General features: G+C 53.6%; 10 protein-coding genes across 22 annotated transcripts; 4 read left to right on the forward strand and 6 right to left on the reverse strand.

The window, feature by feature from the left end:
* Positions 1-6,468: 6,468 nt before the first annotated feature.
* On the forward strand, positions 6,469-33,985 carry PPL (periplakin). The gene is made up of 22 exons (XM_075105931.1): positions 6,469-6,609; positions 16,080-16,179; positions 16,758-16,912; positions 17,446-17,566; positions 18,483-18,608; positions 18,897-18,938; positions 19,066-19,227; positions 19,698-19,805; positions 20,329-20,424; positions 21,464-21,586; positions 22,479-22,625; positions 23,482-23,633; positions 24,147-24,244; positions 24,518-24,675; positions 25,581-25,759; positions 25,863-26,001; positions 26,817-27,010; positions 27,379-27,529; positions 27,829-27,912; positions 28,902-29,018; positions 29,709-29,801; positions 30,302-33,985. Exons 1-22 carry the CDS (start codon positions 6,548-6,550, stop codon positions 32,984-32,986), a joined length of 5,292 nt encoding a protein of 1,763 aa, XP_074962032.1. The 5' UTR covers positions 6,469-6,547; the 3' UTR covers positions 32,987-33,985.
* Positions 33,986-34,603: 618 nt separating this feature from the next.
* UBN1 (ubinuclein 1) lies at positions 34,604-59,735 on the reverse strand. 6 transcript variants are annotated; one of them, XM_075105932.1, is made up of 18 exons: positions 59,569-59,735; positions 58,599-59,024; positions 56,956-57,042; positions 55,886-55,981; positions 55,464-55,598; positions 55,086-55,189; positions 53,947-54,385; positions 50,515-50,585; positions 49,080-49,209; positions 48,735-48,853; positions 48,130-48,258; positions 47,073-47,216; positions 43,967-44,017; positions 42,745-42,787; positions 41,187-42,413; positions 39,976-40,228; positions 39,567-39,656; positions 34,604-36,970 (listed from the first exon to the last, which is right to left on the reverse strand). In XM_075105932.1, the coding sequence occupies exons 2-18, from the start codon at positions 58,836-58,838 to the stop codon at positions 36,918-36,920; spliced, it is 3,411 nt and encodes a 1,136-aa protein (XP_074962033.1). In that variant the 5' UTR covers positions 58,839-59,024; positions 59,569-59,735; the 3' UTR covers positions 34,604-36,917. The 6 variants fall into 6 exon arrangements, with proteins under 6 accessions (XP_074962033.1, XP_074962038.1, XP_074962035.1 ...); XM_075105937.1 differs by lacking the exon at positions 47,073-47,216; XM_075105934.1 differs by lacking the exon at positions 43,967-44,017.
* Positions 59,736-62,293: 2,558 nt separating this feature from the next.
* On the reverse strand, positions 62,294-67,977 carry NME3 (NME/NM23 nucleoside diphosphate kinase 3). The gene is made up of 5 exons (XM_075105998.1): positions 67,732-67,977; positions 67,475-67,605; positions 66,938-67,039; positions 66,498-66,610; positions 62,294-65,554 (listed from the first exon to the last, which is right to left on the reverse strand). The coding sequence occupies exons 1-5, from the start codon at positions 67,775-67,777 to the stop codon at positions 65,437-65,439; spliced, it is 510 nt and encodes a 169-aa protein (XP_074962099.1). The 5' UTR covers positions 67,778-67,977; the 3' UTR covers positions 62,294-65,436.
* On the forward strand, positions 67,850-76,403 carry EME2 (essential meiotic structure-specific endonuclease subunit 2; the record flags this gene model as incomplete). The annotated part of the gene is given in 10 exon segments (XM_075106207.1): positions 67,850-68,174; positions 68,177-68,242; positions 71,511-71,636; positions 72,578-72,681; positions 73,856-74,277; positions 74,730-74,789; positions 74,791-74,850; positions 74,852-74,915; positions 76,066-76,177; positions 76,180-76,403. Coding segments are annotated over 10 exon segments (1,443 nt in total), but the record flags the coding sequence as incomplete, so codon positions are not given.
* A 1,376-nt stretch (positions 76,404-77,779) lies between these two features.
* SPSB3 (splA/ryanodine receptor domain and SOCS box containing 3) lies at positions 77,780-87,712 on the reverse strand. Of its 6 annotated transcripts, none has more exons than XM_075105991.1 (8): positions 87,508-87,712; positions 85,615-85,763; positions 82,658-82,835; positions 81,685-81,872; positions 79,695-79,797; positions 79,093-79,218; positions 78,592-78,791; positions 77,780-78,512 (listed from the first exon to the last, which is right to left on the reverse strand). In XM_075105991.1, the coding sequence occupies exons 2-8, from the start codon at positions 85,741-85,743 to the stop codon at positions 78,417-78,419; spliced, it is 1,020 nt and encodes a 339-aa protein (XP_074962092.1). In that variant the 5' UTR covers positions 85,744-85,763; positions 87,508-87,712; the 3' UTR covers positions 77,780-78,416. The 6 variants fall into 6 exon arrangements, with proteins under 6 accessions (XP_074962092.1, XP_074962088.1, XP_074962093.1 ...); XM_075105987.1 differs by adding an exon at positions 85,102-85,155 and having other exon boundaries at positions 77,780-78,791; positions 87,508-87,700; XM_075105992.1 differs by having other exon boundaries at positions 87,466-87,512.
* A 162-nt stretch (positions 87,713-87,874) lies between these two features.
* Positions 87,875-93,974, forward strand: NUBP2 (NUBP iron-sulfur cluster assembly factor 2, cytosolic). Of its 2 annotated transcripts, none has more exons than XM_075105995.1 (7): positions 87,875-87,943; positions 89,133-89,251; positions 91,053-91,251; positions 91,567-91,721; positions 91,939-92,049; positions 92,380-92,449; positions 93,064-93,974. In XM_075105995.1, exons 1-7 carry the CDS (start codon positions 87,925-87,927, stop codon positions 93,207-93,209), a joined length of 819 nt encoding a protein of 272 aa, XP_074962096.1. In that variant the 5' UTR covers positions 87,875-87,924; the 3' UTR covers positions 93,210-93,974. The 2 variants fall into 2 exon arrangements, with proteins under 2 accessions (XP_074962096.1, XP_074962095.1); XM_075105994.1 differs by having other exon boundaries at positions 87,914-88,293.
* Positions 93,975-95,414: 1,440 nt separating this feature from the next.
* IGFALS (insulin like growth factor binding protein acid labile subunit) lies at positions 95,415-97,967 on the reverse strand. Its single transcript, XM_075106208.1, has 2 exons — positions 97,952-97,967; positions 95,415-97,348 (listed from the first exon to the last, which is right to left on the reverse strand). Exons 1-2 carry the CDS (start codon positions 97,965-97,967, stop codon positions 95,535-95,537), a joined length of 1,830 nt encoding a protein of 609 aa, XP_074962309.1. The 3' UTR covers positions 95,415-95,534.
* Positions 97,968-105,615: 7,648 nt separating this feature from the next.
* On the forward strand, positions 105,616-119,453 carry CCDC78 (coiled-coil domain containing 78). Its single transcript, XM_075105939.1, is given in 14 exon segments — positions 105,616-105,942; positions 106,153-106,239; positions 106,491-106,670; positions 109,769-109,942; positions 110,026-110,076; positions 110,617-110,705; positions 111,309-111,387; positions 111,877-112,002; positions 112,962-113,173; positions 113,807-113,978; positions 114,664-114,707; positions 116,361-116,427; positions 117,826-117,926; positions 118,661-119,453. Coding segments are annotated over 14 exon segments (1,836 nt in total). The 3' UTR covers positions 118,788-119,453.
* Positions 119,454-119,486: 33 nt separating this feature from the next.
* ANTKMT (adenine nucleotide translocase lysine methyltransferase) lies at positions 119,487-122,130 on the reverse strand. 2 transcript variants are annotated; one of them, XM_075105940.1, is made up of 5 exons: positions 121,938-122,130; positions 121,765-121,869; positions 121,205-121,345; positions 120,616-120,666; positions 119,487-119,985 (listed from the first exon to the last, which is right to left on the reverse strand). In XM_075105940.1, the coding sequence occupies exons 1-5, from the start codon at positions 122,109-122,111 to the stop codon at positions 119,764-119,766; spliced, it is 693 nt and encodes a 230-aa protein (XP_074962041.1). In that variant the 5' UTR covers positions 122,112-122,130; the 3' UTR covers positions 119,487-119,763. The 2 variants fall into 2 exon arrangements, with proteins under 2 accessions (XP_074962041.1, XP_074962042.1); XM_075105941.1 differs by lacking the exon at positions 121,765-121,869.
* Positions 122,131-127,737: 5,607 nt separating this feature from the next.
* Positions 127,738-131,257, reverse strand: METRN (meteorin, glial cell differentiation regulator). Its single transcript, XM_075105943.1, has 4 exons — positions 131,053-131,257; positions 129,608-130,029; positions 129,366-129,425; positions 127,738-129,078 (listed from the first exon to the last, which is right to left on the reverse strand). Exons 1-4 carry the CDS (start codon positions 131,136-131,138, stop codon positions 128,762-128,764), a joined length of 885 nt encoding a protein of 294 aa, XP_074962044.1. The 5' UTR covers positions 131,139-131,257; the 3' UTR covers positions 127,738-128,761.
* Positions 131,258-136,129: the final 4,872 nt, after the last annotated feature.

Genomic DNA, 136,129 nt, shown 5'->3' on the forward strand with positions numbered 1-136,129 from the left:
ACTGAGGAAAACACCAAATGGTAGGGATGGTGACGATCCGTCTGTCTGGCTGTTGCTGCCTGAGCGGAGGCATCCCGTGGGCACTGAGCATACGTAGGTCCCTGGGAACTCGGTGGCTGTGGCATCTCCAATCAGGGCATGAGTGCCATCAGGAGATTAGTCAGGAGACATCAGTCCTTGGGGTCAGTGTGGCCACCCCAGCCCATGCCATCCATGCTGTGATAAAGAGGAGGGAGGAGGCTGGTGGGTAGACCCAGGACAGGTGGGTGCAGGGCCCTGTGGCACCTGGCAGCCACCCAGGAGGATGTGCCCATGCCCAGGGTGACAGCCCACAGGCACTGCTCGTCAGGCATTAACAAAGCTACCTGGAAGAAAGGGGTGAATTAAGGCTGATCCCACTCAGCATCCTTTCTGAGGGACTGTGCAGGATGTGCTGATGCCAAAATCCTTTTCAACTGCTGCCTCCCAGCCCAGTGACAGGTTCCCTGAGGAGGCACAGTCCTCCACCCAGGACAACAGCCACTGCCAGGGCTTCATTGCTATGCACCTTTAGGGGTGTAGCTCTGCTTTACACCCTGCCCTGGGCCAGCCCTCTGCAGCGCATCCCTGGCCAGGACCCTTCTCCATAGGGATACCCCACAGTGCATTTGGGGCACATGACCTTCCCCCGCCCAGTGACCCCTCCTGCTGAGGTGTACCCCATGCCGGTGCGGGGAGAGCTGCCTGCTCCCAGCACTGTCGCAAGCTGGTGCTGGGCGGTGCCGAGCGTGAGCCCCAGGACTGGTTTCTGCTGCCGGGAGAGGATGGGCAGCAGGGTTTGCCGAAACTGCTGGGAGGGTGCAGGGCTGCTGGTGTGCTGCAGCCAGCTTGGGGTTGGGCCAGCCTCTCCCGGTCTCACCAGTCATGGTTGTCAAAGACAGTGTCACCGCGCTCTAGGGCAGGACAGTGCCCAGGGGCTGCAGGGATGGCAAGGCCACCCTGATCCTACCCTGGTGCCAGCAGCCCAGCTCCACCGACGCACCTCGTGCCCTGGATCATCATTTCCACCTCTCACCCTGCAGCTGCTGGGAGCCTGCAGGGACACCCCATGGATGCGTTCCCCTCTCTTGCCCACAGCCCTGGGGGGGTCACAGCATCCCCTGAGCTGGGCTTGTGGCGTGTATCACAGAGACATGCCGGGAGGGACAAGCTGCCTTGCCCTTTCCTCCTAGAGTTTCTGTGCTGGCGGAAACAGAGCATTATCTCCTTCACTCATCAGAGGCAGTTGCCCGTGGGTACACTCGATCTGCATATTTATACAGATGCAAACACTACACCCCGGAAATTCCAGCCTTTACATCATGGGCCAAAGCCTGCCATGAAGGCTTGGCCTTTTTCTTCTTCTTGATGGCTCCTGGGGAGCCTGCACCAGGGCAGACCCTACCTTAAGAAATCCCAGCCAGGATCTCAGCCACGGGTGATACTCCCCTACAGACAGCAGGAGCCTCTTTGGCATCAGGACCGTTGCAATGGTACGGGGTTGCAGGGGGCATGGCTTGCCTCCAAGCTCCCATGAGGCCAGGGCTCCTGTACAGGTGTCTGGGCCTGCAGCATCATGCCACACAGGAGGCAAAAGGGACACCTGGTGTACACCCCTGGGGATGTGGGACCCCCTCCCCTCTCCATCCCTTCATGAGACAGGAGAATAAGGATGAAAAGTGGCTGCCACCACCTTGGATGCAGTGAGCGTATCATGATCTTAAAGTCCTGATGCCACCAGTCCCGTTGTACAGTTCTCAGTGCCTTCCTGAACACTGTGGCTGGGGGACACAGGATACGGACCCACCAAGGAGGGGGTGTCCTTCTCCATCCATCCTCCCCACAGTTTGATTCAGATGCCCCCAATCCCTCCTTGATGCCCTCCATGTGTGCCACCACTTGCTGCCTCCAGCCTGGCACCGGTGGCACCAGCACCCCCAAAGCCGCCACACCAGCATGCCTTGTTGCACTGCCAGTGACAACACAGCTCCTCTGCTCCATACCACACCAGGAGGATGAGGAAGACCTGAAATTTAATTTATTCCATGCTGTATTTTCATGCCAAATGAGTCAGAGGACCATCCTCTTTCAGCGGCCTCTCTCAGCTTTTGTTTTGCTTGGCTGCTAGCACCAGCTTTTGCTTAGTGTTTATTCAATATTTAACCCCCTCGATGGCACTTGATGGCTCAAACCAGCAAGTACAGCAGAAAGAAGACACTTCACCGCTGGGACAGGAGCTTTCCCAGCCTTCACCTCCACTTGGGAGCAATGCACTTATTTACTTCTTGCAGCTTGATGAAGCCCTGAGCTTGGTCCTTCAAGTCACTGCACCCCGCAAGATCCATTTAAAGCTATTGGGGCTCACAAGGGCTGCAGGATAGGGCTGGAGCACCTGGAACAGCTTGGCTGGCTGCTGATTTTGGAGAAAACCAGCCTTAAATGGAGCTGGGGGATGTTTTACCCGGCACAGGACCAGTTAGGAACAAGTACGGCTGCATTCCTGTGCACGTGGGAGCTGGTGAGAAGGAAGCAGCAGCATGGAGGTGTTTCGGTGCCCTGCTTTCCTGCACCATGCCAGCCACAAGCGGGAACTCCCTTCCCACCCCGCCAGCGAGAAACCCCCCAGACACAGGAGTGAGTGGTTCAGCTGGCTCCAAGGAAGAGGGTTGTCAAAAAGTCCCACCCAGAAAAATAAATGAGGTTTTGGCCAATCCACTGTTGGTTTGTGTTCCACCAAGTGTCTCAGCTTTTGGAAGATACTTCCAAATTTTTTAAACCCCCATCCAAAGCTAAATCCTAAAGTTCTTCATTGGGAAACACTGCTGAAAAGCCCCCAGGGCTGAGCATCCCCATGGCCAGCTCCTCTGCTGTGATGGGTCCCCAAAACCCCTAGGCTTTGCAGGACGTGCTGGGGCTGCGGTGCCTTTCAGGGCATTCGAGAAGGGGGATGCCACTGCTATGGTGCTGGCTTGACCCACCAAGTCCCAAAGCCTTCCCAAATTAGGATGGGCTTGCGTGGGGTGGGATGGTGGGACATGGTGGGACCAAGCCCGTCACAAAGGTGTTTGCAGAGAGCAAGATGCCGACAGCTGATGCTGATCCTGCACCTTTCAGCAGTGGGGTCGGCCTCGGCCGGCAGTGATGAGGATGGTGCAGGGTGGAGCAGGGCGAGCTCAGCAGGCTGTGGGATCTGTGCCAGCAAAGGGTTTGCCAGGAAAATGCAATCTCATTGCATAATACGTGTTCCTCTCCTGTTCCCCTCCTGCCGCAGCAGCTCAAGAGCTTCTTACCTAGATTAAGTCAATATTGCCACATTGCTGCCTCTGTCGAGGTGCTCACCACCATGGAAGGAGCTTGATGGATGTTTTAAGGGCTGGAGAGGAGTCATGGGAGTGCAGCTGCGCAGGGAGTCCCAGTGGGCTCCAGCCCTGAGTGTGGCTTCTCAGGGTCCCCATGATCAGCACCCAGTGCACCACTGGGGCTCAGCATCCCCCTCACGAGATCCTACCTGCCCCTCAGAGGGGCCCAGCCCCACTCAGCAGCTCATCAGCCATTGCAGGGCCAAAGCACTCTCCCCAGCACAGGGACACCCCTACTTCTTGATGCTCAAGAAACTACAGAGGAGTTGGTGGCATCAGCTCTGGGTACCAGCACAGGGATGCACCAGGTCCAGCAGCAGCAGGAGTGGGGGGGGGCATAGAACACAGTGGGGACTGGCTGCATCAGTAAACCTCCTGAAAAGCTCATAGGCAAAATAAACACTGCAAAAAACCCCACACCTCCTGTCTCAGCTCTGAGCTGTGGCTCTGGCAGACCCCAGCTGAGGATGAAACCTCAGCACAGGGTGTGCAGTGCTTTGGGCAGGTACCAAGCTCATACGAGAGCTGCCTGCACCCCCAAACCACAGGCCCCCAGATCCACAAAAGTATGCTGTGTGATACAGCTTTGTACAGTGCCTCTGATCCCAAGCCAACATAAAGGAAAAATACCTGGGCAGTTTACATAAGACACAGTTTTCCACTACGACGGAGTTTCTCACCACCCGGCACTTCACCCAGCAGCTGCAATTTTGTGGCTCTCAAGGGCATTCGCACACAAAAATGAGCCACACCAGAGATGCGGAGAGATTAGGAGGATTAAGGCTGCAGAGCTGGCACAGGGGAAGATGTAATGCAAAAAACCTCCAGTAGGCAAAGGCATTTCATCCCTAAATCCAGCCTCTGCTCACCTTTGCAAAGAGTTTAAGAACGACATGGGCTCTGGGATGAGTATGGCTCATAGGTGGAAGCTGGAAGAGGAGGGACTGGTCCCCTGAGCATCTGGGAATTTGTTGCTGCTAGATATTGCGGGGGGATACAAAAGCACGAAAAACAGTGTTTCTAGAGCAAATAAAGACACAGAACTTCATGTGGTAAAACAAAAGTAGGTGGGTTGGGTTTCTCTCCTCGCCTCTCCTTGTTTCAGGATCAGAGCCAGCACACGCTGTCCAGGGCAGGGAGGATGGGGATGCAGGTGCTGCCTGGCTGGGCAGCACTGCCTCTGTGGCATAGGGATGCCTGCAGCCTCTGAATGAACTGCAGCACCGGGCAAATGCCCCCCACCCCACCCCCAAAAAAAAAAAAAAGTAGGGAAAGCCTGGTCTGCTTCCTGGCCCGGACAGGAGCCCAGCAGGGACATGTGGCTGTAGTGGGGAATGTGCCGGCCTCCTGGCACTGCCAGCCCAGCCAGCCCACAGGGATTAACTGGTACCAGGGGGATTGGATAAACAGTTCTTACCAAGGGGATTCTCACAAACCAAATCTATTTAGAAGCAAAATTTGAATCTGGGCACCCTGAAGACAAAGCTGTAACCTCAGTTATAGTTAAAAGAGCCATCGTGGCTGGTAACTGATAAAGCCCAGAAACTCAGCCCCAGCCAGTTCAGGCCAGTAGCCCCAGTTCAGGCTGTTTCAGGGCTGGCGTGGGAGGGTGGCTGCTGTCAGGCTGCTCCAGCCTTACCCCGCCAGCAGCAGATGGGGTACAAGTCTCATTGCATGGTTTGCAATATGGGAAGCCCAATCCTGGCAGGACCTGGCCACCCCTGCCAGGACATGGCACCACCAGGTTGTGCTACAGCACAGCCTTGGGCACCTGTGAGCATGTTAAATATGTCTTTGCTCACAAAAAGCTTGAGGATGCTTGGATGGATGAGGCCACAGAAACGCAAAACATTGCTGTTTTGCAGGGTGGTAGCCCAGCTCCGAGCTGGGCTAAGGCTCCACAGGGCTGCAGGTTTCAGCCTTGCAGCTGAGCTGGTTTCTTATGAGTAATTCACCACCAAGAAGTGGCTGGCAAAGCTAGGGATCATGGTTGTACCACCCCAGTGCCACAGAGCCTCCAGCAGCCTCCCTGCTGTGTGCCAATGTGCTCAGCCCCATGAGGAAAGTGCCTCTCACACCCCAGGAGCAGCCAAGAGGACAACCCACACCAAATCAGCGGGGAGGAAACCTTCCTACAAATACACAAACACACATGTACTTGCCTTGTGCTGTTGCCACTGGGACCTGCAGCCACCAGCACCCCGAGCAGGTGAAGCTGGACCCGCACAGGAGCGTATCACCAGCCAGAGGGCTCTGCACTCTCTAAGGGTGCCTGGGACAAGCCGCCCCAGAGTGGAGACAATCTGATGTACACAGGGGATTGAGATCAATAGGTCATAGCTTGCATTGACTTACCCCCAGAATGAAAATCAGCAGAGGATTTGGGGCTGGTGGGGAAGCTACAATCAGGCCTTTAATCCCACATGGGCACAAAATCCTGGGATAAAAAAGCCAGAGCTAGTCCTAATTGCTGACTGCTGTTTGCTTGTGGACGTATGAGCAAAGCCTCTTAGACTGCAGTGGGCCTGGGGGAGGCATCCTGTTGCCTTCTTGCTGCCCGTGTGTCCAAGCCCCCCGGGAGGAGGGGATCCCCCTTTGTTGGGGAGAACTGGCCCAGCACACACAAGGGCAGCGCTAGCACTGGCTTCCCGAGTGGGGTTGTGGGCCCAGGGAAGGATTCACCTCTGGAAGGAGCTGTGATGCTCGGGACACCGGTCCCCCCTAAAGACAGAGGAAAACCCGGGAGATGCTGGGTGGTGCAGGGAGGCTGGGGAGGGGCAGCCAGCCCCTTCGGCTGCGCCTCCGTGCCTCTGGCCATCATCCGCATCAGGCCTGGGGGAGCCCTGCTCCCGGCTCTCCCCGGCTGCGCTGCTCCCTACCCACCCCTGGACTCCAGGGGGGTGTCACGGTTGATCCTACACATTCGAGGGGGGTCCAGCCTCGCCGGAGCCCCTTTCAGGCAGCGCCGGGACGGGGAGTGGCGGGCTCTGCCAAACCCCTCCTGGAAGCCGGGGAGCGCCGGGGGCGGCCGGGCCGGGGCGGGGGCAGGCAGGAGGCGGTGCAGCCCCGCCCTCCTCCCGCCGCGGCCCGGCCCGGTGGCGGCGCAGAGGCTGCGGGCGGCGGCAGGGGAAGAGCAGGCGGAGCGCGGCGGGCGCCGTGCCGGGGACGCGATGCACTCGCTCTTTAGGAAACGCAACAAAGGAAAATACAGCCCCTCTGTGCAGAAGAAGAGGTGAGTGTCCCGGCCGCGGGTAGCCCCGGTCCCCCTCGGGCCAAGCAATGCCGCGTTGCTCCCATCCCGCAGCATCCCCTGCCGGCGCCGGGGCTCGGCGGAGCCTGGGCACCTCCCGGGGTGGGGGAACCCCCGAGGTGTCAGCTCCTCTCTGACCTGGGTCCGCGTCTCTGGTGCCCGGTGAGGGCACCGAGATGGTTCTTCCCCGGTGCCCCTCACATCGCAGTAGCGGCGGCTCCAGGAGCAGGTTCCTTCGGTTCCCAGTCATGTGCTCTTAGCTTTTCTTAGGGAAGAAAAGTCTTGTTCTCAGCCTTCATCCACTTGTTCCATCAGGACCAAGTGTTGAGTCAATCATCTTTTCGTCAGCTCTTTCTGGGAGGGTGGGGAGACGTTTCAGTCATGCTGGTCATAAAAAAATGTTGAATGCATGCCGTGAAGAGTCACTGTTAAAAGGGAAAAGATGTAAAAATCCACCCCCTCATCCCCGAGAAGGCTTGGCCCCTCTCTAGGCTGCATGATGCATTGCTGCAAGAGAGGGGCTGGAGAGTGGGCAGCCCCCAGCACCTGCCTGAATGGGGCAGGTGGCACAGAGGCCATTTTTCCAAAGAGGTGGATGTTTGGATTGTTTCAGAAGTGTCCTGTGTTTCCCAGAGGAGCTGGAGGGGCTCTGGAGCACACGGAGTGGGATGGCTGGTGCAGAGTCGAGCCCAGGGCTTGTTCATCCCCCTCCATCCCTCCCCAGAGGCACCTGCCCTGGCCAATGGGCTCAGAGCAGCCACCCTGCTTCCAAAAAATCCTGGTTTGGGCAGGAAACCGGGGAGCTGGTACAGGGGCTGACGTGCCTTCAGGGACCCGGAAAGGGACTGGGCAGCCCAGAAGGCACCAACATCTTCCAAGCTGGGGGAGCCCCTTGCTGCTCCCTGCCCATAGGTGCTGTGCTGTGGTGTGTAGGAGAGGCACTCCCCAAGAGGGGAGCATGCTGCCCTGGCACAGTGGGTGCTCAGGCTTTAGTATTTGCTGAGCTCCCTCCATTCAGGCTGAGGTTCCAGCTTCAGCCCTGGGGACAGGCTCTCCCGGCAGCCCGGCTGGCTCAGCAGGGCCACCCAGGCTACTGCTTCCAAAGCCCAGGGCATGCTCTGCAGCCAGCTCCTGCCCTGGGGAGGGCTGGCTGGAGATGGTGGTCCGGAGCCTTCTGAGGGTCAGCATGTGCCTCCCTGATAGCCCCAGCACCAGCATTCCCATGGTTGAAGGATGATGTAAATACCCAGTTGCATTTCTAGTCTTCAGGGGTGTTAGTGGAAGGCTTGAAAATGAGAAACACCACACCTGGGTTGACATCTTGGGACTCTGAGCAGCATCAGGGTGTTGAAAGGCAGAAGACAGACCTCCTCTGCACTGGGTACCCACCCTGTGATCCCCACCCTGGGGCTGCAGCTGCGCTCCAAGCCCTGCCAGCACTGGGTACTCCACGCTCACATCATCCCACAGCAGATGGGGCTCAGGAAGACAGTCTTCCCTTTGCCACCCTGCCCGCAAGCCCAGCCGGCTCTGGGCAGGCACCAAAGCACCTCTGACGGCTGCAGGCCAGGCTGAAATCTTTATTTTTCTGGCTGGCTGGTGGCAGCTGAGGAAGCAGCACAGGGCTGTGGCCTCAGGTCACCCTCCCTCCCTGTGCCCCAGCTGTCCTGTCCGTGTACACCTTGGGGAGGGCTGTGCTTGTTAGCCCCGATTTGTTAATTCCTGTGTTGGAGTTTACAAACCTCTGTGAATCCAGGGAATACTCCCACCGTGTGGAAACAGCCCCACCATCGAGATGGGGAAGCCAGTGCTGGACCGGTTAAACAACTTGCTGGAGAATGGTTGTGAAGAAGTGAGGAACTCCTGCCGCCCCGTCCCCTGCTCCAGGCACTGCCAGGCTCCCAGCCGGTTCCCGCCCAGTTTTGCTGCTAGAAAAACAGAGCAACACTGCTAACATCAACCAACCGCCCCCGCCGTAAACAGGGACAGAGATTTCAACACTCTGTACAGCCCAGCCTCGTCCTGCACTTCAGTGAGGCTCTGCAGCCAGGGCGCAGGGGCTGCACCTTAGATAAGGGCTTAGTGCCAAGGTGCCACTGGTGACCAAGCCTTCAAAGCATGGTGGTAACAGGGCAATAACTGAGTACCAGTTTGGCAAGTGTGCAAGTGTGCTGGAAAGTTTCCTGCAAGCAAGGAGGAGCCGGGGTTACGAGCTCAGCTGATTTAGGTAGGGGTTGCCTAGGAAACACCATCCTACAGCAGGTTGTAGCCTGACAAGAAGCCTCTGTGAGACTTGGTGGCTCCTTCAGCCTTGGGACAAGCCTGTGACAGGGGCATTTCGATGAGCAGCACTAGAGAGTCAAGATCTCCTTGAGCCTGTGCAGCTCAAGCTAGGTGCTGTAATCTGCCCATGAACAACACTTTGTCTCCCTGGATACAGCAGCCACCTTCCCCAACCCCAAATTGGCCCTTCAGCCTCCCATCCAAGGCACCTTGAAAGCAGCTTCAAGCTTCAAGCAGCACCCCTGCCTATTGCCGAGCTGCCCACAGTCTGCCTGGAATCTGGGGGTGAGAGGTTGGGATGGGCAGGGACAGGTTTCCCTGCTTCATCCCTGCTGCCATGCCAGGGATGCAGCTCCCCATGGGAGCCGAACCCCTCTCTGAACAAGGAAGGAGCCATTTGTGGCAACCATCTCCACCATTGGAGGCCAATTGGTCCCATGCTAACATTAGGAAGGAGGAAAGCCAGCCTGCTTTGGAGCTCTAATAGGGCAACAGCGAAGAAAAAACAGGAGAGGCATTAAATTCACGATGGTTTGAAGACAACTTGGTGCTGGTCCTCTGCCCTGCTGCAGCCCATCCATCCTCGGCAACTCCTGTTGAGTCTTGGAGCACATTGGTCATGCACTGTACCATAGCTTGGCTGGAAGAAAACCACATGTGCCGAGCACTCTGGACCACACGCCCATCCATCCACCTCCTAACGCCACTCACAGCACCAGCAGTTACTTTAACCCCAGTGTGCAGGTGATGCTCCTCAACAGGCATTCCCCCTGGTTTTGTTTTTCGGATGCACAAGTTAGCAGGACGAGGGTCCAGGTCTCTTCTTAAGAATATCTGCTGCAGTTCTGACCTGGCCCTGTGGTCTCCCGGCTCAGCAGCCAACCAACCCTGGGCACATCAGTAGGTGTGTGGGCATCTTCCTACCTTGCCTGAGGAATGTGAATGATATGATGATGGCACTTCTTTTGTTTCATGGACATTGCTGCTTCTTCTTGCACACCCCATCCCAGTAGCAAAAGGCTTTGGGATTCAGGTGAGACTGGCCATGACTTCTGTGTTAGCGAGTATTATATACATATATATATGTTCCCAAAAGGGAAGGCAGAAACCTTGACTAGGGACACAGTATGGGGGAAAGCCATCACCCTCCTTCCCTGTTATCTTCTCCAAATACTTGCCATGCTTAGAAAACAGGAAGTTGGTTTCTGTCTTAGAAAGTCCAGGCTTGAGAGGTAGGAAACACAGCTCAGCCTTAAGAAGTTGCTTCTGAAACTCACCATCCTGCCAGCAGGAAAGATGATCATCCTCAGGGTCCCCTGGTGAGAGCATCCATTCAGGAGGGATCCCAGCCCTGGAGACCCTCAGTGGTGTCAGGAGACTGAGTCCCCATCTAAGAGGGGGTGCAGGCATCTGGGACAGAAGCAGGGAGCGCTCTGCCTGCAGGGCAGGCACCCATTTCTAAAGGCTGTTTGGTAGGGCTGGAGTCAGCATGAAGGACCAGACAGCAGGTGAGTCAGGGGAGCTGCTCTGTATTTATGGTGGAGCAAGCCTCGCCATCACCTGGCCTATTTCTGCTTTAATTTCCATGCACATTACAATAATATATCACCATTACTAAGAGGGAAGATAAATATAATTGAAATGAGCTGGAGTAAGCACAGCAACGCTGCTGTCCAGCTACACCCTAACATAGGTAGCTTGACAGCACACTGTGCCAGAACTTTGAGCCAGATCTTAGTCTCTCCCAAACCTGAATTCCACTACCATAGCCGAGCCCTTTTGTCCTCTACTCTGTCAGTTTCACTCCAGTGTCATTATAAGAGGCACAAGGGAATATCATGCAGTGGTAGCTGCACCTCAGGAAGCTTTAAGGGCATTTATAGTTCTGTGCTGTGCCTTCTGGAGGGTTTAAACCCTTTAAGTCCCTCCTAAAGTCTGGTCTCCAGGAGCGGTGCTCACATGGGTATGGTTTTTTAATGAGATCTATAAAAATGGAAATTAAATGGAGATGGAATTGAGAGCAGCAGTAGGTGGTCGCTGCCGGATGCACTGTACATGCATCCCAGTAGTGGGATGTGATAAGCAGGACCAGGATCCATGCTCACACACAGTCCTCAACCGATTCCCTTGTCCCTGGCTGAGCAGTCCTACCTGTGGAGAAGCTCCTGGCATGGGGGGACGGAGCAGGACAGAGCCCTTCCCATTAACCCTCCCAGCAAGTATCTGATTCACAGGACAAGCTCCCAGCAGGAGCTTTCCCAGAGATCGTGTTCAGCTGGAGCAGTCAAAACTCCAGGAGTATCTATTTGAACATCCTCGCTTGTGGGGATTAGTGAAGTAGCCCCCTTGTTTGGGAAAAAAGGAGATGGAGAAATCAAAGGGATTTCCTACCACCTGCCAGCAAGTGCAAATAATAATCTCAGGTCCTTCGCACCAGCCAGGCAATGCTAACAGCTGCTCAAGGCAGCACTGAAAACAAATAACGCTTCTGCCGAGCACAGCTTTTCACAAGCGATATCATTTTTTTCTTTCCTGACCAGAAAATGTTAAAGTTCTCCAGAAATGGCAATGCCAGTTTTTCCAAGGTGTTTTTTTTTTCCCTCTTCATTTTTCAGACAAAGCCTTATCTATTTTAGCAGAAAAGCTCTGCATTTCCCTTCCCTCTGCCAGAGCCTCGCAAGGGCCATGCCCTGGGCACCTTTGCTCCTGCCTCCGCCCAGTCACACATGTGCTGCCTGTCCCAGCTGGGCTATGGCCAAATCTTGCCTTTCTCCCTCCCCAGCACTGCTCTATGCTCCGGCCATCCCCTTCTGCCTGATTTTTGGCCCCAGCAGCCCTTTGCCTTACCCTGCCAGCTGCTATCCTCCCAAGCCTGGATGTACACGCAGCTTTTCCTGGCAGCTTCCCAAAAAAGCCATCTCTTGCAAATCCCATCCACACAACTTTCCTGGGCCGGCCTAGGATTCCTTCGCCTGTCACCTTGTATTTCTCCTGCATCTTCCGCCTCTCAGCAGATGAAGGGCATAAGGAAGTGAACGGCCTCCATCCCCTGGCACAGAGATTTCAGCCAGGCTTCAGCTTTCCCAGCCAATCCCTCCAGTACCCTGCTTGACATCCAGATGGATGCAGGAATCAGTCTTGTCCTCATGTTTTATTAACACAGACCCAGCTATGGCAGGGAGGCAGGCAAGTTATTAACAGGGTTGATGATCTCGTATCATTAACATCCCAGTTAGTTGATTAGTGGCACAGAAGTGGTAAGTATGCAGAAATAAATACAGAAATGAGAGATCTTGTAAGAGAGAATAAGATCTCTTTTATTTCTCTATTTATTTCTGTACACTTATTAATTCTATATTTCCAGCAGCAGTGGGGGTGAGCTGGAACACACACCAACCTCCCCATTCATGGCCCTACACCATGTTCAGCACAGCATGGGGTGCGGGGGGCAGTGCCCCCAACACTGCGGCAGCTGTTTTGAGATCCATCTCCCATGGGAGGTCATTAGATTTCCCTGCACCAAAACCTGAGCTGGTGACAGTCACCTGCTCCGCCAGTGACGCTTGCATAAACCGCAGAGGTGGAGAGAGCAAATAGCTCTTTTTGCGTGCATCAGGAAGGCCAAGGCTGAGCAGCAGAGCCATGCCCACATTATAACTGAGCATGTCCTTGCTTGCTTCGAGTGAGCTCTGCATTTTCTTTTCCCTTGTCACCCAGATACTGCACATCAAAGCAGTAGTTTCTGGATTACTGGGCAAACCATCCTCTCCAACACAGGGAAACGCCTCCTCTGCTTTCCCTATTCCCCAGCCCCGACACCCGCTTCTGCTCCCTGCAGTGATGAAAAAGGGGCCATCGCCCCCACAGGTACCACCAGGGGTGGAGGGGGGCTCTGCCCCAGCCCTGGGTTCCCTGAGTCACAGGGAAGGTGATGGGTGTGTGGGGAGGGATAGCTGAGGGGCAGTGCTGCTACCTCAGAACTGGCTGGCAAGATGCAGGCAGCCCTGGCTTGGTAGTGGGGTGATTAGAGATGATGGCTCAGACCCAGGGAAAGAGTGGGGAGAAGGGGACAAGAGGCGCATCCTAGCCAGGACACGTCATCCTCATCCCAAACCAGCCTGGCTGTTTCAGCAGCAGCACTGTGGCCATGGAGCATGGCTCCTGGCAAAGCTGGTGCCTGAGTAAGAGGGTCAGGGCCTGGGTGTTGCACTCTCCAGTTCCTGGCACCCAAGATCAGTTTTCCTGATGCAAAGCGAGCACAAAAGCTGGGCAGAGGCTCCAGGCTCAGCTCTGCTAGACCAGATCAGCAGCAACAGGTCAGGAAGCCATGGCTGAAATGCAGCATTGCCACAGATCCCAAGCAATACCTGGCTTAATTTTATTACCCCTGTAAAATTTAGAAGCTTCAGTCAAAACCAGAACTAGAAAAGCCCCAAACTTCTGCTTTTTGGGATGGTTTTTCCATCCATACTAGAGATCCACTGAAACCCTGAGGATTCATCCCTGGGCTTGCTAGAAAACAGTGAGACCAAGGTGGAGAACACGGAGACAAAGCCAGCAAGCCCTGCCAGCTCTTCCCAAGCCCTGCTCAGTGCCGGTCCACCTCCTGGCTATCGCAGCAAAGCATCCCAAACTCCCACCTGGATAATCAGCCTCTCCTGCCCTCAAAGCTCAGGTGACCTCCAGTTGATCAGTGAGAGATGAGGAAAGCTCCTTGGTGGTTACAGGTTTTCTGAGGATGCAGGAGATGCCAGCTCTGGGTAACCATCATCTGAAGACACACAAACACATGCAATATGTTTTAGTTGCCCAGCTTCAAACCACCTTCTCTCCACTGATTTCATCTGGTGTTTTCCATGGTTTTGCTGGATGTGGATTAGAAGAAATCCCCAAGTGGATTTTGAAGAGCTGCTTCTACCATTGCAGCAGGATCCAGCCACCCACATTCATCTCCCAGTGCACCCCTGCACCCTCCAGCTGTGATTATTGAACAGAAAATGGGACTCATCCTTGCAATTACTGCAACCAGCTGCATGACTTGCAACAACCCCTTTGTTTGCTCCTCTGCTTGAAAATGCCTGCTCAGTTCATTTCTGCCAATGCAGGAGGGCCCATAATTACAGCAATCCTTCTGCTCATCAGGAGGTGCCAGGCAGGCCGCAGCAGCAGTGCCAGACACAAACCACCAGCCATGCCGAGTACCATCCTGATGATGCAGCTTCTATAATAAGAAAAAAATCAGTGTAAATCCTGCCCACACCAGAACTTCCCAGGGAAGAATGAACTTCTGTGAAGCTGTCAGATGCTATAAGGCTCCTGCAGCCCAGGCAGGGTTCAACGTAAGGAGGAACAAGCCCAGAGCTGGGTTTTGTTTTGTTCTGCTGGATTGAAAGTGATAGCACGTGTGGCAGGCAGGAACACATCCTGAAGCTCAGCATCAATGCCAGGAAGGAGGCTGGCCAGACCCAGGCTTGCCAAGCTTTTTCCCCCAGTGCCTACACTGGAGAAGCAGCAAGCTGAGACATCCCTGCTGGAGGTGGTGTGTGGTCCCCTGAGGTGCACAGGACTGATGAGGCCACATACTGCTCTTACCTGCAGGTAGTTGAGCACTAGCACATGTACAGGGAAGCTACTGTAAAGCCCTGGAAAAGGACTGCCTTTGTCGACAGGCCATTTCCACTCTCAGCTCTGGCCCACCTCACTGTGGAAGTCAGGAGGACTCGTGCTGTCCAGGAGAAGCTCATGTGGTCAAACCCTGCCCTGTGATGGACATAGGTGCTGCAGGACCCCTCAGAGCTGAGTGACAAAGCTGCTGGATGAGGCTGCCCACCTGGGGATGAGGAGCTGCCCAGGAGCCCTAAGCCCTCCACACCACGAGCAAGCATGGCTGGGCTGCTGGTGCTCCACCAGACAACTCTGCTCTCCCCCAGCCTGCCCGCTGCCCTTCAGCCTTTGCAGGAGACACACAACTCATCTACCAGCAGCTATAATGGCAATTAACACTTCCAAGCACCATGTAAAGATTAATTCTACCACCACATAATGAGGTTATTAAGGCTCATTATCTCTGCTCTATAGGTGGTTGGGATTGAAGTGAGCCAACCCTTGGCTTAAGCCCACATGGTAAAGCAGCACAGCTGGGTCATAAGCCCCAGCCTTGCCACCAGCCTTGGCTCTAGGAGCCCTCCAGCCACAGGGACCATTGGGGAGCACGTCCTGCTTTCTGCCTCTGGTCTGCAGAGCCACAGCAGGAGGCTGCGGGCATTGTCTGGCATGCAGCCTGGCACATGGTCATCAGGAGCCCGCCCTGGCACACTGCAACCTCTCCTTGCAGCCAAAGTGATAGCAAGAAGACAAAATGTTTAAAATAACCCCAGCAATGCAAAAGCTGTGTCATAGATTGTTCTGACTCTGCTCTAGCTCAGGTGTCCCTGCAGTGGGGCTGTGAATATTTGGGCTGGCCCTGCACCCTGCCAGCCCAGCTGCAAACGGAGAGCCTTGGACCAGCGTCACCCTGGGAGCAAAAAACAGTGTCCTAGCAAGAGACAAAGCACTGAAAGATAGATGCAATGTGCTGTCCCATCCCTTTATTTGGTTTAAATTGTGAGTAACTTCTTGCAGAGCAAGGAAGCCCTGACAATAGCGTGGAGGGGCACAGCTGGGGCTCCAAGGAAGGGCTGCACCCCAACTTGGGGTGCACACAGGGCAGCAGGCAGGGGCTGCCCAGGGCGTGGGCAACAGCCTGCAGGCAACAGCCTCAAACGGGCCATCTCACCTGCATGCATGGGGTCCAGGTCCTCTCTGCTGCTCAGGCTCCTCCATCCCCACACAGGACACCACCCCCATCCCTTGCAAACAACTCTTTTCTTTCTTGTTCCAAAGCCAAGGGAAGCTCAGCTCGCCTACAGCAATGCTCGCATTTCCATGGTGCGGGAGACACTACGTTCCCATCCGCCACCCCCCTCCTGGCAGAGCAGCCGAGTATTTTGGAAAGTGTTAGAAAGGCAGCAGTGAGTCACACACAGCTGCAGTGCCTGGCAGGCTTGGCTGGCCCCGGGCCACCCTCTGGGGTCACGGCACCCCAAGGGCAGCCCCTGGCAGCAGCTTAGGGCTGTGGCTGTGTTTGTGGGGTGATGAGTCCCCTTCTTTCTCTTCCTCTCTCTCCCCAGCATTTCCAGCAAAGAGCTGACTGAGCTTATAGAGCGCCTGCAGAAAAATGCCGACCAGGTGGAGAAAAATATTGTGGAGACCGACTCCCGAATGCAAAATGTAAGCAAGCCACAGCTCCACGCACATGGGCTCCTCTGAGCAGCCCTGTCCCCCCTGCTCCCTCCTGCCGCAGCCCTTCCCACTTTGCTGCGGTATCGTCTCCTCTCCTATGGTACATGTATGCAGCTGCCCTACCCTGCAGCTGGTACCCGGGCTGTGATGATTCATAACAGAGGGATGCACAGGTTCCCCCGGCTCATGGGAAGAAGGTGGGAAGGTGTAACGGGTGATGGGGCCCTAAAATTCTTCCCTGCCCAGGGTTGGGCAGCACTGTACAGAGTGGGGATGTGCATCCCTGGACATGCACCCCAGCAAACAGCTAGGATAGAGGAGAAGGGGCCTGAACAATCCTCCGCTTCCAAAAGGGTATGATGCATCCCGAGGCAATGCAGCCCCCAGCCATAGCCATTCCTCAGGGATAACACAGGCAAGGGGAAAGCAAAATAAATCCTTGAAGGACAGGAGATGGCAGAGCTCCTGCCTGTCTCTGGTGCCCAGGGACAGAGTGGCAGGACCATCTCTTGGATACCATTTGTTTTCCCCTCATGACCCTTCCTCCCTGCTCTCTGTCTGCCCAGGACTTGCACAAGATCAAGGCATGCCAGCTAGCGCAGTACAAGGACCTGACATCTCAGAAACTCACCGAGTCCGACAAGCTGCTCTACGTGCTGGATGGAGATGCAGCGATTGCCCGGCACATGAAGCACCCCCAGGGTGACATGATCACAGAAGAGTGAGTACTAGGGGGAGAAACCTGTCCCCACAGCCTTGCGGGAGGGGAAGATGCTTCTCCAGTGACTCTGCTCATCTCCTGCCTGCAGATGGGGGAGACACCACAGGCTCCTCTGCAGCCCAGCTTGCATTAAGGTGCATAACCCGCAGCCATTCATGGGCAGGCATAGAGTGAGACAGGCTGCATGCCTGCTGATGGCCATGTAAAAAGCTCTGTATGAAGCACAGTGGCGTCGTATCTGCCCAGCATATGGGCAGCCAGTGATCTCCCCCAGTATCAGCCTGCCCTGAGCTAGCAGATGAGCTGAGCAGCCCTTGGCAGGAGACAAGTGCACAGGAACCTTTGTCCTCTCCCTCCCCAAGCTGATTGCACAATGTGGCTGTTACCAGCCCATCCGGTAGTGTTGGGCTGTCCAAGGTCCCCTAAGGATAGGCACCCCCCTCAATGGTGGGGCTGGGAGAGAATCACCTACAGCTACCAATGCTAATGCTGGCCCACATCCTGCACCCACCCTCATCTTTCCCTTCCCGCAGCATCCGGCAGCTGAAGGAACGAGTGGCAAACTTGCGTGTGAAACATGAACAGATCTACAACTTCCCCCTGCAGCATATTGAGCCCCAGGTCAACTGGTCAACAGTAATTGAGGAGAAACAGGTACCAGGGGGACCATCAGTGCAACTGCCTGGCCAGCACCACCAGCTGGGGACAGGCAGGACCTCATGCATCTCCTCATGGGGAAACAGGCTGCTGGAAGCCTTCTTGGCTGCTTGATACTGGGAGCAGCAAACAGCATGGGAAGAAGGTGGGGTGCTGGGTATCCAGGGAGGATGCAGAGGTGATGGGACAAGGCGAGCTGCTGTGGCCCCAGGAGTTAGTGCTTGAAGCAGCACCGCTGGCAGCAGCTGGGCTACGTGAAGAAAAGCTCTGGAGGACTGGGGGGCCACAGGGGAGTACACCAGCCTGGCCATCAGGGGATGGGCTCCTAAGGCTCAGCCTGGTTGTTGACCTCTTGGGTGAGCTTGGGCAAACCTCTGCCCTTCTCCATCTGAGGACAGAGACCACAATCCCTCTCCAGGCAACATGCTCCAACACTCCACTGTCCTAAGAGTGGAAAAGCTTCTCCTTATACCCAGTCTGCACTTCCCCTGTTTCAGTTTATGCCTATCATCTCTCTTCTTCCTGCCACACATCACCCTGCAGAGCCTGGCTCCATTTATTCAACAACTTCCCTGTAGTTATGGGAAGCATGCTGTTAGGTACCCCCCCAAAGCCTTCTCCTGCCAAGGCTGAACCAGCCTCAGCCTCTCCTCTTGGGTCCTAGGCTTGGCATCCCCAGTCACCACCTGCTTTGGGCTCTACTCTGTCACCCTTCCTCTTAATTTTATCCCAACACTACACTCCTCCAGCCAGGAAAGGGTTAAAACCCCCAAACTGGCCTTCCCATCGCCATGCTGCTGACACTGGAGCCCATCCAAGCCTAGATCCATGACCACCTCCAAGAGGAGTTTCCCAGGTCTTAGCCACCGCATCCTGTTCCCCCATCACTAATCTCAACTCCTCTGTGCTGCAGGATGCATTAAGCTGCAAGGGCTTCGGGACTGACCTGCCACTGGTCAACAGCCAAGTAGAAGAGCACAACATCTTCCACAATGAGGTCATGGCCATTGGCCCACACATCGCCAAAGAAGGCAACAAGGTCAGTTCTCCTGCCCCTCTCCTTCCTGCTCTGCAGGGTCAGCCCCATCCTGAGCCACTGATGAAGGTGAGGGCATCCCACCATCCAAGCTCCTACAGCCTGGACCAGACTGGGTGGTTGCCCAGATCCATACCGAACCTCAGAGCTGAGCATCGTACACTGGCTCTAGCTTTACAATGAGGCCAATCCCATAAACCCCACATCCCCCTCCATCACCAAGCCCCCACCAGACCACTGCTCTCCAGAGACATGCTCCTAACTCCTGCCTTGCTTCTCCTCTGTTACCAGGAATACACAAGTGACTTCCAAGCCAAATACCAGAAGCTGCTGGTAAGAAACGTCCAAGATCTTGGGGGCAGAGCCTTCTTGCAGGGGTCCCTTGCCAGGGGAGCCAGGCACCCCCAGCAGACCTACGAAGAGCAGCTTTGGGCTGAGCCCTCCCTCTGACCCTTCCTAGGCCAGCTCCCAGCAGCGGCAGCAGGATCTGCATTCCCTGCAGGACTACATGCAGCGCTGCACCAACAAGCTCTACTGGCTAGATCAGCAGGCAAAGGACAGGACCCATTACGACTGGAGCGACCACAACCTGGACTACCCTAGCAGACGCCGCCAGTATGAGGTCTGTGCATGCTCTTGTGCTGCCTGGTCCCGCGCTGGCTGTGTGCTTTGCAGCAAGGCAGGTGGGCATGGAGCCAGGGGAGTAGGCTGAGGGTTGGATGGGGGCAGGAAGTGTCCCTTCCCCATGCCTCAGTTTCCCCCACTCCAGCATGAAGCACTTTGAGATGTACAGGTGATAGCATATGGATAGTAAGGTTAAGCCTTACCTCCTGCCAGAAATGAAGCAATGAGGAAACTCAAGAGCTTCTTCGTTCTCCTCTCCCTTATCTCAGCATTCACTTGGCAAGAGTCACATCTTTAGCAACATCTGCAAGGGAAGGAAAAGCAAGAGCTGCAGGAGGGGAACATGACACTTTCTGTTTTGTGGAGCTGTTCAGGGCTTTTCAGAGTAGCTCAGTCACAAGACACAGCCAGGGTCCCCTCTCTTTACACGGGGATCAGTATCTTGCCTGTCTTCTTGCCTCCATCTAGAACTTCATTCATCGGAAGCTGGAGGAGAAGGAGGAGGCCATCAACAAGCTGCATGTGGACGGAGATCAGCTTCTCGCCCAGAATCACCCTGGGAAGAATGCCATTGAGGTGAGGATCAGGGACGGGCTCCAGCTTCCCTGCTTGCCACAGAGCTTGGTGGACTTGCCCAGCCCTTCTCTAATGGTCCCAACAAGACTCTTGATTTTACTTCCTGGGATGCCAAGTAAGAAAAAGCCTCCTTCACCTGCAAGTGTGTAAACACCATTAGAGGAGCCGAGATAAACCTAAGTAGCTCTTCACATCTTCCTCATTCCTGTCGCAATTATCCTGTGCCTGCCTACAAAGAATAAATTATGATGGCAAGTTCCACCTCTGATGGGAAGATGGACATAAGGCCACAGGATTTGCTACCTCCTTCACCCATCCCCATGCTCCCATCAGAGCTTCCCAGCCTTGGACTAGCTCTCTGGTAATCCCATCCTAGCTTTGACCTGAGAGCATCTGGGTGGCTTCACAGCCAGCCAAGGAGTCGCTTGCTCAAGAGGGAAACAGGTACTTCCTGGTGGGTAGCCCAGGCTCACCCCAGCACAGGGTGTCCTGCTAACATCCACCTCCTGCCCCTGTGTTGCAGGCTCACATCGAGGCAGTGCATGCTGACTGGAAGGAGTACCTCAACCTGCTGATCTGCGAGGAGAGCCACCTGAAGTTCATGGAGGACTTCCACAAGGTACCAGATCCCCAGGGCAGCAAGGCACTGTTTGCTCTGCACAGCCCAGAGAGTAGGTGCTGGTTGCAGGAGACCCCGGAAAACATACAGGCTCATGCTGTGCTGGAAACAGGGTAGAAGAGATTTAGTTCTCTAGTCTGGGGCTTTTTAGGCTCAGGGGACCACTGTGAGCTGATAACACAAGTGATAATTGCTCAAGCACTGAATGCAGTAATTGATTGGCCAAAGCATAACTTGCAGAAAGCATCTGCTCCAATGCCAAGGTTCAAGAGCCACGGTCCAAAGTTGGCATCCTTGTCTGCAGGACAACACAGATATCTCACAGAGGTACCTCACCCCCAAAACAAGGCATGGGGAGACCTTGCATGCTCCTCTCAGCAGCAGAACAGGTCAGAGTGGGGAAATTACACCTGCAGAAAGCAGAGTTGGCCCCCCAGGGAGCCCTGCGCAAGGGCTCAGGGCTCCAGCTGAGCTTGGCAGACAGATGTCTGCTGGATAAATTGCATTTGACAGCCAGGGAGGCTCTGCAGGGGAGCAGGTCAGGCTGGATTCTTTTCCCACAGCATGGGCGTGTTGACAATGTGATGAGTCTGTTGCCAAAGCTGAACCCTGGTGCCCAGCCTAGGCAATGCCTTTTGTGGGTATCTGCCAAAATAACTACCCCGGGGAGTAGTCTGTGTGTGGAAGGGCTTGGCTCTACCTTCGCCTTGGCACTGGCAATGGAGACACCATGCACTATCGTGACACTGTCCAAGTGAAACAAAACTGAGGGCAGGGAAAGGTGGGATTTAACAACTCTGCAGGAGAAGACCATGGAATAAGCTGCCCCCGGTTGTCTTCCCCCTAGCTCTGTTGTCCCAAGCATGGGAGACAGCAATTCCTTACCTTTCTCCATGCACTTCTGAGTGCTCAGATGCCCATCATAGCCTCTGGTGGCTGCTGCCCCTGCTCCAGGCAGTGCAAAGACCAAGGTGCAAGGGTGGGTCTGCTTCATGTTTCAGCAGAACCCTCTCTCACAAGAGACTTTGCCTTTCTGCAGTTTCAGAAAGATGCTAAGGATGCCCAGGAACTCTTGAAGAAGGTGGATACAGACTTGGACCAAAAATTCAGCCCAGAGTTCAAAGACAGATACCAGCTTGAGTCTCTCCTCCGGGAGCTGGATGTGAGTATCAGTGCAGGCAGGACCAAAGGGGAGGCCACAGCAGGAGCCAGTGTCCCTGCAACACCAACAAAGAGACATCGCTGCTGGAGCCGGCATCTAGCCCAGCTTCCAGCAGGACCATGCTGCCGCCTCCCTTTGCCCAGCCTTCACCCGGCTCTTCCTTCCCCTCTAGCTAGAGATTGCCTCTCCCATAGCAACGTAATTGCTCACTGGGTTGGTTTTTATTTGTTCTCTCATTGAGTTAGTGCTCCTTAAGGGCGGGAGCATAATTAGACCTGCTGCCAGGGGAGGTTGTGGAACTTGCTGTGCTGCTGAGAGCTGGGATGAGAGATCACCCATTGGGAAGGGCTGTGCTGAGCCAAGCCACTAGCCCAGCCCAAGCCCAAGCATGCTGCAGCAGGCCCAGATGATGCACATGTCCTGGGACAGCTGATAGCTCCTCCTGCGAGCTGTCCCTCTCCTCCTGCGTGCTCCACCCCACTCAATATTGTGGGATATGCACCTGCACAGCTAGAAATAGAGCAACCACTGGAGAGTCTTTTCACAGGGCTCTAATTATAGCTGGGAATGGGGCTACCCATCATCATGCAGCTAGGCAAGTGTGGATCATACACCAGGGAATGCCCATTACTGGCTGATGGCTAGTGCCAAACCTTGGCAATTCACCGGCACAGTCCTAGCCCTCAGCCTGGCTGCAAAAGGTGGCAGGAGAGTAAAGGAGCACAACAGCTGTGGAGCAGGACACAGGAGCTGTTTTCACTAGCATAAAGCAAAAGAGAAGCCTCAGCCTGTGTCCCAGCAGCATTGGTACCAGCCCTTCCCCAGCTGGCAGAGTCCAGAGGCTTATCCTTCCTATACTTCCCTACTGATTTTTGTTGTTACCCTGTGCTAGGACCAGGAGAAGGCCTTGGACAAGTACGAGGTGGTGGTGAAGTCCCTTCAGGAGCGCAGCCAGCACATCCTGCCCCTGCGGTACCGCCGCGAGGTGCCACCCCAGCCCACCCCCGTGGAGGCCCTCTGCGAGTACGAAGGCGAACAGGTAACATCTCCTTCATCCCATGTGCAATGCAGAGGTGCCACTGGGGACCATCTCCTCAGGGGGCACTGGGGATGGGAGAGACACCTGGGGAAGAGGCAGTTTTTGGCAGTACCCCAAGCAGTGATGTTTCCTGCAGCAGAGAGAAGGCAGAGATCATGCTCTACCCAGTGGGAAAGCAGGTTTTGCAACTCAGGAGGAGCAGTGCAGGAGGGGGTCTGGGGGAAACACAGCCTCCATCCACCCTGCGGACAGCGTGCCTATCACACGCCCTTTGGGAGGTTACAACAGCCCAGCTCTGTCAGATTCCCACGCTCCCTGCGCTGGGGCAGTGATGACGTTTGGGATTGTTTCTGATCAAAGAAACTCACCCCAACATCACCAGCGCAGTCCCGGCAGGCACATCTGCATCCCCCCATCCCCATCATCACAGCATCAGTCTTTGCAGGACTGGTCAGCTACTCAAAGGGATGGGACAGCAAAGCTGGCAGACACCAGGTAGGGCCCTGGAGAGGAGCAAGCAGCTCAGGCTGACTCAGCTGCCTGCCTCTCCAAAAATGAAAGCCACAGCACAGCCTTGGAAACACCTTCTCATCTCTGCCCTAGTGGGAATTTGCTTGCTGTAGCTGTTGCAAGAGGAGGTATGGCTTCATACCTGGAGGCTCAGGGGAGGGTGGAGTATGCACAGGAAATTTCTGCAAGCAGCAGATACTTGGATAAGCAAGAGGGTGCAAAGAGAAGGACTTGGGGTTTATGCCAGTCCTGCTGCCCTGCAAGTGTGGCTCCCCAGGGCTGCCAGCTTAGAGCAGGGCAGGTGGTGTTTCCTGACCTGCTCCTGTGACCTGTTCCTATCCCCCAGGGCCAGATAAGCCGAGGAGCTCACTATACCCTGCAGAAGAACAGTGGAGACATTTGGGAAGTGGCAGACAGCTCAGGAGACAAGATCAGCGCTCCAGGGATCTGCTTCATGATCCCCCCACCTGATGCAGAAGCAATAGCGCTGGCAGACCAGTATGTGCCCCCCAGCCTGCCGTGCTGGACAATCCTGCTGCCCCGGCACTTTGCCCTTGCCTTCACCAGCCCCAGGCCATGCCACCAGCACTGCACCCCCTCATCTGGCAGCACTGACGAGGGGCTCATGTCCCAATTCCCACAGCAAAGCCATGTCTGCTTGAAGCCTCAGGCTTCTTCCAGGAGGGATTCCTGCACCCTCCTGCTTGCACAAGAGATCCCACCTGGCAAAGTGGGGCCAGCTCAGAGCCATCCATATACCCCTCTCCTCAGAGAGAGGTGCCCACCCCTCCCTCAGCAGGCAGGTACCTGCCTTTGCTGCTTCTCCGCAGCTCTTACCCCTCCAGTGAAGACATTGCTCTACCCCTTTGCCAACACAGGGTGACAGTGCCTGTCCCCAACTCACTTCATGGCTGCCTCGAGAGCCCAGGTCCCACAGACCCCTCCAGAGCTGCACCTCCCTCCTGGAGCAGCCTGACTCTGATGTCGTGCCCGCACTGCCCTGTTTTGCAGAATTACTGATCACTATGTGACTGTGAAGGAGAAGACGGCCAACTGCAAGAACATCCTCCAGCAGCGCTACGAGGGGCTGAAGGCAGACAGCATTGGAGGTGCGGCACTAGAAGGGCAGCTTGGGGCTTGCCCCTTCCCAGACACAAACAGGCTGCTCTTTGAACTTAGGTGGTGGTCCATCTTAGTGGGATGTCACCAAGAGCTTCCCACCTCCTACAGGTTCTGGGGACAACAGTGTTGGGGTGCATGCTGTGGTTGTAGCAGGCAGGGCTCAGGGAGTGGAGGGGGATGCGGGTTTTACATTCACCAGTGGGACTGAGCCTAGACCCAGCCTCCAACCAGCTTTAACCTGGTTCCGCCTCATTATTCAGATGCTGCATCAGTTCAAGGGCGCCAGCTTCTAGCAGGGCTGGAGAAAGTGAACAGTGACCTGGACAAGCAGGAGAAAGCAATAACGGCAAACCTCCGTCCGCCGCTGGAGCAGAGTCGGGCTGTACAGGACAGCACTGAGCGCTCCAAGGACCTGAAGGTACAGGGCTGTGGAAGCAGACAGACAGTGCCATACAAGGACTGTGCTCCCAGGGGGTCTTCCAGGGTGGTCCTCAGTATGCTGGGTACTGGGAGCGCTCCCTGAGCCCAGGAGCATGCAGGCATGGAGTGATGCTTACAGCTGGCTGCTTCTTCCCGTGGAGATGGGGAACAGCCCTTTGAGCAGCCTCAGAAGCCAAAAACCTTTGCCCTGCTCCTGGCTCAGCTCAGTTGCAGAAAGGTTGAATGGGAAAAAGGTGATGGCTGCAGAGTGGGGACTGTGAGGAAGAGAGGGGAGCCCTCAAGTTTTGTTCCTGCCCATATTCTAAGCACATCAGGGACCTTAACTTTGCCACCACCATCACCAGCTCAGAAAGGAGCAGGAAAACACTTACGGTCCAGGGCACTTTCTCTCCTTGTGGACCTGCTCCACTAGGCTCTGATGCTGGTAGCATCCTGCTCCTTTCCTCTCCTTCAGAACCCTAATTAAACCAGGCTCCACGCCACAAACCTCCCTTGTGTCAAAAATCCAGGTGCCACCACAACTGAAAGCAAATTGCTCCAACTGCCTGCAGCACTTTGATGTCCAGGCAAGAATTTATCCGTCAGGCTGCAGAGCCCAGTGGTCCAGATAAGTCCAGCACATTTCTGACAGAGTTGGAGCTGGTGGGAACCACTCTCCAGCCAGAGTTTCCTTGCTAAGGACTAGTTAGCCTGCCCCAGAAGAGATACAAGTCAACAGAAAATATCCTTTTGTCCCCTACAGGACTGAAAGGCACCTGCCATCAAACATAAGCCCTCAGCCCTGACCGCTCTTCTCACGCTGGACAACCAAGGGACAAGCTTCTCTGTCGTGTAGCCACAAGGTATTAGTTCAGTTGCTCAAAGACTTTGTTCTTACTGCAGAACATCACCAATGAGGTCCGTCGCATTGAACCTGAGAAAACAAGGAAGATCCAGGAGTGCGAGGTCTTCATTGAGTCTGTACCAAACACTGGCAGCGCCACCTTGGTAAAGAACAAGGTGGAGAATACCAACAAGAAGTATGACCGCGTGGTCCAGCTGCTCAGCGCTGCCCAAGAAAAGTAAGTCACAGCTTAAGTCATGGCTTGAGCTTGGCATGACATAGGATCCTGCAGGAGTCAGGTGCAGGCATGCTTAAATACCTTTCCTCTTGTGCCCATACAGAGTTGAGGTAGCCACACACCTCGAGAGGAGCCTCCAACAAGGCCGAGACCTGCTGTCTACCTATGAGAACAAACTGGTCGTAGATGACACGGTACCAGAGGATTTGCGGGTGGTAGACCGTAAGAAAGAAGAGCTGCTGGTGAGTGTTGTCTCGAGCCAGTTTTCTACCCTATTGACATACTCCACATACAAAACCACTTTGCAAAAGCTGAGGTCATTGCTGCTCATCTCACACGCTCGAATCAGTTGGTAAAGGGATGGCTTCCTCCAGCTGGAGATGAGACATGAGACCCCACAGTAACAGCAGGGATCCCCACATACTTTAAATACAAACTGTTCCCATCCCCAAACTAGAAAGCAAATGCCAGTTGAATACTTGTGATTTGACAAAAGGATTAATGGGGAAGTGAAGGATAAAATGGTCTGGGAAAAGCAATGCAGAGGTCTGAAACATGAAAGAGACAGACTTAGCAAGGCTTTGAGAACAGTTATCACTAGGAAAAGCTACTGACCAAAACTGGCAATCCTGCTAGAAAGGCCAAGAATTGCCTAGGCCAGTCCTTCTTCAGCTTTTCCATTAAGTCCCCAAGCTCAGACTAGCATGCAAAAGCTTTCACAGCCCCTTCTGCAGCTGTTGCACCAATAGGAGGAGGGTTTAAGGCTTGCATGAGGAGCACCAAATATTTTGCACATAATATGCTTGCTTTTAAAGATTAACAGACGGAGAAGGGAGCAAGAGCTAGCTTTTTTCTCCCCATCAGGTTTACCAGATAGCTTTGCTTACAATGCAAGCTTCTAACTTGCTTTTCTCCACAACCTGTATCACTGCTGCAGCTCAGCCATTCCTTAGCATTCTCTGCAGCTCCAGTGCAGTAGCTGCAGTTGATGGGGAACAGCAACAAAAGCCTGGCACATGTGCAAGCCCAGAGAATCCCTGTCCTGCTTTTTCCACAGGCCATGGGCACCGAGCTCCAATCCAAGAGGTTCCTGCTCAGTGAAGCAGAGCAGAACTTGCTAAGGACAAAGACATGCTCCAACACCCTGGCCAGCAAGTTTCAGGAGCACTGCCCTGACATTGAAAGGCAAGAAGCTGAGCTCTACAAACTCAACCAGCGCTTCAACAACCTCAGCAAGCAAATCGACCACAGGTAAGACAAAGAACAGTATCTAGCTAGGGCTGGACCTGCCTGGAGAACCAGGATATTTACAGTGGAGTTGGAACCACACTGAATCTGGAAGAGGCATAACACTATCATGGGAATGGGCAATTGCAGAAGAGCTTCCGGGGGGGCTGAGGAGGAAGAGAGAGAGGTTCCTGGCATGCACTGGCTGGGTAGATCTGGGCAGCCTTTAGGATTAGGTGTTCTTGCAACAGAGATGGGGACTTTGGCAAGAGAACAACTCTGGCTCAAATCTGTGTCTTTAGGGAGCAGGGGAAGCGTGGACAGGTTAAGAGGTGTTTGCAGAAGACACAAGAGATGTGATAGTACTCAAGCTCAGCTGATTTCCCCCACAGAACGCGGACCCTGCAGAAAGCGAAAAATGCCTATTCCAACTATCGCACCAACTATGACAAAGTCAATCAGTTCCTGTGCAACATACCTAACTATGAGCCACAGGAGACCGACAACATCCAGCAAGTGGAAATGAAGCTGAAGAACCAAGCGGTAATTCTTTCTGAGAGTGCCCTGGGCTCCACAGGGAAAGGAAAAGGAACAACACTAAAAGATAAGGAATAGAACTTAGATAGCTCCTGAACATAAAATAGAAAAATATAAATACTTATTAGCTTAATTTTTATCCTATAAGGTCCCACCGTCCTATCTGTGCCTTCTTTACACAAAGCAGAGCAACTTGAGAAGGTTGTAATTCTCGGTGCTGTAATTTCAATGGCAACCCTCAAAAAGTCTGAAGAATGTATTTGGATTTTTGTGTTCCCTTTAACGTGTATCTCTGTGCATGCCAGGTGCTCCTCAGTGACATTGTAAGCAAGGAACAGGAGGTGCAGAAGGTCTCTGCCACAGCTCAGCAATACCAGCAGGCAGTGAAGGTAAGGACTACAATTCTGCTGCTGGGAGAACTTTAACATAGAATCATCAAATGCTTTGCATTGGAAGGGACCTTTAAAGCTCATCTAGTCCAACCCCCCCCTGCAGTGAGCAGGGACACCTTCCATTAGACCTGGTTGCTCAGAGCCCCATCCGGCCTGACCTTGAACATTTCCAGGGATGGGGCATCTACCACCTCTCTGGGCAACCTGGGCCAGTGTTTCACCACCCTTGTAAAAATTTCTTCCTTATATCTAGTCTGACTCTATGCTCTTTTAGTTTAAAACCATCGCCCCTTGTCCTGTCACTACAGGCCCTGCTACAAAGTCTGTCCCCACCTTTCTTATAACCCCATTTTAATTACTGAAAGGCCACAATAAGGTCTCCCCGCAGCCTTCCCTTCTCCAGGCTGAACAGCCCCAACTCTCTCACCCTGCCCTCACAGCAGAGGTGTTCCACCCTCTGATCATTTTTGAGGCCTCCCCTGGACCTGCTCCAACAGGTCCATGTCTGTCCTGTGCTGAGGACCCCAGAGCTGGACACAGTGCTGCAGGAAGGGGGTCTCACCAGAGCAGAGTAGAAGGGCAGAATCACCTGCATCCTGGAGGGAGCCACCTAAGGAAAGCTTAGTGCCTTTGCTCAGTCAACTGATGAGCTACCTGCTCTGACCTTGCCATCATGCGGCCATTAGCATGGCAACCGGCTCAGATTTGTTGTCTGTGAAAGGAAGGTTTCCACTCCGAGCCCAGCATTGGTAAGACAATTGGAAGGTCAGCACATGCCCGCAGCTGTGCTGTTATGTTCAGAGGGCAGTACCTGACTCAGAACCTGCTGGGATGTCCTGCCAACAGCACTCCACATCCACTGTTCTCAGCAGGTCACCTAACACACAGGTCAAGGGAAGGATTCATTAAAGCCAGCGTTTAGGAGGGACCCCTGCATGAAGGGGACCCAATAACCTCACTTTCCTCTTGGGAACTTCTTCCCACAGGATTATGAGTTAGAAGCGGAGAAGCTACGGTCCATCCTCGACCTAGAGAGTGGCCGGAATGGGTACATGAGCAAGAAGCCCAGGCTGCAGTCTCCAGCTGCAAAAGTGAAAGAGGAGGTAAGTAAGGGGTGGCCTACAGAGAGCTAAAGCAGATGACAGCTTGTGGGACCAGTGTGGTTTTGCAAATGGTTATATTTACTGTCAGCAACTGTGGTCCCAGAGGGGACTGCAGGGGAGGGCAGAGAATCAGGGGAAGAATGGATTTTTCATCATACTTAACTCATCCATTTTTTTGGACTAGGCTAGCCAGAATGAGAAAGGGAAAGTACTGGATTTAGCATTTCCTTTCTGAAAGGGGAAAAGGAGGAGAACCATCCTGAAATTCTTCCTCTCCCGAGACTTTCAAAGTGAGATTTCACCACTGAAGACTATGTGCTAGATAGAAATACTTACATTGAGAGCTGGCCACAAGCTACTTATTATACAGGATCTGTTTGCTTCCTGCCTCAAACTCATCCTGTCTATCAAAGCAGGCAGAAGTGTCCACCCGGTTCTTCCCCATCTGCAACTCTTTTTGCGTATCTTGAGTAGGAAACATACAGTATGACCACGACAGTGTCTGTGCATGACAGCACATGTGCATGAGAATCACTCTTCCTCCCCCAAAGCCTGGCAGATCACCACTGTAGAAGGTTTTTAGATGAAGACACAGGGTTGCTTCTTTAGGGCCTGGCCATTGTTCCTCTTCAGCATGTCTTGACCAAGCAGCCCTGGTTCCACCACCTTTTCTCAATTTTTGTTCCGTAGGAAGCTGTTCTTGCAGCCAAGTTCACCGAAGTAAGTGCTGTGAATAAACAGAGGCTGCAGAACCTGGAGTTTGCTCAGAGTCTCCTGCGGCAGGTAAGCAATCACCAGGAGCAACATGCTACTGAAAGGACAGTTGTGTAAATAATACACATGTGTGCCTTTGCTATTACAAATTGAACTGGAAACAAATCTAGCTAGCATTTCATGCCTCCAAAATCATTAGCAGACACTTAAATCAGATAGACGTCCCCTCTGTGTTTCCCAGCCCCATCTCCCACTCACCATAGGAAGCTCCACGTTATTTGTAACACTTTTTTTTTTTTCCAAACCCATCCCAGAATTAGTGTCCCTCATGGCTTTGTTTTGACAACAAACAGGATCACAGAAAGCATTTCTCAGGCTGGGAATCCACAGAGCAGTTCAAGAGCAGCCTGCCTGCCAATAGCCCCTGTTCAGTGTTTGCAATAGGCAACTTCCATTAACCAAGCTCAACATCCTCCTGTCAGTTTGTCACAGGAGGCACTGAAAATAAGCACTAAGAGTATGATTATTTGGGGTTTTTTTTGACTACACGTTCTTTTTTTCAACAACAGCAACCAGAAGTTGAAGTGACACAAGACTTTGTCCAGACCAAAAAATCTGTAAGGCCCATGGAAGAAGTCTGGAAGTTGAAGAAAGAGCTTGAAGACGAGACTCAGCGTCGGCAACAGCTAGAAGCGGAGATCAAAGCCATTCAGAACAACATTGTCCACCTGCAAAACAAGAAGCCCCAAGAAACTGTTGTTAAAAAAGAACTGCTGAAGAAAGTGCCTGACCCTCAGCTGGAAGGGAGCTTCCACAAACTGCAGCAAAACTTAGCAGAAGAGCAGCGCAAGAATCAGGTGCTGCAGGATGAGCTGGAGGCTCTTAAAGTCAGGCTGCGTGTTTTGGAGCAGGAGAAGAGGGAAGGAGGGCAGGAGTATATAGTGAAAGAGGTACTGCGTATTGAACAAGATAAGACTCAAGCTGATGAAATCCTGAAGCTCAAAGAAGAATTGGAGGAGCTCAGGAGGCAGGAAGGAACCAGAGAGAATGAAGTCATCCTTTTACGCCAACAAATTGCTGTGCTGTCCAGTGAGAAGAACAAAGAGCAGGAGAAGGTAACAGAGAGGGAGGTGCTGAAGCTCCAGAATGATCCCCAGCTGGAGATGGAATTCCAGATGTTGCAAGAGAGCAAACAGAGGGAGACCGCCCTTCGGCAGAAGCACGAGGAAGAGCTCAGCTTCCTCCAGGACAAGCTCAAACGCCTTGAGAAGGAACGGGCCATCGCTGAGGGCAAAATTACCGTTAAGGAAGTGCTGAAGGTAGAGAAAGACTTAGCCATTGAGAGAGAGGTGAATGAGCTCCGGCGCCAGTATGAAGATGAGAAGTCCAAGGGTCGTTCCAACGAGCGGGAAAAGGCTGAGCTGCTCAGGAAGATCCAGCTGCTGGAAGAAGAGAACACCAAGGTGGTTGTCCAGGAGAAAGTGCGTGAGATTGTGCGCCCCGATCCCAAGGCTGAAAATGAAGTTGCCAACCTTCGTTTGGAGCTGGTAGAGCAGGAGAGGAAATACCGAGGTGGTAATGTACAGCTGAAGAGCTGCCAGAATGAGTTGACTGCTCTGAGGAACAGAGGGCCACTGGTAGAAGTCAAAGAAGTCATTAAGGAGGTCATTAAGTACAAGAATGATCCAGAAACTGAAAAGGAGCTACAGCGACTCCGCGAGGAAATCATAGAGAGAACAGGAGCAATTGAAAGAGCTGACCTTGAGATCTACCAGCTGAAACAAGAGATACAAGCTTTGAAAGATACCAAACCTCAAGTGCATACGAAGGAAGTTGTTCAAGAAATTCTACAGTTTCGGGAAGACCCCAAGACTAGAGAGGAGGTAGAGTCTCTGAGAGTACAGCTAGCAGATGAACAGATGAAACACATTGACCTGGAGAGGGAGCGACTACTCCAAGAAGAGAAAGTAAGACAGAAGGAGGAAGAACTTTCCCAGGTGAAGGAAAAAGTGGTCCAACAGGAAGTAGTGAAGTACGAGCAAGATCCTGCCTTGAAAGCTGAAGTCAACTCCTTCTCTCAGAGCATTGAGAGTGAGCTGAAGCAAATTGATTGCCTTCGTGAAGAACTCCGCAAGCTGCAGAGGCGGCGGTCTGAGTTAGAGCGTCAGCTAGAAGAACTTGAGAAAGAGAGACAGGCCCGCAGAGAGGCTGAACTGGAGGTACAGAGGCTGAAGATTAGGTTGAATGAGTTGGAAGAACAGGAGAGGGAGACAACAGAACGAGTGACTGTGAAACAGAAAGTGATCCTTCAGCAAGATCCCCAGCAAGAGAAGGAGCACTCCCTCCTCAAGTTGGAGCTAGAAGAAGAGAAGCACCGGAGGCAAGTCTTGCAAACTGAACTAGAAGCCCTAAGAAAGAAGCTCCTTTCTTTGGAGAAGATGGAGGTCAAAGAGAAAGTGGTCTTTTCAGAGAGTGTCCAAGTGGACAAAGGAGACACAGAGTATGAGATTCAAAAGCTGAAGAGCAATCTAGAGGAAGAAAGCAGACATAAGAGGGAGCTAGATGCAGACATCAACCGCCTCGAAACCAAGCTGTCAGAGGTGGAATTCAACAACTCCAAGTCATCCAAGGAGCTAGACTTATTAAGGGAAGAAAACCACAAACTGCACCTTGAGAAGCAGAACCTGCTGATGGAAACAAGAAGACTGCAGTCAGAGATTGAACTCACAGCAACAGAAGCTCGGGATTTGAGAAACATGACCCACACGGACAGTGGAATAAACCTGGACTCCAGATTTCAAGCTTTGGAAAGAGAGTTAGATGATCTGAAGCAGTTATCCAGAGAAAAAGATGCAGAGATCGAGCAACTGCAGAATCGCCTCAAGACGGTGGCTATCAAGAGGGAACAAAGAGAGAACCACCTGAGGCGCTCCATTGTGGTCATTGACCCCGATACAGGAAAAGAAATGTCTCCAGAGGAAGCTCATGTATTTGGCCTCATTGAATGGAGCCTGTTTGTGAAACTGAAGAGTCAGGAATGTGACTGGGAGGAGATCTCTATAAAGGGTCCCAATGGGGAATCGTCTGTGATCCTTGACAGAAAGTCTGGTAGAGAGTTCTCAATTGAGGATGCCTTGAAGAGTGGAAGGCTAACCATGGCTCAGTACAACAGTTACCTCAACAAGGAGATGTCAATCCAGGAGTTGGCAGTTTTAGTGTCCGGAAGTAATTACACAGCGCTCCCTCCACTTTAGAAACTTTCCTAAGAGCAGCTAGTCAGAGCTGCACCACTTGTTCTACTACCAGATCACTGCAAATCCTTGCCCTCCTTTGCATCTTCCAAAATGCTAGAGCCTCTGCCCCAGCTGTGCTGCAAAGCCACACTGCTTGCCGTCATACACTGCAGAAGAGCACCACCAGTAGTGGAAAACATATTTGTCAGGACTACAGCAAAGCCTTCTCCCCCTCTTCATCCCTACCTATTGACTCAACCTAACAAAAACCAAGATAAAAAGCCTTAAGACAGCAAAGTACCTGAAGCCCCAAGACTCAGTAGAACCTGCAGTTTCCTCAACATATACTCACGTAGTCACATAAAAAGCTGTATACAACAGTCACTAGAGAGACTGAAGGTCAAGATGACTCCAAGGTGACCAGCAGGAGCTGGTTACATCAGCTGCATGTTGGTAAGCCAGACAGTTTCATCGTGGACAACTGACTAAATGATGGGATCATCCTCTGAGAATACCAGCTCTGTAAAAATAAAAGGTGTGCTACACACCTCAATTCAGTATCACATTAATACCTAAACACCATCATTTTGTTCACCTACGTGCCTATGCTGCTGGGGAAAAGCGAAGCAGATGTAATTTGGTGGCATCAGCCATAGATCCAGGAGGAGCATTCATACACCACAGAGGTCACCAAGAAGTACGTGAAGAGACGGCAGTATTGCCAAAGACAAGAGGGGCGTGTAAAGCATGCAACTGTAAAACCGCAGAGTGCCTTCAAAACACAGTTAGCTTACCTCATGGTTAAAAGCCATTTGTGCTGATATTTTACTGAATGGAGTTACATGCAGCTACATGTTTCATTTACTTGTGTAAGGGAATGGGAAATAGAGGGGAATTCTATTTATAGTACAAAATAAAAATGCAGTGGTTCCAATCAGGAGTTGGGTTTTCTTTATTAACTATGGCAGTCTCTTCATCTCTGGCTTTACAGAAAGATGCCATCTCAGAGTCAAAGATAAATGAAGTGTCTTTTTTTTATAGCCGTTGACTCTTTTCCAAGAGGGAAATTGCTGGAGGAGCATTAAAACTAGGACTAATTAGCAGCATTAGATAGGAGTGCACTGCACTAAGGAACATGACTACAGCTAACTAACAGGGAATTACACTGGGATGGGACCAGGGGCTTCCCCATCTAGAGCGTGTTTGTTTCCTCCTTCCCAAATTTTAGCTAATACCCGAGCCCCAGTAAACTCTGCTGTCAACAAAAACAGCCACAAGCATTCACTGCATATATGTCCTGGCTTTGGGGATTAACACCATTATTTCACCTTTGTGAATGAAAGAATCATGCAGGATCACACCGTTGCTCCCGGGTCTGAACCCCACGTGTTCTTTCCAGCAGATCGCAACTTCAAGCATCAGCAGGAGGACGTTGAATGAGAATATGCAATTCTACCACCACAATGACTAGAAACAGAGCTGTGATTTACTTACCACGTAAAAGACTTTAGTTAAAAGCAGTAAATAATTCATTACTCACTCCAGAAACAAGATGATCAAGAGGTGATCATCTAAGCTGAAAGACAAATTCTTGAAAACAAAGTCATTAAACTAGAGGTAAGGAGATGGAAAAAAGCATTTTGGAAACTTTGAAACTATTTATTCAGTTGTTCTGTACAAGACTAACATTTTTCATACCACCCCCACTATCTCCAGCAAGACAGTCCCAACACACACACACACAAAAAAAAAAAAAATAGTAAACTGCAGCTCTTACACCGAGAGGAACTGCCATACTAAGTAAGTGCCATGGGAGCCTCGCCTCCCCACACCGTCACAAAAGCGTTGCAAGTTGCCTCATCAAGGCAGAGATGCCAGACTCCTGGCTCCCCATCAGCTGTCAGGTCTCTGCGTGGTTCTGCCTTGCTGCGACTGCTCCGTACCATTCACTCATTCATTATAACATGTAAAGAAAAAAATATCCCACAGAATTTCCACCAAATAAACATTTCCCTGAGGCAAGAGGCTTCGCTAAATTCCTAGGAGGGCATTCTGCTCTGGCCACACACGTGGGTGCTTCCCAGCGGAAGCATTCAAGTGAAAGCAAAGAGAGGGAGTAGAACCAGTACCTCAAGTCACTCGCTGAGAGTCCCTATCCTGCCAGGTGTCTGAACACTCTTTCAGCTACCATGGGAAGTTGAAGGTGCAAAGTACCTCTCAGGATTAGGCCTTCAACAGGAACCATGCGACATCCACTGCTCAGAGTCCATCCATAACTGCTGTGCTTAGTTTTAATAACACAAGTTCTGTCTTTGGCTCTTTTGCTACAACCTAGGTATTTTCTGTAAACAAATTTTAAATCTGAGCTGCATTTTTTTAAAATACAAACAATGAACTCATCTTGGGAAATTATGCATCAGCTCAAATTGAAAACAGTCCACCTTGGATCTTACAAAAGAAAAAATGGTGAAAAACTAAAGCAGATATTTGCTGGTATACTTAGTGTCAGCATCCTTCCCCAAAGCTCAAGAAGGAAGGTTTTTGCATGAAATACCAGTAAAGTCTATGCAGATCAGTGCTACTGCTGCATGATTCAGGTGTGGCTGGGGGGGCCTGAGAAAAGGCAGAAAAACAAAAACCACAAAGCTCAGTTGGAACCATAGCCTGACCCTAGCGATGCACAGCCTGAAAGGGGGTGCTCAGTAGTATTTAGGTCTAAGAATTAAAAAATTAGAAAGAAAAGACACACTGCAATTCTAGAGGTCCCCATTTCTGCAGCTGTGACAAGCACATGATCCTAGTGCAGAAATCATCGAGGAGAGCAATATTATTCTCTGGAATTCATTTGACTAGTAGCGACCTTGGTTAATCTGTATCATTCCCTCTGCCCAAAGAGATCATAACTGACGACCCTAAGAAAGAATGGCTTTAGGGGAGGGTCTGAAACCCGCCTGCACAAACTCAGATAAGAACTGGTGCTCTTGCTGGATTTGGTACTGTGTTCGCAGTCACCAAGACACCATTGAAGTCCAGACAGTGCAGCTTTTTTTTTTTTTTGATGTGCAACCATAAAAAGCTCTATTAAATAAAACAGAATACATTTTAAATACAGAATGATTAAAAAAGGGTTGAGGAGCACACAAAATAGGGCTGAAATGTGTCACTAGTCCATTCTTGCTCCACCATAAAAGGCACTGGAATTATGTCTTCCTATACACGTGACATGCTGAGAAGTGTCCCATTCAATCCAATGCATTCGATGGTACTGAGGATAAAACTGAGCAGGAGGGAAAAAAAATCCAAACCCCGAAAGAAGTACAATTCTCAAAGTCAATGACTGCATCTAAAAACATCTCTAAAGTCTTCCTTCTCCTCCAGAGGGGAACATCAGGTGGTTCATTAGATTCACCACACAGGAAATGTTAAGTCCTCCAATTAACTGTAGCACAGTTTTATAGTACAATTGAAGAGTTCGTCAAACGTCTTCAGAAAGCACTGGCAGTGCTAGAATTATCCAAGTAAATCCAAAGGAGAAGAAAGAAGCACCTTTCATACCCTCCACTGGGAGACCAAGGAGGTAACTTGCTTTGGAGGTACTTGGCAGATATAGACACAGGTGGGTGGGAATCCACTACAAGAAAGCCAAGCCACCAGAGTCTCCCTGCAAGTTCTAGCTCCTGTCAGTGCCAGGGAATGCGTGAAGGGCAGCAGCAATAAAACAGTGCTACAAAATGCTTCTCTCATTAGGGCATGGCTCAAGGTGGCCCATTGTGTGGGGCTTAGCTCTGAAAGCCTCTGAGCAAACGCACCAATGAGTTCCTCGTTAGAGTTCAGTCTCTCCAGTTGTCGTGAGGGGGGCGGGGGGGAAAGACACAGCCAGTATCCAAAATTCATGACCTGTTCCTCTTGGTTTTATCCTATGTGTGCTCTATAGCTCCCCTCCTTGCAGACGTCACAACTTGCGCTGCTGTGCATTGGACCCTTTGCCGTGAAGCTGAGAAGCATCTGAAAGAAAATAAAACCAAGTGGGAAGGGGGTTCAACATCAGCTCCATGGAGCTGCGTGCAGCTGGGGCAGCCAGATCTGTCCACACAGGAAAACCTACTTTTTCCCTTCCAGCACCAAGGAATCAGGGGGCAAGAGGATGTGCTTGGAGACATCTCACAACTGGGAGCAGCCCTGCCTCTGCACCTGAGTAAGGGACACGGGAAACACTGAGGGTCTTCTGTGGCGTCCCAGCAAAAGCACCACAGCAGATTCAGATTGCTGGTTGACTAGCTAGCCTATGCCCTTCTCTAAAAGCTATCCTACCATGCCTCCCCATCTAGGAAACTAGAAATACATGCTACTGGCTGCCTTGCATCTAAAGGTGGTTTGAAATAACACTGTTAGTACACCTTTGCCGTTCTAATGAAGGCTTTAGGTGCCCACTGATAGCAACAGGAATCATAGGAATCTAACCACCAAAGTAACAGAAAGGAACAGATGTGGAGGGAAAGAGAAAATGCTGAAAGAGAAACCAAAGACAGAAGAAGGAAGGAAGTTTAAAGAAGCAGAAATTTTCCAGGAGCAATCAGAACTACCAACAGACTATGACGAACAAATGGGTGTACTGAGATGTGCAGTTAAGCAGCAGCGGCACTGAGCAGTGTAGCAACAGCTTCTTCTCCAGGACAAGGACAACTCATTCCATGCACAAGCTCAGTCCCAGCACGTTGTACTTCTGAAGCGAGCAGTCAGAACCATTGCCACAGCACCAACACACAGGCACCTCCACCAGCAAATGCAGCAGTGACAACACATAAGCAAGCACTGGATGCTCCTTGTCCAAACACTTTTTGATGAATGCTGGTATAAGCACTTTCATTTAAGATCTCAACGTTTCCTTGCATTTGTAGCAACCTCCCAACACACCAGAGTCCTCGCAGCTTTCAGCCAAAGCAATGCAGCTGTGGCCATCTGCTTAAACAGCCAACCACAGTTTATGCCAAAAACAAATTAATTTTGTTTCAAGATTATGGTGGCCACTTAAATATCTATCATGTTCTTCTACAAAACACCACAGTTAGTGATGTTCCCAGAGATGATAGCAATAGGCTCAATCTCCAACCTTTATGTGAAAACAACAAGTGAGAAAGTGGGTCCCTGCTGAAGCTGCCTCAATGGTCAGTTTTTCTTCACTTATTCCTAGTCACCTTTTGTCTACTCACAGCTTCTAGCACTACATCCTGCTTAAGAGCAGCAGTCCATCAAAAACTTCTTTTGTTATAAACCCTGTAAGCAACAGCGAAGTAACCACACTAAATTCCCTCAAATAATGAGACAGAGAACTCCTCAGTGACACAGAATACATTTCACAACCCAGTTTCAAACTGAAGTAAGTCACCTCACTCTCCAGTAACTGTGGATTTACAAACAGGAAGGAAAGGCCTGTCACACCGGTGATTGCTGCTAGTACCTTCTTCTGCTCTACCACACCAGACTGGCATAACAACCCACCTCAGACAAACTTCAGCAAAAGAAACAAAGACAACAAATTCTTTGAATTTTCACCAGTGGACAGCACTCTCTTCTTTCTTCATCAAACAAGCACTGCACTCAGCACTCAAGGGCTTTCTACCCCATGACTGCTACAGGAGGCCACATCAACTCCAGCAGGTTGTCCACACATCTAATTGCCTCAGTGCCACAACACTAGGCTAGCAGATCCACTCCTTAATCAGACTTATATTGCCCAGTGAGACAATCACAACAGGAGCAGGTACTAAGACAGTGGCACTGACCTGCACTGAAGTGCTAAAGAACACCTGAACAAGAAAGCAGAAATAGCAATTGCCAACTGGATAAGCAACTCCCTGAAGCAGGTAGACCTGATCTGCTGGCCCTGCATTTCCATTTTCAGAATGCTGCATGGATCCCCCTTACTTCTCTCCTTCCTCCACAGTGCTACACGTTTACACATGCTCACTCCCACCAGGCAGGACTCCATTTGCAGGCAGAGATGGTGTTCTTTGGAAATCTCTTGGTTTGTGCATTGCTTCCGCAGGCATCAAACTGGGGCAGGAACAGGCTTAACTGCAAAATCATCACGTTGTCAACAGCAAGTAAAGCAGTCTCCATTTACACTACAAACTTGTCGCGAAAGAGATGCAGGCAATTAGCTCAGCGCACAGATGCAAGACATTCTGGTCTGACACATTTTATATAGGTCACCAGAAACAAAACTCCTCAGAGCCAGACTACTCATTCCTGGGGAGCCCTGGCAGGCTGTGCATAAACACGCACAGCTTTAATCCCAGCAGGATAATTTTTACCACGACACAAGCAGCAAAGCAGAGTACCTCCAGGAACCAACACTTCCTATAAGCACTGAGGGCTCACCGTTCCAAAAATGCACAAGTTTGCCCTGGCTAACTAAACAGTACAGGACACAGAACGCAATGCCTCGCTTTGTACCTCGGGGAGGCCGCAGGTTTTAGCGATGACCGCACTGGCCAGACAACATGGACAACCACTTTGCTTTCACCCCTAGAGGAAGGATCTGCTGTGATACAGGATGACTCACGACGCAGAAGACAAACACGACCATCTGTCAAGTTACCTGGCAAACTTTGCGGTAAATGAGTGGACAGGGCAGAATGTGAGAGTGGCGCTGCATGGTGGGGGCTGGAGTGCAAGCCAGCTAGAAGACCTAGAGAGAAAAACAAAGAAAGGAGAGGGGAAAAAAAAGAACAAATACACATCGAAGGCAGAAACAAGCAGAGGAGCTGCAGCAGTTAGCCTATAGCTCAGCTTCCAGCCATTGGGACTTCTGGACTACCTGCAGGGATGGGCCCAAGGTTCTCCAAATGCAACTGCTGGAGATACAAGTGCACAAACTACAGCATGAGGCAACAGCAAGAGAGATGGGTTGGTCTGCAATGGGTTAACACAGCAGAGCATCAGCGTTCTTGTTATTTGACAGCACAGGCACAAGTAACATGCACATGCATGACCAGGAGGATACTCACTGTGGCCAAGGCCATGGTGGAAGGTTCCTGGAGCAGGTCCTGTAACTATTGCATCCTTTGATACTCCTGCTTTTGGGGAGGAGTCTGAACTGAAGGAGATGACATGAAGAGGGAAGGAATGAATAGGAGAGATAATACCTAACGGGGTGGAGCTCAGGGCAGCTGGCAACTTTGGATTGCTGGACTTGTAGGATGGAGCCAGTACACTTAAGGAGGAAGAACTCGTTAGCAGCACAGCTCCACTAGTTCCTTTCTGAAAAGGAACAGAAAAGGTCAGTCAGGAGTAAGAAAACCAAGGCATAACATCACTCATACTTAAAGAGCTGCAAAACATGGAGTGCTCAAGCATTCCTCCTTGCAAGAAGCGCCCCCCGAGCCGGGCCCAAGAGCTGCCAACTCCTGAGACCATCTGGAGGTGCCCAGGACACTGGCAATCCAGCTGCTGGATGCTATACTCTTCTAAATGGGACTGTACTGGATTTCACTCTGTTGTTCCCTTACTCTGGAACAATGCCTCCGTTAGGCAGAGGAAAGGCTCACACGCTGCCTGTGAGTTCCAGGAAGGATGCTTCCTACTTACCTGTAGCAGCATATCACTGCTGACAACTCGAGGCACCAAGGTTTGGTGTACCCCCGCACCCAAGAATGTTATCTGAGATCTCTCCCATAGAGAGAGATACCACTGAGGAATACTTTGCAGCTCTCTATCTCAGAAACAGACAAGGTACACAGGCTGAGCAGTACATGGTTTTCAAGCCCATTTAAATATACTCATTTAATTGCCCAGCTCTTTCCACATGCCACAAGAGGCAGGTATAAGCAGCCAACCACAAATTAATACAACAGCGTTAGGAACAATTACTTTTTTGCTATAGATGAAGACAAAAGTCCTTATACCATTAAATACAACAGCTGAATAATACAAGTCTGTATAGGTAACCCAGGTGTCCTTCATGAGACATTACTGAACTGTATTTTGCTTAGTTGTTACTTTAAGCTGAAAATGAGAGCTTGAGTTCTGGAGTGCAAGCCCATGGCAAAGGTCAGGACTTCCCAGCCTAAGCAACCAAGATCCAGACAGTCATTCAAGAATTTCAGGAAATTATTTTGAAGTCATCACTTTACTGCAGGTCTGAACAAGTTAGGAGATGGCCTGACACAGTGCCACGCACTCTCCTGGCTTTAGGCTAGGCCAGCACACCCCTGCTTACCGGCACAGAGGTAGAAGATGCGGTGCTGCTAACAACAGCTGGCTTTAGGGAGGAGGTCAGCAATTTGGCCACTCCTTGAGTGCCCCCGCTAGAATCTCCGTTTGAACCTCCAGGAGGTGCCACCAGAGTCAACTTCTGTGAAACAGGCGTCTTCTTCACTGAGGAGCTTGAGGACTGGCGGTTGGATGCCTGGCCCGAGGAAGGGGTCTGCACACTGGTCAGCAAACTCCCAGAGGAGCAGCCCTGGTTTGCAGAAGCTCCAGATGAGGAGCTGCTGGAAGAAGCCCCATGCTTGGAGAGGGAACTAGAAACAAAGGGCGATCTGTAAGATTGTCCTGAAGAGCTAGAGCCACTTGAGTGCTTTCCTGTGTAGCTGAGAGATGATGAGGATGAGCCTGGGCTCTTGTGGGAGCTGCCAGAGTTTTGGGTGCTGCCGGGTGATGCAGAGGAGTGGAAGCTCTGAGCTTTGGTTGATGACTTGACCTGCTGGAGGAGGGAACGTTGGGGCAGTGGGGAGGACGACTTGGGATTCTGCAGTTTGACAAATGGAGCTGGGGAGGTGAAAGTTTTCTGTAGCTGGCTGCCTGAGTGAAAGACCTTCACCTGAGAACCCGGCACTGGGGTGGAGGTCTGAGGCCCATGGCTTGGCCGGACCAGGCTGTGGTGTTTCTGTTTAGCCTGGTGTGTGTCAGGAAGGATTTTGCTGGGGGAGGCTTGGCAGGAGAGCTCTTTGTAATTAGAGTTCTCTGTCTTTTTGTCTTGAGAAGACTGGCCCAATGCCAGTGCCTGCTCAGCCAGGAAGTTTAGAGGAGACTGAAGGGAACTAGAAGATGATGTAGGGGAATGGTTGGACTTTGGAAATGTCCTCTTCTCCTCTGAGGATGCAAGAATTGGGATCTTCTCTGGTGGAGCTTTTGGAGCTCCAGGAAGAGTAAAGTCAGGGCTCCCTCCCACTCTGCTGTTCAGCACAGCCAGTTCCTTAGAGACTGCTTCAAGGGAGGAAGTGGGATTATGAATTAAGTCCTCATCCAAGGAGTCATCCATGAAGGTAGCAGAAGTGCCAGTGCTGCTGGCTGCCTGGGCTGTCCCATGGGACAAGAGTTCTCTGGTTTGGGCACTGATGCCCAGAGCTCCTCCCTGGGGCTCTGAAGACAGAGCTAAGGTGCTGCTTGAGTGCACTGAAGGAACAGAAACCGACACCTTTTTATCTGGCTTGCAGGAAGATTCCTGGAATAAAATCACAAGAGAAGGCAGAGTCAGAACAGAAGCAGGGTTTACTGCTGAAACGGGAGGGGAAGGTTCCCAATCTGGGGACAAAAGGCAAAATAGGCACGTTCTGTGCCTGCTGGCCCCCCACCTCTGCCCCAACTGCTGCTGCCATCAATTTTAGCTGCTGTTCTAGTTGTTTTTTCAAGCCCAGTACTGACTAGAACTATTTCACAGTACAACTTCCTTGTACCTAGTGTATAGATACAAGGCTCAAATATGGGATTTAAGATGGCAGACACTTGACTCTTGGTGTATGTTAGCTGTGAGAAACAGAAAACAATGAACTCACCTTTGCTTTCACCTTAGTAGGAGCTATAACTTTTTTCTTCGCCCTGTTTTGAGGGAGACAAAAGAAACATGGCTCACTGAATGCCCGCAGGGAAGCATCCAATTAGGGAGCACACTTGGGCCCTGTTAATGATGATCCACTGGGTCTTTTGCAAAGAGCCAAGGGAACAGAGGCAGCATCTCAGGTTGCTAGGATTCAAAACCATATGACATTTGGTTGCTGCTCTAGGAAGCCTCAACTCCCACACAGGGGAATGAATTAGGGACTGGAGCAGAGTCTTGAAATGGTAGCAGAGCAGTGAAAGCACTCAACAGACACATCCTGCACTGGCTGCCAGGCTAGGAGCTACTACAGGAACCCACTGCTGACCTAACTACAGCAGTACCCAGAGAGAAACTGATACAGAGATTGTTTTGAAGAAAAGTTACACATTTTTCTTAGGTTCCCAGAAGAAGTCAAGGATGCAAAAGCATCTGCCAAATTCACAGAAAATAGATCATTTGGTCTGGTCAGATGCAATCTCTCATACAAGACATCCCTGAACTGCTAGAATGGTATGGCTGAGGGAAGGATGACTCTACACTCTATTTCATACTCTTTCTCACACTTCCCCTCGCTCATCCAGTGCTAAGAACAGGACCATCTGTCAAACAGACATCAGCCTAAGTCGGTATCATCATCTATTATAGACTGCCAGCAAGATCCATGAGGCCCTTCGGCATTAAAGCACCTGCCCAGCTGGATTCCGATGGCTCTCTCGGTTTGCCACCCACAAGAATGTTGCACCCACCTTCACTAGCTTGAGCTCATTGGACCCCTCCTTTAACCAGGCAACAAGAAACAGGGAATCCAGAATCCAGTAAGGACCAACTGAACAGGCAGCGATAATCACAGTGCTGGCATCACACTCCATTTTACCTTGATCTGCCTCCCAGGGACCAGCACAGAGGCCTGACTCCAGTCTGTTGAACAAGGCCAGGGGGCAACCTGGCTTCAAAGCTCTTGTCTTTGAGCTTACTGTAAAGCTAGAGCACCTCAGAAAGGCTGTCGGTGAGAGATATCACACACAAACAACTACTCTCCCTAGACCTCCCCAAATGAAGCAGCGCCAAACTATCTGATGGGAGCCAAGCAAGCTCAGGTACTCCTGCGTGTTCCACCCAGGCCCCAGGGAACGGAGTTCACCAGTTATCACTCCAAAGGAACGCTGCACGATACTCACAGGACTGATGTGAGGTGTCCGTGTACACGCCTGCTCTCCTTAAACAGTGTCCTAAGAAGGGAAGAGAGCAATGAGAAGTGATATCCAGCAAGACCCAGTAGAGCAGCTGGGATCACTGGAGACAGAGCTGCACAGTACAGCAGGGGACTTAGTGAAATTAAAACCACAGAGAGAAAACAAATATTCATCCCTTTTCCAGGAAAATCCTCCTGAACTCCCACACACAGTTCCCTCTCTGGGGATCTATACTTGTAGGCGCTGGAAAGGCCATTAAGGCAGTTGTTGGACAATAACTAAGGAAAAAGCTCTGCCAGCTTAAAAAGCTGACAGCCAACTGGAGAGGCAGTACAATCATTCAAGCTGGACATTGCTGCTGCCAGAGATCATCCAAGAGTTGGCAGATCATCCAAGAGCTCTTCAACTTCAAGGAAGAAAGGTTACCTTCCCCTGACTTAATACAGCAATATGCATTAGAAGCTTCCGCGCATTGCACATCTCTGTTGCTTTTACATCCCCAGCAAGCAGCTGAGGTGATCTCTTAAATCAGCACAACCATTTCTGTAACAATTGACTAACGACAACCAATAAAGAGAGCTTCATCCAAAACCCTTTACTACTGAGGCTAAGTAAATCAGAATCTCACACAAACACTATTTCACCTAAAACAGCTGCCACTCAGCTGCCACCTGAGATGTCAGGGTGAGAAGCTTATAAATACACCTGCAGTAATGGCATACGGAATACACTTCCTGTCTCCTGTTAACTGCCTGACAAAGACTTTTGTCATCCTTTTTCTTTTAAAAAGTAAGCTTATTTTAACTTTATATTTTGTTAATCACCTTTTGCTGCTACCTGAGAAAACAGAATCATGGCAGGGTCTCTCTGAACTCATACACATAGGCACTACTTTGTCCATCTTCAAGTTCCTCTTAAAGATGAGCTTCCACGATCACGATGACAGTGAGTCAAGCTGACTTGACGATAAAACTGTTCACAATTCTCACAGTGTTGCCAATCCCTCCCCTCTCCTGTGTGGCTGTCAGTCTACCCTCTGTCTTTAAACCCCAAAGTCATAGAATGATAGAATATCTCAAAAGATGGAAGGGACCCATAAGGATCATCAAGTCCAACTCCATCAAGTCCCAGCAGGAGAAACCATTGTCCTTGAGCTATTGGAAAGCAACCAGGAAAACTGCTTTTGTTCAGTCATTCTGTAGTTAACTTCACTGGAAGGCCCTCCTACACCAAGTCTTAGGTGAAAATCTGTATACCTAAGAAGAGTTTCACCTACAAACTAAGGGGAAGATATTTCAATTCCCTTCTACTCCAAGAAAAGCCTTTTTAAAACTTGGCAAGCTATGACCCTCAAGCTGGTAATATCTTTAACAACTAAGTAGGAATTTGCACCCACCTCTTAATGCCACCATTCAGCTCCCGTACACTAAAACAAACACACTACAACGATGCACATTACTGTACTTCATGTGCACATGCAACTGCAATGGCCACGGACTTTTCCAACTGGATCTGTAATGTGCTACTCATACTGCTCTTAAGAACTGGTACCTACTTCTTCCTTTATCCCCCATGAAACCCAAAAAGCAAATTCACAGAGAGAAGACAGTGCTGCCCAGCTCTTTAAATGCAAAGTGATAGAGATTCCAGCAGTAAGACTGTACAGTTGCCCTTTTCTTTAAAACTATTGAGCAAAACAAAGCAGGCCAGAAGCTGATGACAGTCCCAGCAGAATGACTGCAATTTGTACGGCTCTCTGCAATTGCTAGCTCAATGGCATGGATGATGGAGGGCATGAAAGAGCCGGAAACAGCAGTGAAGACACCAGATAGGGTAGAGAAAACCACACCAAATTCCTACTTACTCTGCTTTCTGATTTGTATAGTGCAAGTCCAAAGTCCCTAAAACTTTCTGCTTTGCTTTCATTTGGGAATACTCTAGGATCTAGGGAAGACTTCTCAAAGTGTCTGAAAAATGCATCCTTCGTGAGACAGATTACAAAGTGATCCTTTGTAATACAGATTCAAGAAACCACAGGCCAGTCAGCCTCATCTCAGTCCTGGTTCCACCTTGTAACTTGTCACTGCCAGTGGCATCCATCTGAGGTCAATATGGGGGCCAAGACTACTCAGCATTGTCATTTACAACCTGGATAACAGCACGGACTGCACTCTTAATAAGTTTGAGGGTGATATAAAAACAGACGGAGCAGGTAGAAGGGTAGAATATGTCAGAGGGCAAGGCTGTCATTCCCAGGGATCCGGACAGGCTGGAGAAAGGAGCCAACACAAACCTTGTGAAGCTCAACAAAGACAAACAGAGAGTCCTGCAGTCAGGATGGAATAACCTCACACAGCAACACACGCTGTGGGCCAACTGGCTATGTAGGAGCCTTGCAGATAAGGACCTAGGGGTCCTGGTGGACAAGTTGAACATGAGCTGCTGCTGCTGCAAGGGTGTACTGCTGAGAGCTAACTGTATGCTGGCAGGTATTAGCAAGAGCAGAGCCAGCAGTTCAAGTACTTATTCCACTCTGTTTAGCACTTGTGAGGTCACATCTGGATACAGCATCCAGCTTCAGAGTCCCCACAATACAAGAGAGATGGTGACAATCTGGAGACAGTCTAGAGCCACTAAGATGGCTGAGGAACAGGGACATACAAGGAGAGGTGGAGGGAACTGGGTTTGCTTAGCCTAGAAAATCAGAAGACCAAGGAGGGTTCTAGCAGCAGTCTTCCACTATCTAAGGAGTGTGGGAGGGCAGGGAGCCACAAACAAGATGGAGCCAGACCTTTCTCAAAGGTGCACAGTAAAAAGCAAAAAGGAATATTAAGTTCAGTGCAGCAAGGGGAATTCTGATTGGAAGTAAGGAGAAAAGATTTCATGAAGAGTGATTAAGTACCAGAACAGGGGCCCAGAGATGCTGTGGTAATCTCCATGCCTGGAGATTTCCAAAACTCCATAGGACAAGGCCCTGAGCACTCTGATCTAACTTTGAAGCTAGCCATTCTTTGAGCTGGGGTAGGACTAACGACCTTCCAAGGTCCCTTATGACAAGGAATCCCTGCAGTACAACTGGATTCTTGCTCACCTGGCCTGCATCCAGCCTTTTGGCCAAAGGGGCTTCACCTCTCCATCTAGGAAGGTCTTCACATAATCCTCTAGAGACTGAGCCTTATTCTTGTCAAGGTCATAACCATCCAACTTAATCTTCACCAAGTGGCAAAGCAGCTCCCTGAAGAACAGGAAGATTTCAAATACAGTTACGCAGATTAACTTTCCCCAGTTGGCGGTCATTCTGGTTATCCAGGGCTGGATAAATACACCAATACACACCTGGCTCCTCATAACACCTTGCTAATAAAACCGACCCTGCACTGCCTCCACAAGAAAGAGGAAGGGAAAGGCACATTCCTCACTCTGTGTGTGCATGCACCTTGATGCACCAGGTGCGTGCCTTGTTACCCCTTCCCATTTTAATATCCTGAGACAGCAGAGGTAGTAAACCAGTGCCAGAATTACAGGCATCATTAACAACCGCAGAACTGAACCTCTCTGCTGACCTTTGTGCTGACAGGCAGTGAGAAGGCAGGAAGTGAAGCTTGATTTGTTCTAAATGAATCAGCCATCCTATGGAGCAGCACCCCAATTTGTCACAGAATAAGATGGAGAAGACAGCGTGACTGATTCTCATTTTATCCTTTGTCACTCTCTCCTTCACCCAGCGCTCTGTTCTGTGTCAGAACCCTGGGTGCCAGGGGCAGCAATCCCCATGAGTTTCAACTGCTTTCACGACCACAAATCTGCTCTTATTAAGAGTCTAGTCTGTAGGATTTCAGCAATTCAGTTCCTTCTTTCCGCAAAGATCTGTCCCTCTCTTTTGGCCTGCACAGAGGCTCCTTGGCACTTCTCTCAGAGTTAGCCTGCACAAAATCAGCTTAGCTTTGCCACGTATACAAGGGTGAGATTTATTAAATGCAATAGTGGCTTCCAGAAACAGCACAGTTCGCCACAAACCTCCAAGCTGACTGTTACTACAGATGATCAGCACTGCTCTGAAAACTAGATACAAATACTGAAATGCTTCACTTCCAACTGCACAGAATCAGTCAAGTCACAGGTTCACTTAACGTCTAAATTATGCAAACCTGATTTCAGCATTCCATTGAAATTTCTTTCGTGGTCCCATGACACGCTTCCCTCCCTTTTCTTCATCCTCATCATCATCAGAACAAAGTCGATCTCGCTGGTCTTTGTCCTTTTCCTCTTCCAGCATCCTAAAATGCACAGAGAGATAATGTGGAAGTCATGTCCAGAGATACTTAATCCTGTCCTTCAATCTCCTGGACAGTGTTGTTCAGAGGTCTCAACAGTCAATGATAACACAGGCATGGGAAAAGGATCTGAATCTCTTGCTTTGGATGCAAGCTGAGCTACTGCTCAAGGTTAAGACATCTCTCAATATTGTGTAACAGAGACCATGGGATTAATTCAGCTGTTCTGTGACTACCCTGTTCCTAAAGACGTGCCCACACAGATGTGAAACACTTCAGCCAAATTCTTGTCCCATCAATGCTGCTGTAGTTGGCATCACCATTGAGAGAACAAAGAATGCACACAGCTAATTAGGCCCATCAGCAATTTTTGACTGCAGAACAAAAATAGGTGGTAAATTTCATGAGAACAGCCTACAGGTCACAGGGAGCCTGCTGACAAGAGCTACAGATGCATAATGAGCGAACAAGGAGCTTACTTGGCAAACTTGGCCTGAGTGTGAGCTTGGCATTCCTCCTGGTACTTGGCCATCTGCTCTGGCATGGCCCTTCCAATGGCTTCCTTCAGCTTCTGCAGAGGCTCCTTCAATCGGCCACCCTAGAGCACAGCACAGGCCACACTGAAGTTCCATGTGGTGCGTTCCAGATGACACACCCAAATCTGGCAGGTCCAGACCTTGCCAATTCTGGACCCACACCACCAGATGTGGTGCCTGAACTGTGTTCAGCAGAGGATACCACCACCTTAGGTGGGCAACAGCTGTGCTCTGGAGATCAGGAGCAACATGCAAACGAGAGAGGGCTGCACTGCCAAATTCACTCACCTGCTCGTAGAGATAAAGCTTGCGGGCACGCTTGACCAGAGTGTCCTTACTGCATGGGAAGAAAGCAGCCAGGTGGGCGTACACCCCTGACCGGATCTGGCTGTTCAGCTCCCGCGTTTGCAGCTCTATGCTGAAGAACAAGACAAACACAGCACTGACCAGGGAGCTGGCAGGGGCTCTCTGAGCAACATAAATGCAACTCTGAGGCAACCTGGGGAGCTGGAGGCAGGCAGAGAGGGACAACGTACAAGCCAAACTACATGACAGTTCTTTAGATTTTAGAATCAGACTCAAGCCCTTTATCCCAAGCTAGGCCTTTTAATCTAGTTTCAGAGTAACTGGAAAAGGAACAAAAGGATGTCAGCAGCCTCATTTATTCTGCATTTCTTCCTGGCAGCTGAAGTGCAGCAGTGTCAGGCAATGAAATGGGATGTACATGCCGCTCATGTCAGATACTATAGTGGTCTAACACAGGATGATAAAGAATCAAACTTTATCCCTTGGGCTTGAACTTACTTCCCAGTGAGTAGATTCAAGAGGTCAGTGTGTGCCAAACCCACCTCTACAGTTACGTATAACTTCAGAGACTAGCTTTTTATGCCACCTGTCAATGTCAATAAGAAGTGTAAAAACCCCTAACTGATTCTACGGTAAAGTCATACAAATCATTTAAATCCCTTCTGAACGTGGTTACAGTTATCAGTTTGAAAACAGATTAGGACTGTTTCTGCAGTCAGCACCGGAATGCTAAAAGGTGGTAATCGCCACTTGAAATGAGAGGGAAACAGATTCCCAAACTTCCCTTCAGCAATTCCCTTCACGTGCCTTGATAAACCTTAATGAAATTAAAGCCTCTGTGTAAGTATTACACTGCGATGATCACAAAGCTGTGCGCATTCATCAGCCTTCTCCAGACACTTGAAGAACAAAGCCATTATCAACAGCTGCGTGAAGCAACACTGGCATTCTGTAATTGGGGGGCCTCAAAAACACAGAGCCGTAATGGAGTTCTCCAGTCTGCGAAGAAAACCAGTTGAACACAGCAGCCTTATCCCAGTTATAAAATATTCCATACAGCATATAACTTAAGTTGCAAAGAACACACTTGACATATCTGACAGGGAGAGATTTACTATCCTTGTATCAAGCTATGATCACACATCAAGTGACCAAATATAAGGACACAGGTATCGAGCATCACCTTGATAACAGGAGGCCTGGATACCTCCCTTCCAATCTTCTCCTACCTCACTTAGACATCATATTTCAACTGAAAGTCATTTCTAGGAGACTTTCACGTTACCCTAGGCATGTTCTGTGTGGAGGACCTGTATAAGGACAGCCCCACAACTCCTACTAAGCCTGCTCCTGAATTTACCAAAAAGGTTCTACCTAATATTCTCCTTTCCCACTCTTCTCTCCTGGCGGCACTTACTCTAGTATGATGTTGTTAATATCCTGAGTGAAGAATCGCTGTTTGCCTTCTCCCTCTGCAGCTCTGGCAGCCTGGAAATTAGCAAATAGCACAAGTCACCATCAGTTCACAGGTACAGACACAGGCACAAGCAATCAAGTGGTTTTTAAACCACTGAACATGAGCCAGCAGTGTGCCCAGGTGGCCAAGGAGGCCAACAGCATCCTGGCTTGTATCAGGAATAGTGTGGCCAGCAGGAGCAGGGCAGTCATCGTGCCCCTGTACTCGGCACTGGTGAGGCCGCACCTCGAATCCTGTGTTCAGTTTTGGGCCCCTCGGTACCAGAAGGTCATTGAGTTGCTGGAGCGTGTCCAGAGAAGGGCCTGAAGCTGGGGAAGGGTCTGGAGAACAAGTCTGATGAGGAGCAGCTGAGGGAGCTGGGGGTGTTTAGCCTGGAGAAGAGGAGGCTGAGGGGAGACCTTATTGCTCTCTACAGCTACCTGAAAGGAGGTTGTAGTGAGGTGGGGGTTGGTCCCTTATACCAAGTAACAAGTGTTAGGACGAGAGGAAATGGCCTCAAGCTGTGTCAGGGGACTTTTAGATGGGAGATTAGGAACAATGTCTTTCCTGAAAGAGTGGTCAGGCACTGGAACTGGCTGCCCAGAGAGGTGGTGGAGTCACCATCCCTGGAGGTGTTCAAAAAAACATGTAGATGTGGCACTTGATGACGTGGTTTAGGAGGCCTGTTGGTGTTGGGTTGATGGTTGGACTTGATGATCCTAGAGGTCTTTTCCAACCTTAATGATTCTATAAACCACTTCAGAAATACTGTAAAACAGGCACAGTTTTATTCCACCACATTCTGCACCAGCTACTTGCTGCAGATGGGCTAAAAGCTGGGGCAATCAACAGACAGAAGAGAGCTTGTGTCCCTTCCTCTTATACCTCCTCACTCAAGTCCAACCCCACCATCTGAACTGGTAAGACCATGTCCTGCCCACAGACCTTCCCATTCTGGATTCTCCTGTGCAGATACACAGGAGTCAAGTGCATTGGAGTGACAACCACTAGAGTGAAGATTCCTCCATTTAATGGTGCAAAGGAGATGGCCTAGTGGCCACTACCTTCGTTGGCATACTTCCCATGGGAAGAAGGGACAGTTCTGGGGCATGGTTTTAACCTTACACTAGAGCTGTTAGACAGAGTAATACAAGCATAGAGCTCATCCCTGGAACAGGGAAGATCATCCTAGTCACATTTAGTGACAGTCAGGGATACCTGTCATCAGGCTTTCTAGACCAATCTGGACACTAACCCAAGAAACCAACAGAAAGAGTAGAAGCCACAGGGGATATGTTGTTTCCAATCAACACTATAGAAGCTAAAAAACACAGTCCTGTTCAGGAAGCTTCCTAAGCTATGACTGCAGCACACACAGCACTGTCCAAAAATCACACCCATGAAAAATATGTCCAGAGGGAAAATAATTCCAAGAGATGAATGAGATAGTAGAAAATTGCCAAGAACTTTTAGTCCCTTCTGAGTGGGGATGTAAACAAAGCTGGGATTCACCACAAGGCACCACATAAAGTTAGTGACTCCTGTCATGGGAAAGGAGACCAGGAGAGAAGGGCATGATTTCAAAATCCCCTGATTTAACATTTCAAGGCCGAGGCTGGTAAGTGATTAATTTATGCCCAGAAGGTGTACTTTCCTCTCTGTCAGCAGCAGGTCATAGACAGCTGGTGGTATCAAAGGAGAAGGCTCAATGCTAAAGAGAATCCTCAACAGAAAAAATTCTTTTAGGAAGGAGAATTCAAGTCAAATCAGTTCAAGAAGAGGAAATGCCTGGAGGATCCACTTAACCCAGGAGATGCTCCCACCTGCTGGGATGGAAGAGACCTGGCTGTCAGACAGAGGTATGGCACCTCTTCATTTCCTCCTGCGCCAGAGTACATGTCCCAAAATCCTAACTGACCTGGTGGCTTCGATTTTTTAAATCTTGTATTTCTCTTCCTTGATTTCTTTTCTTTATGTACACAGTCCAGCAACAAGACAGACAGCAGCAGCAGGAAAATCTAACCAGGAAAATCTGTGGGTAGTCTGATATTACACTACCTTGCAGCAACATAACAATTAACTTGAAACCATGGGAGCCTCCGTAATAGTCTCCTTTAATTCAGATATAGTTCAGAAACAGCTGATTCAGTGTTAGCTATTCAGGCTGTTAACAGAAAATAGGAACATCCATGAAGAGCCCATTCTTTTTATCAGCTGTGGCAATACTACTTCAGTTCCTCCTCCTCTTCCATCGGCTCACCACCACTATACACACTTAAAATTTCTCAGCAGAACACAGTTATCTTTCACAGAAGCTTATCTTTAGTAACACGAGTTATTAAGTAAGAGATCCTTAAGTCACAGGTGCTCTAAATTGATGTGCCCCAGAAGGCAGAACACACACCACCGTAGAGGTCTAAGAACACTGTTTACGACTTAAAAATCAATGCTTAAAAACACCACCAGTAGCGGGAACAAAACATCTCAGCATTTGTTGACAGGCTGATGGTGACAGCCCTCACACCAGAGAAGGCCCGCAGCAAATCTGAAAGTGCACTTCTTCAACATGCCAGGAGAGGGATCCCCGACCAGCACCCAATGCTTCCCCGCTTCTCCAGAACAGCAGTTCCCAAAGTGGGACACAACATTTTGGAGAAGACAGGCAAGTCCCACAGAAGTCCAGCTACTGGTGAAAAGACATGGGATCACCCTTCTAACATATTCTGCTCCCTAAACAGTACCCCTACACTGAGATGTTAAAGATGGGGAAAGAACCCAGATTGCCAGTGATGTGGCTACAAGGTGGGAGATGCCAAATTGTACCCATGCTTCAGTGAAAGCATCTGCCTGTGTATGACACAGGAAACGGTTCTAACAAATCCTCAAGCTCCATCTACAGGGCTTCTCATGCCTTCTCACACTGTAGAACAGGTAATCCTTTCCAGCTGCACCCACGTATTTCACATGCAGAACACTGCATGCCATGTCACAGACCATCACAGCAAATTAAAGCTATTACGGGGGAATTTGTCCTTCAACCACATTAGTTCACATTTTAAGTTCATTCATGTTAAATTCACTTTAGAAATTACCTCTTGCATCAGATCCATACTTTACCAAGAGAGTTACAGAAGCCATACTGACAGGTGTGATACCAAGGGTTGCACTCCATACATAAGGCCAAGGACTTTGATGCGACCTGACATCTGGGCGTTCAAGAAAGTGACTTGGCCATAAGAGAAAACTGGGTGACACAAAGGTGTGACCTGATGCAGCACTGCTGAACTCCCCCACTGGAATGTGCTGTCTCTGGGAGAAGCTACACAAACCCAGCAGAGCTGTCCCCTCTCCAGCCATCACACAGTCCTACTGCCCAGCAACCAGCTGCCATACCTGAGCCAGTTCTTTGATGCGTTTCTCCAAAGGGGCTGGTAGGCCTTCTGGGAGGGATGGCGGTTGCTTGAAATCCTGCTCCGAGCCCATCCCAGGAGGATCACTCCCATCCTCCACATCAGGAAAGGGACTCCCTTCTGGGGATTCACTGAGGAGCCGCTCCAGGTCTAGGTCAGTTAACGAGTCCATAGCTGTCGCTGCCTGAAGCAGGTCGTTATCACTGGCATGGCCAAAGAGTGAGAGCAAAGGGTCAGGCGTCGCCTCTGCCTCCCTTGGGGCTGGAGGTTCTGCCGGTGAAGGAGTTGCCACTTTTGGCTCCTCATCTTTTTTCTTCTGAGCATCCTTCTCCTTCTGAAACTTCTTCAGCATCTCCTTGACACTAAGAGCGCCAGAGTATTTCTTCTTCTTCTTCTCCTTACTTGCATTTAATGCTGTAAAGCTGTAAACAAAGTACAGAAGATGAAAGGGAATGGAAATGAATACAAAACTAAAAGGGAAGAGAGGAGGATACTGTCATCCCAGTTCACTTCAGCCATACGCACTAATCCCCTGGAAAGTTGTAGCCACTTAACTAATTACACCAGGAAAAATATTCTATTGTTTCTTAAGGTTTTACGGTCCTGCTCCTTGTTCAGCCTAAGGAAGAGAAGGCTGTCCTTCCTCACTGCAGAGAGGTGATGGAGCTTAAACCATTTCCACTCAGTTCTGCTCTTATTTAGCTATGTGCATTATTCCAGCAAGGAAGATTTGGAAATGCACAAACAACTAGCACACAGAAATTGAAGCAAGCAGCAGCTTGAAGCTTTTTGCCTCTTAAAGCCAGTACGGCAAATTCCTTTTCCCTCTCTTCAGGCCCTCCACTTTCTGTTCCCATCAGTAGTTCCTAAACAGAGCTCCAGCAAACACCAACACTGCAGCTAGCTATGCCACTCTTTGCTTGGACACTCTTGCTGTGGAGCTCTGCTCCTTCCCTAATCCTCAGCTGCCTTTTTCCTCCCACTGTGGGGGCAAGGGGGGTTTACCTGCTGCTGCTTATGCAGCACGCACTCAAGACACCCACCACTGCAATAGGTACCACTGCAGCGTAGCAAATGCCTGAAGCAAGGTGTTGAGCAGCAAGCGTTCCCTCCCCTCCTTACCCAGCTTTGGGAAACTTGGACTTTTTGGATTTCTTCTCCTTGTCATAAGAGTCATCTTTCTTCTTCTTCTTCATTTTTTCACCTCCATCTTTCAACTTCCGCTTCTGCAGAGGGTTAAAACCAAGTCACAATCAAAGCATCTCCTGCTCATGGAATTGGACCTTTATCCCCATCTTCAATATTTCACAGCGCACCCAGCTCTTACACTAGAGACGATCCTACCAGTAAAGGGGAATGGATACCAAGCACTCCTGCTCTTTCCCCTTTTAGCCACCTTGCTTCAGCATTATGAAAACAGGGTTGTCTCCAGCAGACACTGCCGCCACAGAGGAGTGCACCTCTAACAAAGGAAATAATCGAGAAAGCTGGCTTGCTGACCTTGGGACACTTCTTCTTCTTCTCTTTAACATAATCATCTTCAGATTCAGACGCTTGCCGAAACTGCAGCGTTCCTGAGTTGATGTAAAACCCTCCATACTTCGTAGTAAGAGACGCTGGAACGAGCTCATCATACTGGAAATAACATAGAACAACCTATTGGCACTCTGAGCTTTGTTGCTCTATTCTGTCGCTGTGCTGCTTGGAGAACGGAGTGGGACCCGTGCCCCCCCAAGAACAGACGGTGCTGTGGACATGCCGGCCCACCCACATTCTCCTGCCACGTGGTTGCCCCAGGACCTCTCCTTCCCCAGCCTGACACACTCCTGGCTCGTGCCCCATTCAGGGTCTGCCCAGGAGCCAGCTCAGCCCTGCCCCCGGCAGCTGCCTTTAACCACCCTTGCTCCTGCCCCAGTACTCACTGCTTCAGAATTGTCGATGAAGGAGTCAGATTCGTCATATCCATACCCCATATCAATCAAGTCTTGTATACGGTCCTTTCTACGTCTCTTGCCACCCTAAACAATAAAAGATTGACAGTGGGTTCCTTTTCCAGCGATCACAGGGATGGCCCCAATACAGGACACCAACATTGGCACCAGCACAGAGAAGAGAGTGAGATCTGGTTTGCTCCTAGCAGCAGCAGCAGCACAAAACCAGCATTAATGCTGATCATATTGTCACCTCAGGATACAGGAAATCCAGTTTTAGGCCTTGTCACATAGAATCAAAAATGATGCAGTGAAATGAAAGGGAACCTGGACCTGCCAGACAGGCTGACTTTCTGCCAGCATGTCTTATGTTGAATTGGGCCTGCAACCCTTCAATGTTACTGCCAGCACAGAGATGGATTGTGCTTCCCTAACTGCTATACACTCAGCACAACTTGGTACTACACACATCAAACATACAGCCAGTGCATTAGGGTGCCCCATAGGTCAAATTCATATCACAAGACAATACAGCAACGCGCTATCCAAAAGTGCCTTGTACAACATAATGTAGTTTTATTGCGGTCCACAGAAGAAAAGCGAAAGGAAGAATAGAAAGGAAATGGGTAAGACAGATCAGCGCCTCTCACACTATCCCAGCGCATTTTATTGTCTTAAGGGCAACAAACTCACCAGAGCACCATACTTACAGACTTAACAGATTACATCATGCCACAGTTACAAGGTCTAGAAATTAATTTTTGCTTAAGATTAAATTTTATAAGTTACATTAAGACAATGACATTTTCCACTACAAGTGAGAACGTCATTCACTTTAATTAGATGGTCATCTGATTTAAGAATATATCCGAACTATTTTCGTGGACAACAGCCTTGAGACAGGAAAGGAGCATAGAAAACAGAAGCTTCCAGTCAAGATAAAGGACTGCAGGAGAACAGGAACATAAGAGCCAATGACCATTACTAAAACACTACTGGTTGAGAACTGAACAGCATTGCCTGTCCCGACGGATAACATAATAGAAAGAAGTAAAACATACATATTTTTCTTCAAACTTCCTAGCAAGAGCCTCCACTTTATGCCTTTCCTTTTCGTCATCATTAAAGGGATCAGCAGCGTCTTTCTTCTGTAGAAATAAAAAGAGACAAAAACATCAGAACCAATCCTGTCACACTGCCACCAAACCATGATGTATTAAACCCATCACAACTAGCACATCCAGGCAGAAGCTCCGACAAACTGACCTGTTTCAGTATTTAGTACAGCACTGCTTAATGTCTTCATCAGTGACACAGACAGTGGGATCGAGGGCACCTGCAGCATGTTTGCAGATGACACCAAGCTGAGCAGTGGGGCTGACACTCCCGAGGGACGGGATGCCACCCAAAGGGACATGGACAGGCTGGAGAGGGGGGGCCTGTGAGAACTTCATGAGGTTCAACAAGGCCAAGTGCAAGGTCCTGCACCTGGGTCGGGGCAGCCCCCCGCATCAATACAGGCTGGGGGATGAAGGCATTGAGAGCAGCCCTGCTGAGAAGGACTTGTGGGTACTGGGGGACAAGAATCTGGACGTGACCCAGCAGTGTGTGCTGACAGCCCAGAAAGCCAGCCATATCCTGGGCTGCATCACCAGCAGCGTAGCCAGCAGGGTGAGGGAGGGGATTCTGCCCCCTCTACTCTGCTCTGGTGAGACCCCCCTCTGCAGCACTGTGTCCAGCTCTGGGGTCCTCAGCACAGGACAGACATGGACCTGTTGGAGCAGGTCCAGGGGAGGCCTCAAAAATGATCGGAGGGTGGAACACCTCTGCTGTGAGGGCATGGTGAGAGGGTTGGGGTTGTTCAGCCTGGAGAAGAGAAGGCTCCAGGGAGACATTACTGCGGCCTTTCAGCACTTAAAGAAAGGCTTAAGAAAGATGGGGACAGACTTTGTAGCAGGGCCTGTAGGGATAGGACAAGGGGTGATGGTTTTAAAACAAAAGAGGGGAGATTTCAGCCTAGATTTAAGAGAGGTGGTAGATGCCCCATCCCTGGAAACATTCAGGGTCAGACTGGACAGGACTCTGAGCAACCTGATCGAGTTGCAGATGTCCCTGCTCACTGCAGGTGGGTCGGACTAGATAATGTTTAAAGATCCCTTCCAACACAAACCATTCTATGATTCTGAGAGTGTCTCTAGGTCTTGGGTGCTCTCTCAGCTAGTTCTGTACCTCTCTCTGCTTCTCCCAACTCTCATAACAAAACAAAAAGAATAAGCAGCATAAACCTCCAGATGACTGCTGAACTGTTCTGAAGAGCAACACCAAAAATGAGTAGAGTTCAATCAACTTTCTCTTCATTAAAAACACCCATAAGACAAAGTTCAGGTGCTACAGAAGTTTGTGTGCCATTGTGCCCTAATAAATGGCTTTCAGCAGGCAAACAGAACTGTCAGGCAACACCTGGAAGCACCACATCCACCACACAGGAACAAGATGCCAAACGCTAAGAGGGAAATAGTCACATGCAGTAGAGCAGGGTCCCCAAAAAGACACAGCCACATATTGTAGAAGCATCTCTCCTTTTCACAGGCTTTGGAAAAGAGCTGCTTATAGCTGCTAGCAAGCCACATACCAAAAATCACTTTAGATCAAGCAATTTCAAGCTGAACAAGGACTGTTCCACACAAGCCATGAGGAAACTTACCTTGTCTCCTGAAGAACCACCTTTTACTTTCCCTCGACAACTCTTCAGAAGATCTGGGTAGAAAAATTCTGGACAGCGTTTGTGATCCGGCTCAAAGAGAGTCAGTGTGATTCGAACAGCTGTTGCAGCGGGTTCAGAGTCCTGGGGCTGCTCTCCATCGTCTTTCCGAGACCTTTTCAAGAAGCTGCTGCTGAGCGGACCGTGGAGAGTGGTGAACGAAACCCTGTGGGGTTCTGTCATGGCTACAGCCAAGTCTTACCAGTCCTCATGGCACAGTTCCCATTGCATCAGAAGAGGCCTGCCCCGGCTGCACAGATACGGGCTTCACCAGCTGGTTAAGGATAACCAAGGACGTTGGCAGCGAACAAGTTGCTTGATTTTGAAGTTTTGTTGGGAAATGACAAGTGCCCGTGCTGCTGGCACTTGCTGCCGTCATTAAAGAGAAAGAATTCAGTCAAACCTTGAGTTGGAATTCCCTCCAGCGCTGGCAGCCCCCCACGTTGTAGCTTCTGCCTCCCCCGCCCCCATTTCTGAAGGCAACACAGCTGGCGAGGAAACCAAGCGACCTCACCACACTTGCCGGGCAGAAGGGACGGCCCGGGCCGCACCGCCCCAGGCCGGGGCTCCGCTCCACCTCCCTCCGGCCGGCAGCTCTCCCGCTGCACGGAGGCCCGGACATCCCCGCCCCGGGAGGGGTGACCTCCTCCCCGGCCCCGTCCGCGGCGCGGGGCTGAGGGGAGCCCGGGGGCTGACTGCGCCGCCGAAGGGAGCCCCGGCCGCGCCGAAGGGGAGCTCCCGGGGCTGGGGGGTAGCGGGCCGCGGGGTGGAGGGAACCGGGGCCCGAGGAGGGACGCGGAGCGCCGCTGCTGGGGCTGGAGCGGCGGGGCCGAGCAGGGCGGGAAAGGGGGGGAAAGGGGAGGGCAGAGGAGGGGAGGCAGGGCCCCCAAACGCTCTCACCGCCCGCACTCACCGCCGCGGGACACGGCCGCCGCCGCTGCCGACTGACTCCTGGGCCGCCTCCGAGCCCCTCTCCTGTGTCACGTGCGGGGGGGGGGGGGGGTGGGCGCTGCCTTCGCACTGAAGCCGCGCGCCCCGCGCCCAATCGACGTTGCCGCCGCAAGTCACGCCTCGAAGGAAAGGCGCTCCGACGGCCGGCCCGAGCCACGTGACGAGGGCGGACCTATCGGCGCTGCCGGTGCCGCCCCGTCCCGGCAGCACCCGCGCGGCGGCGGGAGGGAAGGACAAGATGGCGGAGGGGGTCTCTGGTGGCTCTAAGTGGGGGCTGGCACCGGGTGCCCGCCGCCACCGTCCATCGGGGCGCTAGGGGGAGGAGCCGGGAAAGGCGTGGGGGCAGCCGGCCGGCACCAGAGGTTGAGGGGCGGCGGCGGCGGCTCTTTCGGGGCTCTCGGAGCGGCTGCCCGCGTCCCGCCACTGACAGCAGCGCTCGGGGGAGCTCGGTGAAAATCAGCGGTGTGAACGCTCCTGCTGCGGGCAAGCTGCGTTCCTCCTGGCCTTTCTGGGCCTCGGAGGGTTTAAACCAGCTCAGAGTTATTTGGTAGAATTAACTGTAACTTAAGGAATTTATGTCACAGTAGATAAAGAGAAACAACATAGGGAAGTATTGGAAGTTGCAGATAAGGCTGTAAGCACCGGGACCCCCGGAGCCTGGCACTGGAAGACCATGATTGGTGGGGTGGTGAAACCACAGCCAGCCCCACTCAGAGTCTGGCTTCATGTATGGCTGTGGGGCCTAGGGGGTTCACCCTGGGGTACAGAAAGAGCTTGCCCAAGAGCGCCTGGGGCTGAATGAGCCAGCAGCGTGCCCAGGTGGCCAAGGAGGCCAACAGCATCCTGGCTTGTATCAGGAATAGTGTGGCCAGCAGGAGCAGGGCAGTGATTGCGCCCCTGTACTCGGCACTGGTGAGGCCGCACCTCGAATCCTGTGTTCAGTTTTGGGCCCCTCAGTACAAGAAGGACATTGAGTTGCTGGAGCGTGTCCAGAGAAGGGCAGCGAAGCTGGGGAAGGGTCTGGAGAACAAGTCTGATGAGGAACAGCTGAGGGAGCTGGGGGTGTTTAGTCTGGAGAAAGGGAGGCTGAGGGGAGACTTTATTGCTCTCTACAGCTACCTGAAAGGAGGTTGTAGTGAGGTGGGGGTCGGTCTCTTCTCCCAGGTCACTAGTGATAGGATGAGAGAAAATGGCCTCAAGTTGTGTCAGGGGACGTTTAGATGGGAGATTAGGGAAAAAATGTCTTTCCTGAAAGAGTGGTCAGGCACTGGAACTGGCTGCCCAGAGAGGTGGTGGATTCACCATCCCTGGAAGTGGTAAAAAAAAAAAAGTAGATGTGGCACTTGATGACATGGTTTAGGAGGCCTGTTGGTGTTGGGTTGATGGTTGGACTTGATGATCCTAGAGGTCTTTTCCAACCTTAATGATTCTACGATTCTGTGTCATCACAGGACCTCCCTCTGTTGTTTTGTAACAGTCTGGGGAGCCTGGAGAAGTCCCAGTCAACTGGAGGCTGACAAAGGTTGTCCCAGTTTCCAAGCAATGTAAGAAGGAAGACTGGTAATTACAGGCCTGTTGGTGTCACTTCAGTGCCCAGTAAAATTATGGAGGTTATCCTTGGAGTTACTGAAAAACACTCGAGAGACAATGTGGTCATTGGCCATAACCAGCTTGGGCTCATGAGGGGAAAGCCCTGTTTAACCGCTTTAATTCCCGTTTGTGACAAGGTCAGGCATCTAGTTGACCAAGGGAAGCTGGTAGATATGGTGGGTTTGGATTTTAGCAAAGTTTTTGATACTGTCTCTCCCAGTATCCTCCTAGACAAACTGCCCAGCACGCAGCTCGACAAGTCACAGACTGGGTGAGCCACTGGCTGGCGGATCAGGCTCAGAGTTACACATCAGGCTGGTGGCCAGTCACCAGTGGGGTTTCCCAGGGCTGTTGTAGGGCCAGTGCTCTTTAATGTTTTTATAAGTGATCTAGATGCAGGAATCAAATATACATTATGAGGGTTGGCCAAAGATTCTAAACTAGGAGGAGCTGTGGACTCCCTTGAGGGTAGAGAGGCCTTACAGAGAGATCTGGATAGACTAGAGAGCTGGGCAGTCACCAACCATATGAAAGTTACCAACAGCAAGTGCTGGATTCTCCACCAGGGACAGGGCAATCCTGGTTCTACATACAAGGTGGGGGATGAGAGGCTGGCGGGGAGTCCCACAGAAAGAGATCTGGGGGTTTGGGTCAATGGGAAGTTGAATATGAGTCAACAGTGTGCCCTGGCACCCAAAAGGGCCACCTGTGCCCTGGGGTGCATCCAGCACAGCACAGCCAGCTGGTCGAGGGACGTGATTGTCCCACTCTGCACTGGTGAGGCCCCACTCCAGTACTGGGTGCAGTTTTGGGCACCTCGGAACAAGGAGGACGTCGAACTATGAGGGTGTGTCCAGAGGAGGGTGACCAAGATGGTGAAAGGCCTCAGTGACAAGACTTGGGAGGAACCGCTGAAGTCATTTGGCTTGTGGACTCTATGATCCTTTTGAGTTCCAGCTTGAGATATTCTATGCTTATATTGTGTTGTGGTTTAGCTCCAGACAGCAGCTAAACACCACACAGCCACTTCCTCACTCCCGCCACCCCTGTGGGATAGGGGACAGAATCGGAAGAGCAAAAGCAAGAAAACTCATGGGTTAAGATAAGAACAGTTTAATAATGACAATAAAATAGTAATAGTAATAATGGTAATAATAATAATTATAATAATAATATAATAAAAAGGAAAATAATAAGACAGAGAAATGAAGCCCGGAAAAAAAAAAAAAAACCAAAACCCACAGGTGATGCAACCACTCACCACCCACTGATCGATGCTGCCGGTCCCTGAGCCACGATCGCTGCTTGCCCCGGCCAGCTCCCCCCAGTTAATATACTGGGCTTGACATCATATGATATAGAATATCCCTTTGGCCAGTTTGGACCAGCTCTGTTGGCTGTGCCCCCTCCCCTCCTACCTTCTTCTGCATCTGGCAGAACATGGGAAGCTGGAAAAGTCCTTGATTAGTGTAAGCACCAACTAGCAATAAAAAAAACATCAGTGTGTTATCAACATTATTTTCATACTGAGTCTAAAACACAGTACCATACCACCAGCTACAATGAAGAAAATTAACTCTATCCCAGCTAAAACCATGACATATTGTCACTTAAAGAGTCATGATGTGGGAAGGAAAGGCATGGGGTCATGGCACTCAGCAGGGAATAACTGCACATGGTGCAAAAAGCTTCACCAGAGCCTTTGCAGGTCTTTCTTAGGAGTAGGGAAAAAGGCAGCAGCTGGAGCTTTGCTCCCAGTGACCGTGCTGGGAGGAAACCCATGGAGAGGATGGGTAAAAACCATTTCCCATCCTATTTATTTCCACTTTCCAATAACCTTTGCACATGGTTGATGGCACCAGCTCAGACCCAAATCATCGGCAAATGTGCCACTCACCAGAGGAGAGGTCAAAGGCTGGGGAAAAACCCCACAAGCAGGAGCCACGGGCTGACCACAGGCCCCGCAGAGGGCAGTCAGGAAACCACAGGGACGGGAATGGCACCAGCATCCAGCCCTGCAGGGGTGGCAGACCCTGTGTGGTTCTGCTGCTGGGCTGCCATGAGCGCCCAGTGCTGCGGTGTCTGGCTGGCTCCGCTGAGCACCCATCCCAGCCAGCCTCGGGTTTCAGCGGGAAGCACAAGAACCCTCCACATGGCAGAGGCAAGGTCACCTCTGCTGCCTTTACCTCCTCTAGATCTGACAAACAAGCGTTGCATTTAAAACATCCCCTCCAGGCTGGCAGCTTTGCAAGAAGATGCTGCTGAGCGGACCGTGGAGAGTGGTGAACGAAACCCTACGGGGCTCTGTCATGGCTACGGCCAAGTCTTACCAGTCCTCGTGGCACAGTTCCCATTGCATCAGAAGAGGCCTGCCCCGGCTGCACAGCCCACAGGCAGGGGCTGAGGGGAGCTCGGGGGCTGGCTGCGCCGCCGGAGGGAGCCTCGGCCGCGGGGCTGATGGGGATACCCGGGCCCGGGGCTGAGGGGGAGCGGGAAGCGGAAGGGCCGCCCCTCCCTCACCGCCAGGGGACTGACTGCGTGGGGGGTTGCCCGGGCGCCCAAGCCGCGCCCCGCGACGCCACTCCGGCCCACGTGACGAGGGCTGACCTATCCCCGCCGCAGCCCTCGCGCGGCGGCGGGAGGGAAGGAGGCGACGGCGGCCGCGAGGCCGCGTCCCCCTCAGTGCACCGCCCCCCGTCCCTGGGGAAAAACCAGTGGGGGAGACGGTGGGACGCCGGAGTTTATTATAAAAAAAAGCAGATGGGTGAGTTACAGGAACAAACAGGATCTGTCATGTATTTAGAGCTGCGAACGGCCCTGAAGGCAGGGAGAGCTCTTTCTGTGGTAGCGGGGCAGCTAAGGAACGTCCTGGTCACTGGACAGAGACCCCCTGTGCCCTCGGTGCTCATTCCGAGACCCTCAGGGCCAGCCCGGACTGGGGGAGAGTTTATTCCTTGTCCCCAGAGAACTGCACTTGTTCCCCAGCAGCTACAAAGCTGGGGAGCTGGAAAGGGACAGGGAACGGGCAAAACACTTGAGCCTACATGGGGGAAAACCCTGTGGGACCTTGTTCCCTGGGTTTAACTGTGCCCCTGTTCCATGGCAGGGTGCAGTGTTGCTGTCCTTGCCCTTACGCTCTGGCAAGGCTGCACAGGGAGCTTGGGTACAAAAGCTCAGAGGAGTTTGATGTTCCAGGGAGAACTCACAGCAAGCTCAAGGTGTTGTCCAACTGTTCCAGAAACCCTCCCAGCAGGGAAGCTCCATCATCAGACAAGGAAGGTATCGGGGTCTCCCAGAGCTTGGGGCCAGGACTCCATAGCCTGCACTGTGCACAAGAGGACTAAATAGCCCTCCTAGTCCTTCCTGAGCCCCAAATCTACAAATCCTTCCCCACTTCACTCTCCCCTTCTATTCTTGTGGTTCGCACAGTGCTGTTGCTTCACTGGTGTGTCAATCACCATGGAGGTACAGCGTGAGGCCAACCGCACTGGGTCAGGCCAGGGGCCATGCAGTCCACAGTGGAGGCCTGCAGAGAACCCGAGCAGATCTAGATAAGCCGCTCCCCCACTCCCAGCACCCGCAGCCAGGAACCAGAGCCAGAGAAACTATGTTTAACAGCATCTGGTGAATTGTCCTCCTATGGAGTCACTAATCACATCTGAAGGTGGGTGAACTTGTGCCCTGGCACAGAGCTCCAACCAAGGGAGAGAGCACAGTTTGTCCTGTCCCTCATTCCTTGTCTTGGAACAAGCTCTCACCCCAGGGTGGGTACTTTCCCCCTGATCCCATAGCAACCTAATTCTTTAAAAGCCTTTAAAAGACATGCAGGTAAATGATATTGATCACATCACCTTGTAATGACCAAAACACCTCTCCCAGCAGCGAGGAGCACACATTCTCCTGTGCCAGGCAGGTCTGAGAACACGCAGAAACGGGCATACAGCCCTGCTTACACGTCAATGAATCACCTTGAGCTACTTGAGATTTAAGATGCTGCAGCAAACAGAGCAACTATACCAACTACTTACTATAGCAGAGAGAGAAAAAAAGAAATAGCTACCCTTGCAGGGAGCTGAACCGCAGAGTTACACATACAGACCAGCTCCCAGGACCCCTCCACCCACACACAGAACAAAGACCTCTGCCGCAGGATCCACAGCCAGCCCAGGCAGATATGATGAAATGGATGGAAATGCCCCATGCCCAGTCAGGAAGACATACTTCCCTCAGGCTGCTCTTCTCACACATAGATCCAGTGCTCAGCCGTGTCCTCCCAGCAAGTCAGCTCCTCTGGGTGGAACCAGAGGGAGATCTCCTGCTGGGCACTCTCAACCGAGTCGCTGCCGTGGATCACATTCCTGTGGGGAAGAAGAAAGGGATCAGCTGGGACTAAGCAGAGAAAGGCAGGAGAAGGAAGCTGCTGTTTGGAAAATTTCGTCTTGACCAATTAAACCCACTCAGCCAGTCATATCCTACAATGTTCTTTCCAACCTTCTCCTCCTCCTTCCAGCTCAGGGGCTGTTCGTGGTTACGCTGAGCATGGCTTAGGTCATGGATGTGCAGGAGCTGTCAGTTCCCAGCGCTCCTTCCTCCTATGAGGCGGAACCATCTGTTTGCTACAGACAGAAGGAGCTACAAGTGCCTGTTGATCTGGGGTTTGCCTCAGTTTTATGTCAGCAATTCAAGTTTTGCCTCCAGATTTCCCCTATTCCTTCTGTCGAAGTAGGTCCTACAAAGCAGGTTTGGTATCAGACACCAAGGAACAGAAACCTAATCCCAGAGGGTTCAGTAAAAGTGGTGTCTACCACAAGCCAGGCTGCAGCCACCCAAGGTCACAGCCGGTGGATCTTCACAGGTGAAGAGCCCTAGCACATGCAGATCTCCCACTTGGCTTTCATTGCAGACTCAGATGCCCGGCGAACTTGGAGCAGCTCTCCAGGTGCCCTGCTCCCCCAAGAAAGGGCTGAGAGGGCTCTTCCCTCCCTATTCACAGTTTGACAGTCCTGATTCCCCAGAGCAAAAGACAAGCAAACCCCACCTGCTTTCAAAAGAGAAGGCCTCGGGAAGCAGACACAAAGCCAGGCTCTTCCATCTAGCAAAGCCAACCCCAGAAGGCAGAGGTCAGCACCTCCTGCCAGGGCTGCTCTGCAAGCTGTCAGAGGGAGACAGCTCTGATCAGTGCACAGAGGGAGCAGCTGTGCTCTGTGGGTGCAGACTTGTGTGCCTTGGGCAGGCCTCACACAGGAATGCCTAGACAGGACACCCTGAAATACGGAAGGAACAAAAAGCCAAAGCTCTCACTTGCTGACTTCAACGCAGAAGTCTCCTCGGATGGTACCAGGCCTGGATTCAGCTGGGTTAGTCTCCCCAATCATTGTACGAACTGTCTTGACCACATCCAGGCCCTGCCAGACCTGCATAACAGCAAAACAAGAGTCAGCTTCCAAAACTCCCCAAGCAGATCCTATCAACTATCCTCTAAATTTCCCATCTGATCCATCTGGGTGAGAGACAGGAAAGGGTCTCTCTGTAAACAGTCTTCAAAAGTTGATTTTGTAAAATAATCAGAATTGTCTGTGGATTTAATTTACTGCAGTAGATGCCCCTGCAGTTCAGTACTGCTTCAAGAGGCCCTCTGAAAAGAGGGGCTGCTCCATTTCCATTGTACCACAAGCCAATGCTGCTTAAACATTGCACTTACTCCCTGTTCCTTGCTTCTGGAGAACGTGGCCAGCACTTACCATGGCCACCACGGGCCCGGAGCTCATGTACTTCACCAACTGGCTGTAGAAGGGACGGTCACGAAGGGCAGTGTAGTGCTCTTTCAGCAGCTCCTCTGAGGCCTGAGCACAAAGAGCACAAAGCTTAGTCTGCTCTGAGCAGGCAGGGATTTGGGCAAGGTCTACACCTGGACAGCGCACGTTATAATTAAGCTCCTGCCCAGATGCCTGCTTCCAGGAGTGAAATGGCTTAAGTTTGCTGAAGCCTCACACAGGGAGGGGAAAAGTTTTTAGGTCAGAGGAGCAACACTAGCCAGTACAAGAGCCCTGGATTAGGGCCGCAGCAAAGGGCAGGCACCCTCCCGCAGAGCGAATCACTCCTCCAGAAGGAATTTCAGCAACTGAGCACAAACACCCCTCTGACCTGCGAGGATCTGGTGCCCAAATGACAACAGCAGGGGCTGGGAGCAGGCAGAAACCTCGGGTCTACCACCTTGCTCTGGCCCGAGCCCCTCGGCACCAGGGGACCCCCTGCCCAGCAGCAGCGACATTGCTCACCTGCAGCAGCTTCAGCCCCACCAGCTGCAGGCCCTTCCTCTCGAACCGCCGGATGATCTCCCCGACCAGGTGCCGTTGGACTCCGTCGGGTTTGATGGCCACGAAGGTGCGTTCATTAGCCCCGCTGGAAGCTGTAAGGAGAGAGCCGAGGCGTGAGGAGTGGGTAAGGAGACCAACCCCAGCCCTCGGCGGTGGCGGGGACCGGGGCAGGGGGGCCCGTCGCAGCCCCCGGGAGACGAGGGAGTCCTGTCCCGCACCACTCTGGAAGAGGCCGGCGAAGAGCCCCAGCACCAGGCAGATCATGGCGGCGGCGCCGCCCCTCTCTCCCAGCGCCCCTGAGCCCGCCCCCGACCGGAACGATCGTGCCGGAGCTGAAGGAACGGCGGGGCCGATAGAGGGTTGCGCTGCCCCCGTTCCCACTGTAATGGGCGGGGCCTGGCACCTCCCGGCCGCCGGTGCTCAGCCGTGGCTAAGACAGGGCAGCACGGCCCGGGGTTTGCGGCCCGGCGAGCCGCCACCTGGGCGGTCTCTGAGGTGGGGCCCGGGAGCGAGCCTGAGCTCTGCGGCCCTGCTGCGGCGGCGGCGGCCGGCTCCCCTCCGGCGGCGGGCCCGGCAGGCCGGCCGAGGCTGTGGAGGGCCCCCGGGGAGGCCGCGGCCAGGAGGCGGGAGCGGCGGAAGGAGCGGGAGGCGCTGGAGAAGCGGCAGCGGCGTGGCGGTTCCTGCGGCCGGAGCGGTGCCTGCGGCTGATGGAGGTGTGCGCCGACCCAGGTGGGCGGCGGGGCGCAGGGAGGCCGAACCGCCGAGGGGACCCGGCTGGGACAGCCTCCGGGCTGCGTCGCGGTCCCCTCTGAGCCCCTACTGAGCTGTTCGGGGGCCGCTGGCCTGGGGCCCACGCAGCGCCCTGGGCGTTCATTAGGCTCGTTTGGCCTCCTTCTCTCTGTCTTTGCTGTCATGACTGTAGGCTAGCTGCGGTGGGCAGCTGCTGTGCTCCCTGCCTCACTGCTGAGCATCCCAGAAGGAGGACCAACCTTTCCAGCTCCGGGGCTGACAGGCCCAGGCTGGCACCTCTGGAAAATGAGCTCCTAACTTCTCCAGGCCTTGTGCTGAAGCAGAGGGGCAGTGCTTCAGCCCCAGAGGGCTTTGGGAGCTCATCTTTATAGAGCCTGTGTTTCTGATGTAGTTCTGTGGCAGCGGGCTCCCACCCTTTAATTCACTCCCATCCACAAAGGGTAGCTATGAAGAGAGAACAAGACCTGCAGTCCCGAGCTCGACCACCTGCTCAGGCTGAGCGATGTTACCTGCTGTCTGGGACTCGCTTCTTGAGACAGCTCCGAGACAAGCCTCTGGAAATACCAGCACCGGAAATACCTTCTCCAGATGCCACACAGAGGGCTGGGTCTGGTTCCAGAGCTGCTCTGCCTGGTCAGGGAGGATGTTCAGGGTATCAGGACCCTGTAGGTTGCAGCACGGAGCTCTGCTGGCAGAAAATGAGGTGGCTTATTCTGTGGCGCTGGCCACCAGTGTATTCTTGGGATCCTGGCCCTTTCCTGGCACTCACAAGCACTGCTGTCAATCATCTGACACACCTGACTGCCTGGAGTGTGTTTCTAATCCCCCATCCTGGGGGGAGCGGGCCTGCTGGCCCGTTCCTCACCCAGCAGCTTGCCTGGGCAGCCCAGGGTCACTGGGTGAGTTTCCCTGTCTGGGGCCAAATGGCCAGTACAATGAGGGTGATGCTTCATCCTGGTCCTCAGCACCTTGAATCCAAGCTGCAGCACATCCCTGTGCATGTGCGATTAGAGCCGTATGCATTGTATCTTGATTGCTCTGTTAGTTAGCATCTGTCATGCACTACTCTCTGCTAATTATATTATCCTTATAGTAAGTGTTCACTGCTAATTGCTAGCAGCAAGAGCATGTCCAAAGAAGGGCCTGAAGCTGGGGAAGGGTCTGGAGAGCAGGTCTTATGAGGAGAGGTTGAGGGAACTGGGGTGGTTTAGTCTGAAGAAGAGGAGGCTGGGGGGAGACCTTCTGACTCTCTGCAGCTACCTGAAAGGAGGTTGTAGTGAGGTGGGGGTTGGTCCCTTATACCAAGTAACAAGTGATAGGACGAGAGGAAATGGCCTCAAGCTGTGTCAGGGGAGGTTTAGATTGGATATTAGGAAAAATGTCTTTACTGGAAGAGTGGTCAGGCATTGGAACAGGCTGCCCTAAGAGGTGGTGGAGTCACCTGGAGGTGTTCAAAAAACATGTAGATGTGGTACTTCAAGGCATGGTTTAGGAGGCCTGTTGGTGTTGGGTTGATGGTTGGACTTGATGATCCTAGAGGTCTCTTCCAACCTTAAAGATTCTGTGATTCTATGTATTTTAAGCGTATGTGTTTTGTATCCTTAAACATTCTGTTTAGAGACTTGCTGGTCTGCTCACTCTCTTCCATGCGGGTCCTGGGTAGGTTCTTTCAGTTCTCTGGATGGCAGGGATCCAGCTGCTTTATCCAACACGGTTTTCATTAACTTATTACCATGTTTGCACCAGTAAAATAATTAGAGGTCATATTTTGGTGGTCCGTAGCACACTTTGCCTGAGGAAGACTGTCTCTGCTCCAATGCAGGCTTTTTGTTGTGCTTATTATCCTGTCGGTAGGAAAGTGTGGGATAAATGCTGTCTCCTGTTCTGTTGTGGAACTCGCTGTGAAGTCATGGGTACAGCTGTTGCTTGGGAGGTGGTGGAGGTTCTAGAAGTGTATTTTCTTGGCCTTTTTTCAGGTGAGTAGTCCTGTCTGAGTGGGGTCAGCCTGCTAAGGTACGCTGGCAGGTGTGATGCACAGCCTGCCAGAGAAAATACCATGTGATTTTTCATTTTAAAAACTCCACTGTGGCGATTATATTGGCACCCACTGAGTCTTGAGAGTTTCTTTCTGTCCCTGGGTTTCACATTCCCTTCTGCCCCGGTGCTAATCAGTTTAGCTCTTGCTCATCTCTTCTGCCCCATTCCTGCCTAGGTCTCAACTCTGCTCCTGCCTTCCCAACCCTCCTCTCCACCCCTCACCTCACTACACCAGCTGGAGGCTTTTCTCCCCTTGCTGATGCTAGCAGAGGAAGTGCAGGCAGCATGGAGGAGTGCTCTGCCTGTCCTGTGCCACCAGCACCCAGCCCTGTGCCCTGAGGTCTGTCCTGCCTTGGGGAGCAGCCTGGGGCTGGGCTGGGCAGTCCCACTGGTGAAGCTCCCTCCCCAAACAAGGTGTTGGTACTTTTAACATTGACAAGCAGGATGTTGTTAACTCTCCCGTTGCATTCTTAGAAATAGCTGTACTATTTTGTTGAAACATCTCAAATTCAGTCTAGGGCAGGTACCTGTCAAAGAAAACAGTCCAAACATTTGATTTGAGAAAGCTACAGACAGCTGTAAGGAAGGTGCCTAATGGATGGTGTCAGCTTACGTTAGCTATGATTGACAGATCATGCAGAGCCACTAATTAAGAGCACATTCTCCGTGGGCTCCCCAGTGATGTCCACATGTGTGTCCAGCCTGGCTGCAGGAGTGATGGGAAGAGGGCTGAAGTGAGTGTTGAGGGAGGTGTGTCAGGGCTGTGCACAGGTGGTGGCACCCAGCTCCCAAGCTACAAATTGTTCAGGCTGTTGACTAATTTCAGTCTTCTTCCACACAGAGAGAAAGAGATTTCAAAAATAATTGTTTCTACAAATTTAATAAAATTTGTCCATAGGGGGAACAGAAGAGCCAGCTTGGAAAGTTTGCCTTCAGTAACCTAGAATGTGCAAGCTGATTTAGAGTCATTGTGGCAAATCATCTGTCACTGTCCAGGTATTTGGCTGGAGTGAAGGAGGACACCTATAAAGGTGCCTGCAGAGATGGTCAATGATGAAGTCAATAACTCAGTCAGCAATCCAGCCAGCAAGTGCATGTGCTGTAGGAAGCCAGAATTCCTTGTTTTCCACTCGTGTTTTTATTGGTGTTGATTAAAGCTGATGAAATACCTCTTTTTCTCACGTCAGGATTGTTCTGTCCTCCTCCACAGGTCTCCTCAAAGATCCTGGCTCAGACACTTGGGTGGAGGTTTTAAGTTCCTTGGACTTTAAATATTCTTTTGAGCCTCAGGCAATTCCCTGCAGCATAATCTGGCAGAGAAACATGCCAAGCACCCTTCTACTCCAGTGAGTCCTTCTCATCTTCTCTGTACATGTAAGCTGGCAACTGATGGGCTGTGAGGAGAAAGCTTTGACTTGCCTCTAGGCTGGGCATTGGAGCCTCAGGAACACTGATTACTAGTGACCAGCTAGCTTGGGAATGGAGCTGGGTGTGATTCTTATGCAGATTATTCCAAAGCCAATGTCTTTTAAACACCATCTCATAGGTTTAGGCAGGCACTTGTCTAGGGTGAGCCTGGGGAACCTGTAATAAGCAAGAATGAGACCACTACAAGTCACTGACCCGGAGGTTTCGCTTGGGTACTCAGCAGCATTTCCAGCGTAGATTCTGCACATGGCATGCTGCTGTGGGGAAGAGCTACACCTCTGGGAGAGGCTGGGCAAACTTGCTGCAGGGCCTCTCATTCAGAAAGCCAAAAGAGCAGGTACCTTCTGGTACAACATACATTCCCATTTCAGTTTGGTTTCAGAAGGTTCTCTGTCAAACAGTATCCACATGGCAGTGGAGGCTGAGTTAGGCTGTTCTGGTGCTCACCCCCACTACAGGAATTTCAGGCGGAGGCAGAATTCTATTTTTGCTGTTGCTGGATAAAACATTGCAGATACTGTGGTTGTATAATAGACTACAGATAACGTAGGTGCAAATAACGTGATCATATAACAGGGTGTGCAGTGCAGACAAAGCTGTTCTGTGTCCTTTCATCTTAGTTACCAACTTCAGCGGTTGTCACTGCTGTCCTTGCTGGCTATTTCTGCACCTTCAGTCATCTGCTTGTTCAGGGAGGGTTTTCACCTTTCAGTTCAGCTGTGGTCTTCCACTAGCCTACTATTGATGTAGCCTTGTGCATGTTAGTGCCTCTTGCAGTATGGGCTCTGCATGGATGGAGACTTGCTGTCTGCTTTTATGCTGGACCTCTGCTTGTGTTGGAAATTATTTCTTCTTCTTAGGATGGATCAATGGTGAAGACTGAAGAGGAGAAAGAGGTGTTGGTGTTGGTAGAGCCAGAAGATTTTCTTAAGTGCCTCTTTTCCCTAAGCCAGGTGATACAGATCTCTGAACCAGACCTACACAAAGTGCTCTACAGCAGAGTCACTTTGCCAGGGGAACATGGAAGGGGAGGGAGGGTTCCCTCAAAACTGCCCTTGCTCTACCCTGAAACAAAGCTGTGTTCCTGAGAGTGGTGGTTTGAAAGGGGAGGACTTGTGGGAGAAGCCCCATCTGAGTACAGCAGGAGGTCTTTAGGGGTGGTGCACAGAGACCTGCCCTTAACCCTGGGAGAGGATGCTGCTTTCCTCGGAGGGGAGCTAGGCAGGCCAGCCTTGCCTTTCCTTGCACTTAGCTATTCCATTCTCATGGAGTCCATAAAAGATTTGCCTGACAGAAATGTTCAGGGTACGCAGCCTTGGAAACACTTGTATTTTTGAAGCAGAGAGATTCATGTTAATTGTCATATGTGTGCAGTCCTACAATGTTTTATTTATACCTGTTTAGGCAGCCTGTGCTTCTCCCTGAGAAGTTCTCAGACCATCCAGCCCCGTCCAAGACTAAAGAATGACAGGCTAGAATAGGCAGTGTCTGGGAGGAGATCAGTGCTAATGCTCCAGGGAAGAAGGTGAGCCAGAAGAAGCAGCAGAACATTGGCAGATGTGGCACGTTGTGTGTGCACAAAGGCAATGCTCTCAGCTGCAGTCTGGCCTGGCCCGGAGCTGGCTGTTACTCAGGAGGAGATACTGGAGGTAAAACTTCTTACAATCCTTAAAGCTTTACATTACTTGGGGTTGAGCTGTGTGGAAAAGGCTCCCACTGGTGAGCTCATGTGTGGAAAGAATGCTTTGCCAGGGGAGGTGCTGGCTGTTTTGCCGCCTGCATCCTCCTTCACCCTGGCTGATGATGGGATTGAAGAGGGACTGCAGATGTCAAGGCATGGTTTGGAGCCCCTTGTTCATAAGACCCTATTTCAGAGCTGATCCAGCCTCCCTTCCCCAACCCCACCAAGAACTGCCCAGTTAGCTGTGAAAGGAGCTGTTAGTTCTTATTCAGGTCTCTGCTTTGCAGAGCCTGCATCCCACAGCTCAGCAGGAATGCTCCTTGTGATGCTGCAGCAGTCATGAACTAGGTCAAATACAATCTAAACCCTTGCTTGGTATCCCTTGAACTAAATTCCTGGCCTGCCTGAGTATGCCCCGAAGGGGGTTATGACTTGCTGGCTTTCTGGGAGCAAAGAAGGATGAACAGGCTTTACTGTGGTGCTTTGTAAACAGAGCTAATGCAGGCAGCCTAGCCTCCCTCCCCTTCCAACCCCAGCCCAGCTTCCTCCTGCTGAGAGACATGTCCTGTCCATGCGCTTTCCTTATTCCTCTCACTGGGAGCCTTTGGTGGCCAGAGCTGATGCCAGTGATACTGGCTGAGGGTCAAGGAGCACGAGGGCCTCAGGCTGGCCTGGCTGACACTCACCCTTCTGAGCCTGTCCTTGTCCGGTTGGGTGGTGTGTTATGTGTTTCACCTCTGTCACTTCTCCAGGCGCTGGTAGTGCTGCAGCTGTGGGGTAGCATCGAAGTCCTGTTCCTAGACACGTGGCAGGATTTGGGCCAGCACGTCTCTGCACTGATGAAGGCTATAGCAAAGTGTCCGTACCAGTGAGTTGTATTGCTGGACTATGTTGTACCCCAAGCCTGCAGCTTTGGGAAACCTCAGAGGAAGCTACAGGAATGTCTATCTATGGCTGCCAGTCTGTTCTCAATGCCATCGGCCTAAGGGCCCAGACTTGATGTGCCTCAAGATCATTTTCAGTCTCTGTGCTGATGAAAATCCTCTGTTCTCATGGTGAATGCAGTGGAGATTCAGCTCTAGGAAAGGAGGGAAAATCATGGCCTTAGGAAAACCTTTTCACCAAGGTGTTCTGAAACTTTCCACGGAAGGAAAGAAAATTATGAGGGGGAGGAAAAATATTAGTCCTGGGCAGAAAGAGGTTTTAGAAGGAAGTCCCCTGCTTAATGCTAGGGGAAGGCTGCAGCATTGGGTCTGCAGGCCTGTGCTCAGTGCACACACCAGCCCCAGGTCCTGCTTGCAGCAGTCTGTCTTTCTGCAGGAGGCAGCTGGAGTCGCAGGAGTTGCCTTTCTGCACTGAGGGGGCCTGGGCCAGCGGGCTGAGTGGAGGAGGATGGCACAGGGCTTTGGCAGGTGTGGAAGAGACAAATCCAGCAGTTTAACAGTCAGCTCTGCAACTGCAGCAGATACAGTGGAAGCATATCTTTCCCCAAGCCTCCTGTTACAGGTAAGCCCTCAAACCCCTTGGTGTCCTGTTAGAAGCTTGGAGGATGCAGGCAGGGACGGGGTGCTACATGCTTCCTCGCTTTTAAAGGTCTTTGTTGAAGTAGCAAACAAGTCCCAGGTGTGAAATGGACTCTCCAGAAAGGCAAGGCTTGTCTCCAGATGGGTGTTTGACTTGAACCATCGCTTTGTTTCAGCAGTAGCTACTCAACCCTCCTGCTGGCCCTCATGGGCCTCTGCCTTGGTCTCACCTCACAGGACCTGCGCAAAGCATCTTTGCATTTTTGCTTGGCGATGCATTTGGTTGCCCACCCCAGCCAGTGCAGCTGAGCATTTGTTGCGTGAATCCCACTGCCCTTGTCCAACACAGTTTTGCTTGTTTTTATTCAAAATGGGTGATGTCTCGGGTGGCTGCTGTTACAGTCTGACAGCCCTGCATCACCCCCAAGCAGAAAACATGTATCACCCCTACAGACTGTAAAGGATTTCCACAAGACACCTAGCTCTCTTCCCACTTGCTGTCACCTGCGGCATACCCCGCCATTTCCTTGCTCTTCTGCTGTCTGATCCTTTGGGGAGCTGATTTAGCTTCCTAAATTCCCCCTCACCCTACTCCCCTTAGCTTTCTGCTGGTTCGTGAGCAAGACTGGCTCAGCAAGGTGTTGGGGGAGCAGAATTACACTAGGATGCTGTCTAACCCTCTGACTGCACCTTAGCCAATTTATGAAGATGCATTTTTATCAGCAAGTGCTTGTTTTTGTGAGCATTAATCACATAAGCTCCTTCCATTAGATCATGATATGTGACAGAACTTTTTAAAAAGAGTGTCATGGTCAAACACTCTCATCTGCTTTTTTTTCCCCTGGAGCTTTGATCTCTGTCCCTAGCACAGCCCCTTCGGAAGAAGGGACTTTACAGCTCTCTTCTTGTACACTGGAGGGACAAAACACAACTCCAAGTGTGTGTGAGGTCTGTTTCCAAGTGATAGATCTTCTGGGTTTTATCCCCTGGTTCTGGTATGTTTGGATGAAGGCTTAGTCATGGATCCTCGCTGTAACAATGGGATTGAGCCTTGCAGGGGAGGTTGGAGTCTTCTCTTAGAGTACCTGTTCTAATGGCTTCCTCCTCTTGTGTCCTCTTCCTCCTCCTCAAAGGCCTACAAAGCATGCAGCACGGAAGATGAAAAACTACTTCTGCTGAGTGACATCCCAGTGAAGCTGGATGTCAGCAGGAAAGACCGCTGTGTTGGGCCAGACTTATCCTGCCGCATTACCTCTTCATGGTATCCACTGATCCTGACCTTGTCCTGGACTTGAGCACACAGAGGGACCGTGGGATGTGGTGGTCAGCCTCACTGTCTTATCTGCCATGACTCGGCAGCAGCTGAGCTGCTGCCGGCACGGCAGTGCTGCTGGGAGCCCGGCTAGGGGGAGCACCTGATTCTGTTTCAGAACAGAGACCTGCACATCAATAAATGTCTTGTTACAGATGCTTTCTTCAGCCTCTTGGCTCTCCTTTCCTCTTTTAGCTGCCCCAGCTTTCTATTCCCCTGGCTGGAGAGCAAGCAGCCTGTCTCCTGAGAGAGCTATGGAATAGTTGGAACAGGGGCTGGATGTGAAAGGGTTAGTGAGCTGTCCCTGAGCAGCACAGGATCAGCTCCTCTGCTGAGACAGCTGCTTGGAGTCTGTCCTGCACTGCCTTTCAGGTGAGTTGTTGAACGAGCCATGTATTTTCTGTAGCGTGTCCTGAATTTTAACATCCTGCTCCCCACTGGCTCTTTTTCACTCAGAAATAGCTGCAGCCAGGCCAGCAGGGGTCAGGGACCCCCCAGTGCCTGAGGATTTGGTATTGCTAATTGGAGTCTTCCACAATGACACAGAAACCACTGAACTGCCTCCCATGAACCAGCCAACTCACTGGCTCAAAGCAACACCAACTGGTGCTGCAGAAGTGGGAAGGTACCCCCTGAACAAAGTTCCTCCTTGCCAGGGACTCTTCTGCCTTTATCTGCTAATACTTGAATTAGTTTCTGGGGAGGAGCAATCCAGCAAGGCTCGTTTTTCTGGCTGCAGCACCAATACAGATGGATTGACAGCCTGTCCTATGGTATTAAGGTTCTTCTCATTCAAAGCCTGTCACTAGAGAAGCAAGAGCCTTCTTCGCTTAGAGTCACAATGTGGGAAGGAAAGGCATGGGGTCATGGCACTCAGCAGGGAATAACTGCACATGGTGCAAAAAGCTTCACCAGAGCCTTTGCAGGTCTGTCTTAGGAGTAGGGAAAAAGGCAGCAGCTGGAGCTTTGCTCCCAGTGACCGTGCTGGGAGGAAACCCATGGAGAGGATGGGTAAAAACCATTTCCCATCCTATTTATTTCCACTTTCCAATAACCTTTGCACATGGTTGATGGCACCAGCTCAGACCCAAATCATCGGCAAATGTGCCACTCACCAGAGGAGAGGTCAAAGGCTGGGGAAAAACCCCACAAGCAGGAGCCACGGGCTGACCACAGGCCCCGCAGAGGGCAGTCAGGAAACCACAGGGACGGGAATGGCACCAGCATCCAGCCCTGCAGGGGTGGCAGACCCTGTGTGGTTCTGCTGCTGGGCTGCCATGAGCGCCCAGTGCTGCGGTGTCTGGCTGGCTCCGCTGAGCACCCATCCCAGCCAGCCTCAGGTTTCAGCGGGAAGCACAAGAACCCTCCACATGGCAGAGGCAAGGTCACCTCTGCTGCCTTTACCTCCTCTAGATCTGACAAACAAGCGTTGCATTTAAAACATCCCCTCCAGGCTGGCAGCTGTGCTAGCATGGCCATTTTTGACAAGCACCTTCAGATTCCTGCCTTCAAGGGCTATAAGAGGAATGAAAGAGTTTCTACTTTATTATTACAGTTTAATATGATCTTTGATACAGGAGAAGCAGCAGGAGCCAACATGCACAGTAATCAAAGTCCTCAGGGGCTCAAGAAAGATCACCAACAGCTCAACTCATGTAAGTAACTGCTCTCACAACAGCAATGCAGACATAGCTCTACGAGCCCATTGCCCTGTGTGCTGCCGCTCCATCGTGCCCCACCGTGTTCATTGCAGATACCAAACCAAAACACACCAGTCCGGAGGAGGGGACTGGTCTTTTAGTCTTTTGAGGAGTCAAGTCTCATATGTGACTGGAGTCTCCTATGCTTTGAAACTGGAAGGCTGCCCTAAATCTTATCACTGCGGACAGTCTGCAGAGAAGAGGGATCCTACTGGAAGAGGCATTGGCTTTGACAGCAAGTCAGGAGATGAAGCTCAGATATTTGGCTGGAGTTTACCTGTTTCACAGAGCTGTGACCTCTGTCAGTCTACAGGTCTTTTCAATGCATGTGATGGATGTTTAGGCTAAAGATTTCCAATAGTGTAAGAGAAATCTTTTCAAACAAGTATAAATGAAAGTCCCCATGAAGAAGGAGGTGCATCAGGCCTGGCTGGCCCTCGCAGACAGTGGAACAAAATCCCACTCAACTCCCTCACAGCAGTTCGTCTACAGAGATATTATGTCCTCCTGCACCTCTTCCTTTGGCAGGCCTCTGCATCTGAGCCACAGGAGCTGTCTGAGTCACTTCCTGATGAAGAGGAAGAGGAGGAAGGCTTCAATGTGCTATAGTTCATGCTCAAGACCCACCCCAGTTTGTTGTGTAGCACCTGCTTGAGTCCTGGTGGCAATGGTAGCACCTCCAGTGTGTCCACGTAGTCAGGCAGGAGCTGGCGCAGGCGGTAACAGCAGAGATACTGGAGGGATGTGCAACTGGCACAGGAGCGGATCACCTTCATGCTGCTCTTGGCCGCCGTCGAGCACACCATGGGGTAAAACTTCTTGTTCTGCAGCTTCGTAGCTGCAACCCCTGCCGGGGGACAGCATCAGGGAGGTTACATGTTAGTTATGACGAGGTGATCTCCCTCCTCCCAGCTACCCTGAACCTATTAACTACAGAGCTGGTGGAAAATGCTTGGAAAACAGCCTTTTGAAATCCCCATCTCTTAAACAACCAACATAACCTTCCCCCAACTCGCTTCATGCCTTGTCTTCTACTTAGCCAGCATTTTCTCTGGCAGCCCTGCTGCAGCCAGACTCCGAGTTCAGGCAAAGCTGCGTTGCTCCCCCTCCCAGCCCTGCTGCCTGCAGACGGCTTCCCTTGCTCTTACCAATGCACTTGCGGTTTTTGAAGAATGTTAGTGTTCCATGCCACGTGTCCAAATGCACTCCAATGATGGAGCCTTGGCCGAACCTCGAGGAGAAGTTTGTTTTGTCTCCCTTGTGATGCAATAGTCCTTAAAAGAAAAAACGGCATTTGGTGGAAAGCCTGCGCTCCACAAACTCATACCAGCTCCTACACTATGAGTTCCCAGTGGTACAGCCTCACTCAGTACCTAGAAAATCCCTCTGTTGCCTGACCCCTGCCCTTCCACCCCAAAGTGGGCACTGAAAAGGGGAAAGTTGAGGTTTTGCAATACCAGAGTGCAGGCAGCAGCATCAAAACCTCCAGTCAGTGACGTACAAACAGCAGTCCGGGCATGCTGAGCTTCATGCACCGGTTCTAAGGCATCTGCAAAACGCAGGCAAGGTGAGATGCTCCAAGAGCTGCAAGCATCCACTCCAGTTGCCATTAGTGAAGGGACTCACAGCCCCAGTGGCATTTTTGGCCTCAATCCCCTTCAGTTCGTTTAATGCTCAACCCCTTAGGACAATACTGATGCCTGCTGATGCCCTTCCAGCCATCCTGCCCTCTGCCGCTGCCCTGCGCTACCTGTGTAGGAGAGTCCCCAGCTGTCCTCGTCCTTGCCCAACAGGCTGCAGAAGGTGTGGCGGTACTTGTCCAGATTCACATCAGATGTCCCAATTCCCACCATCTGGGATGCAAGGCCAGGAAGAAGAACACAAGCTTAGCATCTTTTCAAGCAACAAAACACAATCAAGACTCCACCTCTGGCTCTCCCCTCCTTCTGTTGGCACAGTCCAAAACACCCACAGGTTTTGCTGAAGCCAAGTCAGAGGTTTCAGGCTGGAGTTGAAGGCTCCCAGTTCCAATTTCCTCTCCTAAGTGGGGGGCCCAGCTGAACTGCTGGAGAAGCTTGCTGTCCTCTTCATAGAACCACAGAATGGTTTAGGTTGGAAGGGACCTTACAGATCATCTAGCCAAACACCCTGTCATGGGCAGGGACACCTTCCACTAGATCAGGTTGTTCCAAACCCTGTCCAACCTGGCCTTGAACACTTCCAGAGGTGGGGCATCCACAGCTTCCCTGGGCAACCTGGTCCAGTGCCTCACCACCCTCATTGTAAAGAATTTCTTCCTTATGTCCAACCTAGATCTAGCCTCTGTCAGTTTAAAACCTTTACCCTTCGTCCTATCACTACACTCGCTGGTAAAGTGTCCCTCCCCATCTTTCAAGTAGGCCCCCTTTAGGTACTGAAAGGCCACAATAATGTCTCCCTGGAGCCTTCTCTTCTCCAGGCTGAACAACCCCAACCCTCTCACCATGCCCTCACAGCAGAGGTGTTCCACCCTCTGACCATTTTTGAGGCCTCCCCTGGACCTGCTCCAACAGGTCCGTGTCTGTCCTGTGCTGAGGACCCCAGAGCTGGACACAGTGCTGCAGAGGGGGGTCTCACCAGAGCAGAGTAGAGGGGGCAGAATCCCCTCCCTCACCCTGCTGGCTACGCTGCTGGTGATGCAGCCCAGGATATGGCTGGCTTTCTGGGCTGTCAGCACACACTGCTGGGTCACGTCCAGGTTCTTGTCCCCCAGTACCCACGAGTCCTTCTCAGCAGGGCTGCTCTCAATGCCTTCATCCCCCAGCCTGTATTGATGCGGGGGGCTGCCCCGACCCAGGTGCAGGACCTTGCACTTGGCCTTGTTGAACCTCATGAGGTTCTCACAGGCCCCCCTCTCCAGTCTGTCCATGTCCCTTTGGGTGGCATCCCGTCCCTCAGGAATGTCAGCCCCACTGCTCAGCTTGGTGTCATCTGCAAACGTGCTGCAGGTGCCCTCAATCCCACTGTCCCTGACAAAGATGTTAAGTAACACTGGTCCCAGTGCAGACCCCTGAGGGACCTGCTTGTCACTGGTCTCCACCCAGCCATTGACTGCAACATGTGACCATCCAGCTAATTCCTTATCCACTGAGTGGTCCACTCATCAAATCCACAACTCTCCATTTTAGAGACAAGGACGTTGTGCAAAGCATTTGATACTGTCCCACACAAGTCCAGGTACATGACGTCAGTTGCTCTTCCAACATAGTATGTTACCAACGCTGTAACCCATCGTAGGCGGCCATCAAATCTGTCAGGCACAATTTTCCCTTAGTGAAGCCATTCTGGCTGCCACCAACCACCTCTCTGTTTATCATGTGCCTTAGCAGAGTTTCCAGGAAGATCTGCTCTATGATCTTGCCAGGCACAGAGGTGAGACTGCCTGGCCTGTAGTTCCCTGGATCTTCATTTTTCCCTTTTTAAAAATGGGAGTTATGTTTCCCCTTTTCCAGTCCCTAGGAACTTCACTAGACAGCCGCAGCTTTTCAGATGTGATGGATAGAGGCTTAGCAACTTCCATCTGCCAATTCCCTCAGGACTGTCAGATGCATCTCATCATGTCCCATGGACTTGTGCGCATTCAGGTTCCTCAGTCTCAAACTTGATCTTCTCCTGTGGTGGGCAGTACTGCGTTCTCCCAGGCCCTGTTCATAGAACCCTGGACATTTCTGCGTGCCCATAAGTGACTCTGCCCCACCTACCATGTCTGTGCCATAGACTGGGGAGGTCATCTTGATCTCCCAGAAGTGCTGCCCGTCTGCCAGCTCTTTGTTCCCCCGGATGGCAGCAGTGCCACAGCTGTACTCCATGTGGAAGTTCACCTTGCGGTTGTCGCAGGTCAGCAGGGTGGCCGTCGACTTATTCAGGTCATCCCACACCCAGTCAAAATCTGTTTGGAAAACACAGAGGGGACAAGGATGGGCAGGGGCCCTCAGGGAGCCGTCCCCAAGCCAAAGCGCAGACGGACATTTGTTTTGAAGCCTGTCACAGGTTTTGTTTTGGTTTGGTTTTTTAATACTGTTCAAGAGGGTAAATCCTAAGCTGTGCACACTGGGGAGTTGTTTAAGGCCTCAACTATTCTGCAGTGTCCCACCGGGGATGGTTCAGCACTCTAAAGCCAAAGCTGTCAGCATTAACCAGTTCCCATTTTGGCTACACGAGGCTCTGCAGACCTAGGAGGGGCCTCCTTTCTTCCTACACTTCTCATAGGCTCAAGGAGCAGCTCTGCTACACCACAGGCTTTCTCAGCCAGCCCAAGCCCACCCTCTGCTTACCACTCGCCTCTGCTCTGAGTGCGCCCTGCCACGCAGCCAGGCACCCTGCCAGCCCATACCAGGGATCAGCAGCAAGAGGGCTGTAACCACAAGGCCTGGTTTCACCTGTGGTCTCAGCTGGATTTGAAAGCAGTTCCCCAGAGGTAAACTCTGATGTGGTAACAAGTTCAGCACTTTGCCCTTGAAACATCACAGGAGGCACATGCTCATAATCTTCCTACAGTCTACGTGGCCTTGAGATGTAAACAAAGGAACACCGCAGACTGGGGCAGAGATAAGGGACCCCGTGGAAAGGAAAGGATCCAAGCAGGGGCGCAGTCTGTGCCACCAGGCCAGGACTGCACCCACCTCAAACCCCAAAGGACTATGGCGGCCCTTTGCTGGGGAGCCCCTTCCTTACACTCGTCCTCCTCGCCACACTGGCAGTCCTTCACACGGTGGAGGGCATGCAGGCTGGAGCAGTAGGGCGCTTCGCTCTGGTTCTCACAGTTGCAGTAGGACTCTCCGGTCACAGGTATGGCACTCGGGATGGAAGGTGAGAGGGAGGAAGACTCTGGCTCCGAATCTGAATCGCTGTGCTGCCAGGGAGAGTGGAGGAATGGTCACTACTGAATGCCCCCAGGCCCAGGGAGCTGGGGGCTGGCAGAGGTCTGGCATGCCACAGAGCCATGCGGGGAAGTCTCTGGGCTTGTGGCAGAGCCGGTGGCAGCATGGCTGCATCGTGGCCCGGCCACGCAGGGAGGCGAGCGGCTGTGCTATTTGAATTACTCTGCTTTGGAACCTGGCTAGCATCTGCCTGTGCTGCAGAGACCTCTCGGCACAGGGCACTGTACAATGTGGGTATGTTCTTTGTGCCTTCCAGGGGCAAGGACCTGTCACAGCAGGCAAGCAGCATGACAGCCCAAGTCTCTAACACATGTATTTTTAAGCAAACTCTGTGTTAAAGCTACAGTTTTCAACGGGCAGGTTCCGGCAAGTTGGAGACCCCGGCCAACACAAAGGCAACAAGAAACCAGAGCACACTGCTGAAAACCACTGCTCTGGAGAGCCTGGAAGCTGGCAGGGGAGAGAGGGAGGCAAATGAGACAAGGAGGAAAAGGGACAGGCGGGGAGAGAGCGGAACAAAGGGGAACCAGTTCAGCACTGCGGCTGCAGCTTTCCATGCCAGCTCTGCAGACAGGCCCACAGGGAACCTATGGAAGGATTAAAAGGCTTTTGTTTACTTTCACACATGAACACAAAAACTTGTTTTACTATTCCCCAGTACCAAGAGACCAAAGTGTCCCTGCACTGGGTGCTGTTAAGAGTCAGAGCCCTGTCTCATGCCCTGTGTTATGGGAGGCTTGGTGTCTCCTAAGGGAGTCTCTTACCACAGACTGCAGCGAGTTACTCTGGGTTTACATGCTGGTCAGGTGTACCTGCTCGCTATTCACCCCCACAGCAGACTTTTCAAGCAGTATTTAAAGACAAAAAGCCTTTCAACTCATGTTCTTTAACTGTGTAAAATGCTTTGGGCTTACTTATATACTGCCCACCCCTCCTTCTCCAGCCTGCATATTAAAAAGTTTGATTTCTGTCTTTCACTGGCCCTTCCTAACTACTGCTATCTAGAAATCCAGCCATTCCTGCTACTGCAGAAACACAAAACTACACTTACTGCAGAGAAGAGGCTCATTTTCTAGAACAGTGACTGGGTTTGGACACCGTGCTCTGGCAGTAGCCTTGTAAGGCTTTAGGCCAGCCATGAAGCTCCAGGAGCAGTTCCTTGCATCCCCACCACTGCACGGGGAACTGAACTGACACGCTCCAGAACTTGGGAAAAGCATGAAGGTTTTTCTTCAGTGAAACTCACTCCTCACACTGTTTTACTGACTGCTTTTCCTGCTGTGTTCCCATCTTCCAGCACACCTGTGTGCCCATGGCAGTGCAGCCCCTCAGGCCACTCTGATAAGGATAGGCCCTATTGTGCTGTTATCTTGATCATAACTTGAACATGAATTGTGACCAGAATGTAAAAAATTGACCAAAGCAAATCATCTCGAGATCCTATAAATAGTGATCCAAAAGGGACACCTTTTGAGATCTCCAGGACCTCAGCATCTCCCCTTGGGCTGGGACACCTCTCAGGGTAGATTTTGCGAAGATTGAAGGATTGTCCGTTGACAATTTTGCTAGGACTCAAAGGCCTGACTTCACACGGTTCATGGGCGTGCACTGATGAATGCCAGCACGTAAAAGTGAGTAATTAATGGAACTCATGAAAAGGGAAATTTTAATCACAGGTTAACCTCGGGGTGTGTGTATGCGATTTGACTATATATTATCCCTATTCAGACAAACTGTTGACCAAGTCTGAGACTAAGACTGGACCTAGCCGCACCTAGACTTCTCTCTGAAATGAGTTTAGAAAGCAAGGGGGTCTATTCTGAACCTCATAACTCAACAGGAGGGTTCTCCTTATTCCTTGCAACCATGATCCCTCTTTGAATCATTCTAACTCAAGTGTAACTGAATTTTCTTTTGTGCACTTCTATGTAAGTAAGAGAGTGAACCTTGCTATTCTCAAATCTTTAACTATGTTAATTGTAAGAAATTCCATAAATTTCTGTTTTAAACTGGCTGACGGTGTTAAGAAATATACAGCCTAATACTGTGATCTATCTCAAAAAATATTAATAAATCTTAAATTGCTAACCAAAGCCCTGTAACAAATCACACTCGTGACAAATTGGTGTAGTCAGCAGTATCCACAAATCTGTATTTATGACAGTGCCTGGGCCAGGTTCAAGAGTGATGTGCACGTTACAGAGTGGGAAACATGACAGAATTTCAGTTCGAAGCTACCTGAGACTGTAACTTCGTAGATCGAAGCAGCCCGGTTCCCGCCACCACCACCAGCTGCACAAAGACCAGAAGTTAGCAAAGCCGCACAGCAAGCCAGTTTGGAGAACTGATCCAGTTTAAACAGGTATTTAGACTGCTACTTAAAGAAAAGAATATATAAAAAATATTGTATGTACTTTATATACCACACACATTACATGCTTAAAAAAGCATTTAGTTTAGTATGGATGAGCTCCCTAGCTCAGCTAACGACTCAGCTGGGGAGCAGACTACGGGCAGCTTAGCCTTCCCTGTCTTGAGAAGATGCGCTGGAAGCTCCACACCTCACATTAGAGCTTGGAGGAGGCTCGTTAGGCGGCCTGTATATTTTATTAAGTCTTTTCTGATTTTGGCCAGTTCTGCCTGCTGAAGTCGTCACTGCTCAGTTACATGGACCTCGAGTAAGTGCCTGCTGCTGGCAGAGAGGAAAGCTTTCCCCCATATCACTTCAGAGCCACCCGAGTACCAGCCTACCTGTCCATCGGAGTCGTAGCCCCAGCCACGCGTGCTGGTGGCCAAGGCAACCGCCCGGGTGTCCACCTCACGCCGCACCCCGCTCAGGACGAAGTGCCAGGCCCTGCTGCTCCGCGTGCGCCGTGCCATGCTGTTCTGAGAGAGGTAAGCTGGGGGGCAAGGGAGAGGAGGTTACATGCAGCAGCCATGCCCTGCTTCCACACACCACTGATGGGGCTCTGCCCTCTGAAGCCACCTCCCCCAGGTCACCATAGCCCCGCAGGAACAGATCAGCACAAACCATGCCTGCACAGGCCCCATCAACGGATAAACTGGTGCAAAATAAGTTCCTCCTGCATCATGAGCCTCTACAAACTTCAACCTCCTTCTTCATGCAGGGTCAACTTCTCCCCAAGCCCAGGTGCTGAACTGGCCCCCAGAAATGCTCTCAAGACCCAGCAGCAGCAGCTGCCCCATCTGCAGCACATGGATCCAGCATCTGCCTCTCACCGCTGGCCTGGGGAGCGTCAGTATAGTCAGCCACAGAGGCACAGCCTCCCCAGCGGCTCGTCACCCTCCAGCAGCTGCCTGGGCTCTGGCCATGCTGGTCAGCCACCTGCACCACCATGACCACAGCCCTGGCCACCAGGGCCACTGCTGCACCCCTGCACAGCTGAGCTGTGTGTCTATCTGTGGGGAAGACTGTTCACCTCTGAGCAACTGCCCACTGAAAGACTTTGCTCTCAGCTTTTAGGGTGGGGGAGAGACCACTTTCTTGCTCACTGAAGGGAAAATGGCCTTTTCACAGACCTGTCCCGACTTGCCTCAAGGGCAACAGACAGAAGCGAAGCAGCTGCCTGTCTCCTGACTCAAGTAGGGATGTTATTCAGCGACAGATTTCCATGGGCTCCTTTCCTGCGTACTGCCTGACAGACCACACCAGCTCCCAGCCACCCCACAGAAGCGTTGCACTGGATGTGACAGGGGAACCTCAACACCCAACCTCATCTCTCCTGAGAAAACAACTCCCCTCCAAGAGGCACCCGCAGGATTGTAACCCCTCTCTCACCCCTTGAACTCCGTCCCACTGTTCAGCCCCTGCGGCTGCCTCCGTGCCACAGACACCCACATCCGCTCCAGCACTTCCCCGATGTGCAGCAGGTCAGCCCTGAGCACAGGCAAATCCTGCAAGCATGCGGCAGGTCAGCCCTGTCTTCCTGCACCTCAGTCCCCTGGAAAAGCAGGGCAGGCCGAGCCACAGCTAGTTGCGCAGGTGCCCACGGATATTCTGCAGATCTCTGGGCACCTCACCCACCGAGACCGGGAGACTCTGGCCTCTGCCACGTACAGCCACACTGTGAAAGCACTTAAAACCACGCCAGAGCCTCCCTTCTCCGGCTCTGAAGAGCACCCACAGCTGCCAAATGCAACAGTTCTTCTCCCCCAGCATCTGGCCGCGGTCGGGGCTTACGGGGCAGTCGGGACGGCGCGGCGGCTGCCCCAGTACCGGCTCCGGGGACAGAGCCCGTCCCTCCCCCAGAGGGGACTGAGGGCTACTGAGGCCATTTCGCGGACCCCCGCGCTCCGGTCCAAGCGCCGACCTGCGCGGGGAGCCCGGGGCGCTGCCACAGGCCTTCCCGCAGGCCTTCCCACCGCCCCGGCAGCGCTCCCGGCCGGGGCCGGGCGGCTCCGCTACCGGAGCCCCGGCTGTCCCGCGTAGCTGAGGCGCGGCCGAACCGGCCCGGGCCGGGCCAGGCCAGGCCGGGCCGCCGCGCTTGGGCCGCACGGCCCGGCCCGACCCACACCAGGCCAAGCCTTGGCCCTCAGCTCCCACTCACTCCCCGGCCCCGGTCCCGATCGGTTCCGGCCCACCTTCCCGGCCCAGCCCGGCTCTACCACCGCGCTCCGACCTACTTTCATCCCCCGGGACATAAACAATCCTCTCTTGATACCGCCCCTCAAGTGCCCACTGGCTACTTCTGCACCGCTTCCCCTCGCCGTTGGCTAAACGTCCCGTCGGTCACAGCTGAGGGAGAAGGGTAGGGGTGGTTCCTGAGGGAAGCGTGGCACTACTGGCTGCGTGGTGCGTCAATCCTCGGGGAGCCGCGCCATTGGGCTGTCACTGAGGAGGGCCAGGGAGCGTCACGGAGGGAAAACACCAAACTCATTGGCTGGCGGTAGGGGGAGCCGGAGGGTTGGATTGGCTGCCGCGCCTGGGGGAACAGGTTCCCGGCGAGCGCGGGGCTCGTGATTGGGAGTGGTGCCTGCCAGTTTGTGGGGGCGGGGCTTTAACCCGCCGGAAGGCGGAAGCGGGTGGCGCCGGACGGCAACATGGAGGAGGCGGTGGGGGGTGAGCGGTGGCGGCATCATTATCATCCTCCTGGGGTGACTGTGCCTGATGGGGGCTCTATCTCGGCTCCCGGGGGACATCCCGCCCCACCCCCAGGGTTGATTGAACCTGGCGCGGAGAGCCCCGGGTCATCTGGCCGGCCGCCGTGGTGCTGGGGCCCGGTTCCTGGTGGGGGGAGCTCTGGGGTGACCAGGGCCCCGAGGCAGTTAGGGCCGTGTTACTTGGGGTTGCGCTAAGCCTGGCCGGAGGCCTGGGCCTGGCTCCCGCTGCGGGGAGCGCCGAGCGACCGGGCATGGCGCGGGACTGCCGGTGCCACCGGGCCGATCACCAGGGAGCGCCGAGCAACCGGGGTCCGTCTCTCCTCTCCCCGACACCCCCTTCTTTCCCCGCTCCCTGTTACCGGGGCCAAGCGCCGTTACCGTCGGTGGAGGTGCGGATGAGGTCCGCCATGGTGTGCACGGGCTCCATGCCGCCGGTGCCGGTGTGGTGCCAGTGCTGGTCCCGGTGCCGGTATGGTGCCGGAGCAGCACGGGGCGGGCCGGGCCTGCTGCGGTGAGTCACTGTCCGGCCGTGACGGGGCACCCGGGAACGCGGGCCAGGGTAGGTGGCTTTGGCTCGGCTGCAGCCAGAGCGCCCAGTCCGACCTGACACCGACCCTTCCCCACTCTTGGCCCTGCATTGACGGGCTGTGGCAGCTGAGCCCAAAGCAGAGGCTGGAGCGATGCTGGTAACACAGCAAGGAATGGCGCAAAGGCTGGAGAGGAGCACAGGACCACGTAGTGGCAAGCCCTGTGCTATGGAGGAGGGAAACGCCAAGGGCCTGACCTCACCAATGGCCTCCAAGCCGATGATGTAGGCGCAGCCTGACACAGCCCTGCGGGTGTTTATTGCTTTGCTTTGCCTGATTGCTACTTAGGTCATCAGGACAAAGCCTACTCCATGCAGAATGTTTACTGCTGTCGTTCATGATGCCCCTTTTCTGATGGCAAAAGGGCTCTTTTCTCTTTTCTCCCTCCCCCTCACACTTAAAACAGACTTTTTGGAGCAGTGACAACCACCATCACCCTCGGCAGGGATCTGTGTCCCTGTGCTGACCGGTCATGTGTTGCTGTCTTGCATCAGGACAGACTATGATGCCTCATTGCCTTTCTTGTTAGAGACTCTGATACCTTGTTATCATTCCTCCCAGAGAGAAGCAACCTGGCTGGGGTGCGGCACATCCTGCTGGTGCTCTCTGGGAAGGGTGGTGTGGGGAAGAGCACCATCTCCACAGAGCTGGCTCTGTCACTGCGGCACTCTGGGAAGAAGGTGAGTGAGGGTCTGTGGGATGCTGAGCTCTGTCTTCTTCCCAACCTCCAGCTGGGCTGAGTTTTGCTCGTCCTTTCGCATGTGTTCTGTGCTGGCAGTGTATGGATTCTCTGTGTGGAAATGCTGTTTGAGAGCAGCTGAAGTGATTCTTTTTTGTGTTCACTTGATCATAGAATCATTAAAGTTGGAAAAGACCTCTAAGATCATCAAGTCCAACCATCACCCCAACACCCCCATGCCTCCTAAACCATGTCCCCAAGTGCCACATCTACACGTTTTTTGAACACCTCCAGGGATGGTGACTCCATCACCTCTCTGGGCAGCCAGTTCCAGTGCCTGACCACTCTTTCAGGAAAGACATTGTTCCTAATTTCCCATCTAAACATCCCCTGACACAACTTGAGGCCATTTTCTCTCGTCCTATCACTAGTGACCTGGGAGAAGAGACCGACCCCCACCTCACTACAGCCTCCTTTCAGGTAGTTGTAGAGAGCAATAAGGTCTCCCCTCAGCCTCCCTTTCTCCAGACTAAACACCCCCAGCTCCCTCAGCTGTTCCTCATCAGACTTGTTCTCCAGACCCTTCCCCAGCTTCAGGCCCTTCTCTGGTCACACTCCAGCAACTCAATGTCCTTCATGTACTGAGGGGCCCAAAACTGCACACAGCACTCGAGGTGCAGCCTTGCCAGTGCCGAGTATAGGGGCACAATCACCTCCCTGCTCCTGGTAGCCACACTATTCCTGATCCAAGCCAGGATGCCGTTGGCCACCTGGGCACGCTGCTGGCTCATGTTCAGCCAGCTGTCAGCCAGCACCCCAACTCTTTCCCAAGCCTGTAGCATTGCATGGGGTTGTTGTAACCCAAGTGCAGGACCTGGCCCAAGCCTTGCTGAACCCCATACAATTGGTCTCAGCCCATTGATCCAGCCTGTCCAGATCCCTCTGCAGAGCCTTCCTACCCTGCAACTTACCCTTCTACTCCTGCCCAGCTTGATGTCATCGGCAACCTTACTGAAGGTACACTCGGTCCCTTCATCCATGTCATTGATAAAGATAGTAAACAGAACTGGCCCCAACACTGAGCCCTTGGGAACATCACTTGAGACTGGCCACCAGCTGGATTTAGCTCCATTCACCACAACTGTCTGGGCTTGGCCTTCCAGGCAGTTTTTTACCCAGTGAAGAGTGTCCAAGCCATGAGCCACCAGCTTTTCTAGGAAGATGCTGTGGGTGACAGTGTGAAAAGCTTTACTAAAGTCCAGGTAGATCCAGCACAGGCATCTGCAGTTCATTTCCCTTTCATCCAAGAGACTAAAATTACCCAAGATTTGTTGTTGGTTTTGAAACTGAGGCACTGAGAAATTGCTAGTTTGTAGTATAACACATCACTCCATTTGTGGACTGAAGCGGGTGAGCTGAGGGACAGTGTTATGATGGGGACAAAGGGGAACTGTGTGGGCATGCGACAGGCTGAATTCCCCAAGGATTTTTTTTTTTAAAAGGCTCTGTGCAGCCAGTGCCAGTTGGATCCTGATAGGTGACTGGCATAAAGATCTCCCCAAAGTTCCTGGGGAATGCCCAGGAGGTGTTCCTCAGAGGGATGGTGACCAGGAGGGCAGTCAAACTTTAATGCAGTTCTTTGAACCTGTATTTCAAATCTGGCTGCTGAGCTTGGAGTCTGTTCTGCAAAGCGCTGTAAGCAGCCAAAATTTGGGTGCTGCCTCCCCCTGCCCAGGGAAGGCAGCGCGGCCAGGTGCTGCCGCTGTGCTTAGCTCTGAAGGGCTCTGCCTCATCGCCTGCAGGTGGGGATCCTGGACGTGGACCTGTGTGGCCCCAGCATACCCCGTATGTTCAGGGTGCAGGACAGTGACGTGCACCAGTGCGACAGCGGCTGGGTCCCCGTCTTTGTGGACCAAGACAAGAGCATCTCGCTCATGTCCATTGGCTTCCTGCTCGAGAAGCCGGATGATGCTGTGGTGTGGAGAGGACCCAAGAAAAATGGTACAGTTGGTTTTTGCTGTTCGTGGCTGCCTTCTAGTGCTAGGAACCTTCTGCAAACCCTCCTGGAGGTGGTGTTTGTTCCTGGGGGAGGCCAGGCTTTTCTGGGCAGGTCATTCCTTGGAGCAGTCCTGGTCTGCAAGAGTGGGTTCAGGTCACTCGGATGGGGAGAGTGCAGTTTGTGTTGTGCTGACAGATAGCCCTGCTGTCTCTCACCCAGGGTGCCTCCCAACCCCTGCCCTGCTTGGCCCACAGCTCCCAGGGTACCTGCTGAAATCTGCTGGTTTTTTTTTTTTCCTGCCGCTTTTATTTCCATAGCTTTGATCAAACAATTTGTTGCTGATGTGGCATGGGGGGATCTGGACTTTCTCATCGTGGACACGCCGCCGGGTACGTCTGACGAGCACATCTCCACAGTGGAGGCCTTGCGGCCCTACAAGCCACTTGGAGCAATCCTCGTCACAACACCCCAGGTAGGGCACCGGCTGGGGCTGAACTGGAGTTCCTGGGCAGGCTTCTGCCTCTGAGCATGGTTTGGGGGGGAATATGCACTCCAAGGTGAGTGTTTGCACAGGCCTGTCTGTGGCTGCTTGTTCAAGACATCTGCCTCTTTTTTGATGCATGCCTGCTCCAAACTCACGGACCGTCTGGAATAACGGATACCCCTAACCTCGCCTGGTCTCCCCACAGGCCGTGGCTGTAGGAGATGTAAGGCGAGAGCTGACATTCTGTAAGAAGACAGGCTTACGAGTTCTCGGCATTGTGGAGAATATGAGCGGCTTTGTCTGCCCACACTGTTCGGTGAGTTTCTTGGGACGGCTAGGCTGTTGCGGGTTCTCATTTGTGACAGGGTGTTGTAAGATGCAGTGTCTTGGGTGGAAAATTGACAAATGCCATGAGGGGAATGCTGTGATCTGGGGAGACAAGAAGCTGCCAGCTGCTATATGTCAGCTTTGGAAGAAGCCACTGGCTCTGCTTTCCTAAAGAGAGCTGTGGGAGGGCAGGGGCAAAGGCAGTACCCTGAGCTGGAAGGTGGAGAGGAGCTGGCTCTCCCCACATGTGGGCAGTGCCTGCCCTGTCACACAGGGCTCTGGAGTTTATGACTCACTGCTTCTGCTCTTCCTCCTTCAGGAGTGCACAAACATCTTTTCCAAAGGAGGAGGTGAGGAGCTGGCCAGGTATGCTGGGGTCCCCTTCCTTGGTGAGTGGCCTCTTGAGCAGAGCTGTCCATGGTCAGAAGTGATATATCTGTGGTGCTGTGGGAGTGCTTGAGCAGAGGGATGCAGTGTCACGGGGACAGGCAGCCTGGGCTCTGGGGCCCTGTGAGTCCCTGCTGTCCTGCCAGAGGTGAGCTGTCATTCTTGCTTTGCTTCTCTGCTATCCAGACTGGTCAGAGTGGACATCTGTCCCTGCTGGGGAAGAGGTGGTGATGATCAGCAGCCTGCTCTGGCTGCTGACACTGTGGTGACAAAGTAAGCAAGCCTGGAGCTGCACAGAGCCATCCTGAAATGCCCTGGAGCCTCCCTGAGAAATGGGAGCTAAGGGCTGGCTGGCAGAGCCCTGCCCTCCAGACGAGGGTGGGATCAGGGTGGGAGCGTGTCTCTCACAAAGCACTGTGGCAGGCTCTGGGACCCAGAGGGGGCAGTTGCTGGTGACAAGTAGCTCGTAGAGAGCTCAGTGAGGGTAGTGGTTGCCCTCTTTCTTACAGCTTCCCCCAGAGATGACTCTGGCAGGGTATTTCTTCAATACCCTGACTCCAGCCCTTTGCCTTACAAGGAGCAAGCAGTCACTCTCCCGATCCCCCCTATTCCACAGGCTGTGTTCCCCTGGACCCCCAACTCAGCCAGAGCTTGGAGGAAGGCAGAGACTTCATCCAAGAGTTTCCCAAGAGCTCTGCCTTCCCTGCCTTGGCTCAAATCACCCAGCAGATCTTGGATGGTACGTCACAGCGAAGCTCCTGAGAAGGGTGGAGACCTGGACTCTTGCTGGCAGAGCCACTGGCTTGGCAGCACGACCAGCAGCCCGTGCCAGCAGGGAAGTGGGATGCAGGTAAAACTGTCTCAGTGGAGAGTGACGGGGTGAGCATTGGTGCCACTCACAGCGGTCCAAAAAGGGAAGCGCTGCTCCATCCCCCTGGATCTGAAGAGACCCTGCGCACAGCAGCAGCCTGCTTCTTGCCTTCTCACCGTGGGGGTGCTCTGCCCAGATTGGTACCATTGCTTCTAGCCCTACACACGCAGCACCGTCCTCCGCAGCCAGCCATTGTACAGGTGCCTGGGGACCTCAGCTTGTGTCCGCAGCCTCTCATATGCTGCTGTGCTTCCAGTGCAGCTACAGGGGCAAACATCATCAGCTGTTCTTCCCTCAATGAACCCAAATGGCACCGATCATCTGGATCGTGGCTCCATGAGCTGCTGCCTTCTCCCACCGCTTTCCTTGCGTGATGGATTATATGGTACTTGGTTCAGTGGCTGGTGAGTTCCTGCTGGATGCTCCAATGTGGACCCAAGCAAGGCCGCCTTGCCCTGAAGTCTTGGATCACTGGTTCCTGATGGGCTGACGAGGGTACAGCATGTGATTCGCGTGAGAAAATTTCTTTAAAGGGGTCTAAAAGCCATCTGAGGGCTGCATCCCACTGTGCTGGCTTTTTTGGTCTGCTGGGGATTATTGTGACTCAGGAATGTTTTTAAAGGTTCCAGGCAGTAAACACTTTCTTTAAAATCCAAGTCTGACTTATGTTTTTTCCATGGCTTCAGGCCTCATTGTAGCTGTGAGTCTTTGTATTATGAGCACTTCACATATATCTAGGTATTTCCTGCTCTTCCCCAGTTTCCTTGCTTTCCCTTTCCCCAGTTCATCTAAATTCATCCTCCTTCCATACCAACTTTGATATCAAGCCAGTTCCTTATCTTGCTGACAGCTGGCCGTGGCAGCCCTTTGTGGGATGCTTTGCCAGGGCTGTTCTCCATGCCCCTGCCACATGTGGGGCTCCTCTGTGTCCCTGGGTGGTTCCTGCCTCGTTGCTCTAAGCGTTCTTTTCCTTTGGACTTCTTTCCAAGGCCCCAGAGCTGCTGCTCCCCAGGGACCTGCCCTCTTGCAGGCTTGAATTAAGGTGGGGGAGCAAATGAAGCGCGTGTCCTTGCATCTTATCTCCCTCCCTCCTGGACTCTGAGCCCCTCCTGTCTGGGTGCCGTCTCCATCCTTGGGACTCACCCTTGCGGTGCTGTTTCTGGGAAGCAGGGGGAAATCTCAGATTTCTACTAACAAAAGTGGATTATAGCCGGGTTGATTGGAGGAGAGCAGGAGGAGCATCTGTCCCTGCTCCTGCTGCACCCACAGCAGGGACTCGCACCTGACCAGGTTTCCAGGAATATTTTGTCTGACCTTTGGTCACTTATCTGGGGTTTGGAGAGCCGGGTGGTGGCGCTGGAGTCTAACTGGGCTGTTGGCTTGTGCAGGGTGGCCGGCCACTTCTCACTCCCTCCCTGGGCACGTGCCACCCACCCGGGGCTTGCAGAAAACTTGCTGCAAACTCCTCCAGCACCCTGGGGAGCCTGCGCTCCTCGCTCTGCATCTGCAAGCCCCGAGGGGCTCTGATAAGAAACCCCAGCTGGGTGCGGCACGTGCTTTGGAAAAACATACTTACAAGATGGGTTGCGATAGCTCCAAAGGTTTATTTGTCTGCTACGATTTATCAGGTAGGTGACGTGTGTGGCTTTCTACACCCTGCCTGCACCTGCTAGTGCAAGGAATGATTAAAGCAAGTTGTCTGCCCCCTTCCCTAAACCGGCTGGGGAGCTCAGGGCAGGGCTTTTAGGCTTTCTCAGCTGCTCCATGGCATGAAGATGCTTTGCTTTGTCCCACTGATGAGTCCTGGCCCTGGCAGGGATGGTGCTTGCCATGGGGAGGGCTCGGGGCTGGGGGTGCAGCTTCGTCCTATCCCAGAGGCTCAGAAATGTTCCTGAGGGGAGCTGGGAGTGACCACGCTAACCCAGGGGCTGTTATTTAAATATTAAAGGACTGAAATATTTCAGTTTGAAGCCAGCAAAGCCCATCTGGGGAGCTGGTGCCCATCTCCCCCTGCCAATGGCCAGGGTCATGGTCCAGCCCTGTGTGGGCACAGCTCCTTGCTGCTGCCCCAGGGAGCTGGCAGCGGCAAAGCTGGGCTAAACTGGGGTGGCTTTGGAGCTGGAGCTCCTGCTGCTGCCCCAGGGAGCCCAGGATGGGGCTGGGGAGGAGGCAGGCAAGGGTCTGTAGTGCGTCCCCCCAGGAAGGGCTGGCACGCATCAGCAGTGAGCAAAGCTGTCCTCGGTGGTGTCACGGAGGTCCAGGCCTGCCACGGCTGGGGGGTGGAGGCAGGTGAGGTTGTTGTAGGTGTAGATGGGGACGTGGGCATCGTCCCCCTCAGCCACGGACTGCACAAAGCGCGGGACCACCACAGGGTGCTGCAGGGAGAAGTCCCTCAGGCCTTTCAGGGAGCAGTTGCAATGCCAGTTGTTGCCCCCCAGCCACAGCTGCTCCAGGGCAGAGGAGGTGCACAGAAATCCCACCGAAAAGGTTTCCAGTGAGTTGTTCCTCAGGCTGAGATACCGCAGGTTGGCTAGGGGGGAGATGATGGTGTTGTCTAGCGTCTCCAGCTGGTTATGGGAGAGGTCAAGCCAGAAGAGTCTCTGGAGTGGGCTGAATGTGTCCTGGGAAATCTCCAGGAGCTGGTTGGAGGAGAGGAAAAGGTACTCCAGATTGCTCAGACCCACAAAGAGCTGGGGTGAGAGGTGGCTCAGCCTGTTGTGCTTCAGGTCGAGCTCCAGGAGCTCATGCAGTTCACTGAAGCTTTGGTCCTCGATGATGGCAATAGCATTATGCTGCAAGAAGAGCCGCCGCAGGCTGGAGAGACTGGAGAATGTGTTTGCCTGGATCCTGCTGAGGCAGCTGTGCTCCAGGTGGAGGCTGTGCAACTTGGTGACCCCCTTGAAGACATAGTCAGGGAGGATCTTGATGCAGTTTGCAGATAAGTGCATCACCGCCACATTGTACAGCCCCAGGAATGCCCCAACCCTGATGTCTTGTAGCTGGTTGTTGTTGAGGCTGAGGACCTCCAGCTGGCCCAGCCCATCGAAGGTCCTTTCTACCAGGCTCCGGATCCTGTTGTGCCCCAGCTGCAGCTCCTCCAGGAACTGGAGGTCTTTGAAAGTCCTGGGCCTCAGGCTGGTGATGGAGTTGGTAGACAAGCGTAGGACATGCAGGCTCAGGAGGCCCAGAAATGTGTCCTCAAACAGCGAGACAAGCCGGTTGTGGGAGAGATCCAGCCATCGGAGGGACTTCATGCCCATAAAGGCACGGGGTGCAATGGCATTGATCTGGTTGTGGTTCAGGTACAGCTTCTGTAGCTTCTGCAGCTTGATGAAGATGTTGATCTTGATGCCTTTGAGTGCATTGCCACTCAGGTCCAGCTCCTTCAGCTCAGTAAGGCTGCAGAAGAGCTGGTGCTGGAGGTAGGGGAGCTTGTTCCCGGCCAGGATCAGCTCCCTCAAGTTGGGCAAGTCATGGAAGATCTTGTCAGGCAGGACCACAAGTGAGTTCCAGCCCAGGTTCAGATACCAGAGGTTGGAAAGCCCGGCAAACAGCCCTTCCTCCACCTTACTGAAGTAGTTGTTGTTGAGGCTGAGGGAGATGAGGTTCTGGGTGTGCAGGAAGGTGTGGGGAGCCAAGTGCTTGAGGCGGTTGCGTTCAAGGTGAAGGTGGTAGAGGCTCCGCAGCCCGTGGAAGGCGTGCTGCTCCACGGCAGCCAGCTGGCTGCTCTGCAGGTCCAGAAAGTCCAGGGCTGAGAGGTTCCGGAAGGCAGCAGCTGGCAGCAGGGTGAAGTTATTGCCATCCAGCCAAAGGGCTTTGGCGTTGGGGGGGACATCCTCAGGCAGGTGTGTCAGGTTGCGGGCGCTGCAGAAGACATTGAGCTCCTCACTGTAGTCATCCAAGCTGCAGGCGCAATGGCTGGGGCAGCGTGGGGGGTCCGTGTCCCCCTGGTCCTTCGGGCTGACCCCCCCGGGCGGCTGGGAGGCAGTGGCCAGCAGCAGGGCCAGGGGGAGCAGGAGGGTGATGCCTGCTGCAGGGCACAGAGGAAAAGGTACACCATCAGCACGGGGTGATGGCTGCCCTAGGGGACCCCCTGGGAACACCCCTGGGTGCCTGCACTGCTGGGGGACACAGCAGAGGGGTGGGGAGGGGTCAGTCCCAGCTCATTGCACACACTGGGCAGCTGCAGGATATTTCAGAGGTTGGATCTGCCCTTGGGAGAGCGTGTGGAACTGTCCCCTGCTCCTGCCTCAGCTCGGACCCCTCGGGTGCCCAGACCCCAGAATTCATCCCTTTATATATTGCAGCTGCAGCTTATCCCTTTTCTGGGGAAAGGTCCCCGGTCCCCTCTCCTCCTTCGTCCTCAGCCGTGCCCCCCATTAACTTGCTCATCCTCGGAGCAGGGGGGTCTCAGTGCTGCAGTCCCTGTCCAGGTTTTGGCTCAGCCCAAGCACCTGCAAGCACCCTGGGCAGCACGGGGGCTCCCAGAATGTGTTATTAGCAGTGGAGGGGGGTGAAAAGCTAAGGGTGATTTGTGTGCAAAACCCCAGCAGAGTTTTAGTGTCTCCTCCCCAAGCCCCTGCCCTGCCTGTCCCTCCTGGGCTGGGGAAGCGGGCAGGTTCCCCTGCCTTACCTTTGCCTGTGCTCATGGTGGCGGGCAGGGCAGTGCTCTCTCTCTTCGGCCCCGCTGCCGACTGCGCAGGGATGGATGGAGCAACCACCTTGACGCCTGTCCAGCCGCCCGCCCGGCCAGGCTTAACCCCACCACTGCTGGGACGGGACGTGGGCTCAGCCCCTGGGACAGCATGGCTGGGGTGAGCATCACCCAGGGTGGCCTCCTTGCTTCTCCCTCCCAGTCTGTATCTGCCTCGGTGGCAGCTCGGGGAGGAGGGGATGGAAGGAGATGCCCAGGAGGACAGGCAGGGAGGGTGGTCCTGCTGGAGATGGGGTTTACGCGGGCAGTGAGTATGCAGGGATGGATGGAGCAGCTTCACAGGATGCTGGAGGGTTCTGAGCAGTGGCACTGACCCTTCCCTGGGTGCCTGCTCTGCTGGGGATGCCCTGGGGTAAGCCCTGGCAGCAGGTCCTCATGCTATATTGGCACCTGAAAAAACACACACTGGAGCTTGCGGCATCCATATTGCACAGGGGATTAGAGGTGTGGGGATTACCCTTGCCAGGAGATGGGCTGAAACGTCTGAGGTTTTATGGTGATGCGAGTGGGAAATGAGTTGGAAAATGAGGAAAAGCTCTTCTCTATGTGGCAGTAAAAGTCTTGGGACTGATCCCACAGACCTATCCTGTGGGTATATCTGCCTCGCAGGTGGAGATGGTGGTGGGAGCACTGCTTGGCTCAGTGCTTTTGTGCCTCAGGGGAAGCAGAGAGCAAAGCTCAGGTCCCACCGGCGAGGCGACAACTGCGAGGGTCCCCTGGCTCTCGGCTCCTCCACCAGCCCCACATACAGTGGGATGATGGCAGATGATGCTCTGGGGCTGGCAGATCACACTCTCAACCTGGCAGTTCATCAAAACCACTGTGGGAAGGCTGGTGACCTCGTTCTGTGTCCCAGGTCATTTCCCCACCAGTGTCCAACACGGCTTCTGCAGAACCTTTTACCAGTTTCCAGGAAAGAAAAAATAAATAAAAAGCCATTTCTGCCCCAGTGAGAGGAGCCCTGCAGGCCAGTGGCTGCCGGATGGAAAAGACATGGCTAACCCTTCCTGATTTCCTGGTAGCCCTGTTTCTCCTTGAAGATCCACCAGGATGGGGCTGACACCATTCGCATCCACGCCTCTGGGAACAGGTGTCTCCCACCAGTGCTGCTCTTCCCATCCCTGTTTACCCCCATGCTGGTCTATGAGGTGGAGATGGAGCAGGGATGCTCTCCACCACCAGCCCCACGCCACAGGCATCCCCTTCATGCTCCAACCTCACCCATCCCCATGGGAACCTGCATCTCCCCCAGCTCCCCAGGGCACAGCTCGGCTCTTCACCACTAAACTCAGGTGGTTTTAAGCAACCTTCTCACGAGCCAAAGCAAGACCGTGCTCACAGGAAGAGGCATCAGAGTGAGACAGCCAGGCTCCAGCCTTGCAGCCCAAGTTTCCCACAAGCTCTGTTTTCTCCCTTTCTTTTTGGCCCCAAGTGGTGCTCTCCTCCCCCTCTATTTTTAATCCTCTCTTCTGGGAAATTATAGATCAGAAGGGAGAAATGAGAGATGGAAACACACGCACCCACTAATAGGCGCTAAGCACATATTGACACAAGGCGTAATCAATCTGGAAGCTAAAAAGAGCTGAACCAGCATGGCCGGCCAGCCAAAACCCACAAAACCTCTTCAGGAAGTTTAAATGAGCCCTACCTGCAGCTGGGAGCGGGTTTATCCCTGCCTCCAACAGCCTTCTGTCAGAGAAAGTATCAAATGAGTTGCAAAGGGAAAATAAAGAGGATAAATAAGCAAATCCCTTCCCAATGTGGCTGCAGTGCAGGGAAGAGCTAGACCTGTCTCCACCTTTAAACCTCCTTGATCGTATCTTCTCCAGACATGTCCCACCACCACCTGTGGCAGGGGGTGCTCGGACCCCATGGCATGGTTTGTCCTTCCAGCATCACCATGAGCCTGTCCTGGGACCTCACACCTGCCTGGTGTACCGTGGGGACCTCATTTTGGGTCCCTACCATGGATGTCCTCCTCCCACCGTGGCTATGGCCCACGCGGACCTCCCCAGCTGATCCCCCATATCGTTTCAGCTCCAGTAGGTAATCTCCCCGTCTGGGACCAAAGTCTGAGCTGCCCCACCTGGTTGCCATGGAGAAGGCTGTAATGGTATTAGGAAAAGCAGCAGAAGCATAAAAAAGAGCTTTTAAACCTATTTAAACTCTAAGGAATCATTACCTTCCCCAGCAGCCCTCCATGCCTGCAGGTCCCTCCCCAGGGAGCTCCCCCCCAGCCCTGTCCCTTTGTGTGGGTAAATGCCACCAGCTGTCCCTGGTTCCCTGTTCTGTCCCCAGCCGCTTGGGCTGGCCAAGCCGGGGAGGGACTGGTGCTGGCGGCCCTGCCAGGTCTGCTGGAGCCAGGGAGGCTGGTGGGACTCCAGGAGCCCCCTGGTCCATCCTCCCAAGCCAGGCCACCCAGGACAGCTGGCCCAGGGCCACCTCTGGGTACCAGCAGGGACAGCACTGGCCCAGCATGAGCCCTGGGGGGAGCAGAGATGTGACATGGGTGGTGTTGTCCCAGCTAAGTTAGGAAGTATTTTTAGCAAATCTTGCCAAACATTGTCCCTGTCTGGAGGAGAGCATCTTGTGTTGCCAGGGCAACTGGCACTGCTGCTCCTTATCCCGAACCAAAAATGTGTGAGCCCCAACGCTGCTGCCTGAGAGAGCTGGGACAGGTGACACTGGCATCCCAGAGCTTGTGCCACTCTTGGGGACACCTGCAGGGACCAAGCTCCCTCCCAGGGGGACCCTCCTGGTGGAGATAGCTTTGCCTAGTGCCCGCTGGCTGCCCACATTTCTGGTCATCCTGGTCTCCATCTACTGCCCTGCATAATTTTTCACTCAAAAAAGGCTGCTTTGCTCAAGATGGGGACCTGGCAGTGGTGGCAAAAAGTTTTGGCAGCTGCTGGCAAAGGTTTCCATCGGCGTCTCTGAATGTTGGCTTGTGCTCTGCCGCAGTTGCAGCAGGCTTGTGCAGGGTGTTGCGAAATGTGGCCAATGCGATGGCGGCTTTTGGGGATGCTAATTATCATACCGCTGTCCCGAGTGGCAATGTGAAACTGTCACCACCACCAGTCTGGCCCGGCTGGTTGGACTGGGGAGGCAAGGACATCCCCGAGCCATGACTCAGGGTGGCCAGGGCCATTGCTGGAGGCACAGACAGGAAATTTCCCAATCCCTGAGTTTTGGGGGGAAACAGGGAGTCCCCAGGTGCAACAGGTCGGAGGCATCGGGCAGGGAAAGGAGAAAAAGCAGTGGGCAATAGAGGGAGCAGCCTGGTCCTCAGGGCACCTGGCTAGTGGGACCCAGCAGGGAGCATGGCAGAGGGGCCGCATGCCTTCCTCCTGCCAGAGGTTGCATGGCTGTGACCCCCCTTGCCTGCTCTGCCCCAGCCCTCCTTCTCAGCCCTGCGGGGAAGCACTGGGAGATGCTGGGAGGTGGCAAATGGGACGTGAGCCAGTAATGGGTGCTTGTAGCCCAGCAAACCCATCAGCTCCTGGGCTGCATCACAAGCCGCATGTTCAGCAGGTTGAGGGAGAAGATTCTGGCCCTCTACTCCCATGAGACCCTCTCCTGGAGCACATGTCCAGCTCTGGGGTCCCAGCAAAAGGCAGACCTGGATCTGTCAGAGCGGGTCCAGGGGTGCCACGGAAATGGCCAGGGGGATGGAAGAACCTCTCCTGTGGAGAAGGCTGGGAAAGGTGGGGTTGTTCAGCCTGAAGAACACCTTCTTGCAGCCTTTCAATGTATAAGGGGCTTATAGGGATGATGGAGAGAGGCTTTTCACCAGGACCTGTAGTGACAAGAGAAGGGGTGACGGTTTTAAACTGGAAGAGGGTGGATTTAGGTTGGATCTAAGGGAGGAAAATGTTGCGGTGAGCCGCTGGAGGCGGTGCCGAGGGGCGCTGTGGGTGCTCCATCCCCGGAAGCGCTCAGGGCCCGGCTGGACGGGGCTGGAGCCGTCGGGGCCGAGGGTGCCACCGCGCGGTCTCCCCCGCCAGGGGGCGCTGCCGCCCCGCCGCCCTCACCCGGAAGCGGCCGCACTCGTTGCCCTGGAAACGGGAGGCGGCCGTACCTGACTAGGCCCGGCCCGGGGCACCGGCAGCCTCCTCCACACCGGGGCGGGAGGGGGAGGCCTCGCCGCCCCCGGCGCTGCCTGCGCCGCTCTACCGGCGGCTCGGCTTTACCCGTGAGGCCTCACCCCGACGCCCGGTGCTGCCCCAGCAGGGGTCGAGCAGACCCTGGCCCATGGCGGCTCCGTGCACCTGCTTGCGGCCTACAGACACCCGGGGGGATGCTCCCACCGCACCGCGGGGTGTTCCCTCCCCGCTGGGCAGCCCGGGTCTGCCAGATCCAGGAATGGGTGCAAATTTACTTTGGTGGTGCCGGAAGCCAGATGGAGCCATTTGCTGTGTTAACGCTTGTGCCAGGCCCTGCCGAAGCCACCGGAGGAGGCGTGAAGGCGGGCAGCCGCTCCCACCGCAGGCTTCTGGGCTCTCTTGGAGGTCTGGGTCACCGGCAGAGTGAGGTGTGCATCCCTGCCGAGGGCTGGCAGGTCTGGCCGGGGCTGGAGGAGAAGTGAAAATAAACAGCGGGCATCAGTCTGGCAGGCTACAGCTTGAAATCTTCAACCGGTTCCCTCTTGAGCTGTTGTGGATTTGGGTAGCGTTTTGCGTCTGAGAGCACTGTCCTGGGTGAGAGTCTCATACCTCAGAGCTCACTGGTGGTCCAGCCACCACATCAGCTGTGTTAAAAGTGTCCTTGACAAGAAGAGTGAAAGAAAAATTCAGAACAGAGTTGGCATTTCAGCTCTTAGTGGGTTTAACAAATACTTTTTGTTTGGTGTTTCTCAGGAGCACTGATTGAGATTTTGGGTTGCAATGACACCCTAAAACCTCATTCCTCTGCTCAGTTTTGCTCTTTGTGGTGTCATCCAGGACAAAATTTGCTGTGTATTTCCAAACCAAAGGACAAGCAGCCACTGTTGTTTCTAGTGCTGGTACATTTCATGCAGCCCAACAGCAAGAGATGGAAAGGAACACAATTCCCCATAAACTTCCCCAGCTGTGGGCAAGAATTAGTGCAAATAATTACACTTAATGCTCATTGAGGTATGAAACACAGGTGAGGAAGTCAAGAGCTTATGTGGCCAGGCTGCAGCAGGTCTCACCTGCACTTTGCTACATTGGTGGAGAGCAAGGAGGGAGCTGGGACAACCTCAGGGCACAGACCTGTCCCAAAGCTACCTCTCTGTACAACCCAGCCATCCCAAACGCTGTTGTGCCACAAAGACGGTTTTGCCACTGTCTCCTGGGCACTGCAGGAGCATAAATAATACTGTATATCTATATGTTAGTCTTATATTGCTGTCTGCCAGGTGAAACGGGCACCCCCACAGCTGAGCGAGCACCTGGCTTTGCCAGCATGCTGGAGTGGGGTATCTGCCTGCCTGAATCAGGCATCTTGAGGTCCAGGCACACCGCTGCTGGGGCTGTCTGGGACGTCCCTGGGACAGCGTGGGCTGCGAGTGCCCATCCTTGGGGACACGTGTGGGGCTGAATGCTGGCAGGAGATGGTGTGCACCTGGGGAGCGGAGGTGCAGCTTGGCTCCTTTGCATGCTGGAGCGCCCGCTGGAGACTTCTGAGCTCCCCCCCCCCCCAGCACTGTGGGAGGTGTGTGAATTTGGCTTTCTGCTCAGCAGTGGGTGTGAAAAGGCTGTGAATTCTCATCAGCAGTTACCTTAATAAAATCACTTCAGGTCTGTTAAGTTCTTTTGCAGAAAAATAAGACATAATTGCATGTTTCATTAGCTTCTCCTTCCCCCAAGCCCAAAAAGAGCTTATCTTCTGGGTCTCACTTCCATGGCTGTTTGGGAAATTCATGTGAAGGGGCTATGGTATCTTCTCCAAGAGCCTGGGCCAGGTGAGGAGCTGTTAAACTCTGCTCAGCACAGAGCTTCTATCAGGATGGCCCCTCTCCCTCTTTCATCCTCTTAGCTTTGACAGATACAAAGAAGTTATTCAGAGTTGTGCTGTTTTTGAACATTAGATTGTCAAAGCTTTTCTTCTGTAAGAGACAAGTCTTTACCTAAACTCACCCGCTCTACAGAAATAGCAGTGATAATGAGCCCAAAATGAGGAGATGAAGAACTGGCATTTGTTTTACCCATGGCTGCCGTTCACCACGGTCTTCCAGTGTTATCCACAGTGCCTTAACGCTCTTCGTTACCCTCGCTCTTACCTTGGAGACTCTGTTCAAGTATTTTTAGCTTTGCACACACTTGGGACTTAGAAGCATAGAATCATTAAGGTTGGAAAAGACCTCTAGAATCATCAAGTCCAACCATCACCCCAACACCCCCATGCCTCCTAAACCATGTCCCCAAGTGCCACATCTACACGTTTTTTGAACACCTCCAGGGATGGCGACTCCACCACCTCTTAGGGCAGCCTGTTCCAATGCCTGACCACTCTTTCAGGAAAGACATTTTCCCTAATATCCCATCTAAACCTCCCCTCATGTAACTTGAAGCCATTTTCCCTCGTCCTATCACTAGTGACCTGGGAGAAGAGACTGACCCCCACCTCACTACAACCTCCTTTCACGTAGTTGTAGAGAGCGAGGTCTCCCCTTAGCTTCCTCTTCTCCAGGCTAAACAACCCCAGCTCCCTCAGCTGCTCCTCATCAGACTTGTTCTCCAGACCCTTCCCCAGCTTCAGGCCCAGATGGTGGCTGTTTGGAGCCAGTGGCAGCATGTAGACCAGCACAATCCAGATTTAGCACTGTCACAGCTAATCAGAGTTTGTTTCAGTGCTTGCTTTGGTTTAAAAATTATATTTTTCCACATAGCATCTCTGAAGTGAAATGATAAATTGGAGAAGGTCTTTCCTGTCACCAGTTTGGTCAGAGCTGAAAGATTCTGGTACCCTTTGGATGGCTCATCGACATGGGAGATGCAAGGACTGTAGAGATCAAGAGAAAATTGCTTGGAAGTAAGTTGATATTAGATGCTATTGGATGATCTTGGAGCAGATGATTGGATTAATGGATTAATTAATGGGTTAATCAGATCTTAAATTCACTAAAGACCCCTGCAGTAGTGAGGGAGGTCAGTCTTACAGCTGAGTTTTGGGAGTGGTCCATCATATAGATGGAGCAGTACCTCCTGGCTGGCAATATTGCTTCACTGGGGGTGTCTGCTAAGCTTCTTTATTCAGTATCTGCAGTGCACTGTCTTAGGAATACAGAAATCTCCTGACAGAGTAATTTCTTTTCCTGGGGTGGCTGTAATAATTGGCTCCACCTTAAGGTGGATCAAGGTGGATGCTGTACCTGTTAGTAACCAAAGTTGTTAGCAACATTGCTTGTGCCCTACCTAGAGTGAAAAGTTGCTTCCATAGAGATCCTTAGATCCTTCTTTTGCTCTTCAGCCACTGCCTGCCTGATATTGTGCAAAGATCCTGGACTCCAGGCACATGGATTTGGCAGTGAACAAGAATGTAAGTACTCTGACAGAGCACATGCAGCATCTTGCTAATGAATATATAAGTATGAATGTCTGGAGGCCCTTCCTGTGGCCATGGAACCAGTACTTTGCAAATGAAATCCTAATCACAAGAGGAAAATGGCAGCTGAAAATCCCATCTATGATCTCTTTAAGCTCTGAAAAACTGGGTGTGCTGTGCTCTTCCACCAGCACTGGGCTGGGAGCAGAGAACGGGGGAGAGGAGGGCTCTGCTGTCTGGCCCTAGCTGCCAGAGCTGTTGTGTGTCTCTAGGTGCAGCTGCAGGATAGGAATGAGAGGCTGTATGGGCTTGGAGACCTGCAGGAGAGGATGGGAAAGCTGGCTGGCTCCAAAACAGATTTGTCAGCCAGAATGGTCTTCAGTGAAGAGGACAAACTGAAGGTAAAACAAATACTTTAGGAGCTGGAGAGAACTGAGCTGTGAAGCCGAGTGAGGGTAGTAGATCTGCAGTGGAAAATCTGGTGGGAAATGTTGGGGCATCTTCCTCAGGGTATAGGTGTTGTGCTCAAATTCCCTGGTGCGACCTGTTGAAACAGTATGTCAGCCTCAGAATCAGTCCATGGCCTTGATAACGCCCTTTCTCTTTCCTAGATTTCCAAAGACCTTGTTGATCTCCAGATTGAGACAAACAAAATGAAGGAACAGTATGAGACGGAGAACTTTAAACTGAAAAATATGGTATCCAGAAGTTTCAAGTAAAGTTGGTTCACCTCTGCCAATAGATTTATCCAGGACTGCAGTTCATGTATCCATCTTTGCTTTGCTTGATGTGTTCTCTTGGCTTTAGCTAGAGCAATGAATTCCCCTCCCACCAATGCTGCAGATACCATGAAACTCATCTCTTTCTAAGTCATTGTCTGGCCAAATAAATGCCCTGTGATTGCTGCTGGTCTCTGCCACAGTCTAATTCTGCCCTCTCCACTCTGCAGATCCTGGCCCTGGAGAACCGTGTGCTGGAGCTGGAGCTCTGCAGTGAGAAAGTCACTGGGGAGCGGAATGCCTTACGGGAACATCTGCATGCTCTGGAGAGCAGTCAGAAGGAGCTGGCAGATGAGTACATCATCTTGAAAAGCAATTACCTGGCCCTAGGCAAAGAACTGGACCAGGAGGTGAGACAGGCTGCAGTGTTCCTTCTGGTGTTCTTTACTCCATCTCACAGTTACCTGATCTACAGATGGCTTGGTTGCCTGTGGGTTGTGTATCCACATCACAGCTCAGGTCCAGCAAGGTTTGCCAGCTGTGAGACAGCCTAGCTTGAGCATGGTTTTGTTTTCAGGGCCCAGGGATTTCTTGTAACATGGTCACCTTCTGGCAGGGCTTGCAGAACCCGCTCTGCTCAGCAGGGACAGTGCTGAGTCCATGCCGACCCATGCACCGTGCTCTTCTGGGCCCTGTGCTATCAGTCTTTCCCTTTCCACACCATCCCAGATCCCCATGACTAGCAGGAATGAGGAGGTCACTGTGGGGCCGGGCTGAGAGCATGTTGCAGGTCCCTCTTGACTGCCAGCACGCTTTGTTTCCCTTTTTTCTGCATGGCTTGCGCAGGCTGCACATGAACTGATTGTAGTCTCTCTCCTTTCGTATGGTGGCGGGAAGGGGCCTGGAAGTTTTTGGGGTCAATAAGTTTATAAAAACACTGAATGTAATCAATTTTCTGATTGTCCCTTAAATATAGCGAATTTCCTGGTGACTCTTAGTCTAGGGATTCTTAACTAAAGTCTTTTGGACCCAGATTTGTGTATTTCTTTGGCAAGAATAGCTACTTCAATAGACTTTCCTCTCTTCCCTCCCTCTCCCCCCATCCCACGTCTTTTTGAATTGGATCGGATAACTGACACCCTTCTGCCTCCCTCCCCTGGCAGATAGTTTAGCTGGATCAGCCAAATAACCTGGTTTACCCTGTGCAGAACTGTGATGGGAAGATGTGGGGCTGGGACCAGGCACACTGGTTTAGGCAGCGTTCAGTCTGTCTTCATGGTGAGCATCTGTCTGCAGAGCTCCAGTAGAGGAGGATACAAGGTCATGGTCATCTTCTTGTGAATAAGTGAGTTAGTGACTCTTGTGAAACTATGATTTGCCTCCCGTAAGCTGAAAAATGGAGATCTCTTACAAGGAGGCAACCTCAGCTGCTTGCAGGGGTGTGAACCCACCCCATAGTCCTGCCAGAGCACTAGGCAGGGTGCGTGCAGCTTACTGTCAGCAAGGCAGCATGCTGCTGAGATGTAGTACCATCAGGCTGCGGAGGAAAAACTCAGCGTTCAGCAGTCGGTTGTTTCTTGTCACCAAGGGGGTGCAATGTGTTTGTCTAAAATTGGATTTTCAGGTGGCTGACATCTCTAAACGATGGGCTTAACAGGTTGGTGGTAATAACACCCTGTTTTCACATGGATCCTGGAATCTTTCAAAGAGCATCCTGAAGAAGTGATGAGCAGGGTCCAGAAGCCAAAGGTGAACTCCTTGGTTGTAATTCATAGGCTGAGGATTTTACCCCAGTTTCTTGGCTCCAACTACCAAATATCCTTGCCTGAAGCAAAAGAGGCTCCAACTTGGCAGATCGGGACTTGTTGTGGCATGGGCCTCTTGCTCATTATTTTCCTAGTGTGGACTTTCCCAAAGGAAATAGGAAAAGCAGCCTGTGGTTCTGCCCCCTCCCCTTCCCCGGCGCTCTTCTGGGGAGACAATGAACCTTTTACACATTCCCAATTACAAGTGCTACTTGTGACCTTGCCAATATGTTGTCATGGCTGCTTGGCGCAGAAGCAGCTCGGCAAGCTCATTCACGGCCCCTTGTACGGGAACAGTCAGAGCCTCTGAATTGTCGCAGCCCCCATTGTACGGCTTGATTCACACATCGCCCTGTGTCTGTCCCAGGCGAAGGAGTGCAGCGGAGCTGGCCTCGCCTGTCCCTGGGGAAGTGCCTTCCAGAAGATGCCAGTCAGTCACTTTGTGCCTGTTTTCTAACTCGCTGTAAATTCTTCCTTTTCAAGACTCTGACCTTTTCTCGACTCTCCATTTCCTCCTCCTCTTTTGTTCAGTGGGCTTACGCCATCTGCATTGGTGGTACAAAGTGAGGCCATAGGAGGGAACCCAAATGGCTGTGAACCCATTCCACGACGGGATTTTCCCTGGAGCCTGGCCAGGGGAGGCATCGAAGCCCATTGCAAACCTGGGACTGCCTCTTTCTTTTGCCAAGCTGGTACTCTTGCGCTTGTGTGACCCCCTCTGATCAAATTGTCAGGGCTGACAGCTGCAGATGGATCGTTTTCGGTTAGAGAACAAGCAGCCTGTCTCTGCATAGCTGTCAGTTTTCACAGCTGTATATCTCACCTCTTTGTCAGCCTCTTTTCTCCTCTCCTCTCTTCCTCAGCCCACCCTGTGCTATCTTTTGATCAGCTATTCTCTCCACGGATGACTCAGATGACCTCTGCCTCCCATCCTCCCGATTCACTGCCATGGTAACAATTACTCAAGCTTGTCCCCAGTCATAAACCCCATCAAAGCTTTGTTATCTACATAGAAACCCTCCCGTGAGACATTAATTCCCCCAGTGTTCCTTCCAGATCACCTGTAACAGAGCCTTTCTCATTCAGATCCTCTTTATCTTTTGGAAATGTGTCTCTTCACACCAGCACTGCTTTGAATCTTGCTGCCTACACGGTGCTGTGGGCTGGCTGCTGCTGGAGGGACACATTCACACAAAACTGGAATTAGCTGGGTGGCGTCAGCCTAGATGGATGGAGATTTGGCCCTTCTCTTACATTATGGAGTCCAGCACCATTCAAAGCCATTGTATGGGGAAAGACATGCCTGAAGCATTGAGAAGCTGTGTAGAGGGTACAGGGTCAGAGTGAGGAGGGAAGCTGGGGGTCAGGATGGAGAGGTGGTGGCAGAGCTGTGCCCAGGGCTGGGCTGGCACCAGGATCTGTATCTGAATGCGAGAGCAAGATGGGCAGAGGGAGTGAAGTTGCATGTGAATAATCCCGATGCCTGGCGATGATACTTACCCTGCATTTCCAAGAGAATTAGAAAATCACTGATATATTTGGACATATGAGTGAGGACTAAAACTAAAACCTGCTTTCAGGAGGGGATGTGAGTGCCTGCCTTGTGTACACACCAAGAGCAGTAGGTATGTGCTGAACAGACAGCGTGCAGAGGTGGTGAGGCAGGATTTCAGAAGCTCTTTCCTTCTTGTTTGACCTGGCAGGTCATGAAGAATGAAGAGCTTAGCCTAGAGCTGCTCAACCTGGCCAATGCCAGGACTAACCTTCCCCACACAGAGAGCAACCACTACCACTCCCCAGCTGTGGCTGATGAGTCCTCTGTTGAGCTGGAAAGAGTGCGAGCAATGGTGCACCGTGTCTCAGCTTGGAAGGTGAAGGTAAGGACCTCCTTGCCCTGTCACCAGCTCCTTGGAGAACAGGGATCTAACAGGCACCTTCTTCTGTCTTTTACTAAAACCAGCCAGAAGATGTAGTTGCCTCTGAACACGAGCGGCAAAAGCTGGAGAGAAATGTGAGGGGGGGGGTGTCTGCTGCTGGATCCTTGAGGAAGGAGAGGGGGAATTTATTCCAACTGGCTGGCACTTCCTGGTGCTGAGTTGAATTTTGTGGATGAGCTGATGCCTTGATTTATTTTAATTTTTTTAAGCTCTGCAGTTTAAAAATGAGACCAGAATAACTCCAGCTCTTGTGGAGGCAAAAGCTGAGGGAGGGCAGCTGTGGTTCCCTCTGTCAGTGCCCCTGGGTGAAGAGAGGCAGGAGTTTAGAAGTCAACAAGTGCAGAGGACACTTGCTTGTTTTCTCCTTGCTGTTACTTAAGAAAGATGAGGGTGATAAACACCCGAAACTGAGAGCACCAAGACGTTCCCTGCCTCCTTCCCATCTGCAGCCCACACAATACCAGCTTGGGCTCTACCACCAGCTGTTCTTTCCCCAGTATGTCACTGGTCAGCTGGATTTGTGCTCAGCTGGATGGTCTCCTCACTTCTTTTCTGTTCACGAATCCCTCTGCTTAGCCCAGCTCTCTGTCTCATCTTCTTCATTTATCCCTCAGTTGCTTGGAAACCAGGATCACATAAAAGTCGAGCTTGAAAAACTGAAGAAATCCTATGATTTGCAGCAGCAGAAGCTGGAAGAGAGAGTGTGAGTGTTTGAGGGCACGTCCTTCTGTTTGGCTGGGCATTTGTGGAGCTCGTTGCAGCCAGATTTGATCCTTGGGCACAGGAGAGGAGACAGCCTGCTTTTGGTGGGGTACAGGGTAGGAAATGATGATTCACCCTTGGAACAAGTGAGGCCTGGAAGCAAAACCTGATGTTTTCAAGGCTTTTAAGAGGGTCAGCTGTCATCTTAAGAGTTGGTGGTGTTTAGGTACCCGACTGGCCTATGGACCTCTGAAATTCCACCTTCCGTGATACACACAGCAAATGTGTGACAGCCCAGAGATGAATCCAGCCCTAACCCTTACACCTACAGTGGTTCTTCCATTGACAGGCTGGGGTGGGGTCGCTGTCCCAGCAAAGGCTGCCACAGCAGGGATGCTGGAGGACTAGACCCTCTGACTGAGGAGGACATCTGTGAGAGCTCTGTGGCTGTTGGTTGGCATACATCTGGCGGGTGCTGGCAGCTGCTGCTGAGAGATTTCTGTCATCCCGTAGTGATTTCCTTCTCAAAGCTGGCTGTATTGGACCTACAGAGAAGTTTGGGGGGGGCAGGTAAAATAAACACATCTTCTCCCTGTATGCCCAGGATCGCAATGGGGAAGGAGCTGCAGGAGGCGAAGGCAGTGACTGGGGACACCCAACACAAGCTGGCGGAGCAGTCAGCGGTAAGGGCAGGCTCTCTCCCTGCCCCTGGCACCCAGGACTGCCCCTGCTCCTCTGCTGGGTGCCATGCGCTTCTCCTGGAGCCAGCAGGGTGTGGATGTCTTGTACTGAGGTACTCTGACACATCTCCTTCCCCAGGGAGTTTGTCATACTAAGGTGCTCCTCCCTGCGCAGTTTCCTTCTCCAGGGATGTGATGCACGTGGTGGAAGGTGCTGCTTGCTACAGGTGGTGGGAGGAATTTTATTCACTGATATTTAGAAAGGGTTGGTAAAATCACTGCAGTGGGGGCAGGTATTGGAAATGACAGAATGTAGCATGGGAATAGAGGCTATAAATATTTCCAGTGGGGTCCTGTGAAAACCCAGGACCTTCCCAGCTCCAGTGAAGCTGAATATCTGGAATTTAAGTCCCCTGTCTCTTATGGAGCTGCTTAGTGCCCCTTGCTTGGCTGGAGGATGAGGGCAGAAGCAAGCATGTTTGCTGTGCCTAGGTGCTGCTCACCTCCCAGAGCCAGCTCCAAGAGGTGGAAGCTGAGAACTCCCGGCTGCAGCTCCAGCTTAAGGAGCTGAACGAGGAATATCGCTCCCGGCTTGCGCAGTACGTCAAGGACATGGCGGTGGGTACCCCCAGCCCCAGGGGCTCTCCTGGCCTGCAGAGGTCTCTCCATGTTGGCTACCTGCTTCTTGCGGGCTGCTGCTGTTTCCCCTCCTTCCTGGGCTGCCGAGCAGAGCAGGCAGTGGGGCTTGCAGGTAGAATGGGCCTCTGTGCCCTTTGCTTGGCCTGGGAGAGGAGATGCCAGCCCCACTCCTCACCCTAATTTTCTCTATGGCCACTCTAAAGACTCTAAAGAGTCTGTGAATTTCTGCTGGAACTTTCTTTCTCGGTCAGATTACTTGGATTGAAATATCCCCTTATTTACAATGGCTGCCTTCCAGCTGGCTTCTAATCTCCATTGCCCTGACAACTTCCTTCAGCAGGCCAGGCGATGCCACTTCTGGCTTTGTCGCAGCCTCTGCGGTGACTCTTCTGCTGTCCCCATGGTCGGCTACTGGGCCATGTCACACCAGAGCCTGGGATCTGCTCTGGGAACAAGCACCTTTGATGTAGAATAGGGCCCCTAGAGCATGATGAGGAGTCAGGACAAGGCAGGAGTTTCAGGCAGGTTCAGGCACGGATACCTGATTATATTGAGCAGTGAGACCGGGGAAAAAAATCTCTTTCTACCCCCTTGGTAGCAGTAAGCAGGCTTTGGCAAGGGCTTCTGTGCTGGGAGAGGCTGGTACCAAAGAACACAGCATGGTGATGGTTCAGGAGACTAAGCAAACCAGTTTTTGCTATTAAGAATAGTTGAATTTCTAACAGAGTGATGTTGAAGCATCTCCTAGCTAGCAGACAGAGCAGGCCATGGTGGAAGGAATATGGGACTGGGGATGGTAACTCCCAATGCTGGCTCTTGTTTCCCTAGGCAGGTCACAAATACAGCACAAATATTCCTGGACCTTCTCTATGGGAAATGGGTTATATGCCTTAGGGAACAACTTGGTCACCTCAATTTCTTTCTCTGTATGTTTAAAGGACTACATGGACAGCAAATCCAGCAAGGTAATGGGGACTAGCAAAGCCCCAGCCAATCATGCTCACATGAAAGGCTTTGTGGACAGCATACTGAAGGATATCAGGGCTTCCTACAAGTCTCGGGAAGAGCAGCTAGCTGGAGCGGCACGTGGCTACAAGAAAAGCATGAAGAACTTGGTCAAGAAGCATGAGAACCTGCTGATTGCTTACAGGTAGGGCTAAGCCAGGGTCTGGGCTACCTCTGTCTCTTCAACTTATTGCTAAGGATCAACTGGAAGTGCCCCATAGCACCCAGCCCCATTGCTGAGAGGGAGATAAACAGGGCTCCCAGGTGGAGCAGAGGATCGGGAGTTCATGGGTATCTCCTCGCTCTTGACAAGCCAGGAGCAAGGTGTTTCCAGATACACACCAGGGTGCTCTGGACACCCTGGGGCTGCTTGGCACATACGTTTCTCCTGTGTAAAATTTAGGGTAAGAGATTTATTCCTCATTGGATGGTGTGGAAATGCAGAGGTACCACAAATAACTCCTTCTTCTCAGCCCGTTCCTGCAGTGTTCTCAGTTCTGCTCCACAGCTCTCTCAGCAGCTTGGGCTGTGGGAAGCAGCAGAAATTCTTGTGGCATAAAAGCCACAAATAGATCTAGGACAAGCTCCCCTCAGAAACACTCCCAGGAATATTGTACATACTGCTGGGCTCTCCCACTTATCCTTTGCAGGTGGACTGGCTCTCAGTGGCCACAAGTCAGTAGGTCCCAAGTGAATGGTACCTCCATCAGCAGCAGAAATGCTCAGTGTTGTTACCTAACCAAAGCTATGAGGGACTAAACCCTCTGGCATGTTACAGGCTCCAGCGAGAGCAGATCCGGTCCTTGGGCAGCAGCGCTATGGATTGTGGCCCTGCCGAGCTCCACTTTTCCATCACAGACCCAGAGCTGTTGACAAACACAACCCGGGAGCTAAACCAGCTGCGGGAGGATAAAGCAAAACTGGAGATGCAGCTACATGAATTGCAGAAGGTGGTAGCTGGGCTACTGGCTTTCCGTGGGGGTGAAACTGCGGGGTGGCGGAGGGAGTCTCTCAAGCGATAGGTTCAGCCCCTTCCTCAGACATTCCCTGAGGGTTTGCTGTGTCTCTGTGGCACAGGCAGGGATGCTTGCTCTCTTTCTCATTTTGGGAAGAGACGGGATGTCCAGGCAGTCCCCTCATTGCTTCAACCCTGCTGCATAGGGGTGAGTTACAGTTAGATTCAGGAGGCTGGGCAGCCCCATCGATTGGGGTCACTGAGCTCTGGGAGGGCTGAGGAGTAGCAGATGTTATGGGAGAGCTACCAGGCCAGCAGACTCATTCACTGCTAAAAGGAGAGGCAAGTAAGGGAGGATAGGATGGGCCTTTCTGTTCTTGAATGCCTTTGCCTCAGTGTGAGTAGCTAACTGAGCAGGAGACCACAGTCAGAAACACGACAGTCAGCTCCACATCCTCCCACTGGTTCTGCCTGGGCAGAGATGTGTCTCTTGATTTGTTTAAAAATTCAGAGGATAGGAGACCTAAACCTTCAGGTTGTCCTGCACATCTCTTCCTTGCCAGGGCACTGGTGGCTGTTAGAGTGCTGGGATATGTTGTGTCACTTCAAAGTGGCAGTGGCTGTGGTGAGATTGCAATGGTGTGATGCTTGCGGGAATACTGTTCTTCCTTTGCCTTCAGAAAACACTGAAAGAAACCTCTGGCCTTCCGCTGTCTCCTGAGCAGTAAGTGCTGTTTGTTTCCCAAAGTATTTGTAATTCTGAATTCTCCTTCCTGTGTGAATTGAGAAGTCTTTTCTGCTTCACTTGGAGACAGTAATAAATAGGGAGAAAGCAAGCTGATAGGGACTCATCTGAGAAGAAAAGCCAGCTGTCATCTCAGTGCAGCATTTCCTGTGGTGAAATGAGTTGGTCATTTAGGCCTTGATCCAAGAAAGCTCTTAAGCACATGTTTGATTTAATCATGTTTTTAGTTTCACTGATCTCTTTAGAAGCTGAAGTTAAGCATGTGCCCGAGAGCTTTGGTGGATTGCAACCTGAGAAAGGCAAGTGAAACCCCACTTTGGAATGGTCTTGTTTCTCCTCCCTCCCAATGCAGAAGCTGGGCTGGAACCCTTGGTTGACCCTGTACTGATACCTCCCTGGCTTTCTGACATGCCCTTTATTTGCTCGTTTTTGATGGGTCTCTTCCCCCTGCTCCACTAGCCTGTTGAAACTCCACCAACCGTAGCTGTGGAGAAGTGGAACAAAATGTAGGAGAAATCTGAGCTGGGATTTTTGAGCCTTTTAAGATGCAGTAGCCTAGAAAACATGTCCGGTATTTTGGTGACTGGATGCCAGCATGGAGTCGTCGGTCAGTACTTGAGCCACCAGGCTCCAGAGGGGTCTCTCAGAGAAGAGCTTGAGCCTTAACCAGGCTCTGCCATGCTGAAAAATAGTAGTAGTCCTTGAAGAGATGCATTGTTCCTGTGGCACGTCTGCCAAAATTAAGAGAGAGAAGTACCAGCACCTGATTTTAGTGATGCATCTTGTTAAGGATTTTATAGCTGCCAAGAGATGCTGCACATGTCAAACCCTTGTTTTCTGTGTGCTGGTGGGTCTTACCAACTCCACTACCTTGTTCCTCTAGCTAGAGACACAAAGCCTGGTATAACCGCAGCACTTCAGCTGTAACTCTGGCTGCTTCTCAGCTCTATCAGCTGTGCGGTTTCACTGTTTATTGTTCCCTTTGCTTCTGCTCCCATGAAACCTCTGCCATGATTTCCCATGTGCCTGGGCCAGGAGGCTGCAGCCACCAGAGGGAACTCTGGCAGTCTCATCAGAGCCACTCTCGAGCACAATGCATTCCTCCCTTCATACAACCCAAATTCCCCGAGCATCAGAGGTGACCTGTATTTTGCTTATTCAGACTGGGATAGAATAGGAAGAACTTTCCCACGGCTGGGCTCCACAGACAGCTCACCTATCTTGCTCAGCGACCACAACGGGCGGGTTTGTGTTCCGAAACACGAAAAGTGCCAGCGTTTGGCATTGATTGCTCTCTATTTCCATCAAATTCAGTCCTGCAGTGTCAGGTTAAGGACTCTTTCTGCACGGAGTCCTCTGATAGATGAGCGTCGATGTGAACTTTGAACAAACCCAGCCGTTGCAGTGGGGAATCCCAGGTTGGCAGAAGGGCTGTGAGTCTCATGCACAGGCACAGGGACAGTGCCGCATGCTCTGAAGTTTGGGGCATCACGAGAGAAAAGGTTCAGAGTGCTGGGGTTTATGGTTGTGATGGGCGTGGGTTGTGTCCAGCCCCTGAATGGAGCTGTGTGACCTGCAGATGGGCTGGATTTGAATGTCTGGGTGTGATCAAAATCTGCTTTTCTCTCCTAGGCAGCTGGATGAGGAGGGGTGGGCAGAGGTCAGGAAGCAGCTCCGGGAGTTCACACGCACCACCCAGGTAAAGGTCTGCAACAGCTCATCTGAAAAAAGCTGAACCCTCACCCACATGCCAAAGATGTGCTGCCCCAGCCAGGTGCTGCCCTGGGGTCAATACGCCACTCTGGGCTGGAGTGAGGAAGCTTTCCACGGAGCCTTGCTGTAGCTTTAGCCTCAGCCCACCAAGTGATGCTAGCAGGTCCCCAGCCAGTGATCTATCAAGGCTGTACTATGCCTGCTACTAAAAGCAGAGTAGCCCTTACAGCTGCTCATTGCTGGACTGCATTGCTCCCTCCCATGTTTCAGCGCAAGCATTTAGGCATCTGTATAACAAACTGGGTCTGTATTCAACCTGGTTCACATCTAGCCTGAATCTGAATCAGGTTCCCAGTCTGGTTCCCCCTGAGTGCAAGGGTATTTGTGCTGCCCTCAGGAATGGGGTGGCGAGCTCTCTCCACCTACAACACTGCCCTACGGAACCCATGAAACCTTGGTGATGCTTGCTGGAGCAGGCTTGACTGAGGTGGGTTTTGCTGTCCAGCAGTGATGGCAGCAGCGGGAGGCAGGGTTAGTGCTGGGATCCCTGCCACACTGACTGCCACACGCAGGGAAAAGGGCTTTGGAAACCAAGCAGAAGTTCAGTTTTCTGTGGTAGACGAGGCTATAGATGTGCTACCAGCCTACTTTCATGTCGTGCCTTCCTCTGTCCACAGTGACTTAAGTGCTCCACCATTCTCTGGTCATGTCAGGCTAAACACCTAAATTTTGTGTATCTTTGCGGCTAAAAGAAGGGAGATGCCGTGCCTGGGAGGCTGGAGCACTGTACTGGGAGCAGGTCCTGCTCCTGGCTCTGCTGTGCATCTCACGGGTGAGCTCGGTCAAGCACCTCAAATCCTCCTGGTGACACAGGGACTGTGCAGTTAACTTGAGTGAGCTAGTGATCTAATGCCAGAGACACTGTGGAAAAAACAAAGGGTTTTTTATCTAAAAGGGAAGGTCACTTCCCTTTGCAGCAAACTACTGGTGGAAAGGTGTTAAAGCTGTGTCCCAGTGCCAAACCTAGCAACTGCTCTGCCAGATGTCTATGAAGCCTCCAGGGGAGTTAACAATGGCTTGGCAGGCAGAGCTCACTGCCTGTCCTGGGGCGGCCCTGGCCCCCATGCCTGCGTTCTTGTCGGGGAAGGCTGCCTGGACTGCCCAGCCGATGCCCTGGAGCAGTGGTGCCCACAGAAAGCTGCACTATCGTCACCAGGCTCCTTTTCCCGAGCACAGCAGTTTTTGGTTGCTTCTATAGCCTAATGCCAAGTGGTGCTGGAGCCAAGCCATGGGGAAGTGATTGGTCTCACCTGGCAGAGCAGGAGTGAGCAACTTCACTCCCATCTCACAGAGGTCCTTGTTTTTTGTTTCTTTGCCCCTCCAGGAGAATTTGGAGCAGGAGAGGAGCCAGCTGCTGACTCGGGCAATCGTGGCAGAAGAGCAGGTGTCAGAGCTGCAGGAATACATAAATAAGCATCTTGCAAGGTGAGATGATAGGATCCCCCTTCACTTGTCCTCTGCTTTGTGCTCCAAGTTGATCTCCTAGGCTAGTTGCCGCTGACATCGCCATGCCCACCTTGCTGTCGGCACCTGACCTCACCGCTGCTGGCACGGCTGATGTCCCGCAGCACGTCCAGCTGTGCGGGCAGCTGCCACCATCCCTTGTTCCGAGGGGGAGGGGGGCAGTGCCTAGCCTGCTCTGCTGCACGTGTCCTTCCCTGCGTGCTCACCCATCCTTTGGAAGGAGCTAAGAGAGGGGTTGCCTAAAATCCAAAGCCTTGCAGCAGCCCCGATCTACAGTCCTCTCTCACTGGGTCATCGAGCCCTGAAACAGGGGGAACAGCTGCTTGGGCAAGGAAGGGTGAGAAAAGCAGGGCGCATCTGTCAGAACAATGGTCCAACTGCACCTGCTGCAAGTCCCCAGACAGCTCAGCTGTGAACTCGGGTCAGACTTGTGGGCTTGTTGCTGCTACTGTTACCTGGCAGAGCCAACAAGCACCTCTTCCTTGGGAAAAGGCTGTAATTTTATGTCTGCCAGGGCTCAGCTCCCACTGTGGCTCAGTGCCTGGGCTGGCCAGTCTGAATTAACTGACACTGTGCGTCCTTAGCATGCAGCAAACACAAGGCAAAGCGTATATTTAAATTTATCGCTCCTGTGTGTGAGCTATCAGCCGGGTTGTGATGACACAGGCAACAATGGTGCTGCTTCCCCATTGCAGGTACAAGCAGGAGATCCTCCGGCTGAGGAATCTCGCTGGCAGCGAGGTGCCACGTGCACTCAGTGCTGGGGCGGCCAATACTCACTCGCAGCCCGGAGCCAGAAGGACCACCAGCCACCAACCGTAGCTCTTCCCCATAGCTCTGAGAAGTGGCACGATCATAGGAAAGAGCAGGATTTAAAAGGAAGGAGCTTTCTGTTGTGTGGGCTGGCCAGGGCAAGTATCCTTCAGCAGCTGAGAGCTGGGAGGCACAGCAAGGGAAACCATGTGGGTATTCTCAGTCTCAAATTAACAGTACTAAAATGGGATGAGGCAACTGCATCTTGTCTATCCTCTGACCCCTCAGCTGTAGGAACTCTGCTGTTGCCTGAGCACATCACATCTCGGGACATAGGGTTAGGTTCCCAGGCAGCTTTTTAGTGTGGGGTTGCAGACACAGGTTTCCATTCCTGCCTCCTAGGACACTGCCATAACGTTTCTCCTGGGTCAGACCTAGACCAGAGTCCAAGGGCTAACTCTGATCCTGCCTTTGTTCCTTCTCAGCTTCTAAGAGATAAGGCCAGGGCTGGTTCAAGCTAGACTTTGGTCTAAGAGGTTAGACAAAGTGGATGAGCAGCTCTTTTATGGTGGGAAAACCTCTTCTTCCCCTATGTTTGAGTGGAAAAGGGAATGCTATATAAGGTGAGCAGAGCCAAACTGATCCTTCAGTGGGAGGTGAGCAACTCCCTCCTAGGCTCGAAGAGCTGGTGGAGCAAAGCCTGAGGGTGGGAGCAGCAGCTGCTCTGGCTCCAGGAGCACCCTGTGGCTCAAAGAGAAAGCAAAAGTCTTGAGGGAAAAACCATCCAAATGTTTATTTTGAAAAATTAACTAGAAATAAAGTAGGAAACATACAGAAAGGGGCACTGGAGATTTAGCCCTTAAATCCTGGAATAGTTCCAGGATTTCTAGATCCAGTTTTCCCCTCCTTTGCTTCCCCCAAACTGCCCACTCTTTGGAAGACAAGGAGGGACCACCACCCTGCAAGTCCCCACGAGAAAGCCTGGCTAAGCATCCCTCTCACTGCTGTCCTGAGCTGAACTCAAGGGCTGGAGAAGCTCTGACCCCTACAGCTGCTGACCCCTAATGCCAGGCTTAATGAGGCTGCTGTGAGACAGGGCTTCTCTCTGTGCTGCTCGCCGCACCTCCTTCATGTCATAGGCCCAGACTTGCTCCATCCCCTGCCCAAGGGTGCTAGTGGGGGTCCAGGAGGGGAAGGGGAAGCGTCCAGCCACCACCCGGGCTTCGTCAGGGAGTTCTGCAAGGAGCTTGGCAGCTAGGGGAGGTTTCTGGGGAGAGAGACAGCCAGGGCCAGGTGGCCTTAGGAAACAGTCACATAGTGGCAGTGCCACCAGGAACCACAGGGCAGCTGCTTGGCACAGCTGGTGGCTCCCAAGCATGCAGCATCAACCAAAGACCCTTCCAAAATGCAGGGCTGGTACTAGCCCTGTGCACAGTTGGGACTGGAACCAAATCTGAGTGGTGCTGAGCACTGAACTGCTCGCTCACAGCAATGCCCACCACTGCTGTAGGTCTCAACATTCCACAAGACTCCCCGTTTGGCCTTACTGAGACCGATGGTGGAACGTGGACTGTAACAGGCACTTGTGACCGGGAAGAGTGCTGGGTAACCAGCACCATGGGGGATGTGGGGACAGTGCTCCCAGAGCAGCACTCCCTCGGGAAGATGTGTGGAAGAGGGTCCCAGACAGGGTCACATCTATCAGATGCAATGGGCACAGGCAGCATTGCTGGTAAACATGCTCCCATTTAGCTTTTTATTCCAGCACAAGCAACTCTGGGATTTTCTTTACCCCTGGGTTCTTACTATCTTTGCCACTGTCCCAGATCATCTCTCTTTTCTAAAAGAACCCTCCCTCAAGCTTGCTCAGGAGTTGGGGTGCCAGAGACTGACTTACCACACTGGGGGCCAGGAACACGATCACATTGTAGCAATCTGAAAGATTCACCTTAAAAGAGAAGGAAAAGGGGGATGAAAGAAGCAACAGGCAGAGGGGGGGCGGTGGGGGGAACTGTTCAAGTGGCCAAACGCTTTGCGAGCAATCTTCTGAAACTCAGAGGAAGCAAAGATTCCCCACAATGTGTCAGTGCGACCAGCATCTGGGTGTGAAAGCAGCACCTCTTGCAAAATTCTTTCCTCCAGCATCGTCCCAGAACCACGTTCCCCACTGGGCTTCCTCCAGTCAGGCTGCGAGTACCTGATGCCAGCTTTAGCAGCATAGCTGCTAAGGCCACTACATGTCAGCAACCCCTAAGACCTTTTCTCAAAGCTGCCCTGAGAAGCAGCAGCCACCCATGGGCTGCCCATGCCAGCGTTCCCCTTGAATCCTTTCCAGGGAATGGTTTTTCTGCCTCCTGGGAGCAGCATGGGTTGGGGAAGGAGTAGGCAACCATCAGCAAAAGCTGGCTGGAGAAGCAGACCAAGCCCTGGCCCTGCCCTAGCTACAGCCAGCACTGAGCATAGCCAGACCCTCAGGACACTGTTACCTTCCACAGATCTTTCTTCAGGAAGGAAACCTTCCCATGGTACCCAGCCTTCCAGGCCCAGTAGTTCGAGAGACACAGCAGCCATGGGTTGAGCTCATAGCCAACGGCTGGGCTGAGGCCTTGCTTATAAGCCTCTACCACCTGGAGAGAGAGAGAGTTGCAACTAAAATGAACCTCAGTGTTGAGTGTGGGGGACAAGGGCTGTTGTCCAGCTCCACTCGCTCCCTACTGTTGGCTTACAGCGGGGTGACCTCAGTCCTTGGTACCTTCCAGCTGCAAAAGCGTCTCGGTCTTTCCTCCTAGAGCAGTTGGTCCCACCCTGGTCACTGCATGTGATTTCTTCTAGGCCCCCCTAGGGCTGTCCGGGACCACCTAGGGCTCTCCGGGACCTTCCAGGACTATAGTCAAACCAGCCACCTAGAACCACAGCCTGGCGTAGGGCAGCAGCCGGGTGAGGGGCTCCCAACTGCCCTCCTGTAAGCGCATTCCCCCCTCCCTGACCCTCGCCCACCTCCCGGGGCAGCGCCAAGCCCCCCCAGCACCCCGCTGCCCGCCCTTACGAGCCGTCCATCTCCCGATCCCAGATCCACCGTCTTCCCCGAGCGGCCCCGCAGCAGCGCCAGGGCGTTCGCCACTTGCCGGGGGCCGGAGGGCTGGTAGGGCACCTGGAGGAGAGGGGGGCGGTCAGGGCCGGGTGGGGTCTCCGAGGGCGGAGAAGGGGCGGCGGCCGTACCTGCAGCCGCAGGGGGACCCGGCGGAAGCCGGGCATCAGCAGAGCGGCCCAGGTGGCCCAGGCGGCCACCCCGGTGGCGGCCGCCAGCTCCAGCAGCGCCCTCCCGCCCAACGTCCCCTCCCCATGGCGATCCCACGCCGGCTCCCCAGGCTCCCCCGGCTCCCCCGGCTCCATGGCCGCCGGAAGGGGTGGCCCCGCCGCCCGCCTTCCGCCGCCGCCTCTCCCCGCCCCGCCGGGGCCGGTGGAGGGAGCTGCCCGCGCCGCGGGGGAATTGGGGACCGGCCCGGGGCTGCCCGCACCGGGGGAGTTGGGGCCGCTTCCCCCCCCCCCCCCCCCCCCCCCGCGGCGGGTCTTTGTGCGCGGAGCTGGAGGGAGCGGCACTGCCTGCTGCAGCTGTGCACGGCCGCGCATGGTCACGTGCGGTTGTGCGGGGCTGTGCGGGATTGTGCGGGGCTGTGCACAGCCGTGCGTGGTTGGGCAGGGTCATGTGCGGTTGTGCACGGTCGTGCAGTTGTGCAGGGCTGTGCACGGCTGTGCATGGTGATGTGCAGTTGTGTGTGGTTGTACACAGTTGTGCATGGTTGTGTGCAGCTGTGTATGGCTGTGTGCGGCTCTATATGATTCTGTGTGGTTGTGCATGGATGGGCATGGCTGTGTGAAGTTGTGCGGGGTTGTGTGCAGTTGTGCTCCACTGTGCAGGGCTGTGTGCGATTGTGCGTGGTTGTGCACGGCTACGTGTGGTTGTGCATAGCTGTGCACGGTTGCGCATGGTTTTGTGCAGTTGTGCATGCCTGTGCATCGTTGTGTACAGCTGTGCATGGATCTGCGTGGTTTTGTGCAGCTGTACACCATTGTGCATGGTTGCAGTTGTGCACGGCTGCGTGCAGTTCTGTGCGGCTCTGTGTGCCACAGACATGCGGGCAGTGGGTTTCCTGCTGTGAGGGTGTGGGGACTGTGGGAAAACTCCAGCCTGTGGTAAGGGGGGGGCGCTGGGGGTGGGGGCTTGGGGGTGCAGCCAGGCCCCCACAGCCCCTGCCCACCCGCAATTAATAAAAAACCCACAAAACAAAACAAACCCGGGAACAATAACGGCTCAATTAGGGGAGCAGGAGCACAAAGGGCAGGCAGCTTCCCTGCCTGCGCTGGCGCTTGCTGCCACATCATCATCTCCCTGGGGTTTCCTGGCTATTGCCTTCTTCCCATGATCCCCCCTTGGCCTTTGGGTCAATATTTGCACGGCTCCCACTCTGTCACTGTACTGGGGTGTCCCCCAAAAGCTCGGGGACAGTCCTGGGGGTCCCTGCAATGGCCAGTGGCACCCAATGCCCTCGCCATGGAGCAACTGGCCTCCTCGCACGCCTGGGGCTCCCAGGGGATGTCACCCACGCGAGATGGCGGGTGGAGGAGGAAACCCTGTGGGCAGCCCCAGCCTGGGAAAGGCTCTGGGGTGCAGGGTAGTGGGACTGGGGAGCAGGCTTCCCATTTCCCTGGCCCCAGGGATGGCAGAGACAGCAATCCCTGGCACTGGCCTGCCTGGAGACCCCCTTTCCCAAGGAGCCAGCACAGGCAGCAGCCAAGGGAGGAGCTTCCAAAGGCAAGCACATGTTTCTACTCTGATCTCACCCTTATTTGTGGGAACCAAATATTCTGCTTGTGGAATGAGGGTGCACACACACCCACACGCATGCACACGTGTGCCCTACCCTCAAACCAAGGCGTGCAGCACGGGGTGCTTAACAGCCAGGCCCCGTTAAATACATCCCCCAGAGCAGCAATGGAGCTCCGCCGGGGAGGAAAAGCTATCCCTACACACTGTGTATAGCCCAGAAATATTGCCCAGGGCTGGTTTTCCTCCCTGCAAAAGGGCCCAGAGTGGCTGTGGCCAGATCGGGGGCCACAGGGATTGCTCCGATTTTCTGGTGCTTGCTGGCAGGTGGAGCCAGTTAAGTCTGAGAGTGAGCAGAAAATCAGGGAAATAGGAGCCGGGGGAAGAGGGGGCCCAGGGGGACTACTGCTGCAGAGGAGGAGGATGGTTTACAGGGATGGGCTCGTCCCTGGGGCAGCCCAAGACCCGCCTGTGATGCTGCAGAGCAAACTAATTAATTAAGCAATTCCCAAGCAGGGCTGAGCCCTCCATGCGGGCCCCCGGGACTTGGCCAAGGCCAGTGTGGGGTGGCAGCATCCCCTTCTGCCCCAGCCCTGGGGTGTCTGGCAGCATCCCGGGGTGCAGGGCCGACCAGGTGGCCGCACGAGGGGACCGCTTGGGATGCACTGCTGGAGCTAAAGAGCTTTTAATCTGCATCTTTCCAGGGCAGCTTCCCCTTGCCAAGGCTGTGGTGGCTGCAAAGCAGCCCTGACTGCCAGGAATTTGTCGCTATGCGCTGGGAAATCTCCTTCCCACCAGCTGTCAACAGCCGGGCCCTCCAGGCGCAGGCGTGTTGGACTGGGGAGAGCCAGGGTGAAGGGCCTCAGGGGCCCCAGTCTGGGCCAGAGTCCTGCTCGGCCCTGAGCACCCCGGCCCAGCGCAGGGATGATGCCAGATCAGCCTTGGCCCAGCCAAAGAGGGGGCCTCAGAGCAGCCCTCTTACACCAAAGATTTGGGGTGCAGCACCCCATGGGGTGGCAGGATTAGGGGTGTCTGTGTCCTTGAGGTCACAGGCTCTCACCTCTCCTCTCGCCAAGGGCCATGGGGCAGAGCTCACTCTGTCCTGCCTTGGGCTGGGGCTGTACCCCCCACCCCTCCTCTGCTGCCCCACACAGACACCCAAACTAGCCCATCCTACCTGCTGCTGGCCATCCCGCAGCCCCAGGGCATCATCCACCCCTATGGGGCATCTCCAAACCCCAGGGGCCTCATCCTGACCTTATGGGCCATCACTCCATTGCCAGGAGCATCATTCAACCCTACGGGGCATCCCCCAACCCTGGAGGCCTCATCCTGATCATATGCGGCATCCCCTGGTCCCAGGGGCATCATCCACCCTATGGAGCATCCTTGAACCACAGGAGCCTCATCCTGACCCTGTAGGGCATCCCCTGGCCCCAGGGGCATCATCCTCACCCTACTGGGCTCCCCCTGGTTCCAGGGGCATTCCCCTGCTCCACACCAGCTCCTGGGCCCCAGGGCACTGCAGGCAGGGCAGGCAGGCTGCCCAGATATCCCCGGGGTGGACAAAAGGCCTGCAGGTCCCCGCCTGGGGCCAGGGGCCATGGAGAGGGCTGAGCGGGGCTGGCTGCCTTTGTGCCTCCCGATTTCATGTTCACGCTTTTATCCAGCGGCTGGGAAGGAGGAGGGCGAAGGGGGCAGGAGAGGGGGAGATGGGCGGGGGTGGTGGCGTTGGAAATGGCGGGAAATGGCAGCTCCCTTTGTGCAGCCGGGATGGGGACGGGGACCAGGGGACACCTGCCCTGTCAGTGCTACCCCTCTGTGTTTTGCCATCCCAGTGCAGACACCCACCAGCAGTGTGACCAAAGGGCTCTGCTCTCCCTAGAGTGTTCCCTGGGCTGGGATGTGTGTCCTCCCCTGCCCACATGCCTGGCTCCATGGACGAGGAGCCCTGGGTGCCTCCCTGGCACATTTCCACTGAGGCAGCTGGTTTTGGGGAGCTGCTCCCCATGGTGTCCCCAAACTCACCCTCATGAGTGGGGGGCTTTTGGAGTGGGTCCATCTGGACCGTCCCTGGGGATGCTGCAGACAGCTGTGCCAGGTGGGCATCGCAATGCCCACAGGGGACCCTTACCTGGGCTTGTGGGATGCTGCTGCAGCCCTTCACCATCCCCACCCCGCTCTCCAAGACCGGATGGGCTCCAGCTGCCCCTCCAGAGACTCCCAGTTCCCACCTGGTCTGCCCAAAGCAGCCCTGGCATGCTGCCGGCCCCAGCTCACTCTCCCCCCTGCTGCACTGCCTCCCACTGCAGTTTCCATCCTGTGAAGGAAATACGGAGTTTGTCTCACAGTGTTTTTACCCTCCATGCCAAGAGGCAGGAGGGGCTGGGAGGGAATTTGGCTTGGCTGGGGCTGGACTCTGCTTTCGGGGAGATGCTCAGATCACCAGGCCCAGGGAGGTTGGGATGCCAAGGCCATGGGATGCTGCCCGGTGCCCCAGCAGCCCCAAGCAGTGGTGAAGGGCTGTTATCCCCATCCTGTGGTGGGGAAACTGAGGCACCGGCTGCCTGGTTCCCCTGTGGGATGCTCCTGTAGGAAGCGTTTGTGCCCTGGCCACAGCCCAGCTGCTACAGGAGCCAGCAGCAGCAGGAAGTGAGGGCGGCCAAGCCAACCTGCACAGGGCAGAAGGTACCAAAACCAGCACAAAAACGTCTGCAGCAGAGAACCCGCAGGATAACAGCCCTTTCCGCCACAGCAGAATGAGCTGGTTTGGCCAAATAAACAGATTGGAAGAAAAACAAGAGATTCTGCTGCTGGACAGAAATCCACCGGATGCCTGGTGCATTAAATGCCATAATTTAGCCAATAGGAATGTGCTGGATTGTGGCAGGGTCAGAGCAGCCGTGCTCTACTCCCAGGGCATATGGAGGATGCCACGGGCAGCACAATTCCCTTTGCACCTCCTTTATTGCTTTTCCAGCCTTATTTTTCCTCCTCCACTGGGCTTCCCACTCCTTTCCCCTTCTCCCTGCCTTGCTCGGCTCCTGCCTGCTGCCAAAATCCAGGGGCATCCCCAAGAGCCCAGGCTGCAGCATCCCACCTCCCCCAGGCCCAGATCCTGCCCTTGGGCTCAGCCTGGCCCCAAAATGAGCACCAGCCCTTTGGCAGTAAAGCATAAAGCATCACCCTCTTCTTAAGGGAAAATACATGTTGCATATTGAACCCACCGGGCAGGCTTGCAGCCATGGGCTCACAGGCAGGATCTTGTCACAACCAGATCATTTTATACACATATGTATATATTTAATTTCACTCCAAAGCCCCCAGCACTCTTTGGAAAGGGTTTCTTGGTGAGGAAAAGCACGTTATGGTCAGCGGGGGCACCAAATACTTGCTGGTTCAGCCTGGCTAGTGGTTCTTGAAAAGGTGTTATTGAAATAGTATTGAAAAGGTATTAAAGCACAAGCTGACATGAGTCATGACCTTGGCTCAGGTGGTTTTGGGGGGGCTCAGGGCACTGAGCTTTTCCACCACTGAGCCCTTGTGGGTATCATTGATGGGGAGGAAAGGTCCCTGGCTGGGGATCCTGTGCCCCATCCATGGCTGGGGGTCCCAATCCCCAACCCAGCCAGGTGTCCCATGTCCCATCTCTCTCTGGGGGACCCATCTCCCTTGCCACCATCCAGGGACACCGGGGCAGCCCAGAGGAGCGGGAGCCAGAGGCCGGGGGTTGGAGGCCCCATGGAGGGAGGCAGCAGCAGGGTGGGAGCAGGCAGGGCTGGGAAAGCCAGCGTCGCGCAGCCCAGCACAATGAGGCCTTGTGGCCAGTGGCTCTGACGAGAATCGGCCCTGACAGCAGCTCCACTGGCAGGGTCACCCACCCAGCACGGGACCACCCTTTCCCAGCACCAGCCCTGGCCCTGATCACTCGGTGCTGCCTGGGGAGAGGAACCCCGAACTGACCCACCCTGGGGAACACCAGGGATGCAGCATTTAGAAATACCAACCTCCCTCCATATATATAAAGAAATATAAACAGTAGGGCTGTTTCCAGCCCCCACGTTGGTGCTGGTGCAGGGGGAGGCTGAGCTTGATGCTGTGGCACACACCAGCACTGCACTGGTACCAGCACTCACCCACGGCACCTGTTGGTGAACATCCCGCTCAGTGTTATAAAAAATGGAGATACGCGCTACAAATACAGCTTGGTTTATAAAAAAAAGTCACAAATTTGGTATCGTTATTACTTTAGTGCACATATGATGCCCCCCACCCCCACGGTCAAAAATCCCCCCCATCTGGCACGGCATGCCCCACTGCTGGCAATCTGGAATGGTGGGATCGGGCAGCCACCGCGAGGCCATGGCCACAGGCTGGTAGTGATGGGTGGCACAGCCTGACCTCTCCCTGCTCCTGCGGCACTTTCCTGCATTGGCACTTTGGTCCTGCCCCGGCTGTGCCGGTGACACCTCTGCTCCCCACACCAGCCTTCCTCCCGCCTTGCCATCCCCCTTGCTCCCTTCGGCCTCACTCCTCTTCCTCAGCATCTGCCTCAAGGCTCCTGCCTGTACCCTGCGTTGCAGGCAGGAGCCAGGGCAAGGCTCAATGCTGCCTGCTCCCCCTTCCATCCCTGACATTGCAAATCCACCTCCTGGCCCTTCCACACCCCACTGCGTCCCCAGCCCTGCCACCACAGCCACCCACCGCCACGGCCACCTGCCACTAAGCCCTCCCAGGGAGGGGAGCAGCTGCCCCAGCCTGCTGGACCCACCGTGTCCCACAGCGGCCCCGAGCCCGCAGCATCCCCTGAGCATGCAGTGTCCCTGAGCCCGCAGTGACCCTGAGCCCGCAACATCCCGAGCATGCAGTGTCCCTGAGCCCACAGCACCCCAAGCCCACAGCACCCTGGTCGCCAGGGAGCCCTCAACCCATTGCCCCACGCCACTGCATCCCTTACCCAAGCAGGTCCCTGGGACCACAGGCAAGTGCGCCCTGGGAAAATCCCTTCCCTTCCAGCAGGATTTTCCTGGGAACGCTGCCAGCCCGGCGGCGGGTGTTACCGGCACCCAGCTGCGTGACGAGGACCGAAGTGCCACGCTCCCTCCAGGCACCATCCCTGCTGGCACGCTGCCCCTACGTCCCTCTGGGGCTGCTCTTAATGCCTGCGGGACCCCAGCCCCCCAGCACCCGTGGGGCCAGGCTGCCCTCCCCAAGCCTCTCAGTCCATGGGGAATTCACAGGGGTTCTGGCGCATGCGCCGCGCCCCCTCGTAGATGCGCTGGAAGTCCCTATAGCGGGGCGCGCAGCTCAGCCAGGCTTCACCAAAATGCAGCCACCCCATGAAGAGGAAGGTGCCGGGACCTGGCTTAACCCCACAGTGCAGCGGGGTGCGGATGCTGCCCACCAACCGCCCCGGGCGTCCCCCTGCCTGGAAGAGGGGGAACTTTTGGCGGTGGATGCGGGCGGCGCTCACCCCGATGATGGATTCCTGCAGCTCTGCATCGTTGGAGACGCTCCGGATGCTGCCACGGATCACTGTAGGGGAAAGGCAAGGAGGGATGTCAGCGTGTCCCTGTCCACATCCCTATCCCCATTACCATCCCCTTCCCCATCCCCATTTCTGTCCCCATCCCATCTCCAGCCCCATCCCCATCCTTATCCCCATCCTGCAGCAGCCTCTGTGACACTGGTGGCCTCAGCCCAAGCCAGGCCAGCCCAGGAAGGGGAGGCCAGGGTTGCCTGAGGACCCACCCACCAGTCTGAGTTTCCCTCCCTCTTCCAGAGCCCCAGGACCCCTCCATCACCAGGGGGGCTGCACTCACCAAAGTCACTAGTGCAAATGGCCATCAGGATCTCAGTGTCATTGCATGGCCGGCACGCCCCTGCAACAGCCAAGCACAGCCTGTCACCACGGTGGCTCCCCATGACTGGCCTTGGGGGGACCACCCTGGATCTGGCCCCTCCATCCTCTTGCCTCTGCGCAGACCAGGTACACCCCAGCAAGGGAAGTGTTGGCCGCCCCGGGGAAACTGAGGCAGGTTGACCCAGAACGCTCAGCACGCACCTTCCCCGGTGAGGCTGGCAGCAGGCAGTGCCGGGCGGGCCAGCCAGTCCCCCCGCAGCTCATAGCGGAAGGCGGCGATGCGGCGGCTGATGTCGCGGTGTGGGGTGGCCTGCAGGAAGAGAGCCACCTTCTCCCGGGGCAGCCAGCTGAAGCAGCGGACACGGGGCCGGGGGGCCTCTGGCAGCAGCAGCTCCAGCACCCCCTCCCTCTCCAGGTACAGCTGAGCCCCCCGGAAGGTGCCAGCAGGTTTGACGCAGGCGGTGACGTGCCGAGGGCTCCTGCCCTTGGTGGCAGTGGCAGCGGGGGGCAGGCGGGGGGCCAGGCGGAGGCGAAGGGCCCCCGTGGGGTACAGCCATTCCAGCGATCCCTCGGCGCAGTGCAGGGAGAGCTGCTCCACGCTGCCCGCCTCCTGTGACAGCCCACTGCGAGGCACAACAGCCCCCATCAGCTGGGACCCCCTGTGGGACGGGAACCCCCCCAGCACAGCGGCATGCCGGCACTCCCCAGCAGCACCTCTGTGGAGGCATCCAGGGTGAACATGGGGAGGAATAGCACCAAACCCTTGATGCCTCGGGCTTGGGGTTCAAACACATAATTTGGGGGGTACTTTTGTTTCCCAGCACCCTCCCAGGGATGCTCAGGTGGGGCCCATGGCGGCATAGCCCCCTGCGAAGCTGGGGTCGGCTCCCAAGCCACCCCAGATAGGGTGTCCAGGGTCACCTGTTCCCCGGTATCCCCCCACTTTGGGATATCCCCAGTGGATGCTGAGGGGTTACACACACTCACACCCCTCGCGAGATTCGGGGTCGCGTGTAAACGGTGCCCGGAGCCATGTCTTCCCCACTGCATTTTTAGCGGGGGAGGGGGGAACACGCGGGAAAGCCAGGCTGGAGGGAGGGGAGACGGCCGTGGGGCTGCTTTGTCCCGGCCATACTGTTGGTGGCTGCGTGGTCCCCGTGGCCCCCCACGCCCCCCGCGTGGGGCTGGCGGCAACCCCTCCTGGCGGGCCCCGGCTCTTTGTTCCGGAGCTCAGCGCCTTCCCCACGGCAGCCAGCGGCGTGTCAGGTCCGGAGATCAGGGGCCCGCGGGGCTGCTTTTCACGGAGGGTTCGGGGAAGGGGCTCCTGGAGAAGCAGGGAGCCCTGCGGCCCCAGCACCCCCGGGGAGGGGGGGGCAGCCGCACCGAAGAGTGGGGAAACTGAGGCAGGCGCAGGTCCCAGCCTCCCACCCGTGACTCTGCCCCACGGAGCTGGTGGCACCGCTGCCGGCCCGGGGCGGGAGGGTGCTCGCCGAGCCTGCCCTGACTGTGCGGCGGGAGCTCCTCGGCGGGTGGGGGTGGGGGGCTGCAAACCGGGCGGGGTGGGGGATGCTGAGCCGGGCACCGGCGTGTGCCCCCGCCCCCGCCCCAGGCAGCCCCCCGGTGCCAGTGCCGGTGCCGGTTCCTACCTGCCCCTCCAGCCGCATTGATCCGCCGAGGCCCCACCAAGCGCCGCGCCCAGCCCGGCCAGGCACAACGCCCGCAGCGCCCACATGGCCGCCCCCGCGGCGGGCCCGGCCCGGCCCGGCCCGGCCCTGCCCGCACCGCTGCCCGCACCGGGCCGGGGCGGGGGGGGGAGCTGAGGGGGGGAGCGAGCCGCCACCCTGTCGCCGCGCCCCAAACTTTCGGCCAATGGCGGCGGCGGGGCGGGGCCGGGACCCTACCCCCACCCACTCCCCACCCCCTCATCCCCTGCCGGGGGCACCTGCAGCGCCCGCCCTGGGCACCCCCCACCCCTCCGTGCCCCCAGCCCGGGGTCCCCGGGACGGGGGGGCAGTAGCCGGGCCGGCTGCGGGTGGGAAGACCGGGGGGTCAGGGCCGGGGCACAGCAGAGGGACCCCGAGCTTCAACCACCCCGGGCTGTGTGCACCCTGAGTTGTGCATACCCCGGGCTATGCACACCCCGGGGTGCAGGCAGTCCAGGCTGCATACACCCCGACAACGTGCACCCTGGGCTGTGTATGCCCAAGGATATGCACCCCCACAGTTAGGAACACCCCCGGCCACGTACACCCAGGGCTACAGGCACCCCAGGCTGTGCACACCCATGGTTATGCACCCCCCAAGCTATGTGCACCCCAGGCCATGTACACCCCACACTACATACACCTAAGGCTAGCTATATACACCCTAAACTATGCACACCCCAAGCTGTGCACACCCCAAACTGTGCACTCCCCAGGCAACAGCCCCCCTCGGTTTACACTCCCCCCCAGAACCATGTACCCCAAGAATTACATACACCCCAACCTCCATACAAACTACACCCCCCTCGGCAGCAACCCCCTCCCCACACGGACATTTTCTTAACCAGGGGAAGCAGAGGTGCATGGCAGTGGGCCTGGCATGGGGGTCATGCACACCCGAACCCCCATTTCCCCCCCTCCTCCAAACCTGCCCCTTGGGATTTTATCCCCCCCCCAACAGCCGCTATTGTGCCAGCATCACAAACCCTGCAATTAATTAAGTTTCCATCCAGTGACAGCCCGCCAAAATGTTTGAAATAAACACTGAACAATTGGGATGGGATGATACAGGCCAGGAACAAAGTTCCCGGAGAGAGGGTGGAGCGGAATGGAAATGAGGGATTGTAAATTTGGATGGTGGAAAGAAAGAGGGGAAGGGGAGGGGGCCAGGGCAGGGGCAGGCGGGGGAGAGGGGGATTCACAGCCCTCCGGCCATGAAATGATGCTGAAAGAAGTCAAGCTGCTGGAATCCGTGGAAAATGAGGGGCCAGAGGGGCTGCGGGTTAAGGTGGAGCGGGCCGTGGTGAGGGTGTCAGGGTGGGGTGTCGGGGCGCGGGGGCTCTGTGCCCACAGGCCCTCATGCTGAGCTGGCCAGCTGCCATGTGGGCTTTGCCGTTGGGTGGCTGGGCTCGAGGGCCTGGCTGTGCATGATAGGCTGGGTCACGGCGACCCCAGCACGGGAGGGGAGTCCTGGGGCCAGATCCTGCCCCGCCACTGGGGAAACGGGGCTGGCTGGGCTCAGGGCCTGCATTGGGATTCCCATAGGATCCAGCCAGGGAACCCACAAGCAGCCTCTGACGGGGCCCCAGAGGCGAGGTGGCACCAAAGAAATGTGGTACCAAAGAAGATGTGGCACCAAAGATGTGGTACCCGAGAAGAGGTGGCACCAGAGGTGCAGTGGCGCCAGTGCCACTGGTGTCCCCAGGGAGGGACCTCAACCCACAAAGGCTGGCCCTCTGCCCGGTGGGGTGCTCAGCACGCTCGGGGGACTTTCCCTTGGGACATCTCAGTGTGCGGGGAGGTGGGACGTGGCTACTTGCAGGGCGGAGCCCGGTGCCCTGACCCCGCGGACACACGACAGTGAGCCTGCCCTAACACACACACCCCCCAGCACCCCGGTGTGACCCGGCACCCCTGGTCCCCGCCACAGCCCGGGTGTGCAGCACCCCGATCCACCTTAACCGGGTGTTACGGGACAATCCTCGGCACCAGCTGGACAAAACCACCATGGCCAGCCCTGGCCTCCATCCACGTGGTCACCGGGCCGGCGGCATCCCCGCCTTCGGGGCACGGCCATCGGGGGGCAGCAGCCCCCTCCGAGCAGCCACCGGAGCCGGGGTTGAGCTGGGACCGGGCAAAGCCCGCCCCGCCCAGCACCCACCAGTTCGCTCATCCCGCTGGGACAGAGCATTCCGAGGATTTATGGGAGCTGCCACCGGCTGGAATGCCGCGTCCCCGGGAGCTGGAGGTGGTCGTGTCCCCTGGCCGTGTCCAGCATCCCCACCGTGTCCCCTGGCCGTGTCCCGCCCCGTCCCCGGCTGCCGCAGGGAGGGTGGCCCCCATGGGAAGCCCCCCGAGCAGGGGCGCAAGGGAAGCCGCTGGGCCCTGCCGCCTGGCCCGGGCCGCTCCGGGCTCCCGGCTCGTCCCCGTGCCCCCTCGCCCCGCTCCGGCTAGCGGGGCCCCGGGATGCTCGGGCTCGCAGTGCCCTCTTGTGACCGCGGGCACGGCGGCTGCTCAAACCCCGGCACGGCGGGCCCGGGCGCCTCCGGCAACGGGGCGGAGGGCAGGTCACCTCCTGCAGCGGGGCAGAGCATCCACTCATCGACTGGGACCTTCAGAGATCACCCGCTCCAACCCCCGCCCTGGGCGGGCACACCTCCCGCTGGGCCCGGCGGTTCCAGCCGGGCCCTGAGGGCTTCCGGGGATGGAGCACCCACAGCGCCCCTCGGCACCGCCTCCAGCGGCTCACCGCAACATTTTCCTCCCTTAGATCCAACCTAAATCCACCCTCTTCCAGTTTAAAACCGTCACCCCTTCTCTTGTCACTACAGGTCCTGGTGAAAAGCCTCTCTCCATCATCCCTATAAGCCCCTTATACATTGAAAGGCTGCAAGAAGGTGTTCTTCAGGCTGAACAACCCCACCTTTCCCAGCCTTCTCCACAGGAGAGGTTCTTCCATCCCCCTGGCCATTTCCGTGGCACCCCTGGACCCGCTCTGACAGATCCAGGTCTGCCTTTTGCTGGGACGTGTGCCATCACAGGTGGGGACTGAGAGACCCCAGACCCATGTGCCACCTACAGGGCACCCAGGGATTTACGGTTCCCTGTTCTCCCGCGGCAGGAGGGACCCTGGTTCTTTCCTTTGTGCTTTTTGACGATCCTCCACCTCCCTGCTGGGTCACTCATCTTCAGCAGAGCTTTCTTCTTTCCTGGGCAGCCCCCACACCAAGCAGGTCCCTGGGCTTCCCCACTGAGCTGGGGTGTCCCCCGTGTCCACAATAGGGTCTCCAGGGGGTGGCTCTGGGCACCCTCCACCCTGTGCTGGGTGGGTGACAATGAAGGCAGGGATGCTCCAGACTGGGCCATGCCTGGAGACAGAAACCCTCCTGGAAAGGCAATAGGGGGTCTCAGGGGGGGCTGGGACCGCAAATGACTGCTTGGAGGCTCGGGCTCCCCAGCCCCTCTCCATCGCACCATGGATGTGTGGGGAGCTTTCCTGCCCAGCTGAAAGCCTGTAGACACCCACCTCGTCTTTAAAAAAATAGCTGAGGAGCCTCACCTCAACTCCCAGCCCAGCCCCGGGGTGTGCAGGGATACCCCCAGCCACTCCCCAGGAAACCCAGGTGTTCAATGGGTCTTGGTCAGAGCTCTGTCCCCTCCCAGGACCCCCAAGCATCTGGACCCCCAGGCCAGTGCCCCCGAGGGCAGGCACTGGCCCTGGAGAGGCTGGGGGAGCCTAGGGAAGCTGTCAGGAGGGGAACCACAGGGTGAGGGTCCCCATGGCAAGATGGGGGTCCCTATGGGAAGATGAAGGTCCCCATGGCAGGGCAAGGGGCCCCATGGCAAGGCAGGAGTTCCAAGGGAAGTTGGGGGTCCCCATGGCAAGGTGAGGATTCACACTAGCGGGAAAAGGTCCCCATGTCAGGATGAGGGTCTTCACAGCTGGATGAGGGCCCTCACAGCTGGGTGAGGGTCTTCGCAGCAAGCTAATGGTCCCACAGCTGAGTAAGGGTCCCCATGGCCTGGTGAGGGTCTCTGCAGAAGCCTGAGGGTCCCCATGGTTGGGCCCTGCCCTCACCCACCCTCACCTGTGTGTGTGGCCTGGAGTGGGGGGAGCCCCGGAGGGGTCTGAGCCTCAGGGGGGACCCAGGGGGTATAAGCCCTATGGAGGGCACAAGGAGGGTGAGCCCTGGGGGGTGTCTGAGCCTTAGGGGGGTCGGGGGGCACAGAGGGGACATAGAGGGGCTGAGCCCTAGGGTCAGCACGATGAGGGCCGAGCCCTGAGACTGGGGTGGGGGTCCCAAGGAGGGGCTGAGCCCTGTAGGTCCCTGGGGGCCATGCTGGGGTGGTGACCCCATGCTGGCCAGGCCACCCTGCTCCCCTCAGCAGCGCCCCCCCCCCTGCCACAGCAAGGCCCCCACGCGTCCATCCTGCAGGGCAGTGAATGGACCTGCCTATTGATTCACAGGCTGGGCTAAAAATAACTTTCAACTCTTCATCCCGAGCTGTGAAAAATCCCCCATTGCTAGGCGACGGGTTACCTGGAGACAGCCGGTGCTAGGCGACGGTGGTTGCCACAGCGACGGCACCCGGCGCACTGCGGTCCAGCTTTGGCACCAGTGGTCCAGCTGGAGGGGTGATGCTCAGCTTGGGGTCCCATCACCACGGGGGCACACTGGGTGCATGGGATGAGACCCTTCAGCACCCCAGGGGCAATGGGGATGTGAGAGCAGTGGAGGCCAATGGGGTGCTGGCAGTTTGCATAAAGATGAGTGTGGAGGAGTGGTGTTGCTTGGCTCTTGGCTGCTGCCCTGGGCTGAGCATGGGGACACTAGTCCTCAAGCTCCTGGCACCCGGGAGGGACAGTCCCTGTGGACCAGGAGGGCTCAGGGGGCCTGGCCTGTCACAGCAGGGGTTGCCCGCAGCTGCAGGGTGAGCTGGGGCAGCCAGGCACCCCACCTTGGGCACCCTACGGTGTGGGTACCCAACTGGGCTGGTGGCAAAGGTGGGCCCACCCCAC

The sequence above is a fragment of the Phalacrocorax aristotelis genome, chromosome 10, assembly GCF_949628215.1.
Source record: "Phalacrocorax aristotelis chromosome 10, bGulAri2.1, whole genome shotgun sequence".
NCBI lineage: Eukaryota > Metazoa > Chordata > Aves > Suliformes > Phalacrocoracidae > Phalacrocorax > Phalacrocorax aristotelis.

Bases quoted from the DNA above. Each gene is read 5' to 3' on its own strand.
- PPL (XM_075105931.1), top strand. From the start codon at position 6,548: ATGCACTCGCTCTTTAGGAAACGCAACAAAGGAAAATACAGCCCCTCT. The intron at 6,610-16,079 runs GTGAGTGTCCCG...CTCTCTCCCCAG, and splicing joins CCCTCTGTGCAGAAGAAGAG to CATTTCCAGCAAAGAGCTGA. The intron at 27,913-28,901 runs GTAAGGACTACA...TTCTTCCCACAG, and splicing joins AATACCAGCAGGCAGTGAAG to GATTATGAGTTAGAAGCGGA.
- UBN1 (XM_075105932.1), bottom strand. From the start codon at position 58,838: ATGACAGAACCCCACAGGGTTTCGTTCACCACTCTCCACGGTCCGCTC. The intron at 48,854-49,079 runs GTGAGTGAATTT...GCTGTGCTCTAG, and splicing joins AGCTTTATCTCTACGAGCAG to GGTGGCCGATTGAAGGAGCC. The intron at 48,259-48,734 runs GTAAGCTCCTTG...TGTGCATTTTAG, and splicing joins ACTCAGGCCAAGTTTGCCAA to GATGCTGGAAGAGGAAAAGG.
- NME3 (XM_075105998.1), bottom strand. From the start codon at position 67,777: ATGATCTGCCTGGTGCTGGGGCTCTTCGCCGGCCTCTTCCAGAGTG. The intron at 67,040-67,474 runs GTGAGCAATGTC...CTTTGTGCTCAG, and splicing joins TGGGGCTGAAGCTGCTGCAG to GCCTCAGAGGAGCTGCTGAA. The intron at 65,555-66,497 runs GTGAGAGCTTTG...TCTTCCCCACAG, and splicing joins TTCTGCGTTGAAGTCAGCAA to GAATGTGATCCACGGCAGCG.
- SPSB3 (XM_075105987.1), bottom strand. From the start codon at position 85,743: ATGGCACGGCGCACGCGGAGCAGCAGGGCCTGGCACTTCGTCCTGAGC. The intron at 85,156-85,614 runs GTAGGCTGGTAC...GTCTTTGTGCAG, and splicing joins GCTACGACTCCGATGGACAG to CTGGTGGTGGTGGCGGGAAC. The intron at 81,873-82,657 runs GTAAGGAAGGGG...TTTTCCAAACAG, and splicing joins GTGTGGCGAGGAGGACGAGT to ATTTTGACTGGGTGTGGGAT.
- NUBP2 (XM_075105994.1), top strand. From the start codon at position 88,236: ATGGCGCGGGACTGCCGGTGCCACCGGGCCGATCACCAGGGAGCGCCG. The intron at 91,252-91,566 runs GTACAGTTGGTT...TTATTTCCATAG, and splicing joins GAGAGGACCCAAGAAAAATG to CTTTGATCAAACAATTTGTT. The intron at 91,722-91,938 runs GTAGGGCACCGG...GTCTCCCCACAG, and splicing joins TCCTCGTCACAACACCCCAG to GCCGTGGCTGTAGGAGATGT.
- ANTKMT (XM_075105940.1), bottom strand. From the start codon at position 122,111: ATGGAGCCGGGGGAGCCGGGGGAGCCTGGGGAGCCGGCGTGGGATCGC. The intron at 121,870-121,937 runs GTACGGCCGCCG...CCTCTCCTCCAG, and splicing joins GGGTCCCCCTGCGGCTGCAG to GTGCCCTACCAGCCCTCCGG. The intron at 121,346-121,764 runs GTAAGGGCGGGC...CTCTCTCTCCAG, and splicing joins GATCGGGAGATGGACGGCTC to GTGGTAGAGGCTTATAAGCA.
- METRN (XM_075105943.1), bottom strand. From the start codon at position 131,138: ATGTGGGCGCTGCGGGCGTTGTGCCTGGCCGGGCTGGGCGCGGCGCTT. The intron at 129,426-129,607 runs GTGCGTGCTGAG...TGGCTGTTGCAG, and splicing joins TGCCAGCCTCACCGGGGAAG to GGGCGTGCCGGCCATGCAAT. The intron at 129,079-129,365 runs GTGAGTGCAGCC...TTTCCCCTACAG, and splicing joins CATTTGCACTAGTGACTTTG to TGATCCGTGGCAGCATCCGG.